Here is a 119,331-nt window from a genome sequence, read left to right as displayed (position 1 = left end):
AATAGCAATAGCTGCTGCAGCTAACAGCTCTACAGCAGTAGCTATCCTGACATAGCTGGATAATGTCAGCTGTGTGAGGTCTTCTGTTGGAGAAAATATTTTGCATTAAATTCATGGGTTTGGCTAAAAATGGTAAGATAACCTTTATGGGATCTTCCTATTTCTGGTACTGCAGCTGGAGGCTAAAGGCTCGTTTGGTCACTAATTCCAAAAATCGTTATTTAAAATGATGTGAAAACTGTGGTTTAAAAAATGTTGTTGAAACACATGTTTTTAGTATTCATTAAACAAAACAAAAATGTGTTTGGTATCATGGTTTAAATAATATGTTTCAGTGTTTGAAAAGCATAAATATGTGTTTGTTATATGTGTGTTTGATTTTTGAAAAAGCTGACACCCTGTACTAAATAATTTTTATTTGAGAAGAGAGAAGAAATCCATATTCCCGTTGCCCTTCTTCTCAATGCTTGTTCCTTCTTTTTCCCTTCTCTTCCCTGAGAGCAGAAAACCAAACCTGATAGAGTCCTCATCTCCATTGACGCAGTAGAGGATCCACGGCTGGGCTTCACATTCCTCAGATCTCATCTCCACTGTCAGCACTCCAAGACCCAACAACGAATCAAGATTTTCTCACTGCTGACACCAACGGAAGAAGGTGCCACTTCAACACCGACAACCTGCGGGGCTGCTGCAAATCCAGGTTTGAAACTCACTTTTACCTTGCTTGTTAATGGGTTTTTGTCTAAAGATTGTTGTGTTCCTTCTTCATACACTTAATTGAAAAGTTGTGGCATCAAGAGCGAAAGGGGTTTTGTGAGAGGGTTTGCACGGAATGATAGAAATGTGTGCCTCTCATTTCTAGTGTTCATCTGCACATAGGACTTCATCTGCATGTGCTGGTGCATATCATAGATGTCTATTTTCTAACATTTAAAATGACTATATAAAACTTTGAGGCTATTTACTGCTTGACCAACTATGTGTAACAAATTCATATGGGTAAGCAATTATTGAATTCTTGAAATCTTACATTACTCCTACTCCTAATATAAAGTTTCAAACTTTCCATACAATGTGTCGCCTCAAAAGTAAATGAGTGGGAAGGTGTGGCATTGACTATGTGGTTTAATTTTTCCCTAACCCAGTCCCACCAAAAAAAAAAAAAAAACTACAAATTTGATTTTCTTTTTGGATGACTTTCAAATTTTTGGTGTCTAGACTCCAACCACTATGGATGAGGATAGAAACAAACTGACATAGGACAACCACACTATTTCAATAAAACAATCAAACAACAATGGAATCAAGACTAAACCATAGGAGTCAGCACCTAAGGGTTGCTTAAAGTCAACACCAAGCAAACTAGAGTCAGAATCAGTGTAAAAAGAAACACAACAATTTTATAATTCTCAAAACTGTCTTACAATAATCAGAAAAAGTGCTTAAATAGCTAACAATAAAATGCATAAAGAAACCCTAATTATTAAATGCTCGGCTTGCTTAATCTCAAGCCTAATAACTAACAGGCTCCATCCATAAGGCCACAGGTTGGGCCGTCTTCTTTTTACTTTTCCTCCTATACATGCGTATAATTGGAGGCTTGTACTTTGTGTTTGCACCAACTCCCCCTGGGTGAGTTGGAAATTTGAAAAGCTCTAATAGTACTCTAGCAAGTCAGGATCCAATCGTTGTAGCTCATCTCGAGTAATCCATGTGCAATCAAAATCTGGTCGCCCTCGCCACCGAACTAGGAAATGATAAACTATTCCATCCCTAGTAGAAACAATCTGCTCATTTAAAATAGCATCAATAGATTTTTTATGTGCATAGGGCAGATTTAAAGGTAAAGGGGTAGAAATTGGGGCATCAATAGGATCAAGTAAAGGCTCATCAAAAGGGGTATCAGGAATAGCTATAGCGCTTTTATAAGTAACTAGATCCTCAATATTAAAGGAGGAGCTAATACCATAATCATGAGGAAGGTTAATGACATATGCATTTGGGCCCATTCATTTCAATACCTTGAATGGACCGGCACTACGAGCCTACAATTTCTTAACGGTCCCAGAGGGAAACCGTTCAAGTCGAATCCGAATCATGACATAATCCCAACCTGAAACTCTACATGACGCCAATGAGTGTCAGCATGAATTTTATATTGAAAATTACTTACCTGAATTTTTTTGCAAATCTCATTATGCAAATCATGAATATGTTGTGCAAATGCCTCAGCAGATTCAAAAATCCTAACATGTAGGGACATGGGCAAAAGATCTAAGGGCTTCCTAGGTGTATATCCATGCATAACCTCAAAAGGACTAGCGCTTATAGACCTATTAATAGAGCTATTATATGCAAGTTGGGCTGTAGGAAGAATTGAATCCCAATTCCGATTGGCTTCACCTACTAGACACCAAAGGAGGTTGCTTAGACTACAATTAACCACCTCAGTTTGACCATTAGTTTGAGGATGAAATGCCGTGGAAAATTTCAATTTGGTGCCTACTAAATGCCACAAAATCTTCCAAAAATAACTCATGAAGCTAACATCCCTATCAGACACTATGGTTTCAGGAAGATCAAAAAGTTTGACAATCTTATCAAAGTAGAGCTTTGCATCTTAGAAGCATCAGAGGTCTAGAACATGGTAGGAAATGAGCCATCTTAGAGAAGCGATCAATAGCTACTAGAATAGAATCATGCTTCCTAAAGGTGCGGGCAAACCTAACACAAAATTCATACTCACATCCTACCACGGGCAATCTGGCACAGTTAGAGGCGTGTACAGGATAGTGTTTTGCTTACAATGTTTGGCTAGTTGACATGTACGACACTGACCAACTATCTTGGCAACACCCCTTTTAAGACCAGGCCAATAGAATTGATGCTCCACTTCCTCAATTGTTTTGTCTCAGCAAAATGTCCTACAAGGCCTCCTGCATATATCTCCCAAACTAGGAAATCTCTCATTGAAGACCAAGGGATACATAACTTGTTGGCTTTGAACAAGTAACCATCTTGAAGGGTATAATCATCCAGGATTGGCCATAGGGCAGTACTTAGGCTAGTGTAGAGCTGCCCAAAATCTAGGCATGACTCATAGTATTCCTTGAGTTGTTCAAACCCAGTAACCTTAACACTCATGACGGATAGTAAAGACACCCTTCGACTTAGTGCATCGTCAGCCTTATTCTAAAATCCCGCCCTATGTTTCACCACATGTTAGTAGCGTTGCAGAAATTCAACCCAACTACTGTGCCTAAAATTCAGCTTATTTGGGAATGGAGACAAGGATGTTCATTCCAAGTGTGAATGAGCATTGTGATCACTTGGCTATAGTGATTACCTGTTTTGGTCTTGCCATGGTTTACTGCTTTATTCCATTGTGCATGATCGCATTGTGCTTGCTCCATATGCATTACAAGTTTCTGTATACAATGAACTTATTGTGATGTTGTGTTTCAGGAGTTACTTGTTCTTATGGTTCTAAAGTTTCGCAGATTCTAGAGTTAAGTGTGAGTAAGTTTTCCAACTGTTCCCAACTCACGTGTTAAGTCTAGAGTTTGTTTTAGCGTTTTGTCACGAAATAGCCAAAGGGGGAGATTGTAAGGTTGAAATTTATCAACCATCGTGTTGGCTTTATTCCGTGCCAATTTGCTTGTAATTTAAGCACTTAGTAACCCTGTATTTGGGTGAGATTATTATAAGGGTAGTGTGTGAGAAGTTGTGAAGAAAAGCTCAAGTATATGCAAAGAAGTAGAGCTTCGCGGCTAGGACTCGCGGGTGGCTCGCGACTGCAAGTCACCAACTTCAAACACGTGAGATGCACACAGGGAAGCTAAAGGGTCGCGCCAGCTATCGCACTACAGGACAAAAGTTCCAGGCTGGCCAGGCCATTACGTCGCGATTTGATTTCGTGACTTGGACAAGCCGCGAGACCAAGCCGCCAATTTACCCTGTTTGGCAAAAATCTGTCTCTTCGTATTCTCATCTCACCTCACTATATATAGACCCTTATACCCACTAAATGTAAAGAGCTTCCAGAGAGAATTTTGTGAGAGAAAACCCTAAAGAAAAACAAGATTGCCTCATCCCCAATCTTCATCTAAGAAACTCTACAAATTCCTCTACTCTCTTCCTCTCCATTGTCATACCCTTGAAAGGTCTTTTACCAAATCCTTATCTCACCACACCCACGTCTGTGAGAAGGTTTATTTGGTGCTGAGGGAAGCAATTTGGAAGGAACCAATATACATTAGTTGATGCTATGGTCAAGTAGCGGAATCCGGGAAGCTAAAGAAGAAATAGGTTTAACGTAACCTCGTTGGAGCAAGAAGCTTGGAGGGCTTAGGTACCTGGGTAGATTAGGCTTGGAGGGTCTTCTGCTGTTCATGTATCCTAACTATATTCTTTAGTGCATTTTATCACCGCTTGGAGGGTGGCGGAGAGGTTTTACGTCGAGGACTTTGGTTTCCTCTTCGATAACACATCGTATGTTGTCCATGTGTTTGCATCTTTCTTCCCTTTATCTTTGCCTTATATTTACTGCTGTGGATGTGTTTATATTTGGCTTAGATTAGTTACCAATTCAGTGATTGGCTTATGTTCATGTTCCGCACATTAATTGTTTAATTATAAGCTTGAATTGGTATTTTTATAATTTGGGGTCTAAACGTTCAAGGGTGTTTCATACTCATATTGAACTTTCAGGGATGAAAAACTCATGTGGCGCTTGGGGGTATATACGGATTGCAAGGGCTAGTTTAGGCTTGTTCAAGATCTCATGGGGCAAAATCTTGAAAGGTACTATCATATTTGGCTAGCTTGCTTTTTTGATGGTTTTTTTTTCAAGTGGTTGTCTACAGTTGTGTTGTATGGACCGAAAGTCTGCTTTGATACCAAAACTAACGTAGGACAACCACACTATTTCAATAAAACAATCAATCAACAATGGAATCAAGACTAAACCCTAGGAGTCAGCACCTAAGGGTTGCTTGGAGTCAACACCAAGCAAACTGGAGTCGACACTAGTGTAAAAAGAAATACAATAATTTTATAATTCTCAAAACTGTCTTACAATAATCAGAAAAAGTGCTTAAATAGCTAACAATAAAATGCATAAAGAAACCCTAATTATTAAATGCTCGAGCTTACTTAATCTCAAGCCCAATAACTAACAGGCTCCATCCATAAGGCCACAGGTTGGGCTATCTTCTTTTTGCTTTTCCTCCTATGCATGCGTATAATTGGGGGCTTGTACCTTGTGTCCGCACCACAAACATATATAGTCAAAAAGCATATAGACCTGGTGATTACAATTGCTCCCATCTAAAATCACCTAACCTGGAATATTTGCAAATTTTGGTCCAAAAGAAAAACTCTCAGTGTATGGCTATTAGATAATTTTCCAAAAATCGGTATCTTGTGTCTTTCACAACTCCTAATCTTGTAATATGTACTCAATTTCCATTGGCCAGACTTGAATTCCTTTTATTTTTTTGGTAACATGAAGTAATGATTTTCTTGACTTGGCAATGTGCCCTTGAAGAAGTAATGAAGCTACATGAACACCAGAAAACTATTTGAGGAGGGTGCAATCCTATTTTTATTGGTTAACACTATATATGATTTTTAAACATTCTTTCCTTCTATGTGATTGTGCCTTTAATATGATTGTTGAGATATTAGTGGCTTCCTCATGCAGATGTCGGATGCAATGTGTACTGATATTGATGACGGGCTTTGGTTCCAAAATTCGAACTATTTGTGTGGCTTAAGAGCAAGCGAGAGGATTTTAGATAAGCGAAATGAGAATTGGTACAGGCTTTTCCAATGTTGCCCAAGGGATGAATGTGGGTTTTTTCAATGGTGTATTCACTTGAAGACGCCACTGTCATATGGGGAATCACAAACTTGTTCTATAATCTATTTTGTCTCACAAACTCGTCTTTTAATGTGGATTATTTAATGAAATTTTTTTTTTTTTTTTTTTTGAGAAAATCTTGTTCACCCTTAATGCCTACTGATAGGCCAAAATTGAATTTACCCCTTGTGATAAATTAACCAATTAATTTAGCTAAGCGAATTAATTAAGTTAATTAACATGCAAACGCGTGGTAGCAAAAACAAATCACTAATAAACTAATTATGCAGCGGAAAACAAATAACAAGGTGATTTGTTTACGAATGGGGAAAACCTAACTGCAAATACCCTACCGGGTGATTTTCAGGTTACCATTCTCGAAATTCCACTATTATCACAACAAGCGGTTACAAGTAAAGGAATCTCAAGTACCTTACCAACCTACAGTTGAACCCTTACCCTAATACCCAATTGGACTTGTTTTGTAGTGACAATTTCCCCTTTTGATGCACGGCTCCCAAGTACGTGACTAACCAATACGTAGATTCCAGTATGCGACTTCAATTACCAACTAGAAAGAGTTGTTGGCTACAAAGTTCTTCAGTTCATCCACAATGAAGATCAAGAAGATGCTTGGTCACAAAACTCAAAAGTGCAAATACACAGCAACTTCTTTAGAAGAGATGAACTAGGACAAAACTTTGTCTCCAATCACAAATTGCTTAAACAGATTTTGCTCAATGCATGTGCAACTTGTGTACTCTTTAACGGCCCTTAAAACAATCCTTTTATATATCTAGGGTTAGGAGAAAAGAATGCCCAAACACATAAACACGGATCCTAAGAAATCAGATCAGAAATTCTGATTTTTGTAAACCTCAACAGATAGAAGCTGTCAAGCATCTGTCAAGATAGCTATTGAGCCATGGGTAGAACAACTTCCTTAAACCTCAACACATGCTAGTTGTCGAGCTAGCTGTCGAGTTTTAGTAACTTTGCACTTTTATCTTGTTTTCTTAGACAGACTTGAAGGTTTCAACACTTGATCTTGAAACATGGTTTCTTAAAGTATTTCAACACATCTTAGATCTACCCAAATACAAGTAAAATGCGTTTTGTCAAAGGATTAGCCAATTACATAAAATCATGACATATGTTTTTAACATGTGAACCACATATGTTCTAACAATCTCCCCCTTTGGCAATCCGTGACAAAATCACAACAAACAAATGAACATATAAGAGAAGTCATAAATCACTCAACTCATATTCACTTGTTGAATACAATAAAATCTATCCTAACACAAACTCTTGAAAAATTTTACAAGAAGAGAGTTTATAGCAAGTAGACTTTGACAACATGTATTTCTGAAACACTTTAAACAAAACTCATCAAAGCATCTTAGTGTAAAATAGATATAGTAGATTGCATACAAGTATAAGAAACATGTGTATAAAGGAAGAAAAGAAACAATACAAGCAAGAGGTAGGTGAAAGAAAACATATATCCACATATAAAGAAGAATAAGTACAATGTATGTCAATAAATGGTCACAAGACCCAATGTACAAGAACAATGTATCTAAAGAAAGAAAAGAAAAGATACATCATATCATATCATATCCTCACTACATCCCTCATATCAACATCACTCCTCCTAACAAAAGTGTCCTATACTAACTCTCCCCCTAAGAATGACTACTCTCATATCCCAAAACTACTNATACGACTGACAAGAACATTCACCTGATACAACTTAGTAGAAAGTGTATCAAGGCGAGCATCCATGCGCTGCAACTACACCATGATGTCTCCAAGTGATACATCGTCCAAGGAAGTGGAGGGAGCGGATGTGGATGGAGCTAAACGAGATGGAGCTGGACCGGAGGGAGGAGTGGAATCCGGCTGTCGCGACCTAAACTACGCCTCACTATGTTTTACGGTAGCAGCATCTATGGCACAAATGTGTGTAAAGTGGTCGGACACAGGAAAAGGGACAGAAAATGGCGTAAGATCCTCGTGATAGCGGAAGGAAAGATGAGCTTATCATGGGACGCCGAATCTAAATGAACATCTATAATAGAGAGAATGAAATGAGAAGGGAAGTCTATGGTAAGATGCTCAAGAAGAGATAACAAAAACCGAGCACGAGGCTCTGTGATGGAGTTGTAGTGAGAGAAAGGATGGAGTACAAAAGTCATATCCATGTTCATGAAGCAAGGGCCTTTAGCAAAAGCCTTACATGGTGTATACTGACGCTTACCACAGTTAGCAGGGCGCTCACAAAAAGCAACCATGAGCTCATCTTTGGACACAGTCCTCAGACGCTCACAATTAGGATAGTCAGGATGCTCTATCTTAGGAACCCGAAGCACATCCGCAACAAGCTGAGGTGTGACTAGAATGCGCGTACCTTGAATGCGAGTGAAGAAAAGAGATACTGAACGATCAATCCCGTGCATGTTGGAGTAAAACTCCTGAATAAGCACGAGAGGACAAGTGACCGGGACGTCACACAGTGACTCCCATCCCTGACTGTGAATGACAAAGGGAAGGTCAGTGTCTGCAAAGTCCGCCAAAATGACTTGGCGTTCTGAATGAACACCTCGTCGACAGAAGTTCTCTGAGAAAGCCTTACAAGAATCCTTATCACGAAACCGAATGTTAGAAGGAGTAGGATCAGAAGATGAAGATGTCCTAGAACGCAGAGGGTTCTTGGACGGAGCAAACTTACGTTTAGGTGCCATAGACACAACTAACGTAAACAGAGAGAGAGAGAGAGAGAGAGAGAGAGAGAAACAATTAGAAAGGTCCCAAGCAATTCAAATATATCAAATATATTGAAAAGAGAGTACATATGCATGGGGAATGCATGAACATATGACATGCAAAGTAAAAAATATCATAGGCTCAGCCCAATCCAATCCTACCAGCACATAAGCATATTTCACACATCTAAATGCATGAAAATACCATTATAATGCAAATGTGATGCAATGTATGAGGTTTTAAAAACATTTAAATGAAAACCTAACCCAAAATTTCAAGAAACACTTATCAATTTTGAAAAACCCCAAAATCTAGGTTTCAAATCATGAAATGCATGAAGAATGAGAGATTAGAAGCTTACCAAGTGTAAAAGAACTTGAAAAAGCTTGAGGAAACCTTAAGGAGCAAGATTGGAGTGAGATGAGAGTGTCTGGGAGAGAAAAGAGAGAGCTATCGAGAAAGAGATCGACAGAAAATGAGAGGCGGATCACACGAAGGGTTTATATAAGAACCTCAGTAAATCTCGACAGCTAAGATGTCGAGAGGTGTCAAGGATTCAGTCAAGGAAGGTGTTGAGAAAATGAACGTTAACAGCTGCAGGTGTCGAGTGGTATCGAGGAATAAGAATCACCTGATTGTGAACAGAAGCTCGATCGATCCACTAGGTGTCGAGAAGCTATCGAGGAGACAGAAACTTTCTCGATCGATCCACTAGGTGTCGAGAAGGTGTCGAGATTGCGATAAGAAAAAGTTTGAGATGCTCGACAGATAGCAAGGTATCAAGGAGGTGTCGATAAGGTGTCGAGCTAGCTTTTAAAAACAGTTTTTCGAGAAGTGAAAAACACAGACATGAATGCAATCCAACATACAACTCAACCAATGATCCAATCAACATATTAGGCTCTCAAAAACATCTCTCAACAAGAATTTTAAGCACATGGATCCCCAAACACACACATACACACTAAACAAGTCTAACAAATTTTATATTTCAAAAACAAGGCAAGACAGTTTAGTGAGCATACATTAGCACATGTAAAATCTTGTGATGGCCAAATCACATTGTACCTGCACATGTATCAAGAGTAGCAAAGAATATTGCGTGTTTGTGTGTAAAAAATATCGCAATATTGCATAAGTGTCAACTAGTTATGATGATTTGAGATATAAGAAAATCACTTTAACTCACATACAATCATAACTGTTTGATGGGGACTATCATCTTCGAGGTACATCCTATAACTCCCACATCTCCTAGAATATACGCTTGCAATCATATTTAAAGCATTTTTGATTTTTTTGCTTTTTATTTTCTTTATATATTTTCTTTTATTTAGCATATCATGCATGAGCATACAAGAGAGAGAAAAGAAATACCCAAGATGCTAAGCATTTGACATTCCAATTTTGCTATGCCGAAGCACACAAATGTCATTGACATCACACTTTTACTATGCCGAAGCATACAGATGTCTTTCATGATTGGCAGGCAACAGTGGTGAGATGGTTATTTATGCCTTTCTCTTAAAATTTTCTAGTCCTACCCATCAAAAAGAGTGATACGAGTGTTAAGTTCAAGAGATAACTTAATCTTACTCATCACAAATAAGAGCCACAAAGCTCACTTGCTTAGTTGTGCATAGAGATGCTCATCTAAGTTACAAAAGATACAAAATTTAGAAAACTTTGTTTCAATGGTCATCCAAGGTAAACAAGTACTAAAGTACACAAAACACACACTGTTTTTGTATTTTTCAATTTTTCAATTTTTTTTTAATTTTTATATCAAAAACAAAATAAATAAAACTAAAAACAAACAAACAAAAACATGTTAAACAAAGCAAAGCATAAAACTAGATGCAAATGCATGAGGGAGAAGGGCGAGAGAAGGGGATCAATCCATGGAGATGACACTAATGTTTTGACAAAGGAATTCAAAACGTTTGCTATCAAGAAGTTTGGTGAACAGGTCAGCCTTTTGATCATCAGTATGGATAAACTCAAGAGTGAGAATACCATCTTCGACAAGCTCCCTAATGAAGTGATGTCGAATCTCTATGTGTTTGGTTCGAGAATGTTGAACCGGATTCTTAGAGATATTGATGGCACTGGTATTGTCATAGTAGATAGTAAGATGCTCTTGACAAATACCATAATCATGAAGGAGTTTTTGCATCCAGAAAAGTTAGGTGCAACAGCTACCGGCAGCAATGTACTCAGCTTCTGCAGTGGATAATGAGATGGAGTTCTGCTTTTTGCTCATCCAGGAGACAAGATTGTTACCCACATAAAAAAAACTCCCCATAGTACTCTTTCTATCATCAGCATTGCCAACCTAATCAGCATCAGAGTACCCAGCTAAGACATCATTTTTGTCTTTGCTATACCACACACCGAACTCAGCAGTGATTTTGACATACTTTATAATTCATTTTAAAGCAGTCATATGTGATTCTTTGGGATTAGCTTGATATCTAGCACACACACCAACACTGTAACTAATGTCAGGTCTACTAACAGTAAGGTAAAGAAGACTACCTATCATGCTTTTATATATAGAAGGATCAACACTCTTGCCTAACAACTCTACAGTGAGTTTAACATTTGGGCTTATAGGGGTTCTAACAGAACTAGCAGAATCCAAACCAAACTTTTTCACAAGATTCTTAGCATATTTAGATTGAGATAGGAATATACCTGAATTTTGTTGGCGAATCTGTAATCTAAGAAAGTGATTCAGCTCTCCAATCATGCTTATCTTGAACTCGGCTTGCATGAGTTTTGAGAAGCCATGAGCAAGTTCATCCTTAGTCGACCCAAAGATGATATCATCAATATAGACTTGAGCAACTATCAACTCACCATCTTCCTTTTTGATGAAGAGAGTTTGATCAGCTTTTCCTCTTGTGAACCCACGTGACACCAGATATTGTGTGAGTTTATCATACCAAGTTCTAGCGGCTTGCTTTAACCCATAAAGTTCCTTCTTGAGGTACAACACATGATCCAGAAAGTGTGGATCAATGAATATTTTTGGTTGAGCCACATAGACATCCTCTTTAAGTAGCCCATTTAAGAAAGCAGTCTTCACATCCATCTGATAAAGTTTGAACTTCAGATGACATGCTAGGGCAAAGAGAATTCCGATCGACTCCATTTGAGCAACTAGGGAAAATGTTTCATCATAGTCTACTCCTTCCATTTGTGAGTATCCTTGGGCTACAAGCCAAGCCTTGTTGCGGATCACATTGCCTTCTTCATTAGTCTTATTGTGGAATATCCACTTTGTACCGATGATGTGCTCACCCTCCAGTCTAGGTTCTAAAGTCCAAACATCATTCCTCTGAAACTGAAGCAGTTCATCATGCATTACTTCGACCCAACTTTCATCTTGTAGTGATTTCTCAACTTTTGTGGGTTCAACCTGTGACAAATAGCAAGAATAAGACACAAAGTTAGCAACACATTTATCAACTGTACGTTTTCTTAATATGAGTTCATTCATATTTCCCACAATAACTTCTGGAGGATGATTTAATCTAATCCTGGAGGGAGGTCCTTTCTCTTCATGAGACTCAGAATCTGGTGAAGTGGGTATATCTACGGAGTCTTCCTCAATACTAGGAGTACCAGAAGTACTTGGAGATGCAGGTTCTTGTTCAGCAATATCTTGAACTTCCCTAGACTTAAGGGGAAGAATTTCTTCAGGGAGTTCCTCAATACCCTTTTCAGAACTAGAATTTGAAGACTCATCAATAACAACATTCACTGTCTCCATTACCTTTATAGTTCTTTTGTTGTATACCTGATAGTCCTTGCTTGTGGAGGAGTATCCCAGAAATATACCTTCATCACTCCGAGAGTCAAACTTTCCCACATTTTCTCTATCCTAGAGGATGAAACAAGTACTTCCAAAGATTCTGAAATACTTCACATTCGGCTTCCTTCCTTTCCATAACTCATAAGGAGTCTTTTTGGTACTGGTCTGAAATACACCCTATTAACCGTATGACATGCAGTGTTAACGACTTCTCCCCACAAGTTTTTAGCCACATCTTTGTTATGCAATATGGCTCTGGCCATCTCCTGAATAACCCTGTTCTTTCTTTCTACCACACCATTCTGCTAAGGAGTAATAGGGGCAAAGAATTCTTGAGATATACCCGATCTTGAGCAAAATGACTCCATATGAGAGTTTTTGAATTCTTTACCATGGTCACTTCGAATTCGATCAATCTTTAGACTCTTTTCATTCTGCAGTCTTGTGCATAAAGCCTCAATGTGCTCAGGAGCATCAGACTTGGATCGTAGGAGAATGACCAAAGTGTATCTGATGTATCTCTTACCACCAAGAGACTCGGTTCTGGTTAGACCCATAAGATCTAAATGTAGAAGCTCCAATGGCCTAGATGTAGCTAATGTCTCAGTGCCTGGATACTTAGCTTTCGTCTGTTTTCCAAGCTAACATGGTCCACACACCACATTGCTCATTCTATTAAGTTTTGGTATCCCCAAGACTGATTCATGCTTAGATACAATAGAAAAATGCTTGTAACTAGCATGTCCTATTCGTTGATGCCATAGATCTTCATTAGGCAAACAAATGCTATTGCACACAATATCAGCATCAGGAACCAATCCATAACAGTTGTCTAAAGTGTGAACACCACTAATGAGCTTCTTTCTAGACTCATCCATGACAAGACACTTTCCCTTTGAGAATAGTACCATGAAGTCTTGATCACATATCTAACTTATGCTCAACAGGTTCACCCTTAGACCTTCTACATAAAGAACATTTGCAATGTCCAGCAGTCCAAGTAGAGAGATGATTCCTTTCCCTTTAATCTGTGACTTGCTCCCATCACTAAAAGTGACGTTGCCACCTTTCTTAGACTCGAAAACTTTGAAGAGAGATCGATCTCCAGTCATGTGTCTTGAGCAACCACTGTCAAGGTACTACAAACATGTGTCCATTACTTTGAATGCGGACTTCATCATAAAACACACTTCGTGCTTAGATGACAAATCAGTGGGAATGGTACTTTCTCTCAACTGCCTTTTATAAGCTAAGCCATTAACTTTCACTCTTCTCAGACAAACTCCTTTGCACATTTTCATTCTGAGACAGTCTAGTTTCTACTTAGCCAAACTGAGATTTTTTCCAATCGTCATCACAAAAGAGTTCAAATAACTTTTAAAATTGTATTTTCTGAGACACTTAAACAAGTAGTGATTAGAAAAACAAGATGTATTTGAAAACAAAAATCTCTTCAAGCTGGTTACAGCCATGACAACAGGGGTTAATGGATCAATACAGTAAAGATTAAACCTAATCAGAGTGTGTCTGCTCTGATACCACTTGATAGGCCAAAAACGTATTGACCCCTTATGATTAAATTAATTAATTAATTAGCCAAGTTATTAATTAACCAATTTAACATGAAAACGCGTGATAGCACAAAAAAATCACCAATAAACTAATTATGCAGCGGAAAATAAATAACACGGTGATTTGTTTATGAATGGGGAAAAACCTGACGGCAAAAACCCCCTCCGGGTGATTTTCAGGTCACCACTCCCAAAACTCCACTATTATCACAACAAGTGGTTACAAGTAAAGGAATCCCAAGTACCTTACCAACCTACAGTTGAACCCTTACCCCAATACCTAATTGGACTTGTTCTGTAGTGACAGTTTCCCCTTTTGATGTACGGCTCCCAAGTACGTGACTAACCAATGCGCGAATCCCAGTACACGGCTTCAATCACCAACTAGAAAGAGTTGTTGGCTGCAAAGTTCTTTAGTTCATCTACAATGAAGATCAAGAAGATGGTTGGTCACAAAACCCAAAGGTGCACATACACAACAACTTCTTTAGAAGATATGAGCTAGGGCATAACTTTGTCTCCGATCATAATTTGCTTAAACAGAGTTTGCTCAATGCTTGTGCGACTTGTGAACACTTTGACGGCCCTTAAAATAATCCTTTTATATGCCTATGGTTAGAAGAAAAAAAGGCCCAAAGATACATCCATGGATCCCAAAAAATCAGATCAGAAAATCTAATTTTAGTAAACCTCGACAGATAGAAGCTGTCGAGCAGCTATCGAGCAAGTGTTGAGCTTTAATGATTCAACACTTCTTCAGCTTGTTTCTTGGACAGACTTAATGATTTTAACACTTGATCTTGAAACCTTGTTTCTTGAAGTATTAAAAATATCTAGAACTACCCAATTACAAATTGAGTGCATTTTGTCAAAGGATTAACTAATTATATAAAAGAATAACATATGTTCTTAACAAGTGAACCACATATGCCCTAACAGTTTTGAAGTTCTGGGTTGAAAACTAATGTTTTTGAAAAACTTTTAAACTTATTCTCATGCATTTCATTCATGAAATTACTTGGGTTGAGTTGTTTTCTGCATAATCTTCTGCAGTTTTTCAAAAATTCAAATTTTCAGAATTTCGATCGATTGAATGTGTTTTTCGACCAATCGAAATTCCCTTGATTTTTAATCATGACTTTTTTCCTAACTCAATTGGTATTCGATCGATTCTCAATTGATTGAAACTGAAAAATTTTTAGTTTTTAAGTATTTGACCATAAATATTTTATGCATCATTTGTGTTTAGGATTCACATGCATTGCATTGTTTTTTTGTATCCATCTTGCAATTTTGCAGTCATATCTCTCATTGTTTTCACACATAACATTCATACACTTTGCTCAATTGGGTACTCAACTTGATTTAAAAACTGATTGATTAATTTTTGAGTCCTTTGTACATTTTAGTATATGCTATTTTTATGTGTGAATTGTAAAAAATATTTTTCTTAAGAGATATGATGGATAATCAATGTGAAAATATTTTCTCTACTTGATTTGAGTTCAAACACCATCTGTTTATGGGTTACATATTGTCAAGTTTGCATTTATTGAAAGAGAGAATATCTGTTTTTTTTTTCCCTACCTCCTAAATTTTTCCCGAAACTGTTTTTTCCAAAACTTGTTTTGTTTTTCCTATTTTTATAGGGGGAGAAATCTGTTTTTAAAACCTAACAAGTGTTCATATGGGGAGTTGTTGCGCTTCATTTATTTCCTTGATTCTCTATTTTCTCTTGACTTTTGTTACGTATGTTTTCTATTTACTCTTTTTTTGAGTTGTCTTTGTCAATACGTAACAAAAATGGGGAGATTTAGATGAAATGTGGGAATATGTGGGATTCCTGTTTGTTTTGTTTAAGGGGAGTTGAAATTTTTTTTTGAAAGGGGGAGAAAATAAAATTTTTTGTTGTATCTAACTTAGGGGGAGAGTTAGTTTGCATATTTGTTATTTGCTTTAGTTTGTTTATTTTGTTTTATTTGTATTTTCTACACATGCATATATGTGTTTGTTGAGTGTTTCAGGAAGATACAGGTTACAGGTTTATTTGGTCGTGCTGTTGTCTACACTGGCAACTGATAGATAATGATTAGGTTGAATTGTTTGTGGGCTTGTTAATTTTTAAATGGGTTGTTTGTAACTTTGAACATTTCAGTTTTGTGATGTGTTTTGTCACGAATTGCCAAAGGGGGAATTTGTTAGGTTCTAAGACTTTAGGAACTAAATGTATTAGAACTTCAATTTGTAATGTATTGGCAAACCATGATCAAAACTTAGTCTAGATTTAGGTTGCTCAAAGTATGTTTATGTGTAAAGTTAGAATCGAGTGATTGTAGAATTTATTGGACTAAATCTGCAAGACTCAATTGATCAAAAATTAGACTCCATCGATTGAACCTTGTGCAGATTGTTTTTTCTACAAAATTTCCAACTCAGCTCAAGCCCATATGATGTGTAGGGTTTTATGTTTTGCTTCAAGTATAAAAGGAAAAACCCTAGCCACATTTTAGAGGTTGTTGTTATGCTGTATGTGTGAATCTTCTGTGAGATCTAGAGATGTTTACCTTAATACACACTTAGGGATATGAAGATCAAGATTCATGTCAAGAGCTTGGTGATAGTTTCAGTTGCTGCTTAAAGAACTTAAAGAATATCACAAGTGGGAGAACTTGTGGCTACAGAAGATCAAAGAATGAAGTAGTCCGTGGACTTGGAGCTGTCACGCGATCGTGGTAGTAAATTTTCTACTCGAGGTAGCAATAGGATGTTAGTGGTCTAAGTCTTATTGTACAAACTTCAATTCTTTCATAGTGGATCTGTTTTACCTTGAGAATAGCTAGGTTAAATCATCCCCAAGTTTTTTACTGGTTTTGTTTTCCTGAGTTATCATATTATTGTGTTATTTACTTTTTTGCACTATTTACATGATATGATTTGATTGTGTTAACATAGATCTGAATAATTTATTTAAGTAATCACTTGGTTAATTAATTAGGTTAAACAATCTAGTTTTACAGGGATCTAAAAACGTACATGAAGGAATCAAGGTTGTCAAGGATTCGAAGCTTTAGAGGTTTACTACAAGCTTTGAAGAGATCAAGATGGAGGAGGATGAGTCATTCGATGAGTTCTATGCCAAGATCAAGGACATAGTGAACTCAGCCTTTAATCTTGGGGAAACCATTCTCGAACCCAAGATTGTTAGAAAGGTGCTTAGATCTCTATCTAAGAGATTTCATGCCAAGATCACCGCAATTGAGGAATCAAAGGATATTGACAAAATTCCTTTGACAAAGCTAGTTGGCAATCTATAGACCCATGAGTTGGGTTTGACAAGGATTGGGAAATCGAGTAAGGAAAAAAGCATGGCACTGAAGGCCAAGAGCAGTGACACAGATGATTCTTCAAACGATAAAGATTCTAAAATAAAATCCTACATTACAAGGCAATTCAAAAATTTTATGAAGAATGCCAATGCTAAAGGATTTGACAAAGACCGCAAGCAGTCCAGTTCGTCTCAATTCAAGAGCCAAGACAAAGGGAAGAAGGATGCTAGGGATGGCGGTCAGTACACTATTCCCTCAAGACCGAAGTGCTTCAGATATCAAGGCTTTGGTCACATGAAACAAGAGTGTCCTACATATCTCAAGACCATTAGGAAAAGCAAGGCACTTGTTGCTACTTTGAGCAACACCAAGCCTGAGGATGATTCTGATAACGAGGATGATGGAATCTTGAATGCCTTCACTGCCACTATAAATCCTACTGAGGGGATTGTTGAAGATGTGGATGAAGAAGAGGACTTGGTGAAGTCTGAATTTAAGAAGATGGATGAACAAGATGACATCCATACAGCCTATGCAAAATTGTACAAGGTCTTCGAAAAGCATGAGAAGTTGTATAGGTTGGCCACCAAGAAACTCAGTGATGTGGAGCTTGAATAAGAAGAAATCTCCACAAAGTTTGATGAAGCCAATCAGACCATTGGAGCACTGGCATTTGAGAATAATTTCTTGGCTGAGAAGACCAAGAAGTTTGAAGCGGAGCTGTTTCAAGTCAAAACTCAGCTGGAGAGGACTTCAAGTGCAAAGCTTGACGAGATGCTCAGCTTTCAGAAATCTGCTTCTGATCGAACCGATTTAGGGTATGATTTCTCTTCTCCTAGTATTACTTCTTCTAGTACTACTGTTTTTGTTTCACCTACTAATAATATTAAATCTGAGAACAATAATGTCAAAACTGTTTTAGCTAGTGAGAACATAGACAAGGGTAAATCTATCTTAGGAGCACCCCCTAAGCTTGATAAGAAAGAGACTAAAAACCCTAAGGCTAAGAAGGGCAATACTCAAAAGCCTAAACAGAAGAAGCAACATCTCTGTCATCACTGCGAAGCGACTAGACATACTCGACCTAATTGCTATAAGTGATTAGCCACTCAACAGAGCAATAGTATGATCTCATCGGGAAACCAGAATCAGTTTCCATCATCTTTTGCTCCTCTTGGAGATCTACTCAAAGCCTTCATGTTCCTTTCGAACTTGAACGGTTTCAATTCTTCCCCTTCACCGCTAGATCAAGGATTTGCTAAATGGAAAGGTTCTTCCAAGGCGTGGAAAGAAAAAGGCTCCAAGTGATTCAGTCACTTTTTCTCTCTCTCTCTTCCTTTCTTGTTTTTGAGTATGCATTACTTGTGTGTTTTGCTTTCTTGTTTTGAGTCAGTCTAGTTTTATGATTTGCTTTATTTAACATGTTTTTGTTTGTTTGTTTTCAGTTTTGTTTTATTTTGTTTTTCATAAAAATAAAAATAAAAATTGAAAAATCAGAAAAATACAAAAACAGTACGTGTTTTGTGTGCATTGGTACTTGTGTACCTTAGATGGCCATTGAAACAAAATTTTCTAAACTTTGTATCTTTTGTAACTTAGATGAGCATCTCGATGCACAACTAAGCAAGTGAGCTCTGTGGCTTATATTTGTGATGAGTAAAATTAAGTAATCTATTGTACTTAACACTCGTATCACTCTTTTTGACGGGAAGGACTAAAAAATCCTAAAAGAAAGGTATAAATAACCATCTCACCACTATTGCCTGCCAATCATGAAATGACATCTGTATGCTTCGGTATAGCAAAAGTGCAATGTCAATGATATATGTATGCTTCGGCATGGCAAAAGTGCAATGTCAAAAGCTTAACATCATTGGGTATTTCTTTTCTCTCTCTTATATGCCCATGCATGTTATGCTTTACAAAAGAAAAATAAAAGCAAAAAGAATCAAAATGTTTTATATATGATTGCAAGCGTGTCTTCTAGGAGATGTGGGAGTTATACGATGTACCTCAAATGTGATAGTCCCCATCAAGCAGTTATGATTATGTGTGAGTTAAAATGATTTTCTCATATCTCAAATTGTCATAACATGAAGACACTTATGCAATCTTGTGATGTTTTTCACACACAACACGCAATATTCTTTGCTACTTTTGATACATGTGCAGGTATAATGTGATTTGGCCATCACAAGGAATACATGTGTTAATGTATACTCACTAAACTGTCTTGACTTGTTTTTGAAACAAAAATTTGTTAGACTTGTTTAGTGTGTGTATGTGTTTTGGATCTATATGCTTGACATTTTTCGTGTTGAGAGATGATTTTGAGAGCTTAAAATGTAGTTTGGATCTTTGGTTGAGTAGCATGCTTGATTGCATTCATATCTGTGTTTTTCTCTTCTTTGAAAAACTGTTTTTAAACTTCTTGACAGCTTCTGGACACCTCTCGATAGCTAGGCTATCTATCGAGCCTCTTAATCTTCCTTTCTCGATAGTTGTTATCGCAATTTCAATCCATCGATGTTTTTGAGAATTTATCTTGATAGCTTCTCGACAGTTTCTCGATCTATCAAGAAAGTTTCTATCTTTTTGATAGCTGCTGAATGGCTTCTCGATCCATCGAGGTCACTTTGCTGTGGACACCTCTCAATAGCTCCTCGACAGCTCCATCTATCGAGAATTAAAGCTCGACACCTCTAGATACCTTTCGATCCATCAAGAATCGTGGTTTCCTATATATAGCCTCAGTGTGATTTTTCTCTCATTTTTCTCGATATCTGTCGATTGTTTTTGACTCTTCACCTCCCTAAACACCCTTCTCTCACTCTAAACCTCTTCCCCACTCAATCTTCAGCCTCAAGATTGTTTTCTTCCTCTGGTATGATCTTATTTCTCACATTTAATCATGCATTTCATCTTTTGTGACCTAACTTTTGGGGTTTTTGAAAAATTTTGGGGTTTTTCAAATTTGATAAGGTTTTTGCAAAATTTTTGGGTTGGGTTTTGTTTAAATGATCTTAAATGTTCATGCATTGCATCACATTTTCATTTTAACAATTTTTGATGCATTATAGATGTGTGTTTACTATATTGAAATCATGTGTGCTAATAGGATTGGATTGGGCTGAGCCCATGATGTTTTTATTATTGCATGTCACATGTTTATGCATTTTTCATGCATACGTACCTTCTTTTCTCTATGTTGTTGATATTGATCTATGCTTGGTACTTTTCTACTTGTCTTTCTCTCCCGCTCTCTCTTTCTTTCGGTTAGTTTGCTCTATGGAACCTAAGCGCAAGTCTAATCCTTCCTGGAACCCTCTTTGTTCTGGGGTAGCATCTTCTTCTGATTTTACCCCCTCTCACGTTCGGTTCCGTGATGAGAAGGTCAAGCCGGACTTCTCGGAGAACTTTTCTCGACGAACTTTTCTCGACAAGGCATTCATTCGGAAAACCAAGTCGTCCTATCGAATTTTTTTGATACTGACCTTCCTATTGTCATCTAAAGTAAGGGTTAGGAGTCACTGAGTGGCATCCCAGTCACTTGTCCCTCCGTGATCATACAGGAGTTCTACTCCAATATGCACAGATTCGATTATTATGTACCTTATTTCATCACTTGTGTTCGAGGTACGCACATTGTAGTCACTCGGATCTTATATCCGAGGTGCTACACGTTCTGAGGGTAGCGCATCCTGACTACCCCGGCTGTGATCGTCTTAAGACCGTGTCTAAAGACGAACTCATGTCTCTATTCTGTGAGACACCTTTTTCTTGGGGTGGACTTCAAAACACCCCTTGCTCGGCCTTTGCTAAAGGTCTGAGATTCTTGAATATGGTGATAACATTTGCCTTACATCCCTTGTCTCACTATAATTCGATTACTGAACCTCGTGCTAGATTTTTGTTATCCCTACTTGAGGGACTTACTATTGATTTTCCCTTTCATTTCATACTCTCCCTTATAGATGTCTATAAGGATACGGCGACCCATGATAAGCTTATTTTTCCTGCTGCTATCATGCAGATTCTCCATCATATGTCTGTCTCCTATCTTGAGTCTCCATAAGTTTCTGTCATGTGTGCCATAGACGTGGCTACAGTTAGACGGAGCGAGGCCCAACTTCGACTAAAGCAACCATGGACCGAGACGGCAACTCCTCCAGCTTCTTCCACTCTATCCACCTCCACTCCTTCTTCTTCTGCGGGTGGAGTGACTCTCGAGGCCATTATGGCACAGCTTATGCACATGGATGCTCGCTTTGACACTCTCAGTGATGAGTTATGTCAAGTGAACACCCGTGTTGGTTGTATCGCTCAACGACAAGCTGTCATGGGTGGTTTCTCAGCGACTCTATCTCCATCTCCATAAGCTTCCAAGGATGAGAATGATGATGATGGCTCCGGTGGTGCTACTGCTGATGAGGGTGATGGTGCTAGCTCTTCCGATGACGAGGAGATGACCGCTTCTCAATGACTTACCCTTTGTCATTCGTGACAATAAGCGGTACCCAACCCAAACTCAAAAAGAATAGGCACGGGGAGTGAAAGACCTTGGCGGATAGTGAGAGCGGGAATCAAAGAAGCCAACAGAGCCCAAGATATCTCTATGTTGTGACGGCAAAGGGCAAGTCACACACGGCCCGACGGCGGAGGCGTGTACTCATTGGGAACTTTTGGAAAATGGGCGTGGGTGTCATACCACGGGTCTATGAGGGGAGTGCACTCACTATTGGGATCGTGCCATACTTCTTCCTCATCAGAATGCTCCGATTCAAAATGAAGAGCCTCTTCACCTATGTCTCGCGTGGCAGGATCATCGGAAGCGATCTCTTTCCCCTTACAGCAGGAAGAACCTTGGCCTTTCGCCGGCGTCATGATGGAATGGTTGATCGAAGTAAAAGGGTGAGAGTGTTTGAGGGAAAAGTTGCGGTGAAGAAAAGGAAAGGGAGAAAGTGTTTTGTGTCAGAAATATGAAGGGAATCTCTTTAAGTACCTCATCAACGCTGACACGAAAGGATGCGATGGGTCGCACATCGGATAAGGCATGAAATTAATGAAGCGGAAGCTGTGTTTCAGAATAACTACTAAACTGGGAAATTCGAAGAGACAACACTATTCATGGCAAGAAGAAAAAATAATAAGGTGGGGCCCACTGTTCAAAAAAACCTGCGAAGAAAAAGAAAAAAGAAGAAGAAGAGTCTTTTATTTGCATATGAATCGCAGAAGCACTTCATATGCTCAGGGAGCTGAATGTTGATGCTCATTTTGGCAGAAAAGCCCAATAGCAAGAAGAATCCCAACAATATGGGAAGAAAAGAGTTAGTGAATTGGGAGAAAAAAAAAAAACCATTATGCCCAAATGGTAGGAATAATGGATCATAGGTCCAAAAAATAATAAATGGATCTCAAAGGAAGCAAGCAGGCCTAAAGGAGCCTAGAGTAAGAAGTAGTAAACCCATGGGCAACATGGAAAGAAAGAATGGGCCAAAGAAGGCCCGAAGTAATGAAGTAAGTGAGTAAGGGGTTGATGGAAGGCCTATGAACCCCAAAAGTAAAGGATATGGAAATTGGGCCGAGGAAGCCCAAAAGAGGTAGCAAAAACCCATGGGAATATAGAATTAGAATGGGCCGAGGATGCCCAAGAAGGAAGAAATAGGTCGAAGAAGCCCGTAAGTAATGGAATGGGTCAAGAAGGCCCAAAGTAGCATGAATGTAAGCCCAATGACAATACTGGGTCACTGTAATTAAGTGAAAGAAAAGCATACAGCAGGCCTAAAAGAGACCCAGGAAGCACGTATCAAATAACACCACAGCAGGAATAATAGAATGACATGGCAAGAATGCTAGCAAGTCTACAGAAGGAGCAAAAAGTGGGTTAAGGAGAGAAAAGCCCACAATCAAGCAAGGCCCAGCCCTTGAAGGAAGCAAGCCATTAAGAATGAAGGATTAGAAACCAGTTCACGCCACAAAAGGTCAAGAATGAGTAGCAGAACACACACACGAGCCTCCAGGCCATAGCAAACGCATAAGCAGCAAACAAGCTTTGGACACACATGAAAGTGAAGTACGCACAAGGCCCAAGCACCACCAACCTGTACCCAGCCACTACAAGAGTGGTGGGCCATGGGTCAGAGGTAAGAGAGGGCATAGTCTGGCGGTGGGGAGAAAGGGGAGCCTATTCTAGGGTTCCCGCTCAAACTCTTTTGGGGGAAATGTCCTACTGGGATGACATACTACCCAAAAGAGGGAAGGATGAGTTGGAACCACTAGATGCATGTTATGAGGGATAGTGAAAGAGAATGCTCACCTTGTTTCGGATGGGAATGCCATAGTGAATAAGCAAACAAAATAGAATTCTTTGTCTGGTAATGGGAGGCAGCACAACCATCACAGGTAAGTGGTGATGGCTGGGCAACTGACAAACTAGTGGATGGTCTGGAAGGACACCCACACCCAAACAAAAGTGGTTAAGGGGTGAAATGATAAAAACTAGCCACGGCAGGCAGTATATAAGGAGCCTCCACTGTGCACAGTAACAACGACATCATCATCAACAATGCAACAATCACGACGAGAGAGTCACGGTAACAAAACACAAAGAACCAAAACCAACGAGCGAGAATAAGTAAGAAGGGGGGGGGGGGGAGACAGCAGTAAACAAAGCCAAGAAAAAGAAAGAGAAGAGGCATGCATGCACCAACAGGCTAATCCCTTCTCTCCCTTTAAAAGCCTACCCTCTGTTAAAGATAAAAGATTTTTTTTTTTTTTTTTTTTGGCATAAGCCATTCAGGCCATTCTCTCAAAGTGGATAATTTCTACAACAGGATCCTCTTGCGAGGTTACCCATATTGAGGAAGTGGTTCCCTCCTTGGTCTTAGTTTCGTAATGCGACTGAGCACGGCAAACTAACCATTTCTTCTTTGATTTCATTAATTAAGTATCAATATTATTTCCCTCTTATCTTTGCCATTTCATTTATAATGCGTTTCTTGTTGTGTGTTGATCTTTTCTTATTTTAATTGAGAATCATTTACCTATTTTGTCTAACAGCAAGCATATTTCCTTTACTGTTGTTATATTATATTAGTTCGCCATAACTCTTTGTAACAGCTTCATCTGCCATGTGCATGTGACCAAAGTTTCAAGAAAGGGGCTTTAGTTTGCGCACAAGCCGGTCTAAGGTGAGTTGCAATTGGACCGGTCCTGATTCTCCTACCCAGAATCTTTAGGCCATAGTGTGGCAAGAGGCACCCTAGCCCACAATCACAAATAGGCCCACCACAGTTGGTAAAGTTAGTTATGCTGTGTTTTGGTTTTTGCTTAACTCTGAGTTGTATAAAGCCTTAATTTTGTACAGATTCATTCACTTTTGATAATCAATAGAGAAGTTCTTCAATTCTCTCTCAAACTCTCTCCAAGTGAGCTTGTACTTCTTCTTCCTCAATCAATGTTTTCTTACAAGTTTAGTGTGAATGTGAAAGGAAAGCAAATGGTGTATTTAATAATTTTCTGTAAAGATAAAGAGAGTGGAATCTATGCATCACAACTTTTATCATAACACATAACTCAAATATTAGTGATTCTTAACAAATAATAAATAAAAATAAAATTATTATATGAGTTATTGTAAAGTGGCTAATTATCAATTTATCCTAAGAAAAAAAAGTTTATTGCTTTTATATCACCATAATTTCTTCATCACTCATAAAATATGGTACAAAAGTTGTAACATAAAATTGTGTCCACAAATTTTCTTGAATCAAATCACAATCTAAATAATCTATTTGAGTAATTTGCAAACAAGCTCGAGCTTATTCAACAAGAGAATTAACCAAGATTGAACATGTAATCTTGTTTGATAATGAGTTTGACCTTGACTTGTGTTCGAAATAAAATTTAAGTGAACAAGCTTGAATTTTTAATACTCAACTCGGCTTGTTTATAGCCTACTTAATTTAACCAACTATGTGTCTATTTATAAAGTCATTCATGTGTTAATTTAAAAAATTATAGAACTCATTAAAAATGTTATGTGATTAATAAACAATACGTGTGGATGGTAATTTTAACTATATATCATGTAATGTAATATGAACTTTATTTCGAACTAGTTTGGAAATAAACTCTACACTCTCTCTTAACTATGAGTTTTAAATTCTCTCCATTTTATGTATGATTAAAATTATATTTTTTATTATTATCAAAAGAATTAAAATTTTCCTTAAATAAGGGAAGGATGGAAAAGTAGTTCACCATTCAACAATATTGAGTGGTATAATCATATGGTGGTTCACGGATTCAATATCAATTATTGGATTAAAAATTATTTTATTTTAAAAAATTATATGAATCAATTTAAAATATATAAGAAAAAACATAGTTAAACTATTACAAATAATGTATGATATTCAATTTAAACATAAACATGCAAATGTATCCATGATTAAAATTAATAAAATATTATTGTTGAGGAAATTTATTAAAATAAAAAATATAATGTTTTTTATAGAAAAAAAAAAAAAAAACTGATTAAAAAATGATATATGAATTGGTGCTTTTCAATTGGTTAAGAGAAACGAAGTATAAATAACTAACCATGAGAATTAGAGGGAAAATTAGGGGGTTTTGAAAGAATAAAGCATCAAAGAGTTTGTTTGACTAATTATGGCTTCTTTAAGATTGAATCAGCATATAATACAAGGTGAGACTTTTAATTTCTTAAAATTTTCAGGTTAAAAATTATAATTTGAAGTAAACTCATGAAAATTATAAATAGAGTTTATTTACAAATTGGTTGAAAGAAAAATCCTCAAACCAACTACATGACAAATTGACAATTCAAATTATCATTCATGTGTACTTTTAGTCACGTGATCTATTTAATAAACCATGACTTGTTTAAATAATTTAAAGAGTATTGTGATTTAAATCACATGATTGATTTTATGAATCATTACATAATGAGTTTTCTATACTGATTTTGGAAAAACTTTTTAGCATCCGCCTAGTGATTTTACTAACGTCAGGGTTCCTATGGCTATGGTCGTATTTGTGTACTTAAATAATAATAACAATAATAAAGAAAAAAAATCCTTTGATTGATATAGGGTTAGGTAATTAGATGGCAAACGTTAAGCCATAGTGACTGTGACATATAAGAAAGAAGAAACTAGCATCCATGAAACAAAACAATATGGACGTTGCCACCATAAAATTAATTGACGGGAAAAGCATACTCGTGATAATTCATTTGTCATTACTTTTTTTTTCTTTTTCTTTTTTTTGAGGGGACATTTGTCATTACTTGAGTAAAAAGTAAAAACACTGATTTTTATTTTGACTATGCAACCAGGAAAGAATTCTGGCTTCAAATGGGAAGGGAAAAAAAAGTATCACAGTCGCAAACTTTAATGGACTATATTAGTCTAGGGCTTACCATATATGACTTGGATTTCGTTAGCAAATTTGTGTTTGGTGGATCAGAAACCAAAACACACTACATATTTTTTTCACAAATAGCTAAGCTCTAAACGCCATAGCTGCTACAAGAGGAGTATGAGGCTATGAGCAGAGCAAATAGAATGCAGTCCATGGATGCCTCAGCTTAAGATCAGATACTATCATTGACATTGAACCAATGAGCTTTGCATAAGGCAATGCACACTAATTTTGACTATGGAATATTTTTCAAGTGCTCAGCAATCCCGTATGTCAATTAAAACAAAAATTTCTTCCAAATAACTTGGACAACTGTTGCTCCACTCCAATGCTTCCCACCAACTCCTCTCACCCTTTATCTTCTTCAAGTCTTGACTAGAGATTTCATCAATTAATGGATTCTTAAGATCTGGACAATTATAAAAACTCAACCATTCTAACTTCGGAGCAATGTGTAAACCACTAGAGATGCTAACTAATCCAGGCATGTAATGAAGTGAAATCTTCTTCAAATTTGGAAGAAAATAAGAGGTTTTATGCTCAGCAGAGATTTCGCAGCTTACTATGCTTTTGATGGAGGGACAGTCTTCAACTTTTAGCTCTTCTAAGTTGCATAGGTTATCAAGCAACCCTTGTGTGAAAATAGTGGTCAACTGGGGACATGTGCGCAATGTCAAGGACTTGAGAAGAAATAAAGAATTCTTCTGTACTGACCCTTCCCATATGCTCCTTAAATTCTTCATATAATATATATAAAGGTATTCAAGTGATCCTAGAACAATTCTTTCAGTACCATATGAATCAGATACTATTTTTCTGGCATCATCTTCTTCATCTACAATAACTTGGACCTCATTACATTCCCCCATGACACAGCATTTTAGTTGCTTCATATTTCTAAGACCAAAATCAGATAGCTTCTTAACAGTCGCATGCCTGTCCAAGAAAAATGCCACTGCATGTTGGAGTACCTTCTTAATATCTCCAGGGACACCCACACCATTTATGTATTTCAAACATTTCCCCCATCGTTCCAGCTCAAACTCAACATCACATGGGACTCGAGACATAATGCGCTTAACATGGCGACCAATAGTAAATCTGAAATAAGACAGTGTTAGGCTATTCCACTGAAAGTGCCTCAAAAGTTCCACCCTTGGAAAATAAAATTTAAGAGTTTCCAACCTCTTTAAGGTACATATTTCAGTAACAATATCTTCCACACGTGCATCCCACCGCTCGTCATCTGGATTCACATCAATATTCAACTCCTCTAACAGAGACAATGCAGAAATTACCCCACAAGGAACCACTGCATTGGATTGCATGGCTTTCTTGCCATTGCCATTACTAATATATCCATAAAATGAAACTTCCAAGTATTTCAGATTAGTTAACTCCTTAATCTCCATAGGTAAATCCATAATCTTTGCCCCTTCAAGATCAATAACCTCAAGTTGCTTGAGATCTCCAACTTTTGGCGACAACGTCATGAGACGATGACAATTATTTAGAAACAGTCTTTTGAGGCTTACCAATTTGATAATGGAATCAGGCAATGACTTGATACTAGTCCTGGATAAGTTCAGGATTTGAAGGGCTGGCATGTGATCAAAAAATGACGGAGGAATCGTTCTCAATTTGTAGTTTCTGGGAAGGAACAGAGCTGACAGATTGGGACACCTTGGATTCTCAGGTAAAATGGACAACTCGTTGTCCATCAAGTAAATCTCTTTGGCGTTCTTCCAATCCTCATCCTTTGGCAGCATAGTTAATCCTAAACCACCCTGCATAAGAAAAAATCCACGTTGCTCACTTGCTTCAGATTTCATCTCAACGTCTTCAATCTGAGATTGTATCAGCCCACTAGATTTAAGGATATTTACTGCATTGACATCAAACAACACTCTTTGAGGTTTCAGAGTACTTGATGCTTGCAGTTGCATATCCTCAACCTGTATAACATCTGGTTGTCTTGTTTGTGAAGCGTCATTACCCATTTCTTCAATTTCAAATTTCTTTTGTTCACTTGAATCAGTCATCTTAACTTCTTCGATATCAATCTCCATACCATGATGCTCTGACGCTATTTCATTTTCACTTGTTTCTTCTGCAAAATAATAATCATAAAAATAAATAAAATTCTTTTATTTTTTTATAACAGAAAACAAAAGGGGCTCATTAAAACTCTTATATGATATGGAAACTTAGGCTTTTCTTCTTTTTAATTTTTTATATTTTTTAAATTATCAAAAAAAAAAAAACTACTTTTGGAGAGAGGAGAATCAATAATGGTTTCCTTTCTCAAAACCCACTTCTCCTACCTGTACTGTGTGATAAATAGATCAAAACAGAGAAAGAGACAACATAGATTTGTTATTGGTTTAGACAAACATCCGACAGAACTCAACACAGAAAAGATTGAAAATTTTCTAAATTCTTGTTCTACTTGCCTGGACTCTTGATTGGCAAAACCAAGGATATTGCACCAGTTGACTGTGGAGGAGCTAGTTGAGCTTGAGCTTGAGCAGGTGCTGGCATTGGTGGAGATGAATCAACTGTAGAGACTGAGCCCTGACTTGGCTTCCAAGAAAGATTGTGACCTCGCCGATGAAGCTGCAGATTCGGTTCCCTCTTAAACCCTTTCTTGCAAATTTCACAAACAAATTCATTAGTCACCAATAGGGTCTTTGGAGATAGAGCAACCACCTCCACATTTGGATCTGTCAAAAAATCAAAAACCCAAAAAACAAGTCAAAAACAAAAAAGTTCTTAAATTTGAGGTTGACTTTGATTGCCTGGCATTCCAAGAAGGCATTGGTTTTTCTTAGTGGTTGGCTTTAGAGGTTGACTTTGATTGCCAGAGGAAGAGACACTGGCTTCCCCTGAAGCTGTCGAGGAATTATCTAAGTCAACCGGCATGGATACACAGAAATTTTTGCTAGGGTTTTCTTTGGAACTATAATATGCTAGAAAAAAAAAAGGAATATATATCAAGGACAGTTTTGTTACTCATTTTTCATTGATCTTGAATTAGATTATTTGTTTCAGTAGCTAAGATGTGACTTGTTCAAAGTTATCATTTTTCTTGACCCATTTTGAAAATCTATGTTCCCTCTACCCAAGCAATATGTTGCAGGTTCAAGCCCATGAATCAATCTCTCCAAAAATTGGAGGTAGGGCTGTCCACCAACCAGCACTCCTAACCCCACATAAGTGAAATCCTTGTGTGGTGGGTAAGACTTTAAATGATTGCAATTAAACTCAAATGATTATGACAAGAAACAAAGTAAATAGGAATGAAATGAGTAAAGAATAAGACAAAACATATATGGAAAGAACCAACTTGTAGGAATGAAATCCATATCAAGAGGAACAAACCGCAACATCATCTATAAGACAAATAGAACAATGGGTTAGGTGTTCCGGAAGGGAATACCTTTCTCATGTTCCTCATTAGCTAATTTTGTATCAAAATATTCTTGCTGCCCTAGTTCCCTCTTTGCTTGTTCAGCATCATTTAGTTTCTTCAATGTTCCTGGGATGCAATGCTCTGAGAGAGCTTTCTTGAAGGTCTCAATAGCAAGTTCATAGTCCTGTGAGTGTTTTGCCATTTTCACCAGGGCAGTTCCTTTCCTACTCAAAGTTATTGCAATCATCTTAGAATCTGATTTAAGTTGTCTTCCCCTTTCAACAACCTCGTCACAATCTTTAATACATTCATCATACTGAAAAAACAATAATATAAGAACTTGGATCAAAGTGTAGTTGAAAAAATATATAAATGCAAATATCAGACATTTGAATACAGTAAGTAATGATGCAGGACAAGCTAATATACCAATTTTTATGTAGGATCTTTAGGAGTTTAACACTAAATTAGGGTTCTTGATGTGATCATGAAGGGTTTCTTTTTTGATAAGTAATGATATTTTATTTAAGAGGTTACTTCATGTTCACAATGATGAGCACAATGTAATCTAAAAGAACTACAAAAGAATCATACGCAAGAGTGAAGTGAATATATGAAACCTAATAAGGAAATTCTACAAGTAAGAGCCCACGCACGAGCCCAATCAATCAGAGTACAGACCAATGTTTGTAACTAAGCCATTGATCATTCTATATTGTCAAAAATATGACTATTTCTCTCCTTCCACACAGAGACGGACCTAGCCTTGGGCTGGGTGGGCCCAAATTTTGGGAAAAAAATTCTTAGTATGTGTGTACACAAAGAAAATTTTCAATTTGCCCCAAAATATGCAATCTTGGCCCCCTCCCTCCAAAAAAATTATAAATTGGCCCATGAAATCCAAAAGTATATGTTCTATTCTATCCCTTTTGCCCAGTTGCCTAAAGAATAATTACAATAACCTCTGGATAATAACAAAAAAAAAGGCACAAATTTGGTCTAAAGAAACCCAATTACCCAAAAAAAATATGAATTACTTGCAAACAAAGAAACCCAATTGCCCCAAAAATAACATGAATTACTTGCAGACAAACTAATATTGACAACAAAAGCACAAATCTGGCATTATCAAATGTATGATTTTCAGTTCACACGGTGTGAACTGTGAAGTACGTTTTAAAAAGTTTTTAGTTGTGTTTGCTATAATAATAATGTTAATTTTTTTTTATTAAAAAAATTATATAATGAGTTTCCTATAGTAAATTGTTTGGTAGTGTTACTTTTTAAAAAATGAGAGAAATTTGACAATCTTATGTCAAAATATTATTTAAATGGTTAGGTAGATGTAGGATAAATTCCTTATAATTAATTATTGTTGCCTTTTTTTTTTTTAAGATCATGGAAAAATAATTTTCAATTAAATTATTTTTTTTATTAAGAAAAATTTAAAATAAATTAGAAGCTCATATTGAAAATGCAGTATTGTCAACATTTAGTTTGATGTCCCAATTTCTAAAATCCATCAAATAAATTTTTGAAAAATCACCATATATAAAATTGGTAATAGTTCATTATAAAATAATCTAGAATTACGACGAATATAATTATGCTGTTAATTAACACAATGCAATTGAACAAGCATATGTTAAGTTTGGTCTATACCAATTTCTTTTTTTATACTTTAGCCCCCCCATTTCTGAATCCTAGTTCCGTCTCTGCTTCCGCAGTACCACATCAAACATAACATAACATAGTTTCAAATATCCAATAAGTGCTTTCTGACACATGAATACCAAAAAAAAATTAAAAGTAAAATTGAAAGACTAGAAAATAAAGGAATATGACCTAGGACTCTAGGAGTCAACGCCAAGTGAGAAAACTGAAAGTTCAATATGGGTATGAAACACCCTTGAACGTTTAGACCCTCAATTACAAAAATACCAACACAAGCTATAAAACAAACAACTTATGTGCGGAAAATGATAAATAGCTTATATCGGAATAAAGACACAATCTAAATCATAAATAATCACACACACAACTGTAATTAAATGGTAAAGATAAAGGGAAGAGAAATGCAAACACAAGGATAACACTCGATGTGTTATCGAAGAGGAAACTGAAGCCCTCGGCGTAAAACCTCTCCGCCGCCCTCCAAGCGGTCAATAATCCACTAGAAAATGTAGTTGGGATACATGAACAGCAATAGACCCTCCAAGCCTAATCTACCTAGGTACCTAAGCCCTCCAAGCTTCCTACTCCAACGAGGTTGCGCCGAACCTTTTTCTTTTCTAGCTTAACGGATTTCGCTATAGACCATAGCATCAACCAATCACCATTGGTTTCTTCCCAAACTGCTTCCCTAAGCACCAAATGGACCTTCTCACAGACGTGGGTGTGGTGAGATAAAAGTTTGGTAAATAACATTTCATGGGTATGACAATGGAGAGGAAGAGAGTAGAGGAATTTGTAGAGTCTCTTTAGATGAAGATTGGGGATGAGGCAATCTTGTTTTTCTCTAGGGTTTTCTCTCACAAAATTCTCTCTAGAAGCTCTCTCAAAATGATGGGTATAAGGGTGTATATATAGTAAGGTGAGAAGGGAATGCAAAACGTCAGTTTTTGCCAAACAGGGCAAGTTGGCGACTTGGTCTCGTGGCTTGTCCAAGTCGCGAGTTCAAGTCGCGACGTAACGGCCTGGCCAGTCTGGAACTTTTGTCCTGTAGCGTGACAGTTGGCGCAACCCTTCAGCTTCCCAGTGTGCCTCTCACGTGCCAGCTTTTGGCGGCTTGCCAGTTGCGATCCACCCGCGAGCCCTAGCCTCGAACCTCTGTTTTTCTTGTACACTCTTGAGCTTTTCTTCACAACTTCTCACACACTACCCTTACAATTTTCCCACCTAAATACAGGATTGCTAAGTGCTAAATTACAAGCAAATTGGTCACAGAATAAAGCCAATTAAATGGTTGATTAAATTCAATCTTACAAAAACCACTAAAATTCAACACCTAGGGTGGAACTGGAGTCAGCACTAAACCAAAAGACCATATTTTTCATTCATCAAAATATCAACTATCTCCGAATGGAGTACAATAGTTTGCTTATAACAGATTGCTAAACCCTAGTACATTGGAAGTGTACTATAGTGGCACAAATCAAGAACCCAGATTACAACGATCAATAAGATCGGGGAGAGAAAAATGCTGCTATAATTTTATTAAAATCAATCTCACAATTTTTTATTTATTGAATATATAAAGATTCTTTTATAGGCCATTGCCAATATTGCTAAAAAGACTAGAACTCCTACATTACGTTTTGGGAAAATTACATTTTACAATCCTATACTATACCCTAGATTATACTTTAGATCCCAAAATCTTTTAATGCACATTTTGTATCTTGAAATATGACCATTGTGATACTTTGCTTCCTGACATTAAGTTTGCCATTAACTTGGATGGAAAAATATGACATCACGTGAAAATATCCAATTGCACATCTTCTCAATCCCTTAAAAACAAATGAGAAATTAAACTTTACCACCTTAACTATACTCTTGAATACACTTTGCACCTTAAACTTTGGATTTTCATCCAAGTTAACAACAAACTTAACATCGGGTGCAAAGTGTTACAAGGGTCATAGTTTAGGCTGCAAAACATGCATTTGAAAAGTTTAGGGTGCAAAGTGTAATATGAGGTATAGTTTAGGGTGGTAAAGTGTAATTTTTCCTAACTTTTTCCTTAAAAGACTAGAACTTCTAATTATAACGAAAGGTAATTAAGAACTTCAAAACCAAATTGAAAAAGGACTCAAGACGTAAAAATAAATAAATAAAGAATCATGGGCTTCTAGAAGAACCCAGTCCCAAAAATTTGGAAGTTGCCAAATAGGTAAAACTTTAAACCTTAACCAGCAACTTCTAATAAAAAACTTAATACCAGACTCAGCATTAACTAAAGTAGCATATGAAAAAGCCAAGAAGGATTTATATACTAGTTACTCATCAGTGCTGACAAGATGATACGATTTAGGTAACTCAGCAAGTTGGACCTAGCTGAGGTGTATCAAATAGAATTCTTCTTCTTCTTCTTCTTCTTCTTCACTCTCTCTCTCTCTCTCTCTCTCTCTCTCTCTTAGTTGACGTTGTGATAAAGAAATAATTGACAGAGCCTTAATGGAAATCATATAATATGCCCCAATGTCCACATCCATATGAACTCCAACTCATCAAACTAAAGAACCAATATGGTAGGAGTCACATATTGCAAAATTTTAACCTTTTCTACTTTCCAGTCTTGGTAACAGCTGCCCACATTGAGAGAACTTTATAACTTCTAAGCACAAAGCATACATACCCAACTCTCAAGTTCAGACAACATAATCTAAGGGGCAGTGTGTGTATCCACGTGTGCAATAACACTAAAATAGTAAGTCTAACTCATAATTTTGAAATTAAAACATGATATAAACACATGATTTTAGTATTATTAAACACTTGTGTGTAATAAGTTTTACCCTTATCTAAGAGAGAGCAACCATGGTGGACCAATCCACTAAGCTGCCACACAAGTCATCAACATAAAGGTTTTAAATTTGGCATATCAAGAAAAACATTGTCAACAAAAGGCAAAAAATTAACAACAAATTAGACCTCCCTATTATTGCTATTCCACATCAAACCCATCTTGTCACAAGTAATCAAACCTAAATAACTCCACCAATTTTTATTTTTGAGCCTTTTTGACACTAAGGAAGGAGCAACGGAGTTCAAATTACACACACACATCAGTGAGACATTCATCAACCCGGTCAAGTACAACAACATAACTAAATTGAAACCAAAAGCAAACAAAATTACAAGTAAAATAATACCAATGAGCATATATATAAACTCAATTGTAACCAAAAAAAAAAAAAAAAAACAAACATATTACAATCAAAATCAGAGGTAAACCAGTCTGGCCAAGAAAATGTTGTAACCAGATTTGTCATACCTGTCCTATTGCCAGATAAGCAACAGCCCGATTCATGAGACACGAAATGTTCCCATCATCCAACTCCATCACCTTAGTATAATGCGCAATTGCAGTATCGAAATCATTCTTAGTGTATGCTGCATTGCCCATTTCCTGTTCCTTACATGCCTGCGACTCCCTATCCATCCCCTCATCTGCTGTCAACTCCATCAGATCCAGTTCCTCTGCCAGCTCAGTCTCTGCGCTTTTCTTCCTCTCCGGCTGCAGCGACAGCAAAGACGAAGACTGAGGAATCTCTGCATCCACAGAAGTAGGTGTCCAGATGTTGATGTTCAACAAAACCCCAAGCGCTTGTATAACCCTCTTGTCCTTAAGATAGTTATTATGGAGCTCATGCATCATCCTCACAAAATCGTTATTTTGAAGGTAGGCCTGGGTGGTTGGATTCGCTGTGAGCTTGTGCCACATTTTAGGCCACGACAACATGTCTTCGAAGGAAGATAAGACTAAACTAGCTTTGAAAAACAAGCGAAGATCAAATTGTTAGCGCCACAGGAAACACACTTTAGTTCTTTTAATTAACTGATAGCTTTTGAGAAGTATGGCTCATAGGTCATTGCTGATTATGTAATCACCATACAGCAGGAAAGACAAGCCTACGAAATGAGAATTTAATCTTGACTTATTATAATGATCTCATCGAGAAAATGGGGATAAACCAATTACACAGCATACAAACTATTGGAATTTGGGCAAAGTGCATTCACATGATTAAGAAATAAAAATATTCACACAAGACAACAATATTTAACATGGTTCGCCCAACTCAAAGACATTTTTTTTTATGTGTTTAATTTCCAATATTCTAATAAAAGTTTAACTTAGACTATTAGAGCGTTTGGATTCAACTTATTTGTGCGACTGCGTTTACTGAATCACGTTTCCTTTCTCTTTTTTTTTTTTTTTTTTTAGCGTGTATGAACAGTAACTGCACTGTTCATGCACATGGATTCACTGTACAGAAGACAAATTACACTGTTTATGAATTGTTTACACACTATTCACGGGACCCACAACCACTTTATTTAGAAAAAAATATTAAAAATAGATCTCACAGCACTATTCACACATTTAAAAATTATTTTCCTACAGTGTTTTCAGTTATCAGTTTTAGTTTTCAGTTTCAGCAAAAATAAGTTGTATTCAAACGGACCCTATAAGTACCCCTAAAATTAAGAGACAGCCTCACTAACATATTTAACCATATTTTAGAATTGTAAGCTTCAGTCCCTTCAATATACATTAAATTTCAAAAATTTAGGAAATAAATTATAAATAGATCACTTTTTAAAAATTGATTGCAAATCAGATGAGACAATCAAAATCAAAAGCTCATCGCACTCCAAATTATATAAATTCCGAAGCTTCATCTTAGAGGTAACTTATTTATACAACCCTCTATTTTCTTGTTCTTGTGCCATTTAACTGGGGCCAAAGTTGATGTAACTCTGTCACTCAATTTATATGATTTTCAAATGTCATGGTGAAATATTCTTCGAATCTACTTGCACCATGCAATCATTGGAACAAAACACCAAATACATAAACAAAAACAGATGAAGTTACCACCTTGACGAGGACTGCCATTGCTCGCGCATACTTCACTTCTTGTTTGTTTGATGATTTTTGGTTCTGTTACAGCATATGTCGTCCTACAGTATACTCCAAGGTAAATTTTTTTTTTTTTTTTTTAATTTCCAAAAATCACAACAACAAAATAAATAAAAAGATGAATATGTACAGGTTGGGAACATGCCTTTTCTTTAGATTTGGCTCATCACCAACCCCATCTTCATTCTCACTGTCACCTGGTCCAGTTAACTCAACGACGCATGGTGATCCTTGATCCTCACTGTCACTAATACTTTCTTTTGCAGGCTTAATAGCGAGTTGTGGCTGAGGTTTTGGATGATTATGAGAGCCCTTGTAGACAATTTGAGTTATGCGTCCTGCAGGTGAATTCATCAACTCTTCGTCCTCAGACTGCTCTTCTTCATCAGGCTCTTCTTCATCAAACTCTTCTTCATCATCTGAAATGAAGAAAATGGGCAAGATCCACATAAACATTAAACCGTAAATGAAATAACCTAATCAAATTATTGAGAATTTGATAAATTCATCAACCTACGTTGTTAGTAATTATTTCCCAGTGGGAAATTTTGGCAGAAAATAAGAATATTAATTGATTTTTTATTTTTTTTTGGGCAAAATAAAAGGAGGAGCCCGAGAAGAAGTAGAAAAAGTTACCTCGTCGAATAACGTCTTGACCTTCTCTTTGCACTTCAATAAAATCAATCTTGATGTTTGGGATATGGGAAATCTTGGCCCAGTCCTCTCCTGTCCCTCTTTGGTAACGTTCGCTGAGAATCGGACTCTTTATCACCTCAAACTCCTGCAATGAAGTTTTAAAAAGGAAGTCCGGCAGCGACTTTAACTTTGGGCAGATGCAAATTTCCAACTTTTGAAGACAGGGCATTATAATAATACAATCTTCCTCTTCTTGTCCTCCAATCCCAATCCATTCTTCCCACTCGTACAAAACCCTAAACCAGAGAGTTTTCAAATTTGGGAATATTTTTATTATGCCTTCTTTCTTGTTTTCAGATTCTATTCCCAAAAATTCAACACCCAACTTTTTGAATGCAAGAGTGCAACCATCTATAATTAAATGTTCAAGGAACTGAAGCTTTCCCAAAGGAGGTAAGCGCTCTAACTTTAGGCCACCTGTCAGAGTAAAGCTTTTCAATTTGGCTAGGGACATCATCCAATTAGGGAACATTGTGGTGCCCCAGTAGTGCTTAATTTGTAATTTCTCCAAGCCTTGAGGTGGCTCTAAGGCATTCAGAACTGATACATCAGTCTCCATTCTTCCTCCATCTTCAATTCTTCCTCCATTTTCAATAAAGTCCAGACACAAATCACGGAGGCCTATCTTTTTATTGAGCTCTGCATTCTTGGCCTCACACGCATTTACCACATTCCCCAGCCCATATATTGTAAGAGCTCCTTGAAGGTGGTTCAAATATTTTAATTCTCCGAGTCCACATCTTTGGCTATCGTCCTTGCCACCTACATAGAAATGACTCAATTTTGTAAGAGAGCTCAATCTCCCAATCCCTCTTGGAAACCCACAAGGATACGTCGGACATTCTTCCACAATAAGATGTTTTAAATTAATCAGTTTACTCATCCCCTGTGGTAATTTCTGGATCCCACATGTGAGATTTTTTGGAATATTCAAAGATTGTAGATTGCATAGATTACCTATGGTTTTAGGCCATCCGTTTTCTAGCCAAATAGGCATTTTGAGATACCTTAAATGCATCAAATCTTCTATTTCATCTGAAATTCCCTTTAATGTACCATAACAACTCAAACTTAATGTCCGTAAACTTCTAAAATGATGGAACAACCTGAACACATTATAACTATTTTGACCCACAACGATGAGGGTGCGTAGATTTTTTGCGCTGTAGATGGACTCGGGAATTTGAGCATTATGTGGAATTTCTAAATACAAATGCCGAGCATTTTGAAGATTTGGCCTGAACTCTTCGTAACCATTGATTGTGATGCATTCATTTTTTGCCATGAATTGTGCCAAATCATGCACTATATCATGCATCTTGAACCTCATAATATTTTTATCATATTCATCACCCCTAAAATCTTGGAAGAGAGAGCGAATGAATAAAATTTCTAAGTAATCACTTGCCACACTTCTTGCATTCGACTTAATATAACCTTGTGCCATCCACATAGATACCAAATCCTCATCAGAAAAGTCATAATCTTTTGGAAAAAGAGCACAATATAAGAAACACCGTCTCAGTGGCGAGGGCAAATCATAATAACTCAGTAACAATGGTGCAAAAAGACCTCTTTCAACGTCTTCAAATTCCCACAATCTACTACAAAAAACCTTCTCCCACTGTTCCTTCTGTCTCTTGAAGCGCATGAGACTCCCTAGAGTCCTTGCAGCAAGGGGCAAGCCTTTGCACTTGTCTGATATTTTCCTACCAATCTCTTCTAAATCCTTACGTTGCTCAGCATCCCTGTCAGAAAATGCTATTGTACTAAAAATCGACCAGCAGTCACCATCAGACAATTCCTCCAAATTGATCATTTTTGCACTTCCCATAACTTTTGCAACTCTATTGTTACGTGTAGTGACTAGAATTCTACTGCCTTGGACAGCATTTTGGAGTGCAAGTCTAAATGGCTCCCACAACATGAAGTCTTCGGTCCACACATCATCCAAGACAAGAAAAAGCTTCCTTCCCCGAATCAAGTCACACATTTCATCCATTAGACTTGGCCAGTCAGTAGTGTTGGAGTCAGCATCTCCAAAACTTTTAATGATTGCTTTGGCAACCATAAACTTATTGAAAGGATCAGAAACACAAACCCACCCTTTTTTCTCAAAATGGCCAGAACTCACCTCACTATCATTATAGGCTAGTTGAGCAAGAGTGGTTTTGCCAACACCACCCATGCCCACTAAAGAGATGACATGTGGGCTTCTTTCTTCTTCATTACCCCTGCCCAATAGGATGTTCACTAGATCAACCTTAACCGTATCACGACCTAGAATGTTCGACACATCAACGTGGGAATCAGTTGGTGGTCTCACAACTTCTTCATTGCCACTAGTCAGTACAAACTGGTACATGTCTCCCTCTCCGTCAATCTCATCTAACTTTTCAGTAATTTCTTTTATCTTACGAGCAAAATCACGACGCTGAAAAAAAGTAGAAACAAGGGACAATACCTTCCTCGTCTTAGCAGTACTAGCTTCAGCTTCTTCTTTCTCAATGTCTGCTTTGATCTTGGCAGTGTTCCACTCATCCAACACGTCGGCCATCTCGTAGGATACGTTGTTGAGCTTTTCTAACCAAAGCCTCACAGCTTCCTCCTTCACTTGCCTTTCCTCTGCATCGTTGAGCTTTGCCTGGATCTCGTGGAATTTACGTTCAAGCTTTTCGACTTCTTCCTTGACATTTACAATCGACGCAACCTCTGAAGCAAGAAGCGAACCAAACCGGTCCTTGAACTCTGAAGCAATGAGTGAACCAAGCTGGTCCACGATGGTAGAAACAAGAGCCCAAGCCATACTTTGGAAATGGAATTTTTTTTTTTTTTTTTTTTTTTTGAAAATCAAGAAAAGGAACTCTTTTTTGAGTGAACCAAGCTGGTCCACGATGGTAGAAACAAGAGCCCAAGCCATACTTTGGAAATGGAATTTTTTTTTTTTTTTTTTTTTTTTGAAAATCAAGAAAAGGAACTCTTTTTGTTTGATAACACAAACACAAACACAAAGAGACTACTGATGAAAGAGCAAATTGTAGATTATGGAGAAGAAACACAACCAACAGATACAGGCGTAGCAGCTACAAGACCAAGATCTGGAAGTGCAATCAATCAACAATGTCAGTCAACGCGGAGATTAAGCCTTTGTTGTCTCAGAGGGCCGGCCTTCACACGTGCCGGTGAGTAAAGAGGGCCTACCTTCACATGTGGTCAATTAGTTCACATTTGTTCGATGATTTTATTTTATTTTACATACCGATTAGATTATGCTTCACGTCATTTTCAAAATTGGACCAGACAGCTCAGTTCCCTTCAAAAAAATGAAGAAAAAAAAAAAAAAAAGCTAAATTAATCATGCATAGTTCTCGTGGGATACTTTAACAAATTAATATCGAAAGTGGAAAAATGGTCAGTAAGCCCATTTTATATAATATTAGACATTAAGATATTGTTTGAATGAATTTTATATTTTGGGTTTTTAGTGGACCAAAATTTCCTTGATGTGTTTTTGTTTTTTTCTCTAAAAATAATAATAATAAATTACTTGATGTGGCATGAAAATTACCTTCCAGTTTTCATATGTCCACCTACCTAGAAAGTAGAAACCATTTGAAATCAAAATTATTTTCTTAATGATATTGGTGCAAGTGCAACACCAATTTGGTTCTCATTCCAATATTTTCGAATCTACTACATTTTCCCAAAAGCTGAATATAGCACTAGAATTTTCGCTGATGTCTGGATGATCTTGTCACAAATGTTTAGTTTGGGTTGGGTATTGAACTAAAACTAAGACCCAAAAGTGGGTTGTGAATATTTTGGTGATGGGATTTTGAGATTGAAGGAGGTTGTGGTGATTCTGAATAACTTGTTTAATTAAGTGTTAGCAATTGAGATGTTAGGATGGCAAGAGAATAAAATTGAATTCCTTTTATTTTTTAATTTTTTAAGGATTTTATTAGCTTTTTTTTTTTTAATGTTTTTTATTTGACTTTACATTACTTGTTTGGCGTGGCATGATTTGGTAACATTAGGGAACCAAATTAAAATTTACATTACTTGTTTGACTTTTCATTACTTGTTCCTATTTCTCAATCAAAAAATTGGTAACATAAGGAAACCAAATTAAAATTCACATTACGTGTTTGACTTTACATTACTTGTTCCTATTTCCCAATCAAAATTGGTAACATTAGGGAACCAAATTAAAATTTACATTACATGTTTGACTTTACATTACTTGTTCCTATTTCCCAATCAAAAAATTGGTAACATTAGGAACCAAATTAAAATTTACGTCACTTGTTTGACTTTACATTACTTGTTGACTTTACATTACTTGTTTGACTTTACATTACTTGCTCCTATTTCCCAATCAAAAAATTGGTAACATTAGGGAACCAAATTAAAATTTACATTATGCGTTTGACTTTACATTACTTGTTCCTATTTCCCAATCAAAATATTGGTAACATGTTTGACTTTACATTACTTGTTCCTATTTCCCAATCAAAATTGGTAACATTAGGGAACCAAATTAAAATTTAGATTACGTGTTTGACTTTACATTACTTGTTCCTATTTCCCAATCAAAAAATTGGTAACATTAGGAACCAAATTAAAATTTACATTACTTGTTTGACTTTACATTACTTGTTCCTATTTCCCAATCAAAAAATTGGTAACATTAGGGACCCAAATTAAAATTTACATTACATGTTTGACTTAACAATAGGGAACCAAATTAAAATTTACATTACATGTTTGACTTTACATTACTTGTTCCTATTTCCCAATCAAAAAATTGGCAACATTAGGAAACCAAATTAAAATTTACATTACGTGTTTGACTTTACATTACTTGTTCCTATTTCCCAATCAAAAAATTGGTAACAACAGGAAACCAAATTAAAATTTACATTACTTGTTTGACTTTACATTACTTGTTCCTATTTCCCAATCAAAAAATTGGTGACATTGGGGAACCAAATTAAAAATTTTAAACCTTTAGGGGAAAAATAAATATGAATCCAAACTTTGTGGTCTGTAATTTACAGCTTTCTCCTTCACTTGCCTTTCCTCTGCATCGTTAAGCTTTTCGACTTCTTCCTCGACATTTACTATGGACATGGACTCTAAAGCAAAAAGTGAACCAAGCCGGTCCTTGAACTCTAAAGCAATTAGTGAACCAAGCTAGTCCATTATGGTAGAAACAAGAGCCCGAGCCATACTTGGAAATGGAACTCTTTTTTTTTTTCTTTTTTTTTTTCTACAAATCAAGAAAAGGAACTGTTTTTGATTGATAACACAAACACAAAGAGACTACTGATGAAAGAACAAACTATTGATTTCGAAGAAGAAACCCAACAAACAAATGTAGGCTGCTCTAGGACCAAGTCCTGGAAGTGCAATCAATCAAGGGAAATGCTAATGGATTTTTATAAGGAAAAAAATAATTAATATTTTAACAGTTTTTTTTTCATAAAAATAGTGTCAAAACTTTTCTAAAATGAATTATTGACCATTACATTAAGACACCCGACCCATCCATCAATAATGTTAGTATAGCTATTTAGTGCAGGCGGAGATTAAGATTGTCTCGAAGGGCCCTCCTTCACATGTGCCAGTGAGTAAAGAGTAATACACTATTGGACTCCAGTCACTCCACAATCTCAAAAGCAGAATCAGTACCAAACTACCAATACTTAAAAAAGAGTCCGATTAGTGTATGCCCATAAGGTATACATTAATAATTCATTTTAAGAAAATTTTTATGGGGAATTGAAAAGGCTATTACAAAAGTTTGACAACTTTTTTAATTCTCGATAAAATTTTTCCTAAAATGGTTTATTAACATATGCCTTAAGGGAATACGTTAGTAAAACCCTAAAAAAAAAAAAAAACAAACAAACAAACAAAAGCACCATGAAACTTCCAGCAATGAATTTTCTTTCGTATTGTTGTGCTAGAATGCATTAGGGATGAAATAATTGGATTTATCTAAACACCCTTATAAGAAGGGAAATCAGGTGTCTTCTACCATGAAACTTATGTAAGTGAACGTTTGGATAGAGCTGAAATGATTTTTCAGCTGTGTTGTGCATTTTCCAGTGAGTCCTGTGTGCTGTTCACGGGACTCGCAAATACTTTATTCAGCAAAAAAACTTTAAAACTGGATCTCACGGTACTATTCACACATTTAAAAATTATTTTACTACAGTGTTTTCAATTTTCAGTTTTTAGTAATAAGCGGTATCCAAATAGACCCTAATTACTTTTGTCTAAACACCACTCAGTGGTCAAATAACTTATTGGTTGGTGGAATAGGATCACAGTTTGATTATAGGCTGTTAAGATCACCAAAGATAAAAGCAACACTTCCAAATACCCTATTGGCTTGTTTGGAAGTTTAGAGAGGGAGGAGAGTAGAAGGGAGTAGAAGGAAGGGGAGTAGTGGGGAGGAGAGTAGAGGAGAATGATTCACCTCCACCTTATTTGGATGTTTTTAAAATTAGTAAGGAGGAAGGGAGTAATTAGTCCTTCCCCTTGTGTAATTTTATTAATATAATAAAGGTAAATTAGGTAATTTACTTGGTCAATAGTTTATGTACTCTACTCCCCCTCCAAATCTCTCCAATTTGGGGAAATTAAAATTGGGGGGTTAGAGGGAGTCCAAACCCCTCCAAACTCCTCCAAACTCCTCCCTCTCATTCTTTAAAAAACTTCCAAACAAGATAATTGCATTAATCTCCCTCCCTCTACTCTACTCCCCCTCCTTTTTTAAACATCCAAACATGCCATATATCTTCCGAATTCTCAGCAAAACACATTTAAGTAATGGCCATTGAAATCAAGAACAATTTCATTTTTGCTTGGTTTGATCTTTGGGTTTGTTGTTTTTACAAGGTTGTTTGCAAAGGCCTCATCAACAACAATTTCATGTTTGAAGTTGGTGAAAGAAAACAACAAATACACAAAACTTCATGAAAAAAATATAATACGTGTGAGGGGGAATGATTCTCCCTTAATTTTTCTGAAGGTTTAGGTTGACTCTGGGATAAACTTATATTGGACAGCTTCTTTTATTATTTAGTTTATTTTTGGTACTATTCATGAGTTTCATTGCATTTTTTAGTACTATTCATGAATCTCATTGTACTATTTCATATAACTTTTAGCTTTATCTACCGTACTTCCAACAAAAAGTTTTCAATTTCAGCTAAATAAGCAGTTCTCAAACTGACACTTAGTGAGCGTTTGGATATGCCAGCGTTTGCGTTTTCGCTGGCGTTTTGCGTTTTGTGTGGGTCCTGTGCACTATTCACAGAACCCACAAACCTCTTTTTTCAGCAAAACTTTCATTAAAAATGGGTCTCATGGCACTATTCACACATTTAAAAATTACTTTGCTACAGTGTTTTCAGTTTTCAATTTTCAACAATAAGCGATATCCAAACAAACCCTTAATGTGTATTTGGCTCCAACTTAAAAAGCCAATTTATTTTACTATTCAGCTTATTTTTGCTACTATTCATGTGTCTCATTACACTTTTTGATACTATTTATTAGTCCTACTGTACTATTTCAGATCATTTTTACTTTTATCTATAGTATTTTTAGTAAAAAGTTTTCAGTGGATCCCAAACAGACCCTTAGTGTGCATTTGAGATGAGCTGAATTTTTCAACTTATCTCCATTTTTAACTTATTTTTGCTACTATTCATAAATTTTACTGTACTTTTTGATATTATTTATAGATCTTACTGCGCTTATTAATACTATTTATGAGTCCGTACTATTCGGCTTATTTTTTTACATTTTTTCTACACCTTCAGCTAAATAAGCTGTTGACACATTAAACTTTTTTTTTTTTTTTTTGGCATATAGGACATATATTATATATTAATTTCGAATAGATGAGCCTGAGTATTTGAGATTTTTTTACAGGTCTAATTCTTTCCACGGTACAGAAACCTTTGTCTAGCTTTAATTGCATTTTGTGTTTTTCACTATTTTTGGATCAGAGTTCTTAAATTAAGAATTATCCTTAAAAAAAAATTTATTTAAAAAAGAAATAGAAAAACTCATATATTGAATTGGGCATTCCCCCGCACTTTTCCTGACGTACTTTCTCCGCAACCAAACAGAAACAGAAACAGAAAACTCTCTCACCAGATTGAATTTCAAAATCACAAATTCTATGGATCGCTTGCTCCAATTCCAACACATCCTCGAATCGGACCCTCTCATGTAATAACCTCATATACCTCTCATTTTGTTTCCCCTTATAGCAAAATATTGAAAATTTTACTTTGAATTTCATTTTTGGAGTCTTTACAGTGATGAAGTTGGATTTGTACACCCGACCCAATTCGCGATGCTGGCTGAAGACTCAACAGGCGATGCTGCGATATCGGATGGTACAACCTTTTGGAGCAGGGATCACAAGCTGGGCGTCTCGACCCAGGCCGTTCTGCCATTGTACAATGCTGCCGAGCGTGCGTTTATTGCGGCAATGGAAGAGTACAAGAGACTCGGCGATGACGATGATGGATTGGAGAGTGAAGTGATGAAGCATGGTGAGGCTCTCTTGTTGCTCAGCTCCGATTTCGGCACTGCCTGGAACTCAAGGTCTCTTTTTATTATAATTCAGTTTACTTATTTGAGTTTTTGGTAAAATCGGTAATTTATCATGCTGTAAGCGTCTCTACTGTGCAATGTAGCATGAGGTGATCCACTATAGGGCCTAGGCGAAGCTTGTGAGATTGTAGTAGGTTTTAACCTAGAATCCATGCTTCGGTGAAGGCAGCCAATCATTTTGTGTATTGCATATAATTCATTTACCATTTCCCAAGTAAGTCTTGGTTGAACGCTAGAAGTTTCCAAATCCCCAAATCCCTATTTTGAATAGGTTCACATATAATATGTATGTCAGTTGACCAAATGAAAATTATGCCCCTCTCCAGTGCCACCCCATACAAAATCCCTCACTATCTCTAGTTGTGGAATTAGTTATACGAATTCAATAGTAAGTTTTACAGATTCTCTCTTTTAAAATGTAATTCTCTAGGAGTATTTTGTACACACTTCCTGTTTAGATGAGGTATGTACTCCATCAAGGAGTTCATGCATCATATTGAATAGAACCCAATTTCAAGCATGGGCTTTTCTACAATAAACTGATTGACTTCAGACCCCTCTCTGCTCTTGCATAACTTTGAAGTGTATTTGTGTTGTATTTAAATTCATTGAATTACTTTTGTATTGCTTCCATTATTGATCCTCACTCCTATTGCGATGTCTTATGCATAATGCAGGAAGCTAGTTGTGCCTTGAGATTGGAGTTCACAATGCTGTTTTCCCTGGATTAGAGTGTTTTGTTCTCAAAAACTTGAGAACATTTAAATCAAAAATAGCCTTTTCTTTTCTCTGCTTTGGTTATGATTCAGTTCTAGATTTGCCTCAAAGCCAAACAAAACTGACCCATGCACACCTAAAATGCTGCTACATGCCACTGCCTCTGTGGCTGGTTGTCAGCTATGACAATAAGCTCTGCTGGCAGCAGATGATCCTAGTAGTTTTTAATCTTCTGGGATGACAAATTACAGTATTGAGGTTGTATTTGATTTTACAGAAAATGAGATGACAATGGAGATCCTCCTTTTGTCTCCCACCTTTTTTGTTTTATTTTTATTTTTCTTTTGGACCGAAAGAAATTTAGCTCAAGCTGTTGAATGAAGCTTGATGTTGTTAAGCTTTATTTCCAAGGATTTTGCATGATAAAAATTTAACTTATATAGCCTGTCTCCTGAAGAACTGGCATCCCAAATTGAAGGTGGAATTCCCTGTACAGAGTTTGGACCATCTAATTATTCATATAACGGAGTGCATTATGCGATGACCCTTAGGGGAACTAGTTTATAGTCTTGCTAGTTGACTACTTGACTTTCTTCTTTAATTAGAACTTTTGACCATATCATTATGCAAAACTTTCTTTAGCTTCTGCAATTGTCCATATATATTGGTGGTTTAACTATTGACATTTAGCACACCACATTTTCTTGGCATATCCGTCGTACTATGATGTTGAGGGAGAGTGTTCCAGGAAGAAACCTAACACTGTTTTAAGTTGACTTTATTTTTTTTTTTTTTTGGGTGCAGAGATCAAAAATGAACTATCGTGCATGGAACCATCATTGCTGGCTTGTTTCATACATGACCAGAGAACAGGTGCTACATGAGTTAAAGAAATCCAGAAATTGGGCGGGGTTGCATGTTGCTGATAATTGTTGCTTTCATTATCGCAGAGTGAGTTTTCTTATGAATTTGAACAAGCTCAGATGTAAGTTCTGTGTCCTCACCCCCCCACCCCTCCCCCTCCACAAACCTTTTTCCAAAAAGAAGGAGAAATCTGGTAATCATGCATAGACTAGGGGATTCTCACTTTACTTGACACAAGGTTGGGATTGTACAAATTGGAAAAATATACACCAAAACTTTGGAGGATGAGGTTCGAGTTCACCATTCCTATTATTTCTAGGCTTCCAGTCTTTCAGAATATCTTAATTTTGCTAGCAATATGTCATCATTAGTTTATTTCATTTAATCTATAAAACTTTAGATGTTTGCAGCATGACATATGGTTGTGATAACTGGTTATTTTCTGTTGCTTAACCGTTTGAAGAACCATTTACAGTCACTAAAAGAACATGCCAATGCTTGGGGCAACTGGACTTTTAATTATCTTTTGATGGTTTACAGCCACTTATTTTTCTTAAAATGCATTGATCCCTAAATGAGATGTTCTTAATCAACAAAAAAATGATATTGTTTAATTCTGAGGTGATAGAAATAGTTTCAACCATTGTAGCTGTATATGCTTTTGTATTCCTAGAGTGATAAGAACACAAGGCTGGACAAGAACACCATATTCTTCAAGAGAGAAAAAAAAAGTCATTAACCCCAAGGGAGAGAAAGATAGTGCTGATGTGCTTTAATTATTGTATTTGGAATAAGGCACTTATAATTTCTTACATGCTTACTGTGATGAGCTGGGATATCCATACTTATCTCAATCTAACTTGCAATCAATTTTGCAGCGGCTAATGCTTCGGATTTTGAAAGACTCAACCTGTAAACTTGAAAATGCATCCCCTGGTTACTCTGTTGAATTTCTGAAGTATGGAAGGTAAAAATATTCTTTAATGTCTATGCAATAATCATTACAAATTTGTATTCATTTCTGCAACCAAGTTTGCTCTTTATGTTCTTATCATTACTAATTGTATTCCATTTCTTCCTTCTCTCATTCCTTGGATCCTTATATGAGTGAATGTCAGCTTCAGGACTGTATTCTTTTTCTAATTTACATGAGTTGAGTGATCTTTGTAATTTTTATTCGCAAGTGTTGGTGTATGTCTTGTATACTTCCTGTACTTGGGTTGCACCCCTTTTGCACTTTATTAATGAACCTTTTACTTGTAATGAAGTTGCTTAGGAACGATAATTAGGTTCCACTTTTTTGGTCTGCTTGGTCTGTAGGTATAAATACTGAGATAAATTAGATTATAAATTTATAATGCCACTTCCTACTAGGCTGAGCTTTTGGGTGTCAGTGGGATTATTGATTCATTTTTCTTAATAAATAAGCAGAGTGTTTATGAGTGATTGCTTGTGTTACACACTACATGAAATAGAAATGGGGCTGGGTGATTCAAAAACAATGTTAGTTAAGCACTAAGACATTAATGCAAAATCCTTTCACGCCCAAAAGCAAATTCTCTTAATTATGTCACTGCTTTTAGTTACAACTGCTGTTACTTATTGTTTTAGGATTTGTTGATTGCAACTGTGCTTTTTAAATGTCTTGAATATTTATACAAAGTTTTTTTTTAATGTCTTGACAATGTTGGTGTGACAGGAAGAACTTGATTGGAATGAAATGTTGATAAAGCATTACATAGGAAGAGAGGTATACACCCTTAACTCAAAGCAGCTCAACTATGCCTTAATCCTATTGGTGATGACTTTATGGAACCTTCTCAATTGTTTTTTTCTTTTTCTGATAGAGAAGTTTGATCAAACCTCTTCAACTAATACAGCTCTGCCACTTGTATTGATTTCATCCATTCTATCATATCCCAAATCACTTCCTCATTATGTCTACCCATATTATTTTTAGACTCCCTCTACCTCATTTCTCTTTCAATCTGAATTAAAAGTAAACACCCTTGGTATGTACTTTTTTCTTTGGACTGACTATAGTGGCACATGGGCAAGATGTTTTTTTGAATTTTTTTTTTTATTAATCAGCAGACCCTTTATATTGGAGAACCTTTGATTGTTCTCAACCCTGAAATTGGTGGGGTAAAACTTGGTATTAGTACATAGATCTGAAAAAGGATCTGTAATCTTCCTGTCACTTTAATGTTTGCAGATTGTAGAATGATAACATTGATAATCTGTGCCAACTACACATTGATAATCTTCTTCCCCCTACTAAAGGAGATATCTCATTGTCGTATTGTTTTGATGCTGTTCTCCAGGAATCAACTAAATACCCATGGTCACTGTTTTACATTATACTAGCATTTCAGATACATAACAACCCCCCACCCCCAGAAAAAGAAGTATTTAAGAACTTTAGTTCACCAACATATGAGTTATTGCATTATGAGACTTTCTTATTGTAGTACCAGTGTTCAAGATGTCATTTCTTCAACCAAAGAAATAGACTATCTTTGTAACAAGAATTTTGTGGTCTGATCACACGTTAAAAGAAAATGAAGGAAAAAAAAAAAAAGTGGTTCCGTGCTAGTGCTTGACTTTTTAAAAGTATTCCAATGATCCTATTATATTAGAGTTTTTATCTTATGACTTTCATTTCAAACAGGCACTTTGGCTTCATCGCCGCTTCCTTTCTTTGTGTTGGATGAAGCAATTTGCAACCAATCTCCATGATGTATCCTGCCATTCTGACCTAAAGATCAGCACAAGTGACAGCTTCAAATTGATAATGAGTTGCATCTCCTCAACTCTTGCTCAACTGTTCCAGATAATGACTTTGAGGATTTCCAAGCGCAAGCCACATATTCTGCCACTTACATATTATGGTTGACAAAGGTATATTATCTTTTGTCCTTTTAATTATCCATTTTGTCCTGTCGGTTGGATGTTTAGATTTTCGTTATGTGCATCAGCAAATCCCGGAGTTTTGGTCTGAATTCCAAGAGAAGCTTACAATAGGAAATCTGAAGACTATGCTGAGCAAGGTGTGCCCAGAAAGGTCATTCATACGGGATTCTTTAATAGACTAGATGGAAACGCCTGACCAATTTGTGAAGGAGTAAACGTTATCTTTGACTCTATCCAACGTTTCTCATCTTTTTTTCTTTAATTCTTTTACCTTTTTTTCTTTTATATTTTTATTTTTTTTTCTTCTCCACTCTTGTTGATTCATGTAGCGATGATATTAACAATGTATATTATTTGGTTTTCAATTTATAGGCAAGACTTAGTCACAGTACTAAGATACTGTTCCTTAGGTTCTGCTCTTAAGATTCTGTCATATGGATTTTTTCTCATAGAATGGAAGTGTATTTTTTAGTTAAGTAGCCACATGGCTAAATTTTAAGAGAGAAACCTAAAGAACAGCTCCTAAGATACTATATGTAAGTTGTCCTCAATTTATACTTTAAAATGGTGTAGACTATGTGAGTATGTGATGAACACTTTCTATATATTTATTGTGTTATAAAATTAATAACTATTTTAAAATGGTATATTGAAATAAATTGATATCACAATATTTTGTTTAAATAGACAAACTAAAACAATCATTAAAATAGAATTGATAACTTTGGTTTTCTCATGGCTGACAATGACTGAATTACTAAAAGTAAACTAAAAAAATTAAGAGAGGATAGTGAACAAATAAATAAGGTATACTTGAATGTGAGTTGGATAGCATAACAATTTATCAAGACCAAGTTTCTCTATGATAAAAATTGTGGCTATCAAATGGCATATCCAAATATGTCGTTGAACGACACGGCAGGATAAAAAATGGTGAGATCAACGATAGGAGGGATGCTGCAGTGGTTCAAGTTCGATCATCGCTCTCTCCCTCCCTCTCTCTCTCTCTCTCTTTCTCTCTCTCACACTGACCTAAGTTTCTCTTTCTTCTTTTCATTTGGTTTAGATTATTAATTTTGGTATTTTAAATTTAACGTGCGTTATTTTGTTAGTTTGTTAGTTTATTAATGGTAGAATAATTGAGGTATTAATTTGGCATGTGTAAATAAGCTTATAGAGTAAATTAGCCAAAATAAAAGTTTTTAGAGTGTAATGACCACCACCTTAAAGCTCAAGGAGCGTATAGGCATTTTTATCACAATTTTGTACTCAACATTCAACTTTCGCTAGCAAGCCTTTTTGCAAGTAATTTTTGTTGATTAGTGTAGCAATCATTGATGACATGCGAATTTGTTGTGTTTAGTAAAATCTATTGTAATTGATCAAGTTGAATAAATATTATCTATTAAAAGTTGTAAGTGTTGGCAAATTTGAGTTAAAACACATTTTTGATGTAATTCAATCCTTAGTTTTTAGTGTCTAAATTAGTATTGAATTTCAACTATTTTTAAGACACTAAAAAATTGCTCAAGATCATGGAAGCTCTGCTGCCTTGACTATGGACTTGACTCCATGTGATCAATCATCCTTTAATGAAGCTTGACTCATGCTCGACATAACTTGACTGATTAAGCTGTGGGATTTCAAAAACTGAATTTTCAGTTTTAGCCCATGATGACTTGACCCACTTGGGACTGTGCACTAAGATTCCCAAAGGTATAAAAGCTTAATTTTAGAGCGATCATCATAAGTGAGAGAACACAGATTAAATTATTGACGCCAAAAGAAAATTCAAAATCATCTTGCTACTAATGCTCATATGGATTATTATTTAATTTTTTATTCTCCTTAACTTTCTAGGAATTCCTTTAGATAGCAATCCATCTGATAGATCTGAGATGAGAAAAATTTTGTAGCAAAGGAATAGTTTGCAAATCTAGAAGGTAATTTTTATGGTAAGCTACACATGTAAACAATGAGTGTTGAACCCAAAATCTCACTCTTGAACTTACTCTGACAAGGAGAGTAAGTACTATTTGTGCTACAGCTCATTAGCAAGTTCTTTTTTATGATCTTTACCTCTCTATTTTTTTGGTCAAACATTCATAATATAACAACGAGGCATGGCATTCTATATATGTCACCTGCAAACTATCTTAACTGAAAAATAAAGGAAAGCAATGTATTGTTGGGACATTAGAAGTTCTAAAACGTTCACGTCTTGTCTAAATTGAATAATTCGGACATTAATAAAATAAAATAATGCAAGCAATCAAACATGAAAACTCACACCAAATTTTACATGAAAAACCCCCTAGTTTAGAGTGAAAAACCATGGGACAAATCCAAATAATTCACTATAATAAAATAAAGATTACAACACTTAAGATAATGCTTACAACTTTAGTTCTTAACAAATCAGGAAAAATATCAGAAGTTTAAATCTCGGGGATTAAATATTCACCATAAAAAACCAGAACCTGATCAAGTACTTACCTCACTGTCATGTATCTTTATGTGATACAATATGCAAGCTATACTACCATTATGAAAACCACTATGAAATGGTGAATGCAGTAGACAGTTTCAAAGGTGCCACTAAAACTTCCTGTTTTCCTTATTATGGTGCTAAATAAATTGTCAGTTATTTGCACGACCATTTCCCTCTTAAGCAAAATGCGGTTACCCCATATGGACCATAGTTTTGAGTTCAACCTGCAATAATAAACAAGTTGAAGGAATAAGAGAATAAAACAGATAGCATAAGACAATTTTGTCATGATTTGCAGGTAAGATTATGTGCAGTACTAAACATACACTCAAGTGAAACTTCTAGGATCACTACCTCCATAAAAAATAGCTGAGAGTGTCTGTTGGCTACAGTTTGTTTCGCATTACCCATTTTCTTCTATAGATTTTGTAATAGCAAAAAATGAAGCCAATTTCCATTTTCACTAATTCATTCTGTTTTTTTAGAAACTATGCAATGATCAAATTCATAATTAATCTCTTAAGAAAAGAATCAAATTAAGATTACAGCCCAGTTTTAAGGAACTTTCTTTTCAATAGGTTGAAAATATATAAAGGTAAGCTAAAGGGTTTCAGAAGGCTAATTAGACTACATTTTCTGTTTATGCATTGCATTAGATGTAACTAAGCATATTTTCTGTCTATGCAAAATTTTCACGTAAGTTTCCAGACTTGTACTCTTGCTATGGTTTGGCCTTATTGCAAATTGCAATTAGTCTGTGTCTAATACTAAAAATTTAAATTGCAAGCATATCTTGAATTTTAGTTTTACAGATTTGCAGAAAAGTAAAGGCAATGATAGATAAACTGTTGTGGTGCATTTTAAAATGGAAATTCGATTACTAATTCAGAGATTAAAGCAAATAAAATTGAGTACATTAATTTGTTTGGTGTTCTATAATTACGTATATCATCAAGGAAACAAACTAAACTGTCGAGAAAACTCCCCAAGTGAGACACGATAGAAATAAAAAAAGCAAAGAAGTCACAAAAAACCAATAAGAAATTGATTCAATACCAAGACTGTGATTGTTAATCCAACTAATGAACCCAAGACATTTGACATCTTCATATCTAATGGTGGCGATTCTATGCATTCCCCCATGCCATGAAACACTTATGCCTTTGAGACAATGAAAAGGCACAATTTATTGACTTAGGAACTTGATAAATTACCCTAGAACATTAAGACTAGATGATCAGCAGCAATTATAGGTTCGAGCTATGAGGGCTTCCCTCTTTCTTCTTAAAATGAATTATCACTTGTTGATTGAAAACAGGTTTCAAGAATACAAAATTATGGATGGAAGGCTGAGTAAAGGTGTTATTTAAAAATTAACTAGTTTGCTTTTCATATGTCACCAACCCAGATGGACTACTAAAGAAGACTAGATTACAGTTTATTTATATTTATAAAATTAAATTAAATTAAAAAAACAAAAACTAGATTACAGGTTAAGCTTGTTAGCAGCATCTTTGAAGTTATAACAGAACATTTTGTACATTAAGCCTTTTGCACGATGGTTTGATTGAATGAGGCCAAATGAGAACAGAGAATTTTGCATTATGTTCCAAATGAGTGAGACCAAAACATTCCTATACCCTTGAGGTTGGAAAAGTTAGACTATGGGTTAAACAGCAAATGCAACAGCATCAGAAGAAGAGAAAGAAGAACATAAAGTTGCCTTCTGCCCTTTTTTTATAATAAATATTAGTGACTAATTTGGATGTGTCCATTTTTTCAAGTCATTCCAAATTGGGCAACTTGCAACAGGAAAAAAAAGGGTGGGGGGGATTTCTCAGCCCATGCCCATCCCCTCCACTCCTAGTGCTAACACCCCAATCTTCCCCTTCTTCCATGGCAGGAAACTCCAGAGTCCTGAATTACAAGGACAAGAAATCTACACGGTTTTGTATCCAATCTCTGAAATCAGTACACTAATCCTATGTTTGGATGGAGGGAGAGGGAGGGAGAGTAGATGGGTAGTAGATGGGAGGTGGCTAGAAGGTGGCTGGAATTTCCAGCAACCTCCCTCCACCCAAACATAGGGTAAACCATGAAAATAAGCAAACTAAATTCCAAACCCTAAAACATAAGGATGGAATTTACTTAAGTTGAAAATCGTTGAAAAACAGATGTCACCTATCACCTTCCACCATATAATATGGACTACTTAGGAAATGTGCCATTATAAATGTTAGGAATTTTAGTGGGTGGAAAATTTCGTGATAAATTATTTGTAACTACTGATCTTAAATTTTATCGTTTTCATGTAATTATGTTGATTGTTGTTTGTATTGGGCTGGTTGTAGAGATTTGCCACTGTGGAAGCCTTGTCAAAATAAATTTGACACTCAAAAGAAAAGTATTTTGTCAAATACTTTGTGATAAATCTCACCAAATAGAATACACAAAGGAGTTATCAATAAAATATAATTTTTGTTGATGCTTAATACATTGCACACACTTTGCTACACACACCACTCTTCACTATTTCACTCACTACTTATTTTCTCACACCTATTTGCTATCTCCCTACACTTCTTATTAAATAGCTATATCACTTCTTTCTTATTAGATGCCTTACATGCATAACCGTAGAAGCTACATATAAAACTTACAAAGGAGCCAAGAAAATAGAGCATTAAAAGCTTCCACCTAAAAGCAAATGAAACTATTCTACAAAGTTGCAATTGTTGAAATCATGGAGAAGAAAAGTGAAGGAAAGAAGATCTTTCCTTATTAGAACTCAGCCTCCCACGTTATTAGCATTCTTCACAATTTCTCCACACCTTGCTTGTAGTCACACATGCAAAGTAGTTGAAGAAATTATCACTAGCCTAGTGCTAGAGTTGGTGATGACTCTCACATTGGTGAGGTGAAGTGCTACAAGTGTTGAAATCGAAGTTGGAAGTGGCAGAATTTCACTCCTATGAAATTGGCAGCATTAGGTGAAATGTGAAGCGAAATCAAATTTTGAAAAACAGTTGGATAGAGAGTTCGCCTCTCTATTCGCCTCCCTCTTGTACGAGAGGAACTGTGAGAACCTAAGACAACTCAATTAATTCTTCTCTGCCATTCTAGCCCATACCCTCACTATATAAGATCCCATTTTCAACAAATTTTGCACACCCAATTCCTATCTGCAGAGCTAGAGAGTACCAAAAAAAACCCTAGATCTTTAACCCTCATCAATCTCTCTACCTTCTCCCTCTCAAATTGTCAAATTTCAAAAGATAATATTCACACCCATTACTACCTTAAGAATTTTGATGTTGATTGGAGCTTGGGAATCACTGGAACAGTCTCAGAATTGCCAAGGAGAAATGGAGATTGCAATTGGAGGCTCAATTGTGGATACAGAGGCTAGTGAGAAGAAAGGATTCGAGAAATCGGTTGCTAGTAGGAGTTGGAGGCTCAAGTACATAGTTACTACTTAGCTTGGAGGGTTTTGTACGTAGTATGTATTGCAACTATTCTCATAAGTGGATTGTTTGGTGTTGTGATGCCCTGGAGAGGTTTTTCCACCTTGTTCTTGGGTTTTCCTCTTCATCAACACTTCGGTGTTCTTGTGGGTGATTGATTTTTTGATCCATGCATGCTTATGTTAATTGCCTAATTATGTAAACAATTGGGCTTAAATTCTATATTTATCATAAGATTGATATTTGCTGTAAAAATTGGAGCCTAAATTGTTTGAATTAGATTAGTGCAATTCTCAATACACTTGCTGCAATATAAAATGCTAAAGCAGATTTTTTTATGTGGCATTTTCTCAAATGTGCATTCATGCATGAAAATATGCTTCATCATAAAATGAGGCCAAAAGAGAGTTAAATATCTAGCATGAGGTTATTATGGATGGAGAAAATGATAAGGAAAAGCACATTGATGATTGAGCATAAATATCGAGATAAAACTTACATTAGAAGAGTATATAATCAAAATCAACAAAGCCAATGTATTTGTGGTTTCTTCTTCTTGCCTGTACCTCACACTCTTCCGTGTAACGAAACACTTCAAACTATAAGACAAGAAAAGAGCACATGTCAAGAGTTGAAAAATAAAGATAAAAAGTATGGACAGATCCTAGATTGCTTTTCATGTGTCACCAAATCAGATTACTACTAAAGAAAACCAGCAAGCCAGATTAAGCTCTTTTGTTGCATCTTTGAAGTCATAGCACAGCTTTCTACAAAAAGCCCTATGATATGATGTTATGATTGAATGAGGCCCAAAGCGCAAGAAAGATATTTCATGGAAGTCTAGACTGAACAAGGGCAAAATATTTGCTCAAGCACAAAATATGCTTTCTCACATTTCAGAATTTGATGTCTGGTTTAAATGAGGCCAACAGTAAATCTTTATCATGAGGATTTGACAAACGGACAAGGCACTAAGAAAAAAAACCATCTCTTAACAGAAGATTAAGAAGAATATGTAGATATACCTTACAATAAAAGAGGAGATAAGAAACAACAAACTTCCAAATTTCTCATCACATATATTATATATATCACCACTTGGAAACTTTTTTAAATACAAATTTATAACAATGTTATGTTGATGGATATTGCACAATTTTGTAAAAATTGGACAACAATGTTCTTTAGAACTAGCAACTAGCAAAAGCAAAATAAAATGAGATGCGCAAGATGGAATTAAGTTTAGACACAAGAAAAAGTTGTTATTAAAAAAATATATATATTTAAAAGGTGACTTTTCTCCATCTTTCTGTAATTCTTTTTCCTAGAAATAACCAGATAATATCAAAATCCATAAAGGGTATAACAATGTTGAAAAGAACACTTCTGTTTTATTGAACCAAGAACAGAAATTATGTAAGAGCATAAATTTTACTTGGAAGTGTATGTGCGTTCTAGACAAGATGAATGTCTAGTCATGAATTCTATATCACTTTCTAAACAAATTCATCATTAAATCCTTACATAATGCATCGAACATCACAATTTGGAAACTTAAAAAAATAAAAAATAAAATAAAGAAAAAAAGTTACAAACAAAAACTTTGAAAACAAAAGAGCATCATTTTGTGTAACCATAATTGGATTTAATATGAGCAGTCATAATTAGAGTCCCCTCTAGGAAATGCACTGTTTTTTTTTTTTTTTTTTTTTGCTTGGTAAGTGTTTATGCAGGGGATAGAACTCCTGAGCTGTTAGGTCCCTAGAGGACCGGGTACCATCCAGGCCAAAAGGCCCGGTGGTTGAAACTTTTTTTGCTTTTCAATAGATAATCTTACAAGCATTCACACATTTCTAATATGAATATCTCTCACAAAGTCGTGATTAAATTGTTTCAGAGGATAATTAATTAATATTTTATTATAACACGGAAGAAATTACCTGTGATAAATCTCTACTTGTAGCTAAACTTTGTGAACCTAGAAACGCAAAGATCATTGGCCCTCTTCTTCGTCCTCAGACTGCTCTTCTTAGTCTAACTCTTCTTCATCATCTGAAATGAAGAAAATGGGCAAGATCCACATAAACATTAAACCGTAAATGAAATAACCTAATCAAATTATTGAGAATTTGATAAATTCATCAACCTACGTTGTAAGTAATTATTTCCCAGTGGGAAATTTTGGCAGAAAATAAGAATATTAATTGATTTTTTTAATTATTTTTTGGGCAAAATAAAAGGAGGAGCCCGAGAAGAAGTAGAAAAAATTACCTCGTCGAATAACTTCTTGACCGTCTCTTTGCACTGCAATATGATCAATCCGAAATCTTGGCCCAGTCCTCTCCTGTCCCTCTTTGGTAACGTTCGCTGAGAATCGGACTGTAATTCACCTCAAACTCCCGCAATGAAGTTTTAAAAAGGAAGTCCGGCAGGGACTTTAAGTTTGGGCAGTAGGAAATTTGCAACATTTGAAGACAGGGCATTATAATAATACAATCTTCCTTTTCTTGTCCTCCAATCCCAATCCATTCTTCCCACTCGCGCAAAAACCCAAACATGAGAGTTTTCAAATTTGGGAATATTTTGATTATGCCATCTTTCTTGTTTTTAGATTCTATTCCCAAAAATTCAACACCCACATTTTTTAATGGAAAATTGGGACCCAATATGAGTAAAACTTCAAGGAACTGAAGCTTTCCCAAGGGAGGTAAACGCTCTAAATTTTCGCAATCTGTTAGAGTAAGGATTTTCAATTTGGCTAGGGACATCATCCAATTAGGGAAAATTGTGGTGCCCTGAAACCAAACAATTTCTAACTTCTCCAAGCCTGGAGGTGGCTCTAACGCATTCAAAACTGATACATCGTTCTCCATTCTTCTTCCATGATTCTCTACGTTTTCTCCAGAAAATGGGATTTTTAAGAAAATAACTACAAAACCCAAACAATATTATTAGTTAGCCAACGTTTCAAACATATTGCATTTCTAACAATTTGACTTCAGAGGAGTCGATTTTACTGTTCATATCGCCTATTTTTGCGCCACATAGATAAATAAATCGACTTCAGAGAAGTCGTTTTCTATACAAAGAAAACGACTTCAGAGAAGTCGTCTTCTTTGTATAGAGTCGTCTTCTTTGTATAGAAACCTAGACCTGCAAATTAGCCTCAGGCGACCAATTCAATCCAAAAAAAAAAAAAAACTAAAAAAAAAACGAAACCCAAACAGGAATGACAAATCCAAACCCAAACGAAACCCAAACCCACGAATGACAAATCTGATCTGATTTGATCTCGAAATGGAGTCGTCGAAATGAAGACTTTGTTGCTCTCGAAATGGAATCGGCGTTCAGACGGACCTGACTCGGCGGATCTGTGAGGTTTTGTTGAACGCCGACTCGGAGGGTACGACGGTGCGCCACCACCGTCTGAACGCCGATTCAGAATGCCAACGCCACCACTGTCCGACTTTGCCTGGACCGCCGTGTCCACCCGCGTAACTGTAAGTAATTTCTCATCTGAAATACAAAGAAAACGACTTCTCATCCCAGTAGCTTTGTTTGAATCTATACAAAGAAGACGACTTCTCTGAAGTCGTTTTCTTTTGTATAGAAAACGACTTCTCTGAAGTCGATTTCTTTATCTACGTGGCGCAAAGATAGGCGATATGAACAGTAAAATCGACTACTCTAAAGTCGAATTGTTAGAAATGCAATATTTTTGAAACGTTGGCTAACTAATAATATTGTTTGGGTTTTGTAGTTATTTTCTAAAAAAATCCCCAGAAAAGTGCAGATACAAATCACGAAGGCCTATCTTTTTTTTTTTAGCTCTGCATTCTTGGCCTCACACGCATCTACCACGTTCCCTAGCCTATTTATTGTAAGAGTTCCTTGAAGGTGGTTCAAATATTTTAATTCTCCGAGTTCACATCTTTGGCTATCATCCTTGCCACCTACATAGAAATGACTTAATTTTGTAAGAGAACTCAATCTCCCAATCCCTCTTGGAAACTCAAACAGATACTCCCAATGACCATCCAAAATAAGATGTTTTAAGTTAATTAGTTTATTAATCCCCTGTGGTAATTTCTTGAACCCACTATCGTAACCAATTGTAATATTTAAAATTTGTAGATTGCATAGATTATAGATGGTTTCAGGCAATTCGTTTCTATGGCAATTATGTATTTTGAGATACCTTAAATGCATCAAATCTTCTATTTCATCCGAAATTCCCTTTAATTTACCATAATAACAACTTAAACTTAATGTTCGTAAACGTCTAAAATGATGGAGCAACTTGGACACATTATAATCACTATGACCTACAACGATGAGGGTGCGTAGATTTTTTGCGTTGTAGATGAACTCAGGAATTTGAGCATTAATCAGAATTTGTAAATACAAATGCCAAGCATTTTGAAGATCTGGCCCCAACTCTTCGTAACCATTGATTGTGATGCATTCGTTTTTTGCCATCAACTGTGCCAAGTTGTGCACTATATCATGCATTTTGTACCTTATAATCCTATTACGATATTCATAATCCCCATAATCCTCTAAAACTTGGAAGAGAGACCGAATGACAAAAATTTCAAAGTAATCTCTTGCCACGATTCTCTCATTGTTTGCATCGACTTAATATAACCTAGTGCGATCCATATAGATACCAAATCCTCTTCAAAAAAGATATAATCTTTTGGAAAGATAGTACAATATGAGAAACACCGTCTCAATGGTGAGGGCAAATCATAATAACTCAGTAACAACGGCCCAAAAAGACATTGTTCAACGTCTTGTAATTCCCACAATCTACTATAAAAAACCATCTCCCATTGTTCCTTCCGACTCTTGAAGCGCATGAGACTCCCTACAGTTCTTGCAGCAAGGGGCAAGCCTTTGCACTTGTCTGATATTTTCTTGCCAATCTCTTCTAAATCCTTACGTTGCTCAGAATCCCTATCAGAAAATGCTATTGTACTAAAAATCGACCAGCAGTCATCATTAGACAATTCCTCCAAATTGATCCTTTTTGCACTTCCCATAACATCTGCAACTTCACTTTTACGTGTAGTGACTAGAATTCTACTGCCTTGGGCAGCATTTTGGAGTGCAAGCCTGAATGGCTCCCACAACATAGAGTCTTCAGTCCACACATCATCAAGGACAAGAAATAGCTTTCTTCCCCGAACCCTTTCACACATTTCATCCATTAGACTTGGCCAGTCAATGGTGTTGGATTCACCCTCGACAAATTTAATGATTGCTTTGGCAACCATAAACTTATTGAAGGATCAGAAACACAAACCACCCTTTTTTTCTCAAAATGGGCGAATTCACTCACTGTCATTATAGACTAGTTGAGCAAGAGTGGTTTTTCCCAAACCACCACCCATGCCACTAAAGAGATGACATGTGGGTTATTTCTTCTTCATTACCCCTGCCCAATAGGATGTTCACTAGATCAACCTTAACCTTATCACGACCTGAGAATGTTCGACACATCAACGTGGGAATCAGTTGGTGGTCTCACAACTTCTTCATTGCCACTAGTCAGTACAAACTGGTACATATCTCCTCTCTGTCAATCTCATTAACTTTTTCAGTAATTTCTTTTATCTTAAGAGCAATATCACGACGCTGAGAAATAAAACGAGAATCAAGTGGTAGGGCAATACCTTCCTCCTCTTAGCAGTACATAGTCTCAGCTTCTTCTTCTCTCAATCTCTGCTTTGATCTTGGCAGTGTTCCACTCATCCAACACGTCGCCCATCTCGTAGGATACGTCGTTGAGCTTTTTAACCAAAGCTTCACAGCTTCCTCCTTCACTTGCTTTCCTCTGCATCGTTGAGCTTTGCCTGGATCTCGTGGAATTTGCGTTCAAGCTTTTCGACTTCTTCCTTGACATTTACAATCGACGCAACTCAGAAGCAAAAAGCGAACCAAGCCGGCCGCTTGAACTCTGAAGCAATGAGTGAACCAAGCTGGCCCACGGGTGGAAGAACAGAAGCCAGAGCCATACTTTAAAATGGATTTTTTTTTTTTTTTTTTGAAATCAAGAAGGAATCTCTTTTGATTGATAACAACAAAACACAAACACTAAAAAGAGACTACTGATGAAAGAGTAAATTGAGATTGTGGAGAAGAAACGCAGACCAACAGATTAGGCGCAGCAGCTACAAGACCAAGATCTGGAAATAATGTCAGTCAACGCGGAGATTAAGCCTTCGGTAGTTGTCTCAGAGGGCCCACCTCACAGCGGCCGGTGAGTAAAGAGAGTATTCCTTCACATATATGGGTCCGTTTAGATAGCATTTATTGTTGCTAAAGTTGATAAAAACTGATTGTTGTTGAAAACTGTAGCAAAATAATTTTTAAATGTGTGAATAGTATTGTGGGACCCACTTTTAATATTAAATATTGCGTAAACAGTACATGAATAGTACACATACAATACACGACAATAATTTTTGCCTCTCAAAAGTCAACAAAACCGGCAAAAAAAAAAAAAAACGTAACTCTACTTTTAGCAAGAAGAAGCGCTATCCAAACCTAGGCATAGTCAAATAAATCCAAGCGGTACAAGAACATCCTATGAAAAGGAACCTGTGGTTCACATTTGTTCACTGATTTTATTTTACCCACCGATTAGATTATGCTTCACCTCGTTTTCAAAATTGCTTAGACAGCACAGTTCCTTCAAAAAATTTTTTTAAAAAAAAGAAAAGAAAAAGAAGCTAAATTAATCAAGCATAGTTCTCTTGGGAGATTTTAACGAATTAATATCGAATTTGGAAAAATGGTCAGTAAGCCCATTTTGCATAATAGACATTAAGATATTGTTTGAATGAATTTAATATTTTGGGTTTTTAGTGGACCAGATTTCCTTGATGTGTTTTTGTATTTTTTCTCTAAAAAAAAAATAATAAATTACTTGATGTGGCGTAGAATTACTTTCCAATTTTCATGTCCCTACCTAGAAAATAGAACCATATGAAATCAAAATTATTTTCTTAATGGATTAGTGCAACACTAATTTGGTTCTCATTCCAAATATTTTCGAATCTACTACACTTGCTTAGAAGCTAAATATAGCACTAGAATTTTCACTGATTTTTGGATAATCTTGTCACAAATGGTTAGTTTGGGTTGGTTATGAACTAAAATTAAGATCCAAAAGTGGGTTGTGAATAATTTGGTGATGAGATTTTGAGCTTGAAGGAGGTTGTAGTGATTCTAAATCTCTTGTTTAATGAAGTGTTAGCAATTGAGATGTTTGGTATTGTTTGGATGGCAAGAGAATAAAATTATATTCCTTTTTATTTTTTTAGCTTTTTTTAGCTTTTAATTTTTTAATTTTTTTTAATTGACTTACATTACTTGTTTGGCATGGGATGATTTGATTGTTCATCTAGCATACATAATATGCTTATATGTTACTTAATGAAGGCTTGGACAGAAGGGTTCCCATTTCCCAATCAAAAAATTGGTAAAATTAGGGAAACAAATTAAAATTTTTGAAACTTTAGGGCAAAATAAATATGAATCCAAACTTAATGATCTATAATTTACATTTTATATAATAATATAAAAATACTATATACTTTCTAGGATCATCAAAGAACTCAAATGGGTAGTGTGGGGTAAGGCCCAAATCACATATTGGGCTTGGGTCCTGTCTGAGGAGGTAATTAATCCGAAGACGAGTGGGTATTACAAAATGGTTTGGGTTAAAGACTTTATGAATAGAGCATGAATGGGAAGGTGATCTGAGGAGGAGTGTCTCCTTGACAGGCTAAGAATAGGTCAAGCATAGATCCTAATGATCAAGGCGATCTTCCAGGAAGCTTCAGCGACAAGGATGTGCCCTAGAAGCGTGCAAGAAGAAGGAAACCCAAAAAAATATCTAAGGAAAGCTGGTACCACCGCATTAAATGCGCTACAGCTACCTTTCTGCCGTATTAATGTGGAGAAGACCCCTGAATAGTGCTGCTGTCTTGGCAACCAACTCACAGAAGCCCAGAAGAGGTGTCTGATGGGACAAGTAAGGGGAAAAGAGTCTAAGGGGACTATATAATAAGAGAGATCCTCCATGAGAAAGGAGGAGAAAAATAGAAGAAAGAACTGTAGCAATCTAAACTATATTTACTCAGTTTCAAATGATTTATATGAATGTTAACCTCCTCGGATTGTGAATTTATTCATATTTGTGTCTGTTGTTTTATTTAAATCACCTATCTAATCCATACTAGTTGTTGTCTAATTCATTAGGACTAGTTCTTCAACACACTCTCTACAAATTTATTGTCTTGGACTGACCGGGTCAGCATCCCACATATTTTGAGCTGGGCCATAGATAGTGCCTTACAATGGTGTGTCTGTGGGAAAGAAACTTGTGCAATAGCAAGTGCAACGCCTAACTATGGTAGGATCAGGTCCACACCAAGCAGAGTCTGCGAGATCTCAGCATAGCGACCCCTTCGTCAACCTTAAGCGGAGAGGTGATCGTGGAGGAAGTGTGCATACCACGCATACTGATAGGAGTCGGCCTCGAGATGGAAGCTGTATCTCCCATGTAAAGGGTAATAGGGGCATGCAACTAGAGATTGACCAGTTGAAGAGAGAGTTGCGCCACGCACGGCGAAGGCGACCCCCTCCTCAGAGTCAGAGGTCTTCTGATGATAAAAGGGATGTCAGTTATAGGCGAAGGTCTTGAACCCCGCCTAGCGAATCTTTTCCTACGAGGAAGAACGCCGTTAGGAATGGAGGATCAGAAGCTGCCACATAAAGGCGTGGGAAACGACTCTATGAGCAGGGCCTTGGACAAATCTCCAAATCACCCTTCACGCACAAAATCGAGGGGGCTAAAACTTCCTCTTCGATTCAATCAGCTTGTCTTCACCATGTACAATGGTAGAACGGACCCGTGAAGCATGTGAGCCACTTCAATCAAGAGAATGGCTGTCCATTCTAAGGACGAAGCTTTGATGTGCAAGGTTTTCCATCCAGTTTGGGACCCGTTGTGATGAGATGGTTCGACAGCCTGATGGCAGATTTCATAAGTTCTTTTAAAGAACTCACCAAGCGTTTGGCTCCGGTTCGTCACTATAGCAGGGTCCCTCGGCTTTGGCTTCCCTGCTATCTTTAAGCATGCGAGATGGTGCTTTGACGATGTAGCCATTAGTACTTTCAAGCTCAGCCTCTCGCTAAGCACGGTTTAAGAAACTCTGACTGACAAACCCGTCACCAGTGTGCGCTAACTTATGGACCGAATAGACAAGTATAAAAGGTTTAGGAAGATCAACAGCAAGGAAAGGAAAGGATAAGGTTATCTTTAGAAGGGGAGGGATTTCAGGTCGGACCGGTATAATAGCAACTGACCACGGAGAGATTTTGTCAAACAACCAGGATTTGCCAATCCTCAGGCGGTCAACGCAGTATTCTGAGAACTGGTGCATCAAGTTCTAGATAAGATTAGGAATGAACCATTTCTTAAATAGCCAAATAAAATGGCGGGAAACCCGCGAGGCGCAACCACAACCTCTATTGCCAATACCACAAAGACCATGGACATACCACTGAAGATTGTAGAAGTCTATGAGACCACCTGGACCAGCTCATCTGTGAAGAAAACTAAAGCAACTCTTGCACCACTCCAGCCGATCTGTAGAAGTTATGGGATCACTTGACCAGCTCGTTGTGAAGGAACTAAAGCAACTCTTGCCCACTCCAGCGATCTGTAGACGTTTATGGGATCACCTAGACTAGCTCTTCTGTGAAGGAAAACTAAAGCAACTCTTGCACCACTCCAGCGATCAGGGGGCTGAGCAAACTCAAAAATCCTGGAGAGATGATTCTTTAAGACCATTGGGAACGATAAATGTCATCTTCGCTGCTCAGGAGAACTAGGTCCTGCCCTTCTAGAATGATGTCTGGGCTTGGCTATCCCCAAGGTCGCTAATCAAGAGCTGAAGAAGGCTGACTAGAAATTCAACCGATTTTGGGCTTCTCGAATGAGGATAAAATTGGAACTATCCAACCACGATGATACTTTGGTATTACCTCAGGATAGGGGTATGATGTGAAAAATGGTGATGGTGGACAAGGCAGTGGTGCCAAGAAATGTACCCCAACTTGTATAAGGGGCTAAACTTGAGACCGAGGACCTAATGCCCTATAGCTCGCCCCTGTGAGTTTTAATGGGAAGGTCGTCATCCCGAAGGGCAAATTAGACTACCCATGCAGATTGGTTCATAAGTAGTGGAGGTGGACTTCATCGTGGTGAACGTTTATTCACCCTACCTGCCATTGTGGCCAGGCCTTAGCTTCATATCATAGGAGCTGTTTCTTCTACTCTGCACCAGAAGGTGAAATACTCGTCTGGGGACCAGGTTAGGGAGATCCTAGGAAACCAATCTATGGCTAGGTAATGCCTGGTGGCTGCCATCTGGCATTAGCCCTAGGTGAATCCTTGGCCCATGCAGAAGGGGTTTATAGCATTAAAAGCTCCGACATTACCTGTTGATAGGTCGCCTGAGAAGGCGAAATGTGAAAATTTGATGAAAGTTGTTATTGTGGTGATCCAGAGAAATTTTCAGTCGGGCTCAGCTGCCTCCTCCAAAGAAGGAAGAGCTGATAGAGTTCCTTAGAAAAAACGTCGATGTCTTCACATGGAGTGCTTACAAAGCTCCCAGGGGTAGACCCTAATTTCTCTGTCATCATCTAAATGTAATCCGTCTGTCACACCCAAGAGGCAACCTCCTTGGCGCTCGTCCAGAGACCACTCTGATGCTGTCAGAGAGGAGGTGAAGAAACTANTGACTAGAATTCTATGCTTGGGCAGCATTGGAGTGCCAAGCTATGGCTCCACAAGCTAGGGCTTCAGTCACACATTGCAAGGACAAGAATGCTTTCTTCCCCGAACCTTCACACATTCATCATGACTGGCCAGTCAATGGTTGGATTCACCCCACAAATTTAATGATTGCTTTGGCAACCATAAACTTATTGAAAGGATCAGAAACACAAACCACCCTTTTTTCTCAAATGGGCTGAACTTCACTCACTGATCATTATAGACTAGTTGAGCAAGAGTGGTTTTCTCCAAACCACCACCCATGCTACTAAAGAGATGACATGTGGTTTCTTTTTCTTCATTACCCCTGCCAATAGGATGTTCACTAGATCACACTTACCTTATCACGACCAGAATGTTCGAACATCAACGTGGGAATCAGTTGGTGGTCTCACAACTTCTTCATTGCCACTAGTCAGTACAAACTGGTACATATCTCCCTCTGTCAATCTCATCTAACTTTTTCAGTAATTTCTTTTATCTTAAGAGCAATATCACGACGCTGAAAAATAGTAGTAGAATTCAAGTGGTAGCAATACCTTCCTCCTCTTAGCAGTACTAAGCTTCAGCTTCTTCTTTCTCAATGTCTGCTTTGATCTTGGCAGTGTTCCACTCATCCAACACGTCGCCCATCTCGTAGGATACGTCGTTGAGCTTTTTCTAACCAAAGCTTCACAGCTTCTCCTTCACTTGCCTTTCCTCTGCATCGTTGAGCTTTGCCTGGATCTCGTGGAATTTGCGTTCAAGCTTTTCGACTTCTTCCTTGACATTTACAATCGACGCAACCTCTGAAGGAAGAAGCGAACCAAGCCGGTCCTTGAACTCTGAAGCAACGAGTGAACCAAGCTGGTCCACGATGGAAGAAACAAAAGCCAGAGCCATACTTTGGAAATGGATTTTTTTTTTTTTTTTTTTTTGAAAATCAAGAAAGGAACTCTTTTGGTTGATAACACAAACACAAACATAAAGAGACTACTGATGAAAGAGTAAATTGCAGATTGTGGAGAAGAAACGCAACCAACAGATTTAGGCGCAGCAGCTACAAGACCAAGATCTGGAAATAATGTCAGTCAACGCGGAGATTAAGCCTTGGTTGTCTCAGAGGGCCCACCATCACGCGAGCCGGTGAGTAAAGAGGACCTACCTACACATGTAGTCAATTACTTCACATTTGTTCACTGATTTTATTTTATTTTACCCACCGATTAGATTATGCTTCACCTCATTTTCAAAATTGGATTAGACAGCTCAGTTCCTTCAAAAAACGAAAAAAAAAAAAAAAAAACTAAATTAATCGTGCATAGTTCTCGTAGGATATTTTAACGATAAAGCTGAAAATTTAAAATTAAAAACTTACTGTATTAAATAATTTTAATATATAAATAGTACTGTAGGATTTATTTTAATGAAAAATTGTTGAAAAGTGAAATTTATGGGTCCTTAAATAGTAAATTTGTGCGAAAAAGTCAAATGTTGCGACTACTGTTCAATGAACAGTATCCGCAACAGTGCTGCTACAGTAAATTTAGCTAAAAACGCGTTTAAAAAAAAAAAACCTGAAAACGCAAACGCGAGACGCAACGCGGCAAACCAAACTAGCACTAATATCGAATGTAGAAAAATGGTCAGGAAGCCATTTTACATAATGTTAGGAGGTGTTTGATAGAGAAGTTTGAATAATATTATTTGGGTATTTTAATATATATGTAGGTGAAAAGTATGTGTAAATGTGTTTAAAATGCTCAAAATTTGCTTGAAATACCCTACCAAACGGGCCCAAGATATTGTTTGAATGAATTTTATATTTTGGGTTTTTAGTGGATCAAAATTCCCTTGATGTGTTTTTGTTTTCTTCTCTAAAAATAATAATAATAATAATAAATTACTTAGGGTCCATTTGGTACATGTGTTTAAAAACTGAAAATTGTTGTTTAAAAATATTTGTGAAATACGTATGGGTGAAAAAGTGTATAAAAATACTTGAAATGTGTTTTAAAAACTGAAAATGATCCCTTAATGTGACTTGGAATTACTTTCCAGTTTCAATATGTCCACCTACCTCTTTCTAAAATAAATAAATAAATATATATATATATGTATATATATATATACACACCCACTTACCTAGAAAGTGAAACCATTTGAAATCCAAATTATTTTCCTAATGGTATTGGTGCAAGTGCAACACAATTTGGTTCTCATTCCAATATTTTCTAATCTACTACATTTTACCAGAAGCTGAATATAGCACTATAATTTTTAATAATGTCTGGGTGATTTTGGTCTCGTTTGATAAGAAATTTTTAGTAATCTTGTTTGTATTTTTTGAAAATATGTATGGTGAAAAAATGTATAAAAATATATGTAATCTATATCTATATATATCTAAAAGCTGAAGCGTAGCATTTATTATTACTACGCTCCTGTTGAGCCACATCAGCATCCACGTCATTATCCAATTTCTTTTAATTTTTCTATGATTTTTTTTAATATTTACTCATTTTTTTAAATATTTATACTTTCTCACTCTCTTATCTTTTCATCTCCCACTACCTTCTACTTTAATATCAATATCATCTTTCTCTTCATCTTGTCTTATTTTGTCTTCTAATTCACACCATTTTACTATAATTTGGCATTCTCTCTTCCATTCTTTGCATAATTTTCCCTCACCAAAAAAAGGTTATCTCTCTCTCTCTCTCTCTCTCTCTCTCTCTCTCTCTCTCTCTCTCTCTTAATTTTTTGGTTGATTTTTTTATTTTATTTTTCTTACATCATCATAATTATGGTTTTATAATAAGGGTCTGTTTGGGATCCGCTTATTTTGCTGAAATTGAAAACTTTTTGCTGAAAGTACTGTAGATAAAGGTAAAAGTTTGCTGAAATAATATAATAGGTGTTGGAAAATCTGATTTTGTATCTCATACAAAACACACAGCGGAAGTAACAAACATGGATCTATTTCATTCATGATTAATAACATGCACTATGTAAATTTCAAAATTTAAGAACAAGATAGTGTACCTTGGTGTGGTGAAATTCAAAACAAAAGATTATAAGTAATTGAGAACACTTTTAATCTTCACTCCAACACCTTGGTGTGGTCTCTCAATTAATTTCCAGGAGAGAATAATCGAGTGGCTTCACTCATACATACACACCATTTCACAATGATGTATCTCTTTTTTCTAATAAAAAATTATGTATGTTTCTCCCTTTATATTTAACTGATTATCTAATTGAGCTGGCCTATTAGGCCTTTCCAATTGGGCTTTAGTGTGTGGCTTGGAGTGAGACTAAAATGGACCAATAAGACACTAGCTCCAGTGGGCCTTGGGCTTTTCTGTCAATTTTTTACGAGTCGAAAGTTACCATTAATTATATTCAATACCACTATATGAATATAATTGCACTCTAGGCCTTATTAATAAATTATATCCCAAAACTTTATTATACATACAATCCCTTCATTAAAATATTCGTAGTAATACAACGTCATGAATGTAGACTGCCACTTTGAAAATTACTACATCTTAATCCTTGAGTACCCGATTTAATCTTTTATGTTATTCATCATATATTTATGAAATCCAATTTCATAAATATATAATTTAGTAATTCCTTACTAAAGTGGTTGAGCCCAACACTTTGAATAATCAAACCCATTAAACTTATCTCAAGAGAATATTTTATATCTCCGTTAAGAAATTATGAATTCCATCTTGAGAATATATGTTCCATCAACACTAAATGTGGCTGCCCAACATATTGAGGTTTTGATCGTGTCTTATAGATCTCACTCCTGATATATCAAAGCAATTTACATCTCATGATCAGGTCCATTATTCTCTCAGGATTTAGAGTTAATGTAAATAGAAGTCGTGAGATTTAATTATTCATTTGACAATCATTAGGTGAATAATAAATCTCACAGCGGTCTAGTTCAATGTCTTAACTCTTAAAACATATCAACATATCAACTAGAATTCTCCACTTCCATGATCAAGACAAATCATCTTAGTTGATATGTTATAGTCTTCACAGATGAAATGCCCAATTTCATCACCGACTACGAACTACATTTTGAGTTTACAAGGAACTTGTAATTTACATCTTCTGTGACTTTTCACATTAATCACATACAATGCATCTCATGGACTAAGATAATGTCTCATTAGTTCATTAATAAATAGTCTCATATAATTAAACAATTTAATTATCTATGACATGCCAATAAATTGGATTTTAAGGCATAAACCCCAACAATAGGACCCATGAATAATACCAAAAAGTGCAATGATACCCATGAACAATAGTAAAAATAAGTTGAATAGTAAAATAAGTTGGCAAAATTAATCATATTAAACGGACACTAAGTGTGAGCGTCTCGGTTCAGGTCCCGAATTAGATTACCAAATGTAAGATTCGATAGTACGTCATAGACCTCATAAACTATGGCAAAGATCAAGAGTTGCTATTCGGTTTTTAAACAAGTTGATAACCACTTTGAGTGATACGTGCAAATGTCTACTAGTCTTTACCTTTTTATTTTTTTTTTGTATGAACGTCTACTGGTCTTTACTTATTAGTTAGTTAAGGCATGTGCATGAGAAGGTGATTGGTACCAAAGCCCTTCCAATATAGTTGGTCTTTGTTTTACACTGTTTTACATTTTGACTATATAAAATGAAAGTTTACTTTAAAAATTAAAAAAATAAATAAAATAAAATAAAAAAACCTAACATGTTTACTCCTTTATTGCATTCATTACTAGAATCACCATATTTATATTCAAAATCAAGACTTAGGAAATGAAAGCAACCTACAGTCTACACATATTAGATTATAATTTATAATCATGGGTTGCATTAATCACACATGTCAAATTTATAAATTCAAACCAGTCAATAAAATTATAGAATTGGAATTGATTACCCAGTTAGTTTCAAATCTATCAACTATTTAAAACCAAAATCGGTTATTAACGTTAACTATCCTATTTATTCTAAGTAAATCGACCGTTCAAGACCGGGTTTTAAGCTAATCAACCCAATGATGAATTTTGAAGTTATATATCACGTTTATTCCAAGGATTTATGCCAACTGATCATATGAAACCGTTCAAACTAAAAATAAAAAAAGCATTGAGTTGATAGATCAATCATTATATAAAACTATCGTGCCATAAATAGGAAAGATTAAAATTTCAAAACTCATAACTTAACTTAATCACTCTAATGTGTCTAGCTGTCTAGCAATATGATGAGCGGCATAATTACTTTGTCTTTTAATATGTGAAAAACTACAATCAGCAAAGGAACCTGCAATGGCTTTCGCTTCTTTAATTTAATAACCATGAGCAGCAAAAGACACACATTCACTCTTTAAAAAGTTGATAATAATCTCTAAATCTCCCTCTAAGATAATAGAAAAGAGTTCAATATCCTTTTATACAATCACTTAAGTTTGATTTAATAAGTGAATACATAACATCTTCGTATTGATGGTTGTAGTTAAACTTTATTCATGTTAAAAGATCACACATTATTCATTTTAAGGAAATTATCTTCTTTCTCCCATATTCAGATATTAATCATGCTTACAAATGAGTTAATTTATGGAGTTTTAAATGTAGTCAACACATGCCACATAAGGAAGGTGTACCCTAACTAGGACCAAAGTGTACCCTTACTAAAGCAAGTGTACCATCCTTAGTCCACATACTTCAAGATGTATATTTTAATAATAATTTCGATGTATTTCAAATCTTATTTTAGCACCTTTGTGGGTGTTGTAAAACACATGAAAACAACAATGCAAACTCATATTGTGTAAAGAATGCAATTAACAAAAAAAAAAAAAAAAAAATTCAAAGAAACATTAAAAACGATGAAAAGGGGGAAAGACTATGGTGAAGGAGTCTCTTAACTTTTTCCTAGTAAATCATTGTGATGCAATTTATATATATAGTTTAATGATTGAAGACACACACAACAAAAAGGCTCTTATAAAGGGGAACCTTATTAAAAGTGACTTTTATTTTGGAGGGAATTTTTTTTTTTTTTTTTGATGAAAGTAGGGAAAAAAAAAAATAGAATTGTGGAAATGATGTATAACGCAAGCCACTTCACGCAAAAACACTCGAATATTTGCATATTTTTTGTTTGATCAAGTGATCAAGCATTCTCATTGGTAGGTGTTGTGGTTATTTGTCATTGAGACCATGAACTCTACTTAATAATTAGAGTCTACAATTGGACCAAATAGAGAATAAAAAAGAATTTTAGTTATTGACTTTTGGATTCACTAGGATTGAAATCCTACTGACTTTATAATAAATTTAATTAATAATTTTATAAATAAATAAAACAAAATTATTAGAGCTCATAATATATATTAAAAATAAAGATAGATAATTGGAGAAATATGACTATTGAAAATATGGTTGTTAATGAAATATGAACGTCGAAAATGATGATGCACAAAATCGTCAGTGAGCTAATTGTCCACGAGTGCTCCAATGGGGTGCCTGAGAAATAAGAAAACCAATAACCAACATAAAGAACCTATGGGGTACCGGCCAAAGACCTTTCGAAAGTTAAGTTAGTGAAAGAATAATCACCAAAAACTCAATAGTGAGAGAGCTAGGGATTTTCTACGTACCTTAGGTATGAGGAGGCTTGGTGCTTTTATAGTGGCAAAAGGACTGACCAAGATCTCGTGAACGTTGGATTTTTTCTTGTGTGGAAGATATGGAGTAAATGCTCAGAGATCTAGGGCTTTTCTTCCATATTAAGAAGGCATAAACGTAGAACAGGGTCTTTGGGCGTAACGTGCAAGTTATTTCCATGTAGAGATTTATGAGTGGTGAACACACAAAGGCCTGTGGGACCCATGGATCAACCGTCGGGCTAATGTTTCATCCATCAGCCTTTGACTACCCATTGTCGTGGGGTTTCTTATTGTCCGTCGTTGTGGTCCTACTTCTATTCGTCGGTATGAGTCAAGGCCTTATGGTTCGTCAGTTACATGAGCAATCGTCTGGTAGGGTTTTTGAAGGAAGACCGGCTTGTCGGGAATCGTCCTATGTAGTCCAACGGGTCGATGGCCTTATAGGATATATTCCATATAGACAGGTCCATGATCTTATTATGGGACCCACCGAGGGAGTCCGTATATCCCGAAGGGCTATAGGTTTCATAGGTCTAGCCAAAAATGCCCTTATCATAAAATAATAATAAAGTAAAAAGATTGTGCAGGGATATGTGCATAGTAAATTAGCAATAATAGAAATATTGGAGTTTTTAGCTTGGATTTAGCTAGAACTTCTAAGTCACGTAACTATGAATTTAATGGAAAGTTATATCATAGTTTAGGATAAATGCTTGTGGCATGCTTACCACACGCAAGTCATTTCAACAAGGTATGAATGGTTTAGGGTTGAGTGGAACCACTTGCGTACACTTGGTTTAAGCCTAAATTAGAGCTTCTAGGAATTACATGAGCATTTGGGTTCCAAAGTAAAATTGGCATTTTGCTTAAAATTTTCTATTATTCCAGCTTTGGTAGTGTATTTATTCACACGTGACAAGCCTAGTGGCCTAGGTATTGTTTTTTATCAAAAAGCCAAGACCAGGATTGGGTATTGTTTATGAGACCCACTCTATTTTTTCCTCACATTTTTTCTTTTATTATCTCCATGTGCTGTTCACTAGCTATTGCTTTTGAGTATGCTAAAGAGTTGTTTGATTAAATGCTTGAGAGAGATATGGCTATTGCTCAAATGGTTAATCTTACCAATGAAGCCTAAAACTAGCTACACATCAGTGGTTGTGTCCAAATTTTTGTTGATGGAAAGCTATTTAAGCTTCCAGCAATGAATTTTCTTTCGTATTGTTGTGCTAGAATGCATTAGGGATGAAATAATTGGATTTATTTAAACACCCTTATAAGAAGGGAAATCAGGTGTCTTCTACCATGAAACTTATGTAAGTGAATGTTTGGATAGAGCTGAAATGATTTTTCAGCTGCGTTGTGCGTTTTCCAGTGGGTCCTGTGTGCTGTTCACGGGACCCGCAAGTACTTTATTCAGCAAAACAACTTTAAAACTGGATTCTACGGTACTATTCACACATTTAAAAATTATTTTACTACAGTGTTTTCAGTTTTCAGTTTTTAGCAATAAGCGGTATCGAAATAGACCCTAATTACTTTTGTCTAAACACCACACAGTGGTCAAATAACTTATTGGTTGGTGGAATAGGATCACAGTTTGATTATAGGCTGTTAAGATCACCAAAGATAAAAGCAACACTTCCAAATACTCTATATCTTCCGAATTCTCAGCAAAACACATTTAAGTAATGGCCATTGAAATCAAGAACAATTTCATTTTTGCTTGGTTTGATCTTTGGGTTTGTTGTTTTTACAAGGTTGTTTGCAAAGGCCTCATCAACAACAATTTCATGTTTGAAGTTGGTGAAAGAAAACAACAAATACACAAAACTTCATGAAAAAAATATAATACGTGTGAGGGGGAATGATTCTCCCTTAATTTTTTTGAAGGTCTAGGTTGACTCTGGGATAAACTTATATTAGACAGCTTCTTTTACTATTTAGTTTATTTTTGGTACTATTCATGAGTTTCATTGCATTTTTTGGTACTATTCATGGATCTTATTGTACTATTTCATATAACTTTTAGCTTTATCTACCGTACTTCCAACAAAAAGTTTTCAATTTCAGCTAAATAAGCAGTTCTCAAACTGACACTTAATGAGCGTTTAGATATGCCAGCGTTTGCGTTTTCGCTGGCGTTTTGCGTTTTGTGTGGATCCTGTGCACTATTCACGGAACCCACAAACCTCTTTTTTCAGCAAAACTTTCATTAAAAATGGGTCTCATGGCACTATTCACACATTTAAAAATTATTTTGCTACAACGTTTTCAGTTTTCAATTTTCAACAATAAGCGATATCCAAACAAACCCTTAATGTGTATTTGGCTCCAACTTGAAAAGCCAATTTATTTTACTATTCAGCTTATTTTTGCTACTATTCATGGGTCTCATTACACTTTTTGGTACCATTCATTAGTCCTACTGTACTATTTCAGATCATTTTTACTTTTATCTATAGTATTTTTAGTAAAAAAATTTCAGTGGATCCCAAACAGACCCTTAGTGTGCATTTGAGATGAGCTGAATTTTTCAACTTATCTCCATTTTCAACTTATTTTTGCTACTATTCATGAATTTTACTGTACTTTTTGATATTATTTATAGATCTTACTTCACTTATTAATACTATTTATGAACCCGTACTATTTGGCTTATTTTTTTACATTTTTTCTACACCATCAGCTAAATAAGCTGTTGACACATTAAACTGTTTTTTTTTTTTTTTTTTGGCATATAGGACATATATTATATATTAATTTCGAATAGATAAGCCTGAGTATTTGAGATTTTTTTACAGGTCTAATTCTTTCCACGGTACAGAAACCTTTGTCTAGCTTTAATTGCATTTTGTGTTTTTCACTATTTTTGGATCAGAGTTCTTAAATTAAGAATTATCCTTAAAAAAATTTTTATTTAAAAAAGAAAAAGAAAAACTCATATATTGAATTGGGCATTTCCCCGCACTTTTCCTGACGTACTTTCTCCGCAACCAAACAGAAACAGAAACAGAAAACTCTCTCACCAGATTGAATTTCAAAATCACAAATTCCATGGATCTCTTGCTCCAATTCCAACACATCCTCGAATCGGACCCTCTCATGTTATAACCTCATATACCTCTCATTTTGTTTCCCCTTATAGCAAAATATTGAAAATTTTACTTTGAATTTCATTTTTGGAGTCTTTACAGTGATGAAGTTGGATTTGTACACCCGACCCAATTCGCGATGCTGGCTGAAGACTCAACAGGCGATGCTGCGATATCGGATGGTACAACCTTTTGGAGCAGGGATCACAAGCTGGGCGTCTCGACCCAGGCTATTCTGCCATTGTACAATGCTGCCAAGCGTGCGTTTATTGCGGCAATGGAAGAGTACAAGAGACTCGGCGACTGCGATGATGGGTTGGAGAGTGAAGTGATGGGTTGCATAGTAAGGCTCTCTTGTTGCTCAGCTCCGATTTCGGCACTGCCTGGAACTCAAGGTCTCTTTTTATTATAATTCAGTTTACTTATTTGAGTTTTTGATAAAATCGGTAATTTAACCTAGAATCCATGCTTCGGTGAAGGCAGCCAATCATTTTGTGTATTGCATATAATTCATTTACCATTTCCCAAGTAAGTCTTGGTTGAACGCTAGAAGTTTCCAAATCCCCAAATCCCTATTTTGAATAGGTTCACATATAATATGTATGTCAGTTGACCAAATGAAAATTATGCCCCTCTCCAGTGCCACCCCATACAAAATCCCTCACTATCTCTAGTTGTGGAATTAGTTATACGAATTCAATAGTAAGTTTTACAGATTCTCTCTTTTAAAATGTAATTCTCTAGGAGTATTTTGTACACACTTCCTGTTTAGATGAGGTATGTACTCCATCAAGGAGTTCATGCATCATATTGAATAGAACCCAATTTCAAGCATGGGCTTTTCTACAATAAACTGATTGACTTCAGACCCCTCTCTGCTCTTGCATAACTTTGAAGTGTATTTGTGTTGTATTTAAATTCATTGAATTACTTTTGTATTGCTTCCATTATTGATCCTCACTCCTATTGCGATGTCTTATGCATAATGCAGGAAGCTAGTTGTGCCTTGAGATTGGAGTTCACAATGCTGTTTTCCCTGGATTAGAGTGTTTTGTTCTCAAAAACTTGAGAACATTTAAATCAAAAATAGCCTTTTCTTTTCTCTGCTTTGGTTATGATTCAGTTCTAGATTTGCCTCAAAGCCAAACAAAACTGACCCATGCACACCTAAAATGCTGCTACATGCCACTGCCTCTGTGGCTGGTTGTCAGCTATGACAATAAGCTCTGCTGGCAGCAGATGATCCTAGTAGTTTTTAATCTTCTGGGATGACAAATTACAGTATTGAGGTTGTATTTGATTTTACAGAAAATGAGATGACAATGGAGATCCTCCTTTTGTCTCCCACCTTTTTTGTTTTATTTTTATTTTTCTTTTGGACCGAAAGAAATTTAGCTCAAGCTGTTGAATGAAGCTTGATGTTGTTAAGCTTTATTTCCAAGGATTTTGCATGATAAAAATTTAACTTATATAGCCTGTCTCCTGAAGAACTGGCATCCCAAATTGAAGGTGGAATTCCCTGTACAGAGTTTGGACCATCTAATTATTCATATAACGGAGTGCATTATGCGATGACCCTTAGGGGAACTAGTTTATAGTCTTGCTAGTTGACTACTTGACTTTCTTCTTTAATTAGAACTTTTGACCATATCATTATGCAAAACTTTCTTTAGCTTCTGCAATTGTCCATATATATTGGTGGTTTAACTATTGACATTTAGCACACCACATTTTCTTGGCATATCCGTCGTACTATGATGTTGAGGGAGAGTGTTCCAGGAAGAAACCTAACACTGTTTTAAGTTGACTTTATTTTTTTTTTTTTTTGGGTGCAGAGATCAAAAATGAACTATCGTGCATGGAACCATCATTGCTGGCTTGTTTCATACATGACCAGAGAACAGGTGCTACATGAGTTAAAGAAATCCAGAAATTGGGCGGGGTTGCATGTTGCTGATAATTGTTGCTTTCATTATCGCAGAGTGAGTTTTCTTATGAATTTGAACAAGCTCAGATGTAAGTTCTGTGTCCTCACCCCCCCCCACCCCTCCCCATCCACAAACCTTTTTCCAAAAAGAAGGAGAAATCTGGTAATCATGCATAGACTAGGGGATTCTCACTTTACTTGACACAAGGTTGGGATTGTACAAATTGGAAAAATATACACCAAAACTTTGAAGGATGAGGTTCGAGTTCACCATTCCTATTATTTCTAGGCTTCCAGTCTTTCAGAATATCTTAATTTTGCTAGCAATATGTCATCATTAGTTTATTTCATTTAATCTATAAAACTTTAGATGTTTGCAGCATGACATATGGTTGTGATAACTGGTTATTTTCTGTTGCTTAACCGTTTGAAGAACCATTTACAGTCACTAAAAGAACATGCCAATGCTTGGGGCAACTGGACTTTTAGTTATCTTTTGATGGTTTACAGCCACTTATTTTTCTTAAAATGCATTGATCCCTAAATGAGATGTTCTTAATCAACAAAAAAATGATATTGTTTAATTCTGAGGTGATAGAAATAGTTTCAACCATTGTAGCTGTATATGCTTTTGTATTCGTAGAGTGATAAGAACACAAGGCTGGACAAGAACACCATATTCTTCAAGAGAGAGAAAAAAAGTCATTAACCCCAAGGGAGAGAAAGATAGTGCTGATGTGCTTTAATTATTGTATTTGGAATAAGGCACTTATAATTTCTTACATGCTTGCTGTGATGAGTTGGGATATCCATACTTATCTCAATCTAACTTGCAATCAATTTTGCAGCGGCTAATGCTTCGGATTTTGAAAGACTCAACCTGTAAACTTGAAAATGCATCCCCTGGTTACTCTGTTGAATTTCTGAAGTATGGAAGGTAAAAATATTCTTTAATGTCTATGCAATAATCATTACAAATTTGTATTCATTTCTGCAACCAAGTTTGCTCTTTATGTTCTTATCATTACTAATTGTATTCCATTTCTTCCTTCTCTCATTCCTTGGATCCTTATATGAGTGAATGTCAGCTTCAGGACTGTATTCTTTTTCTAATTTACATGAGTTGAGTGATCTTTGTAATTTTTATTCGCAAGTGTTGGTGTATGTCTTGTATACTTCCTGTACTTGGGTTGCACCCCTTTTGCACTTTATTAATGAACCTTTTACTTGTAATGAAGTTGCTTAGGAACGATAATTAGGTTCCACTTTTTTGGTCTGCTTGGTCTGTAGGTATAAATACTGAGATAAATTAGATTATAAATTTATAATGCCACTTCCTACTAGGCTGAGCTTTTGGGTGTCAGTGGGATTATTGATTCATTTTTCTTAATAAATAAGCAGAGTGGTTATGAGTGATTGCTTGTGTTACACACTACATGAAATAGAAATGGGGCTGGGTGATTCAAAAACAATGTTAGTTAAGCACTAAGACATTAATGCAAAATCCTTTCACGCCCAAAAGCAAATTCTCTTAATTATGTCACTGCTTTTAGTTACAACTGCTGTTACTTATTGTTTTAGGATTTGTTGATTGCAACTGTGCTTTTTAAATGTCTTGAATATTTATACAAAGTTTTTTTTTTAATGTCTTGACAATGTTGGTGTGACAGGAAGAACTTGATTGGAATGAAATGTTGATAAAGCATTACATAGGAAGAGAGGTATACACCCTTAACTCAAAGCAGCTCAACTATGCCTTAATCCTATTGGTGATGACTTTATGGAACCTTCTCAATTGTTTTTTTCTTTTTCTGATAGAGAACTTTGATCAAACCTCTTCAACTAATACAGCTCTGCCACTNTGTCAATCAATTTACATGTTGAATTTAATGTGTGTGCATGTGATAAACCCTAATTCAATTTATTAAACATTGCATTTGGATTGAAAAATAAAATTCTAGTGAATGTGTGTAGATGGTGATAACCTAGATTCAAGGATTTGAAAGAATCATGAAACAAACATGTTTTTCATATTTTTGATGTAAATTTAAGATCAAAACTAGTGATATGCATGAACATGTGATGAACAACCAAGAACATGTAAAGAACGCATAAGAACATTTAAGAACATTCAAACATATTCGAGGGAATTTAAATAGTCACTATCATGCCTTAATCCTAAATTCTCATCATGGCAGCACAATAAACAAGCTAGGGAAAGAGATTATACCTTCATGCAAGATCCATATGGTGGAAGAGGAGACTCTTGAGGGAAGTCCTAGGGTGGAGGAAAAGAAGAGTTAAGAGAGGAAGAGTGAGTCTCACTCAATACCTTGAGTCTCAGGAAGACCAAGATATGACAAGACTACTCAACTTCACTAGAACTCAAGAGAGGAGAAGAGAGGGGATTTTTTCTGGTGCCTTGGAATGAAGGAGAGGGAGGGTTTATATAGTAGTAGTGGAGAGAATATGAATGGAATGCCATTTAATGAGGGTTGACAAGGATTATGAACCTAGACCTCATTTTAGCCTTGGGGAAAATCTGTTGCATTAAATGGAGAGATTGGTGAGAGTGGGGAGCAAGCCAAAATTCGGTTTTCCCGTAGCTGCTATAACAGCTTGTAGAGCCAACTTCGAAAAATCATATCTGATCCAATTCTGATCGGAATTGTCTCGTTCTTATGCTCAAATTGAAGCCCCGGATGTCTAGTTTCTGGGAAAATTAACCTCATTCATAGATTCAAAATATTCTGAGAGATATTGATGAAATGGTGAGCAGAGGTCATTTGTTAGAAAATGGTTTCAGCACAATTAACATTAATAGGTCTCAAATTAGCTCCCAATTAACATTAAATGGCTCCAATCACTCCCATTTCAGAATTAATTGGTTCCAAATTTACTCTAATTAAAAGATAATTACACAAATTACTCATTGAATAATTAATGTTTAACTATCTAATTAATTAGGTGTATGCAACCTCACCATAAAATGTAGTCCTAACCAATTAAATTATAACACATCATTGATCTCCAATTGATTACACTTATAACCAATTGAAATCAATTGTTCATAATCACATATAGTTGGACTCAATTTGTGATAGTGCATCTCAGCTATTAAAACTTGATTTGATGATAACTTTCAATCTGGTGGTCCGATTATGGCTTATAACCAGTTGATTTGATCGTTATAACATCAAGATCATTTTGATGAAATGAGATTAAGGATCTAATGACTAGAATCAAGATGCATATTCCCAAGGCGAAATTACCCTTTTACCTTCCAAATGAGGTTAAATGCAGGTTGCAAAATGGGGTGTCAACACCAGCTGGTAGATGCAACCGTAGGCCATCCTCGGATGAGCTTTCTAGACGCTTTTCAGGAATACCACCAAATACTATTAGCCCTGGATGATCAGGAGAATACAACTTTCGTCATTTCCATAGGAAACTACCATTAAAAAGTGATGCCATTCAGTTTGAAGAATGCAGGGTCTACCTATCAAAGGATGATAACTAGGATGTTCGAACCGTAGCTGGGCAAGAGCATTGAGTTCTATATAGACGACATGGTGGTAAAAAGCAAGGTAGTGTCTAAGCACTTAGGAGATCTAGGGAACATATTCAAAATTCTAAGGAAATACAAGTTGCGCCTTAACGCGTCTAAATGCTCTTTTGGCTTGGGATCAGGTAAGTTTCTGGGCTACATGGTCACTCACCATAGAATCAAAGTTAACCCAGATCAGGTTAAGGCAATCAACAGTTTACAACCACCTCGAAACCTTAAGGAAGTCCGAAAACTAACCGGAATGACTGCTGCCTTGAATCGATTTATCTCTTGGTCAGTGGATAGATGCGGGCCCTTCTTCGTACTGATGAACAAGTGGAAGGGGTTTGAATGGACCAAGGAGTGTGCCTTAGCCTTCCAGCAGCTTAAGGATTATCTCTTTCAGCCACCTATCATGTCCAATCCTGAGATGGATGAAGTTTTGTTTGCCTATATTGCTGTGGCCCTTCATGCTGTAAGCTTGATCTTGATACGAGTTGATAATGGCATACAAAGGCTGGTCTATTACGTGAGCAAGTCACTACACGAGGCCGAAGTTTGCTATCTGCCACTGAAAAAGGCCATTCTAGCAGTAGTACATACTACGTATAAGCTTCCCCATTACTTCCAAGCATATACGATTGTCGTTCTAACTCAGCTCTCACTAAAAACTCTAATCCAGAGCGTTGATTATACGGGAAAGATCGCTAAATAGGGGACAATGCTGGGGGCTTTTGACATCACGTATATGCCTCGCACCTCTATCAAGGGTCAAGTTCTCGTGGATCTAGTTGCCGAGTTTGCTGAATCCTCGATAGACGAGAAGGCTGAAGCTCAACACATAGATGGAAAATCGATTGACATGATCTCCCAACAAGGTCCCCTATCTTGGAAAGTATATGTTGATGGTGCGAAAAATCAGAGGGGCTCTGGAGTGGGGCTAGTACTAATATCCCCCGAAAGGATCACTATTAAGAAGTCATTAAGTCTGGACTTCTCAGCCACAAATAACGAAGCCGAGTATGAAGCTCTACTGATGGGAATGACCATGGTTCAAAAAATAGGCGAAAAGGCAGTAGAGATGTTCTCGGACTCAAGATTAGTCATTGGCCAAGTGAAAGAAGAATTTGAGGCGAGATATGAAAGAATGCAAGAGTACTTGAGTCAGGTTAGACACCTACGATCAGGGTTCGAATCTTTCGACCTACTGCACATCTCTAAAAGTGGAAACACACATGCTGAATCCCTGGCCACACTTGCAACCTCCTTAGCACAGAGCCTACCACGGGTCATCCTTGTAGTGGACTTATGCAGGCCCACAGAGGTGAACCGAGAAGTGGTTCATGTTCATCAAGTTAGAGTAGGGCCTAGTTGGATGGATCCCATTGTACTATTCCTGAAAGATGACATCTTGCCAGAGGATAAGTCAGAGGTTGACAAAGTACGGAGAAAGGCGCCTCATTTCTGGCTATTTGAGGACCAAAAACTATACAAGCACTCTTTTTCTAGGCCGTACCTACTCTGCATTCATCCTGAGGCGTCAGAGCTGCTCCTTGAGGAGTTACATGAAGGGATTTATGGAAGTCATACTAGGGGAAGATCTTTATCTCACAGAGTCATCACCCAAGGTTATTGGTGGCCTAATATGCAGAAAGAAGTGCAAGAATATGTGAAGAATGTGACCAGTGCCAAAGATTTGCACCAAATATACATCAGCCAAGAGGAGTCCTTAACCTCCCATCCAGCCCTTAGCCTTTTGCTCAATGGGGCTTGGACATTGTCGGCCCTTTCCCTAAAGCAGTAGGAAACAAGAGATATTTGCTGGTCAACACGGACTAATTCACTAAGTGGGTGGAAGCTGAGCCTTTGGCAAACATCAGGGACGTGGATGCCAAGAAATTTGTTTGGAAAAACATCATCACATGATTCGGGGTCCCTCATACCCTCATCTCAGACAATGGTCTTCAATTCGACAGCAAAACTTTCAGAAGATACTATTATGATTTGGGAATTACCAATAGATATTCTACCCCAGCTTATCCCTAATAGAATGGACAAGCAGAGGCTGTTAACAAGGTCATAGTAAGTGGGCTCAAGAAGAGATTAGATGATGCGAAGGGAAAATGGGTGGAGGAACTGTCACATGTCTTTTGGACGTACAGAACTACGCCTCACAGAACAACCGGGGAGACCCCCTTTTCGATGACTTATGGGTTGAGGCTAATATCCCTTTGGAGGCTGGCTTCCCTACATTCAGAACTAGCTCTTTCAATCTGAGTAGTAATGATGAATTGCTAGAAAGGAGCTTAGACTTTATTCAAGAAAGAAGAGAAAATGCAACGGTTCAACTAGCATACTACCAACACAAACTCAAGCAGGGTTATGATGCCAAGGTGAAGTTGAGATCATTAGCACTTGGTGATTTGGTGTTTAGAAAGGTTCTGGGTACTGCAAAGAACCCAGCGTGGGGAAAGCTAGGGCCCAATTGGGAAGGACCATACCATATCACCTCGGTGACTGGTATAGGAGCATATTTTTTGGAAGACTTAGATGGACATGTAATACCATGCCCATGGAATGTAAATAACCTGAAAATATATTATTATTAATGAGAGTCTCTTTTGTCAATACGTTCATTTATTAAAGGCATTATATTCCTCATTATTCAATCTTTATAGGTGTTAAGCATATCCCAAGTTATGTCAGGTCTCTTGGACCACATACCTGGGTGATTAACACCATGACATCTTTTATATAAGTGTTTAAATTGAACCTTAGTCATGCCTGAAGTCCTCAGACCAGATGCTTTGGTGAAATTTAATACACTATGACATTTTTTATAAGTGTTTAAACCGAACCTAAGCTATATAAAGCTCCTCAGATCGCACACTTTGGTAAAATTAACACTGTGTTATTTGTTCGATTCTCACTAAGTGCCAAGATAGATCTAAAGTTAAAGCCAACTCCTTAGATTGGTAGCTCTGAAAAGGGCAGTTCGCAGTGCAAATATAGGGTACATCTTGTCATTGTAGATGCTTAGTCAAACTACTTACACTGGTGGCAGAGTATGGTTGATATTTCTTACTAAAACTAAAGTGGCAACAATTCAAATCCACTGGCAATAATAATAAACTTAAAAGCATATAAAGTAAGGACACGAGAAGTAGAAGTGAAAGACTATCCATTAATCAAGAGTAGGTTCATTACAAGTGGTGACAGAAGCCACAACGCCAATTTAAAAAAAAAAAAAAAAAAAAAACAACAACAACAACAACAATGAATTACAATACGACTACAATAAAAAAAGAAAGATCCTACAACTACTTTTCTGCAGGTTGGGTGTTCTTCTCGAGATCAGAGGCCTTGAGCTTGGCATCCCCAGCCTTGGACTTTGACTCAGCAGCTTTGGCTTGGGAGACCACATCTTTGATGGTAAGGGTATCCTCGGAGGGAGTATCTTTGGCCGAAGAAAGGACCTCCTTACCCTTCCCAACTACTCCTAGGGGGATCTCAGCATCCACAGCAAGGTCTTGGGTGTTGGAGACCTGCTCAGAAGGAGGGAGGGATAGAACAGTAGTTGGAGGGAAGTTAGCTGGAACTTCTTGGATGTGTTCAGGGAAGAACACATTCTCAGCCTTCCTCAGCTCAGAGTTAGCAGGGATTCCTACACTGTTGAGCGCCTCCGTCCAAGACTCTGTGTAGTAGTCCCTGCATACTTTGGCTACCTCCTCAACCAGCCTTTTTTTGGTTTCCTCCACCCCTCATTCGTAGGATGTGATCACGGCAGCCTCAGTAGTTTCCTTGGCCACCCGAGCTGCCTCTTTGGTTGCGTCCTTGACTTTTTGCAACTCGGCCTTAAGGTCCAAAACCAATTGTTTCTGGGTGGCCAAGTTCAACTCCGTTGTATATAGCTACTTAAGCTTGTCCTCGACCTGGGTTTCGGCACTTTTCAAACTGGTGAAGGCACTCTTGCGCTCATTGTCCACCTCTTTCAACTTATTGCCTATCTCCATGTGCTCCTCCTTCAAGGCTCTGAGGGCCTTCTCCACCTCGCGCCGAGAATGGCTCTCAGCTTCAACTTTATTATGGGCATTTCGGACCCACTTCTCGGCCACATAAACTTATTGAGTGACCTGCATAACAGTGACAAAGGGACCATATAAAAAAAAGAGAAAAATGATGATGATGACACTAATTAGTGAAGTAGCTTCTTAGCATTTAATTCAGAAAGACAGAAATTAACTTACCATGACAAGGTCCCTCTTTAATTACATGAAGAGCTCCGATTGCCTAGTACGTCGAAGAGCCTCCATATCCCTTGGGAGTAGAAGGGGTTGCTCCAGAGCTTCAGCCAAATGGGTCGCATGCCTTTTCTGGGATTCCCGGATAATGGAATCCCAGGAAATAGGGGCTTCGTCTAGCTCTATCTGGGGAGCCCAGGTACGCTGTGGTTGGCACACTTCGACATCCTCCTTAATGGAGGTGGCCCTTTTTTCCCAAGCATCTTTCGTCCTCTGTTGTTTGGTGCTATTCGGAGGGGCCACCTCACCTTCTTTTAGTTCCGCATTGGCCATTTCTTCTTCGAATCCTACAGGGTGTGCAGTCCGATATCAGCGGGAGGAGGAAGGGGAAGATTGGCAGGAATTTGGGTCTTGGGAACATCTTTCGAGGTTCCCCCTTTGTTCCTGTTGGCTATTAAACCTTCTAAGCCTGGTCTTTTCTTGGAGTCCATCCCTTCCTTTTCCTTTGGACTAGTGTCAACACGGGAAACAATCAATTTGGGCTGGTGAGCTGCGAAAAATTTGTCGAACTCGGTCTCGGAAATTGAGAGCTCCACAATCCTACTAGGTGCTCCATTCCCTTCAAAACGAAACTGGTCCATTTCTTCTTCCAATGTTAAGCACGAGGAGGCAATTTCCTCTTCTACTGCAGCTATTTCTTTGAGAGGGACTTGTTGTAATGGTATTATGAGCGAAGAAGGGATTTGATGAACTGGTAGTATAACTAGGGAAATGTCGTCTTGGGCCAAGAAATATGGCTTTGACACGTCACTACGATTTATCCGAGGATCACCAACTCTAATGGCGTGGCCGGCCTCTTGAAAAATCTACAAAATCGGATCAAAATCAAGGATCAAATGGACGGTTCGCAACTGTTGGTCCTCGCTCACAAAAATTTCTGAACGGAGCAAGTAGTTGAGAGCCGCAACATTGGTAAGACTAAGCCGAGGGGCAACTTGCCTCCTATCTACAGAAATAGCTGAGAAACCAAACATAATTAGATAATTGAAGTCCATTATCAGAGGAAAGTAAAATGAAGGACATGGGTAGGGTTATAAAATTTAAGTATTTTGCTAAGGAACCTAACTCTAAAGTATCCCACCTGGCTTTCTCTCTTGGGTTGGGCAGTGGAGACCATTGTGCCATGCCCCCAAAGTGATGAAGTAGTCATCTTTCATCCCTTTGTTAGATTTGGGGAGGCACGAGATAAGCCTGACGATGGACGACCTGGACTTAAGGTAAAACCCTTCGTCGGCTTGTGAGTGACACACATATGGACCACGTCATGCCATGTGAGTCCCAATTTGAAATACTCGTTAAGAGCATCAACGCAGCCTAGGATCCTAAACATATTAGGTGCGCACTGATGGGGACAACCTATAATTAATAAGGTAGTCCCAGGTTATCCTACCCATAGGAAGGGTCATCCCTCCCTCTATGAAGGCTATTATAGGGATGATGACTTCCTTTTCCTCTCTATGTGTAACGATTTGTTCCGGGGAACAATATCATAGGCTGATTTCCTAGGGTATATGGTACCTCTGTTTAAAAACTTTTATTTTGGCAGGGGAATCTACTAGGCTCTCGAATCTACCCATTTGGATAACCTAAGATGAAGTGACTAGGATTTGTAAATTAGGAAGTGAGAACTAGAAGAACGAGGAGAAAAAGAAGTATTCAACAAGAATGTAAACTCGCAGGAACTAAAATGTATGCTAATCTTTGATACCTTTGAATTTTTTTTTTTGAAGATCTATTGAGGGAAGGGTTTGAGAGGTTATGTATCTTAGAGAGTTGTTGAGAGCTTTAGTGTTTGATATCTCTGGAAACTTGGAAACTTGTAAAATGGGGAAAAGATTTCTCTGTATGCTTTGTATAGGGAGCAAAAGTAAGTGGGAGTTATCCCACTCAAAATTCCAGGGAAAAGTTTAGCCATTGGATTTGTACTTTACCATTAGATTTAGGGAACAAAGTGCCGCCCGGAGCAATTAATGACGCTTTGTGGGCTTAAAACGTCAGGAGCAATTATGGGGCACGTAAAACAGCTTTCTCACACGTGCGAATTAGGGAATCAATTGGTGTAACTTCTTAAAAATCAAAACCCCACTTTTCTCCTTGGATGAGAGGGAAAAAATTAGAGTTTTTAGGGGCTATTGTGGGGTTAAGGGCCTAAATCACATATTGGGCCTTAGGTCTTGTCTAAGGAGGTAATTAATCCAAAGACAAGCGGGTATTACAAAATGGTTTGGGTTAAAGACTTTATAAATAGAGCATGAATAGGAAGGTGATCCGAGGAGGAGTGTCTCCTCGGATAGGCTAAGAATAGGTCAAGCATAGATCCCAATGATCAAGGTGATCTTCCAAGAAGCTTTAGCAACAAGGACGTGCCCCAGAAGCGTGCAAGAAAGAAGGAAACCCCAAAAAATATCTAAGGGAAAGCTGCTACCACCGCATTAAATGCGCTACAGCTACTTTTCTAACTGCATTTATGTAGAGAAGACCCCTTAACAGTACTGTCTTGGCAACTACAACTCACAGAAGCCTAGAAGAGGTGTCTGATGGGATAAGTACTCAAGTAGCAACCCAAATAATCGACAAGTGTAGGGGGAAAAGAGTCCAAGAAGGACTATATAATAAGAGAGATCCTCCATGAGAAAGAAGGAGAAAAACAGAAGAAAGAACACTATATCTAAACTATATTTACTCAGTTTCAAATGATTTATATAAATGTTAACCTCCTCGGATTGTGAATTTATTCATATTTGTGTCTGTTGTTCTATTTAAATCACCTATCCATACTAGCCATTGTCTAATTCATTAGGGCCCAGTTCTTCAACCCACTCTCTATAAATTTATTGTCTTGGACTGGCCGAGTCAGCATCCCACATATTTTAGGCTTGGGCCGTAGATAGTGTCCTTACAGGTAGCATGCTGCATGCAGATTTGAGTCTCGAAATGGATTTTTCTTTTTGACACTGATCAGATTGATAAGCCATATACAAGATATTTTTTTTGAATTTTATTATTATTAAAAGAAGTAGAATAAGAAAAGCAAAAAAATAACAGAAGATAAAGAGATAAATAATAAGTGATATTAAGCTAAATAGTAGTGAGGAGATGAAAAGATAAAAGGAATGAGAAAAATTAGAGAAAGTATAACAATAAATTAAGAAATTATATAATGAGAAAAAAAAAAGATTAAAAAGAGAGAGAGAGAGAGAGAGAGAGAGAGAGAGAGAGAGAGAGAGAGAGAGAGAGAGAATGTTGAAAATTTGTGAATGATATGGCTTAACAGGAGCATACAGATACAAATAATAAATGTTACACTTCAACTTTTAGATATATATAAATATAGATGGATGATGATTGATGTTATTTAAGCACTAAGACACTAATTAATGTGAAATCATTTCACGCCCAAAAGAAAAAATTTTCTTAATTATGTGAATGCTTTTAGTAACAACTGTTGTTACTGTTTTAGGATTTGTAGATTGCAACTATGCTTTTCAAATGTCTTAAATATTTATACCAAGGTTTTTATTTTTATTTTTTATATTTTATAATTTCCTGACAATGTTGGTGTGACAGGAAGAGTTTGATTGGAAGGAAATGTTTTTTTTTTTTTTTTTGAGAAACGATTGAAATGAAATGTTGATAAAGCGTTACATAGGAAGAGAGGCATACGCCCTTAACTCAAAGCAGCTCAACTATGCCTTAATCCTATAGGTGATGACTTTATGGAACCCTCTCAATTGTTTTTTTCTTTTTCTGATAGAGAAGTTTGATCAAACCTCTTCAACTAATACAGCTCTGCCACTTGTATTGATTTCATCCATTCTATCATATCCCAAATCACTTCTTCATTATGTCTATCTATGTTATTTTCAGACTCTCTCTACCTCATTTTACTCCTTCAACCTGAATTAAAAGTAAACACCCTTGGTATGTACTTTTTTCTTTGGACTGACTATAGTGGCACATGGGCAAGATATTTTTTTGAATTTTTTATTATTATTAATCAGCAAACTCTTTATATTGGAGAACCTTTGATTGTTCTCAACCCTGAAATTGGTGGGGTAAAACTTGGCAGTAGTACGTAGATCTAAAAAAGGATCTGTTATATTCCTGTCACCTTAATGTTTGCAGATTGCAGCATGATAACATGGATAATTTGTACCAACTACACATTGATACTCTTCTTCTCCTAGAATCAACTAAATACTCGTGGTCCCTATTTTACATTATACTAGCATTCAGATACATAACAACCCCTCACCCCCAGAAAAAGAAGTACTTAAGAACTGTAGTCCCCCAACATATGAGCCATTGCACTATGAGCCTTTCTTATTGTAGAACCTGTGTTCATGATGTCATTTCTTCAATCAAAGAAATAGAGTCTATCTTTGTAACAAGAAATTTTGTGGTCCGATCACATATTAAAAGAAAAAGAAGGAAAAAAAAAATAAGTGGTTCCGTGCTGGTGCTTGACTTTTTTAAAGTATTCCATTGATCATATTATTTAAAAGTTTTTATCTTATGACTTTCATTTCAAACAGGCACTTTGGCTTCATTGCCGCTTCCTTTCCTTGTGTTGGATGAAGCAATTTGCAAGCAATCTCCATGATGTATCATGCCATTCTGAGCTAAAGATCAGTACAAGTAACAGCTTTAATTCCTTTATTGATAATGAGTTGCATCTCCTCAACTCTTGCTCAACTATTCCAGATAATGACTTTGAGGATTTCCAAGTGCAAGTCACATATTTTGCCACTTACATATTATGGCTGACAAAGGTAAATCATCTTTTGTCTTTTTAATTTTCCATTTTGTCCTGTCGGCTGGATGCTTAGATTTTCGTTATTGCATCAGCAAATCCTGGAGTTTTAGTCTTAATTCCAAGAGAAGCTTACAATAGGAAATCTGAAGACTATGCTGAGCAAGGTGTACCCAGAAAGGTCATTCCTTTGGGATTCTTTAATAGACTAGATGGAAACGCTTGACCAATTTGTGAAGGAATAAACGTTATCTTTAATGCTGTCCGATGTTTCTCATCTTTTTTTTCTTTAATATTTTTACCTTTTTTTTTTCTCCACTCTCTTGTTGATTCATGTAGTTGTGATATTAACAATGTATATTATTTGGTTTTCAATTTATACTTTAATATGGTATAGACTATGTGAATATGTGATGAACACTTTCGGTATATTTATTTTGTGTTATAAAAATATATTATAGAATTAAATTTTATCCTAAAATGGTATATTGAAATAGATCGATATCACAATGAAAGTTCAAATAGCGTATAAAACACTATGAACGTTTAGACCCCCAAAAATAATATTATCAATTCAAGCTTAATGTCAAACAATATATATGCGAGAAAATGAACACAAGCTAATAACATAATTGATAATCAATCTAAACCAACTAAAATCACATCCACAACAGAAATTAAATGGTAAAGATTAAGGGAAGAGAGATGCAAATACAAGGACAACACACGATGTGTTATCGAAGAGGAAACCAAAGCCCTCAGCGTAAAACCTCTCCGCCGCCCTCCAAGCGGTCAATAATCCACTAGAAAATGTAGTTGGGATACATGAACAGTAATAGACCCTCCAAGCCTAATCTTCCTAGTGTACTTAAGCCCTCTAAACTTCTTGCTCCAACGAGGTTGCGCCGAATCTTTGTCTTTTCTAGTTTACCGAATTCCGTTATAACCCATAGCATCAACCAATAACCATTGGTCCATTCCTAATTGCTTCACAAAGCACCAAATGACCTTCTCATAGATAAGGGTATGGTGAGAAGGGTATTTGGGTAAGAACCTCTCAAGGATGTAACAATAGAGATGATGAGAGTAGAGGAATTTGAAGAGTCTCTATGTAAAGATTGTGGATGAATCAATTTTGTCTTTCTCTAGAGTTTTTCTCTCAAAATTCTCTCTGGAAGCTCTCTACATTTCATGGGTTTAAGGGGTATTTATACTTGGGTGAGAAAGGAATGCGAAGAGTCAATTTTTCCCAAACAAGGTGGTTTGGCGGCTTGGCCTCGTGACTTGACTGAGTCGCGAGTTCAAGCCGTGAGATAACAGAATGGCCAGACTATACTTTTTGTCATGTAGTGCTCTAGCTGGCGCGACTGTTCATCTTCTCGCACGCTTCACTCGTATGCTGCATTTGGCGGCTTGCTAGTCGCGAGTCACTCGCGAATTCCAGCTGCGAATCTCTGCATCTTGCACAATCTTAAGCATTTCTTCACACTCTCTCACTCACTACCCTTACATGATTCCCACCTAAATACATGGTTACTAATTGCTAAATTACAAGCAAATTTGGCACGGAATATTTTGTTTGAATAGAAAAACTAAAACGATCATTAAAACAAAATTGATAACTTTGATTTTCTCGTGCTTGACAATGACTAAATTTCTAAAAGTAAACTAAAAAATTAAGAGAGGAAAATGAACAAATAAATAAGGTATACTTGGATGTAAGTTGGGTAGCACAACAATTTATCAAGACCTAGTTTCTTTGCAATTAAAATGGTGGCTATCAAATAGCATATCCAATATATGTGGTTGAACGGGGTGACGGGATCACGAATGGTGAGATCAACGGCAAGAGGGATATTGCAATGGTTCTTGTAAGATTCTCTCTCTCTCTCTCTCTCTCTCTCTCTCTCTCTCTCTCAAAACTGACCTAAGTTTCTCTCTCTTCTTTCCATTGGATTCAAATGATTGATTTTGGTATTTTAAGTTTTATGTGCATTTTTTGTTAGTATATTAATGGGAGAATAATTGAGGTATTAATTTGGCACATGTAAAGCTCATAGAGTAAATTGGACAAAATAAAAGTTTTTCAGAGTGTAATGACCACCATCTTAAAGTTCAAGGGAGGTATAAGCATTTTTCCCACAATTTTGTACTCAACCTTTTACACAACATTCAACTTTCACTAGCAAGCCTTTTTGCAAGTAATTTGTTTGTTAATGTAGCAATCATTGATGACATGCAAATTTGTTGTGTTTAGTAAAATCTGTTGTAATCGATTAAGTCGAACAAATATTATTTGTTACAGTCAAATGTTGTAAGTGTTCACAAATTTGAGTTAAAACATATTTTTGATGTAATTCAATCCTTAGTTTTTAGTGTCTAAATTAGTATTGAAGAACTATTTTCAAGACACAAGAAAATTGCTCAAGATCATGAAAGCTTTACTGCCTCGATTCCATGTGATCAATCAAGCTTTAATGAAGCTTGATTCATGCCTGACATAACTTGAATGATCAAGCTGTGGGGTTTTGGAAACTGAATTTTCAGTTTTAGCCCATGATGACTTGACCCACTTGGGACCTGTGCACTAGGGGCCTGTTTGGTTTGAGCAAAAATAGGGTGTATTTTGTATTCATTTTCAATTTTTTGTGGAACCCATCACAAAAAAAAAATTGCTTGACTTTGTATTTGTATTCAGTTTTCATTTTTAGTATCAAAAAAATAAGATTTGACTACAAAAACTGAATACAATTTTTTGGAGTTTTCATTTTCTTGAAAATGAATACAGTGACGTTTTCATAAAATAAAAAAAAAAAATCAAATCTATGGGTCTCACTATGACTAACTTGTCACTTGTCACATCAAAGAACACACACACTCTCTCTATTTGTTGGTGGTTGTCATAAAAAAAAATGAAGGGGAAGACAAAGCAGAAAATGATACCAAAAAAAAGAAAGAAAAGAAGATGGAAACAAAAATGAGTACTGAAAATGAATACAACTTCAACACAAACCAAACAGGCCCTAGGATTCCATAGGGTATAAAAAGCTTAATTTTAGAGCAATCATCATAAGTGAGAGAACACACAGATCATGTTGTGGATGCCAAAAGAAAATTCAAAACCATATTGCTACTAATTCTCACATGGATTATAATTTAATTTTTTATTCTCCTTAACCACCCAAGAATTCCTTTGGATTGAGGAATTCCCTTAGATAGCAATCCATCTTCCTTTGGATTGCGGAATTCCGTTAGATAGGAATCCATCTGATAGATCTGCGATGAGAAATGTTTTGTAGCAAAGGAATAGTTTACAAACCCATAAGGTATTTTTTATGGTAAGCTACACATGTAACTAGTGAGTCTTGAACTCAAAATCTCACTCTTGAACTTACTCTAACAAGGAGAGTAAATACCATTTGTGTTAGAGCTCATTAGCAAGTTCTTTTTTATGATCTTTACCTCTTTATTTTTTTGGTCAAACATTGATAATATCACAAGGACAAGAAAACAACACGGTTTTGTATTCAATCTCTGAAATTTGTACACTAATCCCTCCCTCTCCCTCCCCCCAAACATAAGGCAATTATGAAAATTAGTATACCAAATTCCAAACCCTAAAACATAAGGATAGAATTTTCATAAGTTGAAAATTGTACAACTATAGAGGTCACCTTTCACCTTCCACCATATAATATGGATTACACAGGAAATGTGCCATTATGCATGTTAGGACTTTTAGTGGTTGGACAATTAGATAAAAAAATTTATTTGTAATTATTGATCTTAAATTTTATCATTTTCAAGTAATTATGTGGGTTGTTATTTGTATTGGGATGGTGAGGTGAAATGCCACAAGTGTTGAAATAGAAGCTAGAAGTGGCAGAATTTCACTCCTACTGAAATTGGCAGCATTAGGCAAAATGTGATGTGAAATCAAATTTTGAAAAACAGTTGGATAGAGAGTTCGCCTCTCTATTGACCTCCCTTTAGTACGAGCAAAACTGTGAGAACCCGAGACAATTCTGTTATTTTTTCTCTGGAATTCTAGTCCATATCCTCACAATATAAGATCCCATTTTCTACAAATTTTGCACACCCAATTCCTATTTGTAGAGCTAGATAGTACCAAAAAACCCTAGATCTTTAACCCTCATCAATCTCTCTACCTTCTCACTCTCAAATTGTCAAATTTCATGAGAGGAGATTAAGACCATCACACTCATTACTACCTTCAGAGTTTTGGTGTTGATTGGAGCTTGGGAATCATAGGAACAGTCTCAAAATTGCTAGGAGAATTGGAGATTGAAATTGGAGGCTCAATTGCAAATATGGAGGCTATGAGAAGAAAGGATTCAAGGAATCGGTTGCTAGTAGGAGTTGGAGGCTCAAGTACATAGTTAGTAAGTTACTACTTAGCTTGGAGGGTTTTGTAATTAATATGTACTACGACTATTCTCATTAGTGGATCGTTTGGTGCTATGATGCCTCAGAGAGGTTTTTCCACCATGTTCTCGGGTTTTCCTCTTCATTAACACTTCGGTGTTTTTGTGGGTTATTGATTTTTTGTTTATCCATGCATACTTATGTTCATTGCCTATTTATGTAAACAATTGGGCTTAAATTCTATATTTGGCATAAGATTGACATTAGCAGTAAAAATCGGAGCCTAAATTGTTTGAATTAGATTAGTGCAATTCTCAATACACTTGCTGCAATATGAAATGATAAAGTAGTTTTATCTGTGGCCGTTTCTCAAATGTGAATTCATGCATGAAATGAGGCCAAAAGACAGTTAAATATTTAGCTTGAGGTTATTATGGATGGAGAAAATGATAAGGAAAAGCACATAGATGATTGAGCAGAAATATTGAGATAACCCTTACATTAGAAGAGTGTATAATCGAACTAACAAAGCCAATGTATTTGTAGTTTCTTCTTCTTACCTGATGGTCACCCTCTATAATTCACACCCTTCCATGTAATGAAACACTTCAAACTCTAAGACAAGAAAAGAGCACATGTCAAGAGTTGAAAAATAAAGATAAAGAAGTATGTACAAATCCTAGATTACTTCTCATGTGTCACCAAATCAGATTGACTATTAAAGAAAACCAGCATGCCAGATTAAGCTTATGTGTTGCATCTTTGAAGTCATAGCACAGCTTTCTACAAAAAGCCCTATGATATGATGTTCGGATTGAATGAGCCCAAAGCACAAGAAAGATCTTTCATGGATGTCTAGACTGAACAAGAGCAAAATATTTGCTCGAGCACAAAAAATGCTTTCTCACATTTCAGAATTTGATTTCTGGTTTAAAATGAGGCCAACAAAGTAAATCTTTAGCATGGGGTTTTTACAGACACACAAAACAGTAAGAAAAAACTATCTCCGAACTGAAGATTAAGAAGAATATGTAGATATACCTTTAAAAGAGAAGATAAGAAACTACAAACTTCCAAATTTCTCGTCACATATATTATATATATCACAAATATATATAATATATTTGCGATGATGGATATTGCACAATTTTGCAATGAACTTATTTTTGAGAGATAAGCAGGATAATTAATTAATAATTTATTCTAATATGGAAGAAATTACCCGTGACTGCATCAGACTTCTGCAACACTTAATCAATCCAAGAATGAACTTTAGCGATGTAGACACACACATAAATCTCTACTTGTAGCTAAAATTTGTGAACCACAAAGATCATTCGCCCTCTTCTTCGTCATCAGACATGCTATTCTTGGTGAAACTCTTCTTCATCATGGCTGAAATGAAGAAAATGGGCAAGATCCACATAAACATTAAACCATAAATTATTGAGAATTTGATAAATTCATCAACCTAGGTTGTTAGTAATTATTTCCCGGTGGGAAATTTTGGCAGAAAATAAGAATATTAATTGATTTTTTTTTTGGTTGCAAAATGAAAGGAGGAATTGAGAAGCAGCAAAAAAAGTTACCTTGTCGATTAACTTCTTGACCGTCTCTCTGCACTTCAATATAATTAATCCTGATGTTTGGGATGTAGGAAATCTTTGATAACGTTTGCGGAGAATTGAGCTGCTATTCACCTGAAACTCCTGTAATGAAGTTTTAAAAAGGAAGTCCGGCAGCGACTTCAACTTTGGGCACTGGTGAATTACCAACTTTTGAAGACGGGGCATTATAACAATACAATCTTCCTCTTCTTGCCCTTCAACCCCAATCCATTCTTCCCACTTGTGCAAACACATAAACCGGAGAGTTTTCAAATTTGGGAATATTTTTATCATGCCGTCTTTCTTGTTTTCAAATTCTATTCCCAAAAATTCAACACCCACCTTTTTTAATGGAAAATCATAACCTATCCCTAAATATTCAAGGAACTGAAGCATTCCCAAAGGAGGTAAACGCTCTAAATTTAGGCCACCTCTCAGAGTAAGCCTTTTCAATTTGGCTAGGGACATTATCCAATTATTAGGGAACATTGTGGTGCCGCAGTACCAATGAATTGCTAAATTCTCCAAGTCTGGAGGTGGCTCTAAGGTATTCAGAACTGATACATCAGTCTCCATTCTTCCTCCATGATTCTCTATGTTATCTCCAAAAAAATTTAGATCCAAATCACGAAGGCCTATCTTCTTCTTCAGCTCTGCATTCTTTGCCTCACATGCATCTACCACGTTCCCCAGTCCATATATTTTAAGAGTTCCTTGAAGGTGGTTTAAATTTTTTAATTCTCCGAGTTCACATCTTTGGCTATCATCCTTGCCACCTACATAGAAACGACTTAATTTTGTAAGAGAACTCAATCTCCCAATCCCTCTTGGAAACTCAAACTGATGAGTCCAATAACCTTCTTCTTTCAAAATAAGATGTTTTAAGTTAATCAGTTTACTCATCCCCTGCAGTAATTTCATGAACCCATCTTCACTACCAACTTTAATCTTCAAAATTTGTAGATTGCATAGATTACAGATGTTTTTAGGTAATCCGTCTCCATGGTAATTATGTATTTTGAGATACCTTAAATGTATCAAATTTTCTATTGCATTTGGAATTTCCTTTAACTTACCATATTGACTACTCAAAGTTAATGTCCGTAAACATCTAAAATGCTGGAACAACCTGGACAAGTTATGATCACTATAACCTACAAAGATGAGGGTGCGTAGAGTTTTTGTGCTATAGATGGACTCAGGAATCTGAGCATTATTTGGAATTTCTAAATACAAATGCCGAGCATTTTGAAGAATTGACCCCGACTCTTCGTAACCATTGATTGTGATGCATTCGTTTTTTGCCATGAATTTTGCCAAGTCGTGCACTATATCATGCATTTTGAACCTCATAAAATTGTCAGCATATCCATAATCCCCCAAAACTTGGAGGAGAGAGCGAACGAGTAAAATTTCAAAGTAATCTCTTGCCACGATTCTCTCCTTGTTTGCATTCGACTTAATATAACCCTGTGCCATCCACATAGATATCAAATCCTCTTTAGAAAAGAAATAATCTTTTGGAAAGACAGCACAATATGAGAAACATCGTCTCAGTGGTGAGGGCAAATCATAATAACTCATTAACAACGGCCCAAAAAGCCCTCTTTCAACGTCTTGTAATTCCCATAATCTACTATATAGAACCATCTCCCATTGTTCCTTTTGACTCTTGAAGCACATGAGACTCCCCAGAGTTCTTGCAGCAAGGGGCAAGCCTTTGCACTTCTTTGATATTTTCCTACCTACGTCTTCTAATTCCTTACATTGGTTAGAATCCCTGCCAGAAAAGGCTATTGTACTAAAAATCGTCCAGCAGTCATCGTCAGACAATTGCCCCAAATTGATCCTTGCTGTACTTTCCATAATGTCTGCAACTCTATTTTTGCGTGTAGTGACTAGAATTCTACTTCCTTGGGCAGCATTTTGGAGTGCAAGTCTGAATGGCTCCCACAACGTGGAGTCTTCAGTCCATACATCATCAAAGACAAGAAAAAGCTTCCTTCCACGAATCAATTCACACATTTTATCCATTAGACTCGGCCATTGAGTAATGTTGGAGTCATCACCTTCAAAAGCTTGAATGATTGCTTTGGCAACCATAAACTTATTGAAAGGATCAGAAACACAAACCCACCCTTTTTTCTCAAAATGGGCCAAATTCAACTCACTATCATTATATGCTAGTTGGGCAAGAGTAGTTTTTCCAACACCACCCATGCCCACTAAAGAGATGACATGGGGGCTTCTTTCTTCTTCATTACCCCTTTCCAATAGGATGCTCACTAGATCACCCTTAACCTTATCACGACCTAGAATGTTTGACACATCTACATGGGAATCAGTTGGTGGTCTCACAACTTCTTCGTTGCCACTAGTCAGTACAAACTGGTACATATCCCCCTCTCTGTCAATCTCATCTAACTTTAGCATAACTTCTTTTATCTTAAGAGCAATATCACGACGCTGAAAAACAGTAGAAACTGAGGAATTCAAGTTGGGTAGGGACAATACCTTCCTCCTCTTCGCAGTACTAGTTTCAGCTTCTTCTTCTTTTTTCTCAATATCTGCTTTGATCTTGGCAGTGTTGCACTCATCCAACACGTCGCCCATCTCGTAGGATACATCGTTGAGCCTTTCTAACCAAAGCTTCACTGCTTTCTCCTTCACTTGCCTTTCCTCTGCATCGTCGAGCTTTGCCTGGATTGCTTGGAATTTGAGTTTAAGCTTTTCAACTTCTTCCTCGACATTTACAATGGACGTGACCTCCGAAGCAAAAAGTGAACCAAGACGGTCCTTGAACTCTGAAGCAATGAGTGAACCAAGCTGGTCAACGATGGTAGAAACAAGAGCCCGAGCCATAATTGGAAATGGAACTCTTTCTGATTTTTGATTTTTTTTGATAACCAAGAAAAGGAACTCTTTTTGACTGATAACATAAACACAAAAAGACTACTGATGAAAGAGCAAATTGTTGATTCTGGAGAAGAGACCCAGTAAACATATGTAGGCTGCTCCAGTACCAACACCTGGAAGTGCACTCAAATTAAGAAACGGGTAAAATGAGATATTTTTTAGAAACCAATGCTCTTACTCCACGCAGAGATTAAGTTTAGGTTGTCTCAGAGGGCCCACCTTCCCATACCTCTGCTTAAAAAAAAAAAGTCTCATTTTGTCATTTTAAAACTACTTTACCAATCATATCAAACTATTTTGCAATACAACAATTGCAATGGGTTCATTCAATCAAACCACTGGGTTCCGTTATAACCCAAGTTCAAACAGAATGAGTCATCATTCTGATGATGAATCCGAGTTTTCAGGGATTCTTGACATTATGTTCATCATGGTAGAAACTTTCACAACATATGTATCTATGATAACCAAGATGTCTATGCAAAATTTTCTCTTGCTTATAACCCAGATGAGACTCTCTAAACTGGAATCATTAATGGTGGTGGTAAAAATCCAGATTTCAATAATAACTTGAGGTTAAAAATCACCCAAGTTGATGCAGTCCAGAAATGTGAAATTTGGATGCTCAGCAGAGCCAGAAACTACCTGGAATGACCAACTTCTGGGATTTTCTTTGCTCCCAACGCCCATCTCCATCGTTGCTGCCGCCGTCGCCTTCAAACCGAGAGAAAGGAGTGAGTGAGGCGAGAAAGAGGAGAGAGAAACGGAGAGAAGATAGAGAAGAGACAGAGAGGAGAGAGAAAGGGAGAAGAGAGGGGAGTGGGTGAGAGACGTGAGAGAGAGAGAGAGAGAGAGACTCGAAGTGAGCAATAAAATAGGATTTTTTTTTGTCACACGTCAATATTTTACTTAAAAATTTAATATATTGTATCACCCTTAAACTTTAATTTTTTTGGGGAGAAAACCTAAACTCCTAATTTTTTTTTTATAAAACCTAAAATTCTAATTTGTTTGGATTTATATATGCATATTAAAATTGATTAGGTATAGTAATGTGATATGCTATAATTAGAGGAATAAAACATGAATTTTATATCACATATTTACAGAATTTAATCTCATTTAATTTTAGGCTAAACTACAGTGTTAGTCCTAAAATTTACTTAGTTAGCATTTTTGGCCTCCCAAGTCTTGAATGAGAGTCAAGTTAAAAAAAAAAATGAGTATTATTGATTTTTTTGTTAATTTTTTTTTTTACTTATGTGTTTGAGAATATTGATGTGACATTTTTTTAATGATAGGAATATGTCGTAACAGTCCCACATTAGTTATTAAAAACTAAATTGCCACGTTAGATTTAGTTTTACTAATTCATTTTATTTATAAAAATTAAACACAAATAAGATTTTTTTTTTTTTTTTAACTAAAACATCCAAATCTTCAAAAATCCCTCGTCTCATCGTCAACTCTAGACTTCTTCCTCACAGCGGCTTCAATCTTGAACTGCACCCAAATTGGGGATTCAGCTTCATCATCTCCCATAGCTACTTCTTGAAAATACTGAAATTCTCACCTCAACCTCCAGCAAAACACATGCAATTAAGCATTTGACTAACCCCTCCCCTCTAACTTGTTGATCCGAACTCAAGATTCTAATTATGCATATCCACACAAACCTCTTTCCATTGCTGCCTATACTACTTGTTTCAAATGAAGAAATCTAGAATCAACAATGAGATTGGGGTTTTTTAAAATATGGCTGTCTTAGTTTTTAGTTTTTTTTTTACCTTTTAAATTCTATTTTTTTTATCAATTTTTAAATTCTATTAGTAAAACTAAATCTTATGGGCAATTTAGTTTTTAAATAACTGATGTGGCACAACTATGGTATTTGCAATCTCATTAAAAAAATGCTACATCAATATTTTGTTAGACACATAGGCAAAAAAATAACTCATGTTAATGGAAAGACTAATAGAACTTATTTTTTCAACTTTAGAGACCAATTGTACTCATTCAAAACTTAAGGGACCAAAAGCGTTTAGTAAGTAAATTTCAAGGACTAACTGTGTAATTTTGCTTTAATTTTGCAATTAGTGAACAATAGAGTGTATAAGAGCATCTCTAGTATCTTCTCCAAATATTTGTATTGTTTGGAGAATGAATAGTTACATTGACTAGGCTCTCTATCATTTCTCTATCTCATTTAAATATTATTTCTTTATTTTTTTCTCTAAATCTTTGGGTGGTCTTTTCTTTTAATGGATCTCTTGAAGAACTTGAGATAACAATATAGTGAGTTGTTAGTGTTTATTATAATTTAAAATTTATCAAATTTATGGTATCCTTGTACTAGTTTTTTTTTTTTTTAATCTAAAATTTATCAAATCTATCTTAGTCTTAAAATTTATCAAATTTATGTGATCTAGAATGAATTTAGCTCATTAACTTTTCTCTTAAAAATTCATTAGTTTTACCTTTATTGGGATTATTATTATTCTTTTTTTAAGAGAATTTTATTTATTATTATTCATTTATTTATCATTAGTCCTTTTTTTTTTCTAAAATGAAAAAAAGGTATCTTATCGTAATTTTTTGTAATTATCATAACCCAATTTTCCACCACACACGGACACATCCCTTTCATATTTACAACTCATTGTTTTCACCACACACATTCCTTTATAATTACAAACCAATTCTCCACCGCATACCAAAAGTTTAGAATAGAAAATATCTTCATCTCAAACTCAAAGACTCAAATAAAGAGCTGAAACTATTCAGGAAAAAAAAAATGATTTTCAATTTAACACAATTTTCTAATAATTTCATTAATTAACAACGTTTCCAAATTATTTAGAAAAATATCATCTCAAGTCTCTTATATTCGAGTTCACTTTAGAAACTCGAGACCTATGTGCTGGCAACGCTGATGTGGAATTTTAATCCACGTGGAACTCAAGTCTAAGACTCGAGTTCCTTGAAGCAATCTCCTTTTTTTTCTCTAAATCTTTGGGTGGTCTTTTCTTTTAATGGATCTCTTGAAGAACTTGAGATAACAATATAGTGAGTTGTTAGTGTTTATTATAATTTAAAATTTATCAAATTTATGGTATCCTTGTACTAGTTTTTTTTTTTTTTAATCTAAAATTTATCAAATCTATCTTAGTCTTGAAATTTATCAAATTTATGTGATCTAGAATGAATTTAGCTCATTAACTTTTCTCTTAAAAATTCATTAGTTTTACCTTTATTGGGATTATTATTATTCTTTTTTAAGAGAATTTTATTTATTATTATTCATTAATTTATCATTAGCCCTTTTTTTTTCTAAAATGAAAAAAAGGTATCTTATCGTAATTTTTTCTAATTATCATAACCCAATTTTCCACCACACACGGACACATCCCTTTCATATTTACAACTCATTGTTTTCACCACACACATTCCTTTATAATTACAAACCAATTCTCCACCGCTTACCAAAAGTTTAGAATAGAAAATATCTTCATCTCAAACTCAAAGACTCAAATAAAGAGCTGAAACTATTCAGGAAAAAAAAAAAAAGATTTTCAATTTAACACAATTTTCTAATAATTTCATTAATTAACAATGTTTCCAAACTATTTAGAAAAATATCATCTCAAGTCTCTTATATTCGAGTTCACTTTAGAAACTTGAGACCTATGTGCTGGCAATGCTAATGTGGAATTTTAATCCACGTGGAACTCAAGTCCCAGCTAATGTGGAATTTTAATCCACGTGGAACTCAAGTCCCAGCTAAGGAACTCAAGTCTAAGACTTGAGTTCCTTGAAGCAATCTCCTAGCGCCCATCTTTGTTAAAGTGGTTACCTAAGTGTGAAGAAGCAATTGTTTATGGCGCCCATCTTTTAAGTGTGAAGAAACAATTGACAGAATTAGGTGGCAGCAAAATATTGTTGAAGAAGCATGCAAGTTGACAACTCAATAGCCAGGTGTCATTCAAGGAGAAATGAAGCATTCCTGAAGCTTGTCTTGTCTTAATGTATATTCAGCAAAAAGATCTTCTTGTCTTTAACATATATTCCTTCTTTGCTCTAATTATCTTCCCCATTACAGGAGATTTGCTTAGCTTAGGTGTTGGCAGCTTAAAACCAAAAAAATAAAATTCTCAACGGAACTCGAGTTCCAAGTTTACGGGTAATTCCTTAGTGTGTTGCAGACTTGCAGTTTAAAAGGAAGAAAAAAATTACAGTAGAAAAAATTATAGCGGCACTCGACTCTTTAAAACTCAAGTTCCATGTAGATAATTTTTCATCTCAATTTTGCCAGCACATGGAACTCGAGTTGTTATAGTGAATTCGAGTTTAAGAGACTCGAGATGTTGATTTCCTAAAAAGTTTGAAAACATTGCTAACTAACAAAATTGTTAGAAAAATGGTGTTATTTTGCAAAAAAAAAAAAAAATTCCAAAAAAAAAAACAAAGAATTGTGTTGATACCGTATTTTGTCTTGCCCCGATTCACGCATTAAAACAAAAACCAAAAAAAAAAAAAAAAAAAAAAGAAAATGTGCAAAATCATGAATTTCAAAGCCAAAAAGGGTAAAAATAAATACAACATGTTTAAACGGTGAATCAAAAAGTCACAACATTTGAAAAATTATTTTACAACAAATATGACCAAAACCCTAATCGGGTATGTCAAAAAGTTCACTTTTTGATCCGACCATTGGATCATATTGAATTTTGACTATCTCGTAGGGCATATTTTCCCTTTGAAATGATAGTTTACGGCCAAAATTGGAGTTAAGATGAAGAGATATCATAAAAATACCAAAACTCTAATAAAATCTTCACTGTATTTTTCAGGAAAGCTGACAGTTTTTTACCCAACTTTGTGCAATAAATTGACTGATTGGTCAAGAACTGGGACAAACAGGTTGGACCATCTTTATGAAAAAGTTCCTGGCTAATTTTCATTAAAAAGGCTCGACGATATCAGCTTCGGGTTGAAAGATATGAATTTTTCAAGAAAAGACGTTTAGAATTTTCAACTTTGTGTCACCTTCCTTCTGAGCGATATCTTGACAATCGTAGCTCCAAAACAAACTAGACTAGGACCATTGTAAACTAGACATCTAGAGCTTTCTGTGCATATAAAATTCAAAGAAAACAGAGTTCGGAAGGCCTCCAAACAGCCGCAAATATCAAGCCAGAAATCAAGAAAAAAAAAAAAAAAAAAATTAACGTGGCGGATAAAAAGGGAGTTGGCATTGGTTTACCACGGTACACCAATGCTAGCCGCCTCTTTGAAGGGGCAACTAGCACTAGTGTACCCTATACACTAGTGCTAGCCCCCATTTCTTCATTCCTTCTATAAATACCCCCTAGCGCATTTTTGGAAAAATGATGCAAAAATTGTGAGTGAAAGTGTGTAGGAAAATCTAGGGAAAATAGTGAGGAAAAAATAGAGTGAAGTAGGAGAGAGAGAGAGAGAGAGAGAGAGTCCCAAAAATACCTAGAAACATAATATAATTAAAAAAAAAAAAAACTTTCTTTCTCTCTAGGAAACCCTACACAAAAAACTTCATCCTTTCTTTGCTTGTTGTATTTTGTGGGTAAGGTTTTGGAATGGGTTTAGTTCCTTAACAACTAAACCCATCCCACCCTCTTTATATTGTAATCATCTCTTCATATATATATATATATATAAATCTTTTCTTTATCTTGTTATAATACTTGTTTTATTCTCTTGTTGTTCTTGTATATTTTGTGTTCATCTTTAACCTTCTATTTCAATATTCTTGTTATATATCTTATTGTTGCTATCCTCACCCCCTTAAATTCTTGTCATTTATTTTATTGCACTCCTCGTTTGCCCTTTAATTTTTTTTGTCATCCCATTATTTTCTTGCACATCCCCTTCCCTTTTACTTTTATTGCACTATATAGTGTGCGCGCGCGCACACACACACACACACACACATATATATATATATATTATATCTAGACACACAAAAAAAAAAAAAAGATTTTCTACTATTCCTTTTTAATGGTGTTTAAACCTCCATTAGAACACAATATGGGATGTCTCATAAGAGTAGTGATGACTTAGAACTCCCACTTCTTTATATTGAAAGATTCATAAGGCTTGAAAGAGATTAGACTATATTAAAGGGGGAAATTAAAAAAAATAAAAAAAAAAACCTTTTAAATCAACTTTACTATATTCCAAGCTTTTACTTTTTATGTCATTTACATTCCAAGCTTTTATTTTCTTGTCATTTAAATTTCAAATTTTACATTTCAAGTCTTTACTTTTCAAGCTTTATTTTTCTTTACTTTATTTTATATTGTTGTCTCGTTATTTTTCTTGTCGATAATGTGCCACAAAGAAAAATGTTTGGGTATACATCTCCCCTACATCCCTATTCTAAGAAAATGCTTTTTTTCTAAAATCTTTTTCCAACTTTTTCTTAAAATAAACTCCTTTTTTTTAAGGTTTTTTTTTTTTTAAAATGTCTTTTGTCTTTCAAAAGTTTTCAAAATAAAAGCTTTTCTTCATGTTTCTCTCTCCTCTAAAAAAAAGAGTAGGTTTTCAAAGAATTTTTTTTTTTTTAAAAGGAAACCTGATGAAACCCTAAAAAAAATAGCCCACTTGTTTTCAATATATTTTTCTAAAGTGTTTTCAAAAATGCTTCTGTTAAAAAAAAAAGTTTTTTCAAAGGTGCTTTAAAAAAAAAAAATCTGTTTTAAAATTGTTTTAAAACTTTTTAAAAATTTTAAAAAAAGTGTTTTCTAAAAAAGTGTTTTAAAAAAAATACGTTTTTTATTTTCAAATTTTTTTAATAAGATATAAAACTGTTTTAATAATAAAAAAATGTTTTCAAAACAGTTTTAAACAAAAAAAAAAAAAAAAAAAAAACTGTTTTTAATAAAAAAATGCTTCATAAAATCTATTTAAAAAAAAAAACTGTTTTCAAAACCCTTTTAAAAAAAGAAAAACCAAAAATATGTTTACTTATTTCCGAAAACTGTTTTCAAAAATAAAAATAAACAAATTTTTATAGAGGAGAGCCGAAACTTCAAAACAAAAGAAATGTTTTCAAAGTCTTGTTGTTATAAAATGTTCCCCAAAATGTTTTCAAAAACGTTTTTCTAAAGAAGGTGATGTCAAAAAAGTTTTTTTATATGTCAAAAATATTTGTTTTTTAAAAAGGAAGGTTTTCAAAAAAATTTGCTTCTTTCAAAAAATACATGTTTTCAAAAAAGGGGGTTGCTTCCTTCAAAAAAAAATAAAAGTTTTCAAAAAGGATTTTTTTTTTTTTTTTTTTTTATGAAAATGTTTTCTTAAAAAGAAACTTTGAACACGTAAAATAATAATAATTATTATAATAATATCTTTTCTAAGAAAAATGTGCTTTCCCAAAATAATAAAAGTTAACTTGGTAGCTTTTTCTTTTTCTTTTTTTTCTTTTTCTAACTCTTTTCTTATAATAGGGGTAGTTTGTGAGTTTTGTGTTCAAGGCTCATTTCTTTGAGTCTTTGAACACCCAATAAGCTTACATTTGTCTCTAATATATTTGACCCTAACAAGCTTCTTTTGTCATCTTTTTTGCATGAACAAAAAATGAGAAAATGGTGGATGACAACAAGATGCAATTCTTCCAACCTTCTCCTTTCATTTTATCGTATTTGTTTTTGTATAGCTTAGTATTCACAAACTAGCTATGAATATAATAGATATTCACATGTTATTGTATAATATGTTTATATGCTTTTGTCACATGTTATTTATGTACATATCTTGCATGTTTTGGTTGTATATATTGTCGAGGAGCTATTATTCATATGCTAGATATATGTAAATATTTACTCACGTGTATATATATGTATATTGTTTGCAAAAACCTTTTCAAAAAAATCAAAATACCAAGTATTCCATTTCTTTATAAAAAGTTAACGTTGGCAATAAATTAAAATGAGATACTATCATTTGGATAGGCGTTGTGGGGTACCTAACACCTTCCCCATATGTAACCAAACTTCCGAACTCAAGATCTTTGGTTCAAAGACGTTTGGTTTACCTTGATTAATAAACCTTTAAAATTTGGTTTAGTTATTTAGGTAACCTAAAATAAATTAGACATCTAGATGACCGATCACACCTAATAAAAAACCAATGGTTGGTTGCGACTTCTAAAAATAAAATAAGAAAAAGGGATTCACACACACACCCCACTCTAGATACACAATCACCCACGAGTCACGTCGCCAAGGACCCAATGTGTGACGGCCCCTAACTGCCCGGGGTCAGGAAAAACCAGGGTGTCCACAAGCTGAAACTCAAAAACTCAGGCACAGAGAGAGAGAGAGAGAACAAAGACCTACGAAGATCCTTCACATCGGACAGAGAGTTAAGTCATCTTCATCTTCTTGATTTGCTCCGCCTCCACAACCACTTGTCCTCCTCCCTATCACCAACAAAATGTGGCCCAAATGGGTCTTCTTTTTCTTTCTTTTTTTTCTTTTTTGCTTTTATTGTTTTGATTTCATTAGGCTTATGAGAAAGATAGTTTTGTGTTTCAAATCTTTCGATTATGTTTTGTGTTTTTGTTCTGATTGTGGTATGTTTTACTTTGTAACCGTTGAGATAAAGAAGTAAGAGAGAGTGAAGAACGATAGAGAAAAGGGATGAGAGAGAAAGAATCATTATTTATTCAACCGATGATAATTTTAAAAGTGAAAAATGTTTGGAGTTGCTACAGTAGTTGCTACAGTACTCTCTAGTTGAAGAGAGCTACTGTAACAACTCTAATATATATATATATATATATAGTTAGAGAGGCTGTTGGAGGGTGTTTTTTGTGGGTTTGGAGCATCTACATTGGTCAAGCTAAAAATTTTAGCTTTTAGCTCCTCAAAAACTTACTTTACCTATTTTATCACCTTACTTTACAAAACTGTTGGAAATATACATGTACGCAGCGAAAATTAACAGATCTATTTCATTCAAAATTGATAACATGCATTGTGTAAGTTTCAGAATATAGAACAAAAAAGTGTACCTTGGTGCAGTGAATTTCAAAACCAAATATCAGATGTTCTCAAGAACACTTTCAATCTTCACTCCAATTCCACTAACGCCCAAGATGTGTGGTCTCTCAATCAGTTTCTAAGGGAGAAATAATCGAGTGGCTTCACTCACACATACACACCATTTCACAATGGTGTCTTTTTTTATTTATTTTTTCTTTTTTTTTTCTAATGAATAATTCTGTATGTGTCTCCCTTTATATTTAATTGATTATCTAATTGGGCTGCCCTATTGGGCCTTTCCAATTAGGCTTTAGTATGTGGCTTGAAGTGGGACCAAAAGGGACCATTAAAACACTAGCTTCAATGGGCCTTAGACTTTTTTGTCAATTCTTGACAAGTCCAAAATTACCATTAATTATATTTAATACCACTATATAAATATAATTACACTCTATGCCTTATTAATAAATTATATTCCAAGACTTTATTATACATGAAACCCCTTCATAAAATATTCGTAGTAATACAAAGTTATGAAAGTAGACTGCTACTTTGTAAATTACTACATCTTAATCCTTGAGTACCCAGTTTAATCCTTTAAGTTATTCATCATATATTTATGAAATCCAATTTCATAAATATATACTTTAGTAACTATTTACTAAAGTAGTTAGACCTAACATTCTGAATAACAACCCATTAAACTTATCTCAAGGGAATATTTTGTATCTCCATTAGAGATTATAAATTTCATCTTGAGAATATTGTTCCATCAACACTAAATGTGGCTGCCAACATACTGAGGTCTTAACCGTTACTTTAGATCTCACCCCTGATATATCAAAACAACCTACAGTTCATGTCATGTGTTCATTATTCTCTCAGGATTAAGAGTTCATGTAAATATAAGTCGTGAGATTTATTATTCATTTGACAGTCATTATGAGAATAATAAATCTCACAGCGGTCCAGTTCAATATATCTTAACTCTTAAAACATATCAACATATCAACTAGAAGTCCCCACTTTTATGATCAAGACAAATCATCTTAGTTAACATGTTATAGTCTTAGCAAATGAAATACCCAATTTCATCACCGACTATGAACTAAAATTCTGAGTTTACAAAGAACTTGTGATTTATATCTTCTGTGACTTTTCACATAAATCACATACTATGCATCTCATGGACTATATGCTAATGTCCGAATATTCATGTTACATTATTTTAGATAATAATAAAACACTTTATTAATTACAATATTAAATCATATATCATGTCATACATAATATCATACATAACATCATATAATAGGATTCTAGGGCACTAATCTCAACAAAGACACCCAATATCAATGGTTTTTTTTTTTTTTTATAGTAATCAACACATTAAAATAATATAAACAACACAATAAAATAATATATCCGCTGCAATAAACAACAGCCACAACCACCCATAACAACCACCACCACATGCCCACAGCCATGGAAACTACTACACATCCACAACCAAAACCACCGCACAGAACATTAAACACCACACAACCAGAGAGAGTAGATCTAAAAAAAAAAATTGATCTCAGAATAAGCAGTGCACTGATTTTGAATAGACAAAAATGTGGAGTTGAATTTCATCACCATAATTAAGGGTCTATTTTGGGCCTTGTGAATGAACTACATGAATTTGCCCCAGGTCAAAAATTTCAAAACCTCATATTCACAATGTGTAGAAAGAGGCCGAAACCCAGCCTGAAACACAAACACAACAAAAAACCCATCCCAAAACCCACGCTAAAACACAAACACAAACACAAACACCGAAACCCATGCCAAAACACAAACACAAATGCTAAAATGGGTTGACAACGGAGACTTGGGGCTTGGGTCAATAGCGAGTTGAGGAAGAAAGATGGGTAAGAGATGGGCAGGGGAGATAGAGGAAGAAAGAACCGACGAGAGAGCTTGGGTGAGACGAAGAGAGAGCTTGGGTGAAACGAAGAGAGAGTGAGTGTAACAGGAAGAGAAAAGAAGAAGAAAGAAACATTAATTCAATTGGAGGGAGAATAAAATAAAATATTTTGCTTTAACATTTAAGTTACGGTGCATAGCTATAGATGACTGTGCACTATAGCTAATGAGTAAAAAAAATTTACATATAGGACCACCAATGTAGCACACTTTTTGTAGTTTGTGGCACCAAAAATAGCATTTTAGTAATTTGATACCACCAGTGTGGATACTCTTACTCTTCAAAAATGGCTTTAGAGAGATTATGGGAGATGCTCTAACTAGAACCCTACTATAGTAGGATTGTAAAAATTTTAGCAAATAGACACTTGGGTAATGCACTCTTTTTATGGTTTGATGCTATAAATTTGCAATTTGGGGCCCCCAATGCTCATGCTTTGAAGTGCCAACTGTAGTCAATTAAATCCACCCAGTACAAGTGCAACCTTATTAGTTCATAATTCACACTGATTTTACCCACCAACCCCACTTTCCACAAGCCAAATTTGCCATATAACACCATTTTTGAAAAATATTTTGTTTGTAAGTATGTTTTCAAAACATATTACCAAACTAGCATCTTGAGTCTCTAAAACTCGAGTTCCTACTCTGTTTTCTTCTTCCTTCATTCTTTTTTTCTTTCTCCATCATCTTGCCATCCCACACTCCAACATGTTCTTCTTCTACTTTCCCAAACATCTAGCATGTCTTCTTCTCCATTCTCAAACTTCAAAGCCCCATAAACCCAAGAACAAAACCCAAAACAAATACCTGATCGAATCAAAAACCCAAAACCCCCCCCCCAAAAAAACCCTCCACCGTGTTCTTCTTTTTCTTCCCTAGCTTTCTTCCTTCTTCTTCTCATTTCTCAAACATCCAAACTTGTTTCTCAAAAACCCAAACCCAAAAATCACGATCTTGGCATCATAAAAGCTCTCTTAGCTTGGGTTTGTTGATCTCGGCACTAGAGTGAATCTCTTAGCCTGGGTTTGTTGTTTCTCTCTGAGTTTGTTGATAAATGTTGTGCTTTTTCACATGGATAATTTTCTACCTCAACTTTGCTGCACATGGAACTTGAGTCAAGATGCTATTTTGCTAATAAGTTTTGAAAACATGCTTACTAATGAATATGTTTAAAAAAATGGTGTTATATGGCAGATTTGGTCCTTTCCACAGAGTCATGAACTTTTTTATTTTGTAATTATATATTTATTTTACCTTTTCTTTGTCCCCATAAGAGATTACATTTGAATCCATTTTGATGCTTATGCTTCACCTCCTTTTCAAAATTGGTCTATACTATTCCCTTCAAAAAATGTAAAAAATAAAAAATAAAAAGCTAAATTAACTAAGCATAGTTCTTGTGGGAGATTTTAACGAATTGCTATCGAATGTGGAAAAATGGTCGATAGGCCCATTTTACATATTAACATTAAGATATTGTTTGAATGATTTTATATTTTGGGTTTTTAGTGGACCAAAATTTCCTTGATGCATTCTTGCATTTTTCTCAAAAATAAATAAATAAATTACTTTGATGTGGCATGGAAATTACTTTCCAGTTTCCATATGTCCACCTACCTAGAAAGTAGAAACCATATGAAATCAAAATTATTTTCTTAATGGGATCGGTGCAACACCAATTTGGTTCTCATTCCCAAATATTTTCAAATCTACTACATTTTCTCATAAGCTAAATATAGCACTAGAATTTTCACTCATTTCTGGATGATCTTGTCACAAATGTTTAGCTTGGGTTGGGAATGAACTATGAACTAAAACTAAGATCCAAAAGTGGGTTGTGAATAATTTGGTGATGGGATTTTGAGTTTGAAGGAACTTGTAGTAATTCTAAATCTCTTGTTTAATTTTGTGTTAGAAATTAAGATGTTGGGTTTTGTTTGGATGGCAAGAGAATAAAATTATTTTCCTTTTTTGTTTTGTTTTAGTTTTTGTTATTATAGATTATTTTTTAGCTTTTTAATTTTTTTTAAAAAATTAATTACACACCCCTCCTTTGAAGTTTGGAAGAATGACATTTCACCCCGAACCTAAAAGGAAAAACACACCCTTCCCTTGAGATTTAAAGAAATTAACACTCTCCACCTTTTGTTTATATTATTAATGAAATATTCTAAATTTCTATAAGAATTTCTTTACAAAAGCTTAAGCATTGTTAAGAAAAAAAATAACTAATAAATTTAGAATAAAAATACAAAATTTATTAAGCATTTCTATAAGAATTTCTGTACAAAAGCTTAAGCATTGTTAATAAAAAAAATAACTAAAAAATTTAGAATAAAAATACAAAATTTATTAAGCACCAAAACTCTTGCAACAACAAATTTCTCCATAACCCATTGAAAAAATAATAATAAGTAAAATGCATACTTAATATTTAAAATACACTTCAATTTAAAAATTAAAACAATAAATGAATTTTAATTTTGAAATTGAGGATAATTTTTAAAACTTTCCCTTAAGTAAAGGGCTTAACAAAATTTTAGTTAATCGGATGTCAATGAGAGAAAAAAAAATTTCCCTTTAAATTTGGAGTAGAATATCATCTCCAAAACTCAAGGGAAGGGAATGTAGTTACCCCTTAATTTTTTGATGTTGTTTAATTGACTTGACAATATTTGTTTGACGTGGCATGATTTGATTGGTTCATCTAGTATACATAACATGCTTAGATGTTACTTAATGAAGGCATGGACAGAAGGGTTCCCATTTCCCAATCAAAAAATTGGTAATGTTAGGTAACCAAATTAAAAATTTTAAAACTTTAAGCACAAAATAAATATCAATCCAAACTTTATGAGTTGTAATTTACAATTTTATTTTAAAAAAATAATATGCTTTTCGGGATCAAAGGCGCTGAAGAACTCATGTTGGTAGCATGGAGATTGAGTCTCAAAAGGGATTTTTTTTTTACACTGATCGGATTGATAATCCATATACAAGATTAAAAAACAGAGGTTACCAGCATCAATAACCAAACAAGTGATTCATTTTAAGGATCTAATAAACGAATTATATGAAGTGAGGGTGATTCTTACAATTCTTCCAACTCATTGAATTTTTGGGTTTGTCTTTTTGGTTGGGCTTCCCTAGCCCATTTTTGCTAAGTCTTTTGGGCTTCCCCAGTCCAAATTACCATATCCTTTACTTTCGAGATTTATTGGTTTTTCCACCAACCCCATTTACTAGTTCCTTCCTTTGGGCTCCTTCACCCCATTTTTGCTTGCTTTCTATTCCTCATAATGCCCATGGGTTTATTACTTCTTTCTTTGGGCTCCCTTGGGCCCGCTTGCTTTCTTTGGGACCCTTTTACTATTTTACAGGCCTATGGACCATTATTCCTGTCATTCGGGCTTAATAGTTTTCTTCTCACTTTGCTAATTCTTCTTCTTTATTTATTGGGTTTCTTCCTATTATTGGGCCTCCTTGCCAAAGTGGGCATTAACACTCCCACATTCAAATATTAATCATGCTTATAAATGAGTTAATTTATGGAGTTTTAAATGTAGTCAACGTATTGTTGAGGTCCACTTTGACAAGAAGGCCCAATAACAAGAAAATGCCCAATAACAAGAAAAAGCCCAATAATATGGAAGAGAATAAGAAAGAAGAATTAGCAAAGTGAGAAGAAAACCATTAAGCCCGAATGGCAAGGAATAATGGTCCATAAGCCTATAAAATAGTAAAAAGACCCCAAAGAAAGCAAGCGGCCCTAAGAGAGCCAAAAGAAAGAAGTAGTAAGCCCATGGGAATTATAAGAAGTGGAAAGCAAGCAAAAATGGGCTGAAGGAGCCCAAAGGAAGGAATTAGTAGATGAGATTGGTAAAAAGGCCAATAAACCCTGAAAGTAAAGGATATAGTAATTGGACTGGGGAAGCCCGAAAGATCTAGCAAAAGCTCATGGGAATGAAGGCTTGGAATGGTCGAGAATGCCCAAATGAATGAAGCTGGCCGAGGATGCCCAAAGAAATAAAGTAGGCTAGGGAAGCCCAAGATAGCATGAGAATTAACCCAGCAGAAGTATTGGGACAACGTGAACTAAGTAAAGGAAAAGTATACTGCAGGCCCAAAGGAGGCCCAACAAGCATAAGTCAAATGATGACATGGCAAAAGCAATGAAACGGCATGGCAGGAATGTCAGCCAACCCACAAACTAAAAGAAAGAGAAGGCAAGAGTTGGATTGAAGAAGAAAAGGCCCATGCCCAAGCAAAAACCCAGCCTAGGGAATAAGCGAGATACAAAGAACGAAGGCCTAGTGGCTTAGCCATGCCACAAAATGCTAAAAATGAGTAGCGGAATGTGCAACAAAGACCAGAAAAGTCCCCAAGCCATGACAAACGCATGAACGGCAAACAGGCTGTGAACTCATATGGAAGTGGAGCATGCACAAGACTCAGACACCACCCACTTGTACCCAGCCAATACAAGAGTAGTGGGCCATGGGTCAAAGGTAAGAAAGGATGTGGTCTGGTGGTGGGGAGAAGGGGGAAGTTTATTCTGGGGTTCCCGCTCAAGCTTTTTTGGGGGAAATGTCCTACTAGGATGACATGCCACCCAAAAGAGGGAAAGATAAGCTGGAGTCACCAGGTGCATGCCATAGGAGTTAGTAAGAGAGAACACCAAACCCTTATCCGGATGGGAATGCCACGGAGAGTAAGAAAGCAAAATAAAACTCTTTTTTCTAAGAATGGAACGTGGCACAGCCAGCACAGGAAAGTGGTGATGACTGGGTAGCCAACAGACCAGTGGGTGGTCTGGGAAAGACACCCACACCAGGACAAAAGTAGTTGAGGGGTAAAATAGTAAAACCCATCACAACAGGTAGTATAAAAACGCCTTGGCTTCGCACAGTAAAAGGAGAGGCAAGCACGAGAGATAAAACAAAGAAAAGCAAGTAAGAAAATAAGCAAAAGATAAGAAAGAAAAGAGATAACATAGAAATAAGAAAGAAAAAAAAAATAGAGAGTAAGGAAGCAAGAGTGTGATAATGGGCATGCACCAATAGGCTACTCCCCTCTCTCCCTCCCAATAGCCTGCTCTCTAGCGAGGATTAAAGGATTTGAGAATAAGCCATATAGGCCCATTCTTTCAAAGTGAGCAATTTCCGTAGCAGGATTCCCTTATGAGATTGCCCACATTGAGGAGTGGTTCCCTTCTTGGACTTAAGTCTCTTAAGAAAACAAGCACGACAGACTAACCTTTTTTTTTTTTTAATTGATAAAGCATTAATATCTTTTCCTTTTCTTTTATTGTTGTTATTAACCTTTTTTGTTTTCTTGTCGTACTCATGTCACTGTTTCTTTCCCTTTACCAAGAAAATGGTTTAATCATCATCTTTGACTAACAACAAATATGTTCCTCTTATTTTATCATATTATACCCTCTTACTATAACACTTTTGTGATAGCATTTTCTACCGTGGGCATGTGACCAAGATCCTAGCAAAAGGGGTTCTAGCTTGAGGTGAGTTCCAATCAAGTCAATCCCGACTCTCCTACCCCAAAACTATTGGGCTGTAACGCGGCAGGAAGCAGTCCAGCCCAGAAGTACAAGGCCCACCACACATATGCCACATGAGGAAGGTGTACCNAGGTATTTTGGTTATTTTTGGGTTTCGGGGGTATTTTGGTCATTTTTAGGTTTCAAGGGTATTTTGGTCATTTTTGGGTTTCGGGGGTATTTTGGTCATTTTTTGGATTTCAGGGGTATTTTGGTCATTTTTAGGTTTCGGGGGTATTTTGGTCTTTTTTTGGGTTTTGGGGGTATTTTGGTCATTTTTTGGATTTCAAGGGTATTTTGGTCTTTTTTTGGTTTTTGGGGTATTTTGGTCATTTTTTGGGTTTTAGGGGTATTTTGGTCATTTTTTGAGTTTTTAGGAGTATTTTGGTCATTTTTAGGTTTCGGAGTTATTTTGGTCTTTTTTTGAGTTTCGGGGGTATTTTGGTCTTTTTTAGGGTTTCGGGGTATTTTGGTCATTTTTTAGGTTGAGGGGGTCTTTTGGTAATTTTAGTAGTTTTGGGGTTGGGTAATTGGGTACCCAATTAAAACCCAATAAACATTAGTGTTAATTGGGTTTAATTGGGTTAATACCCATTTAACCCAACTAATAATTGGGTGGGTTTGGGTTTATTTTAAGTGGGTGGGTTTGGGTGGGCAAATGGGTTTGGGTTGATTTTGCCACCCCTACTTAAAATATATTTATATACTATTATCTTCATAACTCATTATTTTGATTAATCACTTTACCGTTTGTAGATGTAATAGGAGAAATCGTAGGAATTTCTCCCATGGAAAAGATAGAGGTGCATGGGAAAAAATTGAACAAAAGGCTAATTGAACTTCAAGATAACAGGTTAGTTAGATATTGATGAATATATTACTTATTGTAGGGACTCAATTTGGATTGACCCTGAGTGATGGGTTTTTAGCCCAATAAGCCAAACAATAAATTTATAGAGAGTGAGTTGACAGGTTTAGGTGCTGGCCGTCGATCACCATGCATGAACTTTTCTCATAAAAAATACTAAGAGTTTCTTTACAAATAGGGGGGATGCTCCTCGGCCACAGGCCGAGGAGGCCTTCTTGTTCTTTCTTTTTTTCTCCCCCTCCCCTCTTTTTGCTTTACTAGCTTTTCTTTTATAGTTTTCATCTTCCTATCTCCTGCTTCCATCTGTTGATCATCTATTTGCCTTTCTTCTGGCCGTCCGTCCCATCAGATGCCTTATCGGTACTCAAGTGGTTCACTCTGATCAACGTTATCCTGCCAAGGGGTTACCTCCCCATTAATGCGGCCAGGGGGGTTAGTTGAGTGCATTAAATGCGAGAGTGACAGCTTACTTTGGGGTTAGCCTCTCTCCAAAATCACCTTTGTCAGGCCGAGGATAAGGTAGTCCTCGGCGTGGATTGGGAAAATAGGCTTTCCCCCACTTTAGTCCAAAATAGCTTGTGCTTCTCGGCATGGGCCTTGGGCTTGCTACATGATGGGCCGAGGCTATCAGGCCCATGGGCCCCACAATAGCCCCTCAAAACTCTGCTGCACGTTCCCTCGAACGGGGAGGAGGGTTTTGATACATGCGGGTCCATTGGACGAATTGCCCCACTTTGGTTTATACTGATGCTGGCGGCTTTTTGACTGCCCGATGCGCATTTTTAGCGTTTCAAGACTTAATGGGTGCCCACATTAAATTTTGGCGGCACCACGTTTCCCACTTTCAACGGCATGATCTTTTGCTTTTATGAGCAAGCGGTTTCATTTGGGGAACTTAAGGGAGAGTATAAATACCTGTTTGAATCGCCTGGTTTCACCATTTTCGCGCTTATAATTATTGATGCATATAGTTTGAATCTGGTTCGACTCGCATACTATCTGAAGGGTATCGTCATACTTCTGTAAGTCTCCTTTTTCTAGTGACCCCAAATTTCCTTGATTTCATTCTTCCTTTTCTCTTTTAGAGCTTTTAGTTGTCTTTGGGGAATGGGTAAGTTTAAGAAGTTGGTCGAGTCCGATGAGATGATGAACAAATTCATTGTTGACTATGGAATACCCAATAATGTGAATTTGAAGTACTGCGAAGA

General features: G+C 36.0%; 3 protein-coding genes and 2 pseudogenes across 6 annotated transcripts; 2 read left to right on the top strand and 3 right to left on the bottom strand.

Annotated features, from left to right (window-relative positions):
- Positions 1 to 26,552: 26,552 nt before the first annotated feature.
- Positions 26,553 to 40,416, bottom strand: LOC111983057 (uncharacterized). 3 transcript variants are annotated; one of them, XM_065760595.1, is made up of 8 exons: positions 37,497 to 40,416; positions 37,006 to 37,279; positions 36,819 to 36,901; positions 35,208 to 35,704; positions 30,236 to 30,524; positions 29,250 to 29,519; positions 27,982 to 28,906; positions 26,553 to 27,897 (listed from the first exon to the last, which is right to left on the bottom strand). In XM_065760595.1, the coding sequence occupies exons 1-8, from the start codon at positions 40,360 to 40,362 to the stop codon at positions 27,054 to 27,056; spliced, it is 6,048 nt and encodes a 2,015-aa protein (XP_065616667.1). In that variant the 5' UTR covers positions 40,363 to 40,416; the 3' UTR covers positions 26,553 to 27,053. The 3 variants fall into 3 exon arrangements, with proteins under 3 accessions (XP_065616667.1, XP_023870478.2, XP_023870479.2); XM_024014710.2 differs by having other exon boundaries at positions 26,553 to 28,906; XM_024014711.2 differs by having other exon boundaries at positions 26,553 to 28,906; positions 29,250 to 29,438; positions 37,497 to 40,415.
- Positions 40,417 to 47,720: 7,304 nt separating this feature from the next.
- LOC111983044 (uncharacterized) lies at positions 47,721 to 51,268 on the top strand (annotated as a pseudogene).
- A 1,743-nt stretch (positions 51,269 to 53,011) lies between these two features.
- Positions 53,012 to 101,558, bottom strand: LOC111983056 (putative disease resistance protein RGA3). 2 transcript variants are annotated; one of them, XM_065760603.1, is made up of 5 exons: positions 101,353 to 101,558; positions 97,774 to 100,820; positions 97,407 to 97,579; positions 96,685 to 96,799; positions 53,012 to 53,408 (listed from the first exon to the last, which is right to left on the bottom strand). In XM_065760603.1, exons 2-3 carry the CDS (start codon positions 100,651 to 100,653, stop codon positions 97,574 to 97,576), a joined length of 2,886 nt encoding a protein of 961 aa, XP_065616675.1. In that variant the 5' UTR covers positions 100,654 to 100,820; positions 101,353 to 101,558; the 3' UTR covers positions 53,012 to 53,408; positions 96,685 to 96,799; positions 97,407 to 97,573. The 2 variants fall into 2 exon arrangements, 1 of the variants encoding a protein (XP_065616675.1); XR_010623862.1 differs by lacking the exons at positions 96,685 to 96,799; positions 97,407 to 97,579; positions 97,774 to 100,820; positions 101,353 to 101,558 and adding an exon at positions 57,148 to 58,333.
- LOC112018516 (putative disease resistance protein At3g14460) lies at positions 58,964 to 61,927 on the bottom strand. The gene is made up of 2 exons (XM_065760584.1): positions 61,432 to 61,927; positions 58,964 to 59,577 (listed from the first exon to the last, which is right to left on the bottom strand). Exons 1-2 carry the CDS (start codon positions 61,925 to 61,927, stop codon positions 58,964 to 58,966), a joined length of 1,110 nt encoding a protein of 369 aa, XP_065616656.1.
- LOC136062019 (uncharacterized) lies at positions 77,113 to 80,994 on the top strand (annotated as a pseudogene).
- Positions 101,559 to 119,331: the final 17,773 nt, after the last annotated feature.

The sequence above is a fragment of the Quercus suber genome, unplaced genomic scaffold (assembly GCF_002906115.3).
Source record: "Quercus suber isolate HL8 unplaced genomic scaffold, Cork oak 2.0 scaffold_373, whole genome shotgun sequence".
Lineage (NCBI taxonomy): Eukaryota > Viridiplantae > Streptophyta > Magnoliopsida > Fagales > Fagaceae > Quercus > Quercus suber.
Note: the sequence above shows the minus strand (reverse complement) of the source record. Positions and strands in the feature narration are given on the sequence as shown.

Bases quoted from the DNA above. Each gene is read 5' to 3' on its own strand.
- LOC111983057 (XM_024014710.2), bottom strand. From the start codon at position 40,362: ATGGCTTGGGCTCTTGTTTCTACCATCGTGGACCAGCTTGGTTCACTC. The intron at 35,705-36,818 runs GTGGTAACTTCA...TGTTTTTCAAAG, and splicing joins CAATGGCAGTCCTCGTCAAG to CTAGTTTAGTCTTATCTTCC. The intron at 30,525-35,207 runs GTATGACAAATC...TTGTTTTTTCAG, and splicing joins CTTATCTGGCAATAGGACAG to TATGATGAATGTATTAAAGA.
- LOC112018516 (XM_065760584.1), bottom strand. From the start codon at position 61,927: ATGGTTGCCAAAGCAATCATTAAATTTGTCGAGGGTGAATCCAACACC. The intron at 59,578-61,431 runs GTCTTTTTGGGC...TGGGTTTTGTAG, and splicing joins ATTACAAGACGTTGAACAAT to TTATTTTCTTAAAAATCCCA.
- LOC111983056 (XM_065760603.1), bottom strand. From the start codon at position 100,653: ATGGCTCGGGCTCTTGTTTCTACCATCGTTGACCAGCTTGGTTCACTC.